This window comes from Ammospiza caudacuta, chromosome 3 (genome assembly GCF_027887145.1).
Source record: "Ammospiza caudacuta isolate bAmmCau1 chromosome 3, bAmmCau1.pri, whole genome shotgun sequence".
Lineage (NCBI taxonomy): Eukaryota > Metazoa > Chordata > Aves > Passeriformes > Passerellidae > Ammospiza > Ammospiza caudacuta.
This window is the reverse complement of record NC_080595.1, coordinates 9,261,877-9,406,055: the sequence shown is the minus strand read 5'-3', so window position 1 is coordinate 9,406,055 and position 144,179 is coordinate 9,261,877. Positions and strand designations below refer to the sequence as shown.

The 144,179-nt window shown below is 39.2% G+C and overlaps 1 protein-coding gene across 2 annotated transcripts; it reads left to right on the top strand.

Annotated features, from left to right (window-relative positions):
• The first annotated feature begins 62,269 nt into the window (after window positions 1-62,269).
• On the top strand, window positions 62,270-143,275 carry SPTLC3 (serine palmitoyltransferase long chain base subunit 3). Of its 2 annotated transcripts, none has more exons than XM_058802269.1 (12): window positions 62,270-62,636; window positions 92,942-93,133; window positions 94,674-94,828; window positions 95,810-95,958; window positions 106,663-106,787; window positions 109,394-109,487; window positions 118,595-118,700; window positions 126,009-126,228; window positions 128,356-128,482; window positions 139,360-139,495; window positions 140,481-140,610; window positions 142,904-143,275. In XM_058802269.1, the coding sequence occupies exons 1-12, from the start codon at window positions 62,520-62,522 to the stop codon at window positions 143,015-143,017; spliced, it is 1,665 nt and encodes a 554-aa protein (XP_058658252.1). In that variant the 5' UTR covers window positions 62,270-62,519; the 3' UTR covers window positions 143,018-143,275. The 2 variants fall into 2 exon arrangements, with proteins under 2 accessions (XP_058658252.1, XP_058658253.1); XM_058802270.1 differs by lacking the exon at window positions 62,270-62,636 and adding an exon at window positions 87,225-87,294.
• The last annotated feature ends 904 nt before the right edge of the window (window positions 143,276-144,179 follow it).

The window sequence follows — 144,179 nt, the reverse complement described above, 5'->3', positions numbered from 1 at the left end:
TTACACTTTAAATTCTGCCTCAACAGTACTTCAACTACTCAGTATTAATGAATTGGTTTTGCCTAAATTGTATTTTAAGCTTGTAGATGTTATGTTTATTTATTGGTTTTAAGGAATGCTATGCTAAAGAAATATGAAGTACCAAAAATAGGGCACAAATCCACTCTGAGGTACTGCTGATGATCTCATTTACAGGAAAGCCCAACACTGGGTTATTTTGGATATACCCTGTGTGAATCTCTCTCTTTATTTACTGTGTAGTCAGCATTAAAAATAACATTTCACCATATGTGAAGAAAAAGAAGTGATCAATACAAAGTCAGGCTACCTGCCAAGGAGGTTTTGTTTTTAAAACTTGTTTTTGTTTGTTTGGGGTTTTTTTTTCCCAAATATTAAAAACATAAAAACATGAAACAATAATACTATTAAGAACTTTATTCTGTGTTGTTTGAAAAAGAAAAAATTAATCCTTAAATATGACTTTTGTGCTGTTCTGTAATTCACTAGGGTGTAAATCCTGATGGCTTTGGAGCTTTTTGATACTTCTGAAGATGTACATGAAGAGCTGTCATGCCTTTTCTGAAGGTAAGAATAATTACCATGCTTTCTTTTGGAGTAAAGGGAGAACCCGTAAGCTTTACTTTCCTTAAATCCATGGTTTGTGGGTATCCAAGTTTTTCTCTATGAAAAAGTGCTCTAATCAATCAAAAGACAATATTTGATGTCCCTCTGAAGCAAATAGACCTTTTTACCTCCTTCAACTGCAAGAGTGATTTTGGACGTATCTTAATATTGCTATGATGAAATATACTGCAATTGAAGTAGAACCATCTGGGCTAAGAATAAAAGAGCTTTTTTCCATTAACTTAATATATTTTTTCGTGCTCTAAGTTTGTGCTGTGGTTATGATAGAGACAATGCTATGAAGGGATGAGGAGTCTGGTGCATTTAAGATCATCATGATTCATCTCTCTCAAGGGAGAGCTCAGAAATAGAAAGCTTACTGAAGACAGTTAATTCTAGTCCTGTCAGAGGATCTTGAGACAGCAGTATTGAGTATTAAAGCAGCAGATATGAAATAAACCCAAAACTTCATTGGAAACAACTGAAATAGATGAATTTTCCCATTATGCTTTTCCTATCAGATATTAGAACAAGTTCCCTGTTGGAATGTCTGTGTCTGTTCATTAGCCCCCATCCTCCTTGGTATTTCTGATGTCCTCAATTTCTGGGATTTCAGTAAGCTGTGCTTTATTTTTCTGGTTGGAAAATGTGTAAATTATAGTAATTTGCATAAATTGTACATAATACTTCACTCTGGCTCTTTTGCAAATGTAAAAGCAAAGCTATTGTGTCTATTCATGGACAGTTTGGCTGTTCCATTCTGTCCTTTATGCCTGCAAGGGAAAACTTGATTTATAACACTAGACATGCTCTCTGGATGATACTGTGGTACAGTTACATTTTTCCTTTAATTTTAAGCCTCCTTATCCTATTCTTGATATGGCTTTCCATCCAAAAGGGCCCTTGAAACACACTTTTGTGAATCTTTCCATTTACTCTGTCCTCAACTTGCTACTCACAAATTGTATTTCTAATGAAGTTTTGAATCATCACAAGAGAGAGATATAAATTGAATGTTTCTTAATACCTGACCATGAATATCTCAGTATAAATCCACCTGGGAGGCAAGGGGCAGGGGAGAAGAAAGTTGTGTCTCTGTTGCTGCAAGTTCTGGCTCTGATAGTAAGCAGACAAGGTTAGTTGTTGCTTACCATCCTAGAGGTTGTCCTTGCACATGTCCCTCTCCTGTGTCAAGCTGGGCTCATGCAGAGGGATGTGAGGGCATGAAGAGCTTGGGGAGAGCCTCAGGTGTCCCAGGGAAACCTGGAGCTGGACTGTGGGCTCACATCAGGTGAGAAGCAGAATGAAATGTCAAGCACTGGAACATTCATTCAGGGAATGAGGTGGTGAAGTAAAACAATGCTGCATGTCACATACTGAGGGGAAAATTCTTTGCATCTGCAGCTTCAGGATGGGAATGGTGAAGTGGTGGTGATAAGGGTGCAGTTTGTGGGGAGGACCAAATATGAAGCAGGCTGAAATTAGGCTGCTGGTCAGCTACCTATGTCATATGAAATAAGTATACATGGTTTTATAAGAGCTTCTGAAAGATGTGCTGAGCTAAGAGACGTTCTTGATGGTATGAAAATGGCAATGCAATTTTCTTCCCTTTGCTTCTGCCTTCTTCTTGTCTCAGTTCCCCCTCACTGAACACTTCCCTTTTGTCAATCATGTGAGAAGCACCATTTTCCTAGCACCTAGCAGCATATAAGCATCTCTCACTTTCCACCTGCTTCCTTAAAGATTAGTTTCATGTTATGATCCACCAAAGTAACCCACCTAACACCTTGCTGCAGAGATTGCAGGAGCAGTTTCACATCGCCGACAAAATCCCATCAAAGCCGGAAATTGTTTTCTTTATGTGAGTGGCAAGGCAATTACCGAGCTGAGTGACATGAGTGAAGGAGTGCATTTACACCAGAAGCTATTGCTACTGCAGAAACTACTGGCAGGAAAGCAGTGACTGACATCCCTTGGCTTATTATTATGGGCCTTGTATAAATGGAATAGAAGCAATGACTGTTACTGCATTTCTAATCAACAAAGTGTTGTGCCAGTAATTGAGTTTCGACTGACTCGCATCTCCTTTCTAGGCGTTAATTGGAGGAAGATATGCAGATTACTGGTTAATAATAGAATGTTTATAGTTCTATAATAATTTTCTTCATGTTTATCCATTTGTTTGATTGCTTGTGTGGCAAATATTTGATCCTGGATGTGTCTGTTTAGCCATCAGACTGTTTATAAACATCATTGTTTATTGTGGTAGTGACATCTTAAAGCTCTGCAACTTGCAGTGCCTCATAGCAGCAAATGTAGAACTTTATTTTGCAAAACAGAGGAAGGCCTTTCAAAGAACACTCCAGATTGTCCAAGCCACATATGGATGTCAGAGATGGGAACAGTGTGAGCTGCATGCTGAACCTATTTTAAACTCCCACTCATGATTTCCAAATGCAGTACTCTGTCAAAGTGTAGGCATAGAGAATTTTGGGTGCTACAGCACTCATGTAAATAAAGGCTCCAGAAATCTGTTTTGTCAGAAGTGTTAATAATGTTGTTACAGTTTGTGGTGGTGCAACTAAACTGGAACCTAATGTATAGATGCAAATAGATTGTGACTAATTGTAGAATATATTTATGTTTACTGCCCAAAGAAGCCAAAAAATTGACAGAAGCATTTCCATTGTTTTGTACAGGATGACAAAGGGCTTTGTGGGGAGAGGAAATACCAATGTATCACATAGTGGCAGACATATGTTTTATCCATTGACCCAAAACCCAAATCCAAATGCATGTTCTCACACCTTTCAGTAGGTGTTGGTACAGGAGAGCAGCTCTGCACCAGCCCAGGTTTCAGTTTGCTCTGCAGCCACTCATTTGCAGCTGTCTGGAATCTGCCATCACTGCCTATGAAAAAATTTACTGTATTCCTGAATTGGGAACCAAACATCCATTCCCTCTGCCTGGGCTTTGTCAGTATATCAGCTTTCCATAGATGCAGTCCTGTCCTCAAGAGTTCTCTAAAGTGTGCCCTATTCCCTCTGTTCTAGTAAACCAAAGATAAAGTATTTGGCCAGAGAGACAGCCAGCCAGTCTTCTTATACAACAAACAGTGTTGTTTGGCTTAGCTAAGCTACTTCCTTGCACCTCCTGGGGAAAGAAAAAACTGCTTGGGAACAAACATTCTTTATTTATACTGAAGGGAAATACTGTTTCTTATAATAGCAGGTTTTTACATGAAGCCTCTAGACAGTTTTTAATTCACAAGGTGACCATCATGCACAGGAGTTAGCTGGTTTGAAGTTTTGTGCCTTTGGGATTGCACAGGATGGCTGAGTGCTGCCCTCCAGCCTCTTTATCCAGCAGGAAAAAATGAACTTGCTTAATTCTGATTTTCCCCTTGTTGCATCTTTATACAAATGACTCTCTATAAACTTGCAGCTTGTTTTTAATTAGTTTCTGGAAATACTGCTTTGAAAAAACCATCAAGGAGCTCTGGAGATCAAGTAAAAAGTGTTTGGTTTTTTCCTACTCCCCATTCCTTTGACATTTTAGCAAACAGATTAATTTTATATTTGAATGGCTGCTGCAATTTGCAGCATTGTGTAAAGTCTGGATATACCACATTAAGCAATGGCTTGGGACTGGTGTCAGAGAAGGGCCTCTTCCTGGAAAACCATCTGCTTGCCTGTGGTTCACAGCTGAATTTATAACCAATGTAAGTGCTTGTGACACTTCTTCCTTTTGGAGCTACTCAGTGTAGCTGATGGGATGGAGAAGTCTCAGGCAGCTGCTTCTGCACTCATGTGTAGCTTTCAGTCTGGGATTGCATGGGGTCACACGGACACATGGGTTTTGTGCAGATATTGCTCCAGGTAAGCACTTGATGGGGGTGGTAAAAGAAAGCAGATGTATGGGAAAAAATCTGAACTGCAACCAGAGGCTTAGGCTCCCACAGAGAAGTGTCTAGGCAGGAAACACTGTCAATATCCTTCAAATACTTGAAAAATACTTTTGAGATGATTTTACTTTTTCAGTCTTGTTTCATCTTTTCTGGAATAAAGAAAAATTATGAGCACCTCCAAAGTACCTTTGTAAAGGCCTTCCATTTTAGGTCACTCCTCTAAATTTGGGTTGAAATTGCTTCATGCTCTCTAGGAAAATTTGATTTTTCAGTATTCTTACTGGAGACCAAGGTTTGAGTTTGTAACTATCTCTCTGAAATCACATCCATGCCACAATAAAAATTGCTTCAGTAAAATAAAAAAGCTAAACTCATGAAAGATCTATGTACTTCTATAGTGGTTGAATAGTGGAAGAATGAGGAAGGAGAATGTGTTTCTGAATGAATTGATAGGAGGAATGTGCTCTTAGACTTTGGACAGGAATATTCTATGCTGCGATTCAAATCTCTTCCTTCTGTGATCCACCAGTCTGGATTCCTGTTCTATGAATGCTTTGGAAGTACTCTTTTTTTTTTTTTCTTGAGGGTCATTAATTCCATTTCTGTAGCTTGTGTTTTCTAGGTCCCTGATAGTTTTCCTGACTCTCCTCTACACTCTATCCAGTTGAGTTGTAGACATCTACACAAACAAACCTACAACTATGATATTTGAAGCTGAAGCTGCTAAGACACCCTAAGAGATAATCTGCAAAAAATCTTTAAATGAGAATTCTATCTCTGCCGAAGTTTAAATCCCTGCAGGGGTAAAACTGATACATTTGTCTTACAGCTTTCAGTAAGAAGGAGCTACATTTTTCCAGGGTGGTCCTACTCAAAAAGATTTCCAAACTAGCATACCTGCAATTAAGAACAGACTTTCATGTAGGTCTTAATGATACTGAATGGTCTTTTTAAGGCTTGTTTTCAAAATTATCAACATTCCTGTGAGACCATGGGGTCTGGATGTGTTGTGGTCTCTAAAGTAATATTCTCACGGGTAGGAAAGTACTATTATACCCTGGGAGCTGAAGCATCAGCTGCTCATTTATCTTTAAAGATACTAGTCAGTTTCCAGAATTGTCAGGGAAGGGGGACCACTACCTTTAAACATTTTAGCCTGTTCTTTATTGAATATAAGGAGCCTTGAAGAATTACAGACCTATCTGAGGTATGCCTGTTGTTATCTTAAAAAAAAATCAAGAAAAATTAGGGCTTTGGACTCTAATTGCTTCAATCATACATAGACCTCTAGCCCAAGTCACTGGACTTTCTTGCTTCCACTTAATCAAAGGGAATTGTGATATAAGCACCACTCCATGGTTGTGCTGCATAAAGAAACTGTAGAAAATGAAGGGACCATCTACTGCTGAAAGAAAATGAGTGGTTGTTCTGCTGGGTGTTGTGAGGCCTGTTAACCTCAGTGGAGACCGATGTTTTAGGGGAGAAGAAACTGTTAACCTGCTCTCTGATTAGAAACGGGAATTTTCATTGTTGTGAAAGGGCCTATACTGAAAGCACTGGTGTTTAAGGCTTTTATTCACTGGACACAGAATTGCAGCAAATTTAGTGTTTAAATAAATAAATAAACAAACAAACTTTGACTGGTAATAGCTGGTAATAACCTTTTGAGCCAACAGACCTGAGCATCTTCTGTTTCTTCTTCATCCTAGCCATTAGTGGAAAACATAAAATTTATTTGTCATGGAGACAGCCCAGCTTAGCATATGTTTAAAACAGTCATTTTCCCCACTCATCTCCTTGACCCAAGTACAAGCTGCTTGTGCCATGCTCTGGTAGAGATAGGAAACACTCTACCTCAGGAAATGCATGTGCAAAGAAAGAACAGATTGTTGATTAAAATGCCTGTGAAGACTTCAAAATGTTGGCCTGGATATTTCTGGTATCTCCAGAATATGCCAAAACACCTGCATATTGCATCCTTCCAGATGCAACATGCTCTGTAAATGTTTAACTGTGTGATTTCTTTATAAATAACTAAAAAGACTTATCCTTCCTTTTCTCATATCTTCAAGCTTTCTACTCTCTTCCTGTTTATCTGGACTGCTTTCTTCTGCTGCCTGCCACAGTTGTTTGGTGTCATGTAACTTCCTTGCAGTTCAGAAGGAAAAAAAAGGCTAATTCAAATATTAACACTTCTGCTGAGACCAGATAATATTTTAGCTGAAACAGCAGCATGAAAAAGTTATCTTTATAGTGCAAATCTATTTTAATACTAGTTTTTAAAGAAAATAAGCTTTCTTTTTCTGTGAGGAAGACCTTAGAACCAGGGGAGGAAAAATGCCCACCCAGACCTTTGCCCTACTTTGCCTTTTGGTGTGCTGAGCTGCAGACACAAATAGATGTGTGAATATGAACCAGTCATTCTTTTTCCAAAATCGTATCCTGTTTCAGCAGATAATTGTGGTCTTCTGTTGTAGATCGTTTGACATGTGCATATTCTCCTGTCACATTCCTTAGGTATTCCAGGTATGGTTTTGATGGATGATGTGTTTTGGTCTAGACTTCCCCTTTGATTGAAATTGTAATTCTGTTTTATACCAACTGCTAAGCATCACAGAAGTAAAATTTCCTGAGTTTAGGTCATCTATGTAATTTGGAGGGTTTAGTGGTTTACAAGACTAATGCAGGGTCTCTGCACAGGCATGAGTAGATTTACAGAAAGTGATTTTGTAGGCAAGAGTGCATTTGAAAGGTATTACTCCTAGACTGGGTATAAGGGTTTCTTGCTCTTTGCTATATCTGAATGTTTCATATCTATTTGATGTTTCATCCCTTCATATCTCTGGACAAAAAGCTGAAATCTCTTGTGGTTTCTCTGAAGAGTAACTCGCTTTTCATGTACACCAAGGAGTTTCCTTAGGCTGTGGGTCAACAGAAATCTGCTTTTCAACTTCAAGACAGCTAAAAATGCCAGGGATTGGGGAGAAGCAAAATATTTCTTAAAAGCAAAGGAGAAAAATTGATTTACCCATTACACTTCTGTCATCTGGTCATTGCCTGAATATCTCTGACTGGAAATCACAAAATGGAGTCATTTTCCTGATACCAAGGGAAAATGCAATACCAGAAAGCATTATTTTGTGTTTTGCTAATGGAAGGTGCTCAGAACATTCTCTGTCCATGGCTAAGAGAAGAATCTTAGTTATTGACAGACTGCATTTTGCTGATTCAGAACAGATGCATTTCTATAATTTCAAAGAAGTTTAATCCCTTCTGCAAAAGCCTCTTCCCCAGCCTACTCAGTGTCTTCAACACCTCCAAGGGTGAGGCATCCTTCTTTTTTAGATCCCATAAGATAATCAAGGAAACTTGTCTTTATAAAGGTTTTCATTCCTGTTGTTGCAAAACGTACTGTAGCTGTTTCATCTTTAGTCTGTTTTTCCCTTACATCCCTGAATAAGTCTGTCATTCACGTTGAAGTTTTGCAAACTTGGTAACTTTTAGAGCATTTACTGTTCTGCCTTCAGAGAGGACACAGATTTCATTCAGCAGAAGTTTAGTGACTCTGCCACAAAATGACATATCAACTTCTAGCTGCCACTTAGTCTTTTTTATAATACATATTTCTTTTATATCAAATGTGTAAATGCTGACATAACCTTCAAGTTTTGGATAATATGAGTGTGGGTACTGGTGAGGGTGTGAGGAGGAAGGGGTAGTAAAGTCCAAGGGAATGGTTTCCATTGATGTCAGAAGGCTTTGCTTTCATTAACTCTGCTTTCAGTTGAAGCTTTTTCCCCAGAGGGGTGTGTGACCTTCTGAGTACTGCTAAACAGCTGCATTGCAGTGCTGGCTGCCAGGTCTGCCTTCCTTGGGATGGACTGGTTGTGCCCTCAGTGTCAATGGAATGGCTTGTCTCTCTTTCCTGGGTGTTCCATAACATTGTAATACAAAAATGCCCTCAAGGCATCCTAAACTTTGCCAATACTAAGAGAAAAGAGGAAGGAGAAATTTGGTTCCTCTAAATAGAACTAAACAGTAGGAGATGTAGATGCTTTTACAGTGTTTCTGTGTTACTGTTGTCATTCTCTATGTCTAAAGGACCTTCCTGTACTTTAAAGAGTAGCAGCACCTGGAATATTTTTTCCAGATTTGTAAATCTCCTCACAATTACTTTACTTCACTGACTTTTCTTTCCTATTTGATTTACCCATGACTTCCTGACAATATTTTTAGCTTGTTCTCAAGCTCACATTGATGTCTCTATGTGAATTAACTGATTAAAGTTTGTCATTCAGAATAAATATTTGCTTTAGGCTTACCTTTTCCCATCCTGCCAGTTTTCACAAACTGCAGCTTGTGTTTTGTCAGCTAAAGAACATAACTCCAAAAGCAAAAAAAAAAAAGAAGAATGCAAATTAAATTATACCTCCAGTAAAAAAAAAAAAAAAAAAAAAAAAAAAAAGTTATTTTCTAAAGTTCTAGTTATCCTTCTGTGTGCATGTTTGCAGTGTGTTTGAGCAACCCAAGATCTGCAGATTAGCCAGCAACAGCTGCTTACACCAGCAAGGCTGGTTTGTGGTAAGTGTGCTTGTCCTTGGCTGAGAGATGAATCACCACAGAATGGGTTGAAAGGAACCTTCAAGATAATCTAATTGCAACCCTTGTAGCTTGGGCAGTGACACCTTCACTAGAGCAGGTTGCTCAGAGCTCCATCCAGCCTGGCCTTGAACACTTCCAGAGGTGGGACAGCCACATCTCTGGGCACCCAGGGCCAGTGCCTCAGCACCCTCATAGGGAAGAATTTTTTCCTAATATCCTAGCTAAGCCTGCCCTCTGTCAGTTTAAAGTCATCACCTCTTGCCCTGTCACTGCAGGCCCTTTGAAATAGTCCCTCCCCACTGTCCTGTGGGCCCCTCCTGGTACTGGGAGGCCACAACTGGGTCACCCCTGAGCCTTCTCTAATGGCAGAGGAGAAGAGAAGGAGACAGGCTCCATCCCTGTCATTAATTTGGTGGCCTCCTTTGGACTCACTAAAGCAGATCATGTCCTTTGTATGCTGGAACTTGCTGACAAGCTGACTTGTTTCCCCCTGGAGTGAATCCCATGCTATTCACTATTTCTATGGCCTCCTGATTCCCACTGGCCTTAGTGGTGTTCCCACGTTCAAGAGGAGAGATTCAGCTGGCTTTGTGGGGTGCATATCAACTCTCAATCTTATGCATTGAAATGCCTTCTGCAGAATGAGACATAAAGGAGGGCAGATTTTGCCTCCTATGAGTACACAGTTTATAAATAAGTAACAACAAAAGACCTCTGAATGGAGCTGAAACATATGAAAGACCTTATCACATTAAGAATATGGTAGTGAAGTGCAAAAATGTTACATAGCACCTTATTTGTCACTAAAGGGTATCCAAAGGAGGCTCTTTGTTTTTCATTCCTTCTCTGATCCCTCATTCCCACTAGGCGTTGAAGAGTCTGAATTAACTCTTCATAAATCTGTTTCTTTGGATAAAAGTGGCTTGAGAGTCAGCAGTCAGGTGGGGAAGGAATGACCTCTGTTCCCCTTTGGAACAGAGATCCTTCACAATGTACCATCAACTTCCAAGTCTCTTTTGGGTGTGGTTTTTTTCCCTGCAGGGCTTTAAACATTTTCATGTTGGTGGGATTTTTTTTTCAAGTCCTTGAGCTTGTAACTTACCTATCTGAACAATCTTATCTTTCCCTACAATTTTACTTTTCTTACCTTGGGCAGATATGCTCGATTTGTTTTTCACAGCTTTTTCTCACAACTCAGCAATTTTCTCAGAAGTTTGAGTCAAGGTTACAGAGCTGTGCTGTATCAGATGGCCTTGGATTACACACAGCTGAACCCTTGAGAGTACTGCTAGCAAAATGAAGACAAGAAGTTAATTCAGCTTACTTCTAGTAAAAACCCCAAACAGTTTGGGATGAAGAATCAGAGTGATTGTTTCTTTCCTAATCTAGTCTGATTAAGTCTAGGTAATTTGAAGAAGCATCTTTTAATGAATTAGGCCTGAGGTAATTGCTGTCTAATCCTTGACCTAATACCTGTTAGTGATGCTTGAAAAAGATTCTTGCCTTGCTCGGAGCTGAGGGGGGTGCATAGAGTGGGACACAGAAGTGATGATCATGGAGTCATGAGGATCCCACTGTCGTGGTTGTTTTCTCTAGGAACAATATCTCTTTAAAGGACTGAAATGGATTATGCTATTCTTTTAAACTCTCAAGCTGTTTGATAAATCTAGGCTGAGATACAAAGGGACCTGCAGCAATGTTTAGGCACAGACACATCCTCAGATTAATTTACAGAATGTAGCTAATTACAATGACAGCTTTCTTGCTTGCTTTTTTTCCTGTATCTTCTGTTTGCGGTAGTCTATGGCTAATAAAACTGTCAATTTTCTTTTACTTCAATAAAAGGTCACCCCCTGACAACAGCCCTGTGCCTCCTAACAGCTACTGCCTTTATTAATATTTAAAATGTACACAGTGATATTTCCAAAAGGTCAGACTTTTAAAAGACATAAAATGTCATCCCTAATTCTTTTCCTTCCCAGCCTAATTCTCTGCCTCCTCTTCCCCATCCACCATTTATATGTTCTATTTTGGGTACAGTATTTAGCATGGCTTGTGTTAAATCAGATAAACATCAAGTGTTTCCCTCGTGCAGTACTACAGAGAGGCAAAGGATAAATTTGTCACTGATTCACAGTCCAACAAGTTGTGTATGTGGATTCCAATTCTGGCTGTAGCATAGATTCCCTTGAGTTCAATGAGTAATTTGTTCTGTCAGTTCCTGATTTAAGAATGCATTTAAGCCAGTACCTACCTTCAGGCAGGTAGGGTCAAGAGGGTATCAAGGCTTCAGTTGTGAATAAGAGCTTAAACTTTTTCCTCCCTGAGGCTTCTCTTCTTCCCATCTAACAGGCAGTCTACAAAATGGAGAAAGTAATACTTCCTAACCTCAGCTCTCTTTAGATGGCAATCTCTCTATTCAGGGTCAGTTTTTCCAAGTATATTTATCTAAACAGCAGCCTATTCTGCCTGAAAGAGAATTGAGAAGGGAAAGCATGAAATTTGTCTACTGGCCAGGTTCAGGAAATGGTCACTTTTTCTATGAGAAATATGATTATTAGGGCTTCAGAATGTCAGTTGTTGCATCCTCTGCCCAGAGACAGGATTAAAAAATTCTCTCATTCCTGGCAGAAGCTTGATCATGCTGTTACTTTTTAAATTTCTCCAAGAGTAAAGATTGCCTGTTTTGTGGTGAGTCATGGATTCTTCACTCATATTGCGCAATAGATAAGAAATACCCAGGCTCACAGGAGTCTTGGTGAATGAGTTACCAGCTTGCTTCTGAAATCCTTTCACAGAAGTCTGAACTGCAACTGGATGATCCTAATTAGATAGCTATCCTTTTTTTTTTTTTTTTTTTTTTTTTTTTTGTGGAGGTTCTGCTGACACAATCTTTCGTCTTCTAGACTGTGACTGGTTATAACATTCACCTATAAGCACTCAACAAAATTAATCTTCAGAACAAGATGAAACATCAAGGAGCAAGCTCTTGTTTGGTGTTAAGTTAGTTCCTCTGCTTTTTCCCACATGTTAGGATTGCATATGAAGATACTTCAAGAACTGATCCCTCACCAGTTACATCACATTTATGTCATCACTGTTCCTCATTCTATCACATCCATTATTTTTTTTTAAATTAGGTTTATTTTTCTAGCTGATTACTTTATCATAATTAACAGTGTCCTGGATCAGACAGTCCAGAAATAGAAGTGAAGAGCTTCTAATACAGTCATCAGTCTCTGATAATAAATTATCCAGTGAAGATCTGTCAGTGCAGGTACTGGGGGAAAATGTGCAATGAAGAGAATTCAACTACAAGGAGTAGTTGCTGCTGTTCCTTAATGCCCATGACTGATTGACACCAGATTGTTATTCAAGTTCTTCCTTCTTTCAAAGAATATGGGTAATTTTTCATGACAGTATGAGAAAAGTACTTTCTATGCTGAAAGGGACTAATGGCTAGTATCCATCAGCGTAATTTTCTATAAGATAATTTTAAGTCCAGCTGAGAGTCAGAAATAAGATTTTATAAGCCTTCAATTTGGTTTTGGTTTGTTTTAAAGGATTAAGATGATTAAAAAAAATGCATTGGTTATGATAATGTAGTTTAGTTTAAAAATTGTATTTCCTGCTGTGGTTTGTACCTAACTTTGAAGCCTGTAAAAATGCACAGGCATCATGGCTGGGTTAAACATACTGCATTCTAACTAGCTTTATAGCCTCAAAGTTAGTTGTTCCTCTGCCCTGAATGGTGGAATACTGATTTCCATAAGGAGGGGAAAGACTGCTGGAATAAAGGACAGGCCACCCACCTTGTGTGTAATATCAGGTCAGTGCACTTGGTGACCATGAATTGAGAGTCCTGGATCAATAACCCCTTCAGGTGAAGGAGATGCAAACTTAGATTTCTTGGTTCCCAAGGGTATGTCCAACTTCAGGTCATAAGCAGGTGGTCAGATGTGGAGATGGAAGGGCAAGGAGTAAACATAGCATTGCTCTCCCAAAATCTGACTGCAGTGCAGTAAATGCTGCTTAAAAGAGAGAAAGAGCTGTCAGGAGCCATCGAGTGCAAAAAGGATTTGTGGGCCCTTGTCCAACACGTGTCTTCTTCAGGCTACATCCAAGTATAGCAGACTTGGGGTGTACAGAGAAAAATGTCATTGAATTGTTAACACTCGCTTCATTTTCAGTTTATTAGAGGGCTTAGGCAGCTCCCAGCAAGCCCTTCCTCCTCCACTGTGCTGACTTATTAATACATTTTTAGGTGTTAAAGTCTTACTGTCCTTTTTACTGGATAATTAGACACCTAGCTTGAATCACGAGTTTTCCTGGGTGTCTGTCATGAGCCTGAGCCAAAGAACTTATGCAGTAGTTCTGGCAGTTCAGTTGTGGTGCAGTTTTACTTTGAAAGCAATACAGAAAATTATTGATCATGATCTAGGGTATTTGGAAGAGATACTTAATGATTGGAAGCTCTGGAGCTTTGAAGATTATTTTGTGTTATCTTTAATATTGGATTACCAGCATAATTTGTGAGAAGAAACGCTTTGTCTATGTGAATTTTGGCCTAACAGTGCTTGGGACTAAGCGTTAGGGAACTGTTCTTAGTATTCCTTGGGGATGTTATAAATACCAGTGTGAGAATTTCAGGCCCTAAAATCTTCAAAGAAAGGAAGTGATGAATAGTGAGTAATGAGCACAGCTGGAACAAGACTGTTTGAAATCAGGAGCACAGTGATGTTTGATTGTGATTTTGGGGAATGTAATCTATTTGTGAGCTTAGCAATTTTAACTCCCTTGGGTTTTATAGCTCTACTGATTTATCTTTAACTATTTTGCTGGTAGTACGGTTGAAAATATATCTCTAGTGATATGTTCCTAATGAAAGCATAAATAGCTGAGTGAATGTGGCTGGCATGTTCCAGGCAGCAGAAATTTCTGAGCCTGGTGAAAGGTGGCAATGACTAGAACAAAGCAAATTAGTGATTAGGGATATTTTTGATCAGAACTTCTTAAAGGGCCTAATGTGGCAACAGCAGTGCTTTCAGCAAATGTAATTGTTATTGAACTGGTCTCTATTTTAGGGAAGGAAGCAAGGAAACAGGAGTACATAAATAGTCTGAATAGCCTATGCTTTATTTTTTGTTTTCAAAATAATGCTTGAGTTTATTTTAGCTGAACTAGCTTTTTCAAATACTTTCTTTAGCAAAGTAATGAGTTTAGAATTGTAATGAAGTGCTCCATTTAGAACTAATATTTATTTAAGTCTAATTTTGCAAGTTTTACTTTTGCTTATCACTGGAACAGGTTTTGCTTTATGTTAGGCAAATTAGATTTTGTCTGTCTACCTGTACTCAGTAAGCTGAAGTATTTTTTGACAAATCAATTAAATCCTCATTGCAAAACTCTACCCACCTGCTCATCAAAGCCCAGGCATTGTCATTGTAGGCTTATCAATCAATACTACAAAACTGTTCAGGATTAACAATTAACTGTGATTAATTCTGTAATCACTGTACCATGGAGGTGGCAAACATATTCATGGCACTTCTCAGCCTGATCCAGAGTTCCAACTCAGATTGCCTTTGTCCCAGCTAAATACCTTTTACAGGAAGGTAGAAGGCCTTTGAGTTTAGCCTAATTGTCTTGCTGATTACACCATTAACTGTGCTAAAGGCTCGAGGATGCCTTAACCAGTGACAGGTTCAGTGTAAGTTATCTCCGTGCACATGCACAGACTCGATCTTCTGTCTCCCTTCTGAATCTTCGAGGGGTCTTTAGTTCATAATGTATGGGACAGTAGACTAATGAACACCATCAGAAAAACAGGCAATTGCTTCCTTTTCAATTCGTGGAAGAGTTATATCTGTGTAGCCATCATTTTCTTACTTGGGGTTTTTTCCCCCCATACTGCTGCTTCTAAACAAACATACAGCTCACAACTAAAATGCACAGTCTTTCGATGAAATCTACCAAGCAATGACCCACCTTAAGTGATGTGATTTTTATTTGCAAAAATGAAAATCAGTGAAAGCTAAGGCCACCTGTCTGAATAGAACACCTGAGCCCATTTTACCTGTGGACAGATTTGGTCCTGCCTTTACTATAGACCTCAATGCTGTATTTACTAGTTTGCCTGCAAAGCAAATTTATCTTGCAGCTATGCTCATTGCTATGTAATCAAAATTAATGAAAGCAAATACAATTACTGCAGGCTCCAGCAAAGGAAGGGCATACTCTTCCCCTTTTCCCACTTAATTTTGCACCTACTAATATTTATTAAAAATAAACCGAACTCTTGTGAGCAGAAGCAGTTTTCTTATGTGATTAGGAAGAAAGAGGGATCTAAGATAAGCAGACCTGAATAGAACTGAACTGATCAATAGAACTGAAAGGTTACTGAAAGCATATGTGCTCCTGGTTTTGAAAGCGAAGTCAAAATTTATTTTAGCCAGTCCATAATAAAATCTATTTTAACCATCTCACTTGGTGTACCAACGTGGAAAGTGGATGGTGTTTGCTGCTACCTCCCTGAAAGCATCTTCTGAGAAAGCCACTCGGGCAGGCACAGACAGTCACTCAATCCACACTCACACCACAGTTAGATCAGTGAAAAGGACAGAAAGGGTCTCCTGTTTAGAGTTCCAGCAAGGTTTATTGTAGAGTCACTGAAGGGTTCCAATGACAAAAGACAAGAAAACAATGCAGTGCCCTGTGTTAAGAATGTGTGTCTGCAGCTCTCTTCACAGACAGCAGCAGGCACAACCTTCCCAGGATTTTTCCTGGGGAAGGCAGTGAGAAAGCTCAGAGATAGAAGAGAAAACAATTCTTATCCATATTTGCTGTTCCTGTTGTTTGGCACACATGGAATATGTTCTGGAGATTGTTTACCAAAAGTGATTTGTTAGTTGGACTCTGGTGATGGTTGTTTGGATTAATTTACCAATTAGGTCAAAGCTGTGTCATGACTGTCTGTAAGGGATCAAGGGGTTTTTCTCTAGTATATAGTGTAGTGTAATAAAATATAGCTTAATAAAGGAAGTGTTCAGCCTTCTGAGATCACTGGAGTCATTCCACAACCTTCTTATTATTGTTGTTGTTATTATTCCCATTTTTGGGCTCCCTGCTACAATAAAGTATAGGCTCAGGGGCCAATGGTCTGTGGGCACAAGGGCAGGGCAAAGGGAACTGAGGAAGATCAACATAGTGCTGCAGGACACCATGGGAGAATCCCCTGTCTCGCCCTAAGCTGGAGCATTCTCATAACCTGTGGTAGCCTCCTCTAGGGCATTACCCTAGAAGTTTCCTTAATAGGCTCAAAGGCCTCCACAACTTGGTGTCTCCTTTCTTTGGAGATTATAACTAAAATGAGTCATATCACTGTCATAGGTTCTTTTATTCTACTCAGCCATGTTCCTTATAGGAAACTGTGAACAGCTGAGGGCAGAATGTGGGGGAGAATGATCAAACTGTGGTGTGGTGATCAAGGGCTGAGGAAACAGTACTTTAACAAGAAAGAAGTAGAGCCAGAGAATGCTTTTGCAGGGCTCATCCCCACCCCTGGCTTACACAGAACTGGAACTCCAAAAGTCTGTATTATTATTGCTAAGTTGTAATAACGTGACTGAAGCCAATTTGAAGGTTTCTCTGCAGAAAAATTCCCTCCCTGCTCTAGTCAAACCTTCTGTGCTGTAAAGGCTGTCAGAAGAAGGAGCTTGCCCCTGTTGGATAAGTGATGTATCACAAACTCCAGTAATGCAGGAAAGTTTACAAAGGGAAAACCAGAGTGAAAGAACTTTGAAGACTGCTCATCTAAACAGCAAATACTTGTGCTTTGATTCCTTTTGTATCACTTGTCTGAAAGTTAGTCTGACTGAAAAATACCTAAAATAATGATCAGATGTATAAGGTTTTGGGTTGGTTTTTGTGGTTTTGTTTTGTTTTTGTTTTACTTTTGGGGCTTTTTGCTTTTTCCTATATTTCCTGATTTTCAAGGTGCTGCAAATTCATGGATGATGATGAATTGTGGTTTTATTTATGCAGCTAAACTGGCAGCTCTCTAGGACTAAATCTGTTACTCTGAATTTGAGCTGGGTAGAGCTGCAATGTGATCCTACCGAGCTCTTTGACAAAAGATATTTGACCAAATTTATGAGATCTTACTGTGGCATTTCCTGCATTTATAATACTTTGATTTAGTTATTAACTAATGTCTCATTTTCAGTGATTCAATCTAAATTGTATTGGCAAGAATTACAATGCAGTTGCTAGACTGGGATGCACTTTGCAATAAAGGTAATTACATTCTGTTACAGTATAGTGTCATATATTTTGGATTTCCTAGTACATGTATATTTTTACTCCTATCAGAATCTTCTGCTTTATTGCTGTTCTGCCTCACATTTTTTTATTTCATGTATTTGGTATGCTCAGCAATTTAGTGTGTGTCACTGGTTCCCAGATTTACTTTTCTATCCCGTGATATATCAGTATACTTACTTTCCTGGTAGGAGTTCAGCTTTGCTCCTTAGTATATCATGGTAAATCACTGTGAAAGAATGACATTTTAGTGAAAATTATCCAGTCTATACATACCAAGTAGGATAACAAGACTTCACTTCAAGCTACTCTGCTCCCTTTAGCTTCAAAACCAGTTCACCTTCTTTTCCTTAAATGTGATCAGCTTGCATACACGTGCTGTTGAATGATGGAATCTAGCACAGATCAGTTTCCTACTGTCATTTATCACAGATTCCAGTTTCAGGTCAATTAAAAATTTCTTCTAATAGCTGTAGCAACTTGGTGGAATTCAGATAATATAAGTTTGAGTTCTGTAACAGCCTTAAAATGTTGCTACCTCTACTTCACATTCTTCCTTTCCTGCATTTCCCACCGGTCTTTCCTCAAAAAATTGTTTTTGTGGACAAACCTATAGGTTTTAGTTTAGTCACAAAGCCGAAAGCTGGAAGAAAAAAATTGTTCTGTCTCAAAATTCACAGTGCTTTGCATTTTTAAGAGAACTAAAAATTTAACAGGAGAATTGTTATTTATTTGAGGGGTGACAAAGACAATTTATCTAAAAAACAGCTACCGAAATTCAAAATTAAAAATTATAAGAAATTATAGATTAAATTATTTATTTAAATTAAATATTTTGATTGTATATTTATATATATTTATTTTTACAATTTATTTATAATTATATATTTAAATTATAATATTTAAATTATATATTTCAAAATATTACAAGTCGCAATACTGAAAAAGGGTTTTTTATTACTTTTTTTTTAACTTTTCCTACTCACATCAAGTAGAAATAGCAAGGTGCTTTAGATTAAGAAACCCCATATTAAGAAACCCCAAATCATTGTTCCCATTAAAAAATATCATATATCTTTTTCCACATTCTTACTGTTATCCAGTGCCACAACCCACCTTTTGTGGTTCACTGTGCTTCTGGTAGGTTACAAGTAACTGAGTTTTGTGTGGTTGGGAACTTTGGGAAGTGAGATTGAGCTTGGTGGGTGTTCTTTCTCCTTTTCTTTGTTTTCAGTGAAGCATTTTTAATCATTGTCCGAGTGTAGTGCTCAGAAATATAGTGGATCATCAACTTGTGCTGGAAACTGGCAAAATTAGTTTCAATGTTGTTTCATTATCTGTGTGTAGCTCTTGTGGGGCTTTCAAAGGCTGACCTATGAAAACTTTTTCTTCACCCTGACCTTTTCCAAACAGATGATGTTGGCACACATAAATAGCAAACTGTGCAGATGGGCTTGGTTTTTCTTGAATAGACTGAGAGCAACAAGTCTAGTAAGTTGTACCTTGAATTTTGATTTGAAACTGAATCCCCAGGAGTGGGAAAGTTATTTGATTGCTCCAAACCCACTGAAATGCCAGCTTCTTCAAGAAGATTAATTTGATGGAGGGAAAAAAATCAAAAATCTGCTATTATAGCTTGAAGATTGAACTGAGACAGGCTTTGTCATCTGTAGCTAGCTAGGTTTCTTTCACGTTTGAATTTCACTCCTTGAAAATGCTGAATTAGCCCATCTGTTCATGTTTAATTTTCCCTTTCTGCTGGGACTTGACTTGGTCTTCTTGTGTGTCACTCAGGCACATTTCCAAAGTGCCTACATGTAAAGTATTCATTGCTGTCTCCTGAAACAGTAAAAATGATGCCTGCTCTGCTTAGCTGACAACAGCCTCCTAGGATACTCTGTAGTTCAGGGAACATCTGTCCCTGGAATGTGTGCATGCTTCATCTGTGCAGTGCCTTCAGTGGTGTTAACTGAATTTTTTCCCCAAAGAATTAACTTTAAACTCTTTTCTGGGCAGTGTTGCTATCCCAAAATTTTTAGTTACGCTGAAAATATTCCCACTTTGTGTATTTCTTTTAAATAAAGAGCAATAAGGATAATCAACTGGAGCTTCCATGCACCTTAAACTAGGAGAAATTTTTAAGCATCTACACTTGCCAATGACACTGCTGAGGTGTCTAGGCCAAGTGATGTCACAGTCCTGCCTTGTCTTCCTTGGGCTGCTTCCAGCCTGCTTTCAGAACTTGATTTGACTCAACCCCTTTGGTTTCAGGATTATTTAGCCATGTGCTTCTCTAAGGATGCAGAGGTTGTCTGTGGATAACTCTGTACCCTCTGTCACTGCATGCCTTACAGCCAGCCTCCCCAGGAGCAAGTTGACATTTCCAGTAAGCCAGAACTGACACACACCTGACCAGAAGTTCTTCCACACTTGAGGATAAGTGTGGATTGAGAACTGTGTGTATGTACACTCTGGGACAGAGTTATTCTGCTGTCACGTTTCCATGACAGTATGACAAGGCATGTGTGTTGTTCACTAGGTTAACAAAATAAGCCTGCATACTCTGTTCACTTAAATAACTGTTCACTTAAATAACTGTACCTTTAACTGATCCATGAACATTTTCACCTGTGTTGCCCTGATTTTTTAAGATTTCTGATTTTTTAAGATTTCTTAAGTTTTTTAACATTCTTGTAATGAATTTTCTCATACACTTTTTGTAAATAACTTATTGTTTTGCATTCTTTTATGGAGAAGGAGAAATTTGGACTATTGGTTTGTCTAGTGTCATTGGAGAGGTGGCACTTTCACCCTCCAACACACTGTCACTTTTGGAAATCTATAAATGTTAGAGTCAGAAAATAAACCTCCCTTTTTTTACCTTGAGAACAGCACTGTGTGCACATCATGTTATTTTGTGTCCACACCAGTTCATATCTTACCACATCCTGGATATCAATATAATACCAGTTCCTGTGACTGGAAATTATCTACCTCTACACTACTTTGTTCCTGGTAATTAGAATGACCCCTTGTCAGAACAAATGCTCTTTTTCTGCTGCTTTATTTTTGTGCTCAGGCAGACACTTGAAGCCTGGGGACTGTCATCTGGGTTTCCAGAGCTGTGCTGTCAGGAGGCTCTGTGCTGTGCAGCCTGACTGCACATTGGCACTGAACCAAGGCCTTCCAGAGCTGACAGCCATAGTAGAAGATGATGATTTATACCTACTAATTTCTAGATTACTGCACAGCAGTTTACCTATTTAAATTCTTCTATGGGACTGGGGACTGGCGTGGATTTCAAACAGCTGTTCCCAACCATTGACACTTTGAGGAGGTAATAAAGCTAGCTGCAAATTGACCATTGAATAGCAGGGGGAAAAAAAAATGTAGAAAATCAGCTGTCACTGTTGCACAGAAGGAAGCCCAGCATCCTCTGCCCTTAGTGTGAAGCAACAGAAGTTTGATTTCCTCCCTCTTTCTAGTGAGTTTGAATTTCTAAACTTCTCATGAGAGTCATAAATTGTGAATTGAATTTGAACTTCTTAACTCCAGATCTCCAAATCTGTGAAGCAGAAAAGAACTTTTAGGCATAGACAAGTTCTCTTTCCTGGCACAAAGCACTATTGAAAAATTATAAATAGGAAGCAGAAAAATTTTGCTTTTAAAACCAAAGTACTTACTATCTGGGCTTTAGCTGCGTATTGCTTCCCAATTCCATTGCCACGGACAAAATGGGTCATTAGGTTTCTTTCTGCATTTTTTTCTTCTTTCTCCTGGGAAATTTTTTATTTCTTATTCTACCTTTTTACTCTTTTTACTTACATGACACTAAACAAAGATGTTTTTGCCTTTTCTTCTCTGTATAGCACTGAAGAGAGATGGATTTTGTGTACCTTTTTGTATATTTTGAATAGACCCTATCCTGCTCATATAAATTGCAAAACTGTTTTGTTGTAGCTTCTGACAACCTCATTAGTTTATTACCAGAGGCAATTCATTACAAACCTTACAAAAAAAGCATCCCAAATATCCCTGTGTTGGTGCACCATTGAGAGCCAAAGTAAATGGGAAGAAACTAATCTCCTTGGGTTTTGGGTTTGGCTGGGTTTTTTTTTAAGTAGGAATTAATGAGATAATGGAAGAGGTTATATAAGAATTTGAAGAACATATGCATCTTCTGTTCATCCTAGTTCTATACACATTACTTTTAGCTGAATGAGTGCATCCAGTCCTTGAAGACTGCAGGATCTTGTGGCCTGAGAGAAAAATATTTCCCTACACATGCAAGTTTTCTTTGTGAATTCTCTCTGTGAGGAAAAAAAAGTGAAGCAAAGGCCTGAGCTGTGTCTTTTAACAGTGCTGTTGTTTTAAAAGCCAGTTCTTGAGGAAGCCTTGTTGGTGGGATGAATGGGAGTTTAGAAAACAAGCATGTGCTAATCAAACAGGAGTGTGAGGTGGATAACTGCCTATTTTTACCAGAAATTGTAAGCAAAACATCCAGTTGGGATTTACTGGAATGTTTGATGAGGGATCAAGTGCTGTGCTAACACGTTTCTATCCCAGCTTGTGGTGTGACACGTTTTCTGGCAATCTAGCCTAATACTTGCAGTATGATTGCAGGGACATGAGGGAGAAGGTTACAAAAACAAATTTTACCCTTCTAAAGGTTACATGCCCAAGGCAGTTTCTCCATCACTGTAGAAAGATGCTCCAAGTTCCTCAGTAAGTTTCCGTACAGAGTAATGCAGGACAAGCATCTCCTTCACTCTCTCCTCTCTTCCTTCCACCTGCCTGGGACAATAGATGAAGCTTGAAGAGATTAACCTTCTTAGTTTAAACAGAGCATGGCAAACAGTTCCCAGAACATTAAAGTGACAGAATTGGAAAAAAAACCTATGAAATCTTCATAAATAATAATGAAAAAGGTGAACTGATAATAAAGACTTCATGCTTGTGACTCTGAAGGCTGCCTTCTGCCCTAATGGGAAAGATAATTTGCAAAAGCTAATTTTCTGGGTCTATTTCCAAAAAAACCCATAAGAGCACTGATTATTTTTGCTGGTAATCTGTCAAACCACAACTGGAGTGAAATAATTACTTTATTTCATGTAGACCATCAAATAGTTTTCTCCACATTAATTCTCAGCCACCAGTGATGCTGGTTACATCTGAATCACTGACCTGGAAAAGCTCTGAAAGTTGCTGCCAATTCCCCAGAGCCATCCAGATTCCTTCCCAGTGTGAGGCAATTGTATGGGAGACCAATTAAAATAGCATCTGTGAATTAAATAAATCTATAAAAAGCATCTATTTTTCTCTGCAGTGTGCATGGAAATTAGCAGAGTATTTTTAAATAAATGCCTGATGAACAAGTAAGCCTCTTGGGGGAGGAGGGGAGTAGATAAATTTCCTGTATGAGCTTGGAATAATGAAAGAGTAAATGATTAATTGTTGAAGGTTCCACTTGGTATAATTTGGGATATTTGTGGTTAAGATTAATTTCAAATTTTTTACATAGTAAAAAATAAAAATCAAAATAATCTGAATGTCTGGAGAACTAAACTGTCTTTTTAAAATGTCCCTGTTAAATACTTTTGGTATAATTTTTGCCTTTTCCACTTCAGTTTGGAGCATACAAATTCTGTATCTTTTGAGGAACAAAAATTCCTGTTTCCCCACACAGCATTAGAGATCTTGTCATTATTTCCAGTTAAAAGAATGATGAATGGTGTCATTACTGCTTGATAGTAGTTTAGGATGGATTAACCTGCAGTACTAAATCAAAATTCTGCAGACATCTTCAGAGATATAGAGTCTTTCTTCCTTTTTTTTGTGGTGATGCCTTTTGATTGTTCCTTAGACTATGAGAACTTTCCTAGTTTTCATGTAGACTCATAAATACAAGGGTTTGATAATTTAGCATAATTTTACTGCAGCTATATTTTATCATCACTAGCCTTGAGTTTTATAGATTTGATCAACTGCTATCCAGAGGTAGGTTTTATGCAGTTTGTACCCAAAAATGGATTGGCACAGGAAAAAAAGGCAGCTTTGACAGGAAAACTAAGCCTGTTCATTCTCCAGATTGTTTTCAAACTAAAATAGGCCTTAATTATGTAAATACTTTTACATAATTAAGTTATACAATAAGTTATACAAAAATTCAACTTTACATCTTGTAGCTCATATCAATAATAATACAGGAGCAACAAATGCTCAGAATATCAAAGAATGAGCTTTGAGTGTTCTGATGCAGAACTGCAGGCATGGAAATGGACAGTTTGTAGTGATTGGCAAGTCAGGTGGTGAACACAGGTGTGTTTCTGAAGCTCCTGCCTCTCTGTAGTTATTTGTCTTGCAACAGGCATTTGCCAATAAATCCATTTTAATGGTGATCCTCACAACCTCTAATTTTCTCGCCTGCTCTCTTGCCATTTGCCAAAGATGCTTGGCCATTGCTTGCCAAGAGAGAGCAACGCCCTGCAATATGGCCATGTGTGTTATGCACCTAGAGCTAAGGCCCAGGCAGGTCTGGAGCAGATTGTCCTACTGCTTTTGGGGACCTCCAGGGCCTGCTGTGTGACAGACTTTCTAGGAGTTTGTCAGTGAACAGATTTGCCACCCACAAAAATACAGGCTGCTTCATGCATGTCAGGTTACTTAATGTCAGATTTTTTGCTAGACAAGATGAAGGATAAATTAATAGGTTTACCTTGAAAACATAGCTTTGAAAATGTGGAAAACATTATTTTTAAACAACATGCATGTTTCTTTAATGTTAGATTGCAGATACTCTAGACATTCTTGTGCTCTTAAGCAGATAATTGCACTTGACCAACTTGGAAAGTTTCAAGACATGGCACAGGCAACCTGTCCATTTTCAAGCTATTATTTATGTAGCTCCTCTACCCCCTTATTTAATACTGGTTCTGGGAGTATTGTTCACCAGAAAATATCATTCAGCCTTATAGATAAGAACTGCACTTAGACTATCACATGGCCATTAATCTGCTAATGCTCATCCTTTTGGCAAAATGTGACTTTATCTCTGTTCTTTCCTGTCACATCCCAGTCTCTTTGCTTCCATCCAGCTCCTTATGGCACTCTCTAACAAGTTCTTAACTTTAACAGACATTGGGTCTTTTTCATGCATCAGAGCCCAAAAACTTGGCACCTGTTTAGGTACTGATCTGCACTCTTGGAAAGCTCTGCTCAGGAGGAGCACAGTGAGCTGCTTGCAGCCTGGCACTGCTGTGGTGCTCTCTGGAGGTGGGTGTTGGACTCCCAAGGTTGGCAGTGTAGACAGGGAACTGCTGTGTTACACTCATGGACCTGCATGCGCAGACTTGTGGCTTTCTGTGTGATAAATTGCATCTCTCTCATTCCATCTACCTTGGATGGAATTATCCATGAAAGGCACAAAAATTTTATGCCTTTCTGGCAGAAGATTATGGTACTCCTGGTGCAGTTGGGGTTAAACATAGAAGCAAAATTAAAATAATAATAAAGTAATAAAGCTCTTTGCTTTCTGGCCCTAAATCACTATAACCCTGTGTCTACAGTGATCATGCTCTGTGTTGTCCTTGTGTATTTGTACATAGAGAATGCTTGTATCAGCTTCTTGGTTATTCTCATTTATTTCCACAAGTTACAGAGAACTGGAAATGATCCAGTGCTTGCTCCCAACAATAGCACCTTTAACCAGTCTCTATTTGAAGGCTGGCAGTGTAGACAGGGAACTACTGTGTTATTCTCATGGACCTGCATGTGCAAACTTGTGGCTTTCTGTGTGATAAATTGCATCTCTCTCATTCCATCTACCTTGGATGGAATTATCCATGAAAGGCACAAAAATTTTATGCCTTTCTGGCAGAAGATTATGGTATTGCTGGTGCAGTTGGGGTTAAACATAGAAGCAAAATTATAATGAAGCTCTTTGTTTTCTGGCCCTAAATGGCTACAACCTTGTGTCTGCAGTGATCGTGCTCTGTGTTGTTTTCCTTGTGTATTTGTACACAGAGAATACTAGTATCAGCTTCTTGGTTATTCTCTTTTTTTTCCACAAGTTGCAGAGAACTGGAAATGTTCCAATGCTTGCTCTCAACAATAGCACCTTTAACCAGTCTCTGTTTGCACAGATTGTATCTCTGGAGTTTATTTGCTTTTTGCAGACATATTCTCAGTTCTTCTCAGGTCTTTGTAGCTACCATTTGAGAAAGAGGGGAAAAAAAACACATTTTGATTACAGCTATTGATCTTTAATCTTTGCTGCTCAGGTACAGGTATGCCTTGCATACTCCTTGACAGACACTGAAGATTTATGGAGCTTGAAAGAATTAACCCTAAATTCAAGCTCTTGGTAATTTTTTCCTCCTCATTTAGTGTTTATTTTATTATTCAATGGATGGACTAAAACTAGCTCCCTCAAACTAGTTCTTAAGAGCATATGTATAGAAATAGACCTATCATCCTATTAACTCAGGGATGAAATCATATTAACATTAATACTTCATAAGCAAAAACATATTCTATGCATGGGTTATGTGTTAGTGCCCTGAATAAAAGGTATTTTTTTGTCCCAAGTTTCAGAGCAAATTAAAGCTTGTCCATGCTGACTGGTTTTGATTGATAGGTATCCAATAGATAGATATTTTTATAGTATTTCTGAAAGAGTTTTTCATAAAGGATTACATATTCTGTAGGGGTTTGCTACTTTTCCTGCACCATTGCTTGTTATTCCTGACACTTTCTCCACCACATTTTGCAGAGGGGAGGAGAAAACACCTTGTTTTGTGGAGAGCAGTGAGCAAGCTATGGGTGGTAGCCAGGAAGAGGGGGAATACATTAATTTTGGCCCTCCTTTAAGCCCTGTCTTTGTCCATTCCCCCTGCATCTTTGGAATCAATAGCAAGGCTCTTGGGTCAGAGCTATCACAAGAGATCTACCTTTGTGGAGTCTAAATAAATTAGATTCATGGTGTGTCATTTCTTGGGCAATAGGGATGCCACAGTACTACAAATGACTCCTGTTCATTGAACTGCTATCACCCTGAAAGTGAGTCTTTTCTTTCACTCTATTCCTAGTTCTTCTCATGGGACACAGTAATCACTCACTGTTCAAATAATCCATGCATAAAGTTCAAATCTAGACAGATAGATAACAGTATGGATTCAGCTCTCCAGTAACACAAATACCAATGTGCTTCCAGTAAAATTTCCTGAATAGATGGTCTTCATGAACAATCTTCCCTCCATGACTCCTTCATGTATTCCTCAACCTTCATTCCTTCTATTAGTGGAAAAGCCCTTTTTATGTAGAGAAGTAGTTAAGATGTGCATGTGTTGTTAGACATCCATGGAGCTTGATTAATTAATTCCCATACTATCTGCCATCACTCATTCCAGAAATAAATTTCACAATATCAGCTAAAGGACCCCAAAATAGCAAATGAAATGCTGAAAAATGGAGATAAGGAGAATCTTTCACTCACAAAACTTGTGCTGTGTCAAGTGGACTGTTGTGAGAAATGTGTGTGGCAATTAAGAATTGGTAGAATGTTATACTGCCCAAAGAGAAATGTTTTTAATTAGCATTATTGTCCAGTATTTTTTGAAAAGGGCATATTTGAATATTCCAAAATATTCATATAGTTAAGTGCCTAGAGCCCTGACATGTTTAGAACTGATACTACACTCACATGCAATTTAATCTCTTTCATTTCAAATTATCATTGAGGGATGTCATGCTTGTAAGCCAGCAAAGTATGTCTGCTGTGGCCTGCAGGGTGTTGAGAAGAAATGTATGTATTTCATAAAAGTATGTATGTGTGTGTGTATGTATATATATATACACATTTCATATATAGATATGTGTGTATATATGTTTATATACTTTATATTATTATATGAAAGAAATGCATAAAATATTTAGTAGGAACAATAGGAAGCTGGCAGTCACCTTCACAGATGTGGTGACAATAAAAGGTACTAAGATTCTTTGCCAGGGGTTTGAGTTATGACAATGGATGCAGATATCTTAGTAAAACTTGGAAAATTCCAGATTAAATGCTGTTGTTCCTGTCTAAATTGTTGGAAGATATAGGTTTGTATGCTAATTACATTTTTATCTTTGTCATTCTCTAATAGTTTAGAAATTTCAATCAGTGATCACTTCTCGGTTTTTCAACATCTGTTTTTTAAATTAAATCCCTGCATGATTTACAACTCAATCCTTATCAGCTTTTCCTCCAAACTGTTGTCAAAGCTGGTTAATTTGTTGCCATGTCTAAATAACTAAAAGGGAAGAAAAACAAGACATAAAGCTTTCTTAATACTGTTTGATATGAACAGGTTTAAAACAAAACCATGCTACCAAACCTACAAACACTGGCAGTACTGTCTCTTTGCTTTTGTTGACTCTACATCTCAAACCCATTGGTTATTCTTCCTAAGCATTGTGCCATGTAGGCCTAATTTCCTTGTGTAACCTGAACCATTAATCTAAAAAATATTAAAATATTTCTTGCAAGATCATGTTTGAGTGATAGTGTTGGTCCGCAGAAACCCCAACACCCAGTCTGGTTCCATTTCTTCTTCTCTAAGCCTTTGTGACAGGTTTGAATAGCAAAGATGTCTTTTCCAGGATAGCAGAGGTAGATAGCCATGCTCCAAAATCAAAAAAGATTTTGTAAAGTGTACAACTAGCCAGAGTTGAATATGTACAAGTATATAGCTTTGCTTTCAAACACAAAGGCATTTCATCTTTGCCTTCTTTAATAGAAATGCTGTGTCTCTGCAAGATAATTTTTCTGTTTGTTTGTTTAACTTCTGCCTGTTGCCAGGGATTTTTTTCAATACCCATTATGTTTGTTTTCAGATTGTATAATATTTCATTTTGCATTAGGCTGTTCAATTATGGCAGGCACACAACAGCAGTACAGGAAAACAATAAAGAGATTTTTACAATGTGGGTAAAATATATGAAAAGAAATACTATTTTTCTTTTTAGCAGCCTTTTATTAAGCCAGAATTTTCTTCCAGGGGACAGACTAAAGAGATCCTCACAGTCTATTGCAATGTGTATTAGCTGGTTTGGTTCATCTTTCATTTTGAACTTGCTGTGGATACAAATTGAAACCTTTCCAAGCAGCCTGGAATCTTTGAAGCCTCCCAAGACCTGAGCCTCCATCTGCAGCTAATTTTGCAGATGATTCATCTCTTGTCTTCAAAGATGATATGGGTGCAAATTATAATCACACTAAGTAATTTCAACTTTTTGAGATCTTCAGCTGAATACATATATGCATCTGTTTTCTTTACTACAGAATGAACCAAAACTTTAACACTTAATCCCCTGAGCTCTCAGAATACCGGGTGCTCTGTAGTTGTGAAAAACAGCCCAGTCATTTCTGTGCTTTTCCATAACTCTTGATGACTATGCTGAGTGCCAAGTCTGTCACAATCACAGTTTGTCCAAGGGTAAAGCCTTAGAATTGCATGTTCTAATGCAAAAGAACGTTTCAACAGATGCCCAAATTACAGCCAGAACTGAATCACAGTTCTGAATAATACTGAGCCTACTCTGTGTGCTAGATGGTAAATCTTTGTCTAACATGGGGGAACAGCTGGCTGTTCCTTTGGACCCAGAGAAAGTTCCTTTCACATGAGGAGGAAAAAGGTGTTTGCAGCTTGGTCTGCAGTACACTGCCTTTACCAGCCTTTCCTTTCTACCACCTTTCCAGTTTCCCCTTTGGTATTTAGTGTACCTGCTGCCCCTGTCTTACCTGTGCTCTCAGACATTGGCTAGGCAGAAATATCAGAAAAATGCTTATGCAGTTTTAATGCCAAGTTTAGGGTTCATGTCTGCACTTTTAAGCAGGGTGAATCTCCACTGATTTCCTTCATTGTCGACAGTGCCTGATCAGACCATTTAAAATGTTATTTTCATTTTCAGTCTTTCCTTGTGTCACCTTTCTGTGTCAACTCTATTACACACCACAGAAGCTCTGAACTCTTGCCTCTTCCTTTCATTGTCATTTCTTGTGCTTTGGAGCTGCTCTTTCCTACAAGCTCTGTGCCCTCCTCAAAGGTGTGTCATGGACTGGCTCCCAGGGAATGGACCCACAGGGGATGGGTCACCACCCCAGCCTTCCCCAGGACACAGCCTGGTACATCTATCATCTCTCTCTGATTCTGCCAAAGAGCAGCTGCTGGTGGGTCACTTTTCATACAGCTCTGTTGAGAAACTCTGAGAGGTTTTTAGTTTCTTTTGTAGGATAGCTTTGACTCTTTGTGCTAGCTTTCAGGAGCAGAATATTTTCAGCTTCTTCATTATCCTATGTAATCTTAATTTTACACACTGTTCTTTTTTGAAAATGTTGTGGATTCCTTCCATGTTGTTGGGCTGGGTTTTTTCTGCTTCCTGCTTAGCTTTTCAACCTCTAAAGATTTCCTTCACCTCAATGCTGCAGACAGCAAGATCCTCTTTAGTGGTAATTAATCCCATTAATCAGGGATAGAGACTCCATATCAAACTGCCCTGTAGATTTTGTTACCACATCAATGGCAAGATCTCAGGCCATTTAAGCAGTCAGGTTGTTGCTTTATCTTGTTTCAGCTCCCATCTTGAGTGAGCCATTTTTATGCCAGGTTGTTCATTTACAGTAAATAATCAGAAAGTGGTTGGGACAAAAGAGATTTGCATGGAAACTACAGGATCTGGGTTTGAAATTAATATTTTCTGTACAATCAGCCCTGGCATGCTGGTCATACCTCAGTTTTAGCACTTTGTTGTCAAATAATCCAAAAATCTTTGCATTTCAATTGTATTTGTGTGTACTTTTGTTTTCATATATGCAGAAATATATTTGTTCTATACCTTATGCGTGTTAGAATGTGGCAAAATTATTGTTTCTCTTTTAAAAATATCATACAGGAAGTATAGAAATATACTGATTTCACATATCTTGGTAGTTCTGTATAAAGCTTACAGCTAGAAAGCACTAGCATGTAACACTGAAATCAGAATGCAGAACAGAAGCATTCTGTATTAACTTGTAGATTAAATTGGTTGCATAGCAAATGTATTGCTGAGCTCTACATCTATTTGTGTTTCTGCAGTACAATATAACTTCTTAATTCACTCTGCCTCTGAGGAATGCCTCATTCTACAGGAAAAATGGAGCACTGGATAGTTAGTCTTGAATCTGCTGTTGGCATTGTTGAATTAAGGGATGAGACAAAGGACAGGAGAGGGACCAAGGTGCTTTGGGAAGGAACAGAAAGGAGAAATAGAAAGGGGGCAAAAGTTACTGATCTATTGCTCGCTGCAGTTTGTCCTGTATTCTCAGTTATCTCAATTTCTACAGGTCCTGCTGGGTGAGGGGCTCTATTCTGAGTGCATCTGTGTGTGCAAGGGGGTCTCAAGGACAGGGAGTGGAATTGGACCAGAGAACGGGCTCATGTGCCTGCAGTGACAGCAAAAGGACCAACTGTGTGTGCATCTGTGTAAGACTGGATTACCAGGATCAGAGGCCTGTGAGCTGGGTATCAAGGCAACTGTGAGTCATGGTCAGATAGATGTGAGACCAGGGAGCCTGCAAGTTGGTTTTAGGAGGGTCCCAGAAGCCCACATCTAGGGAGACTAGAAGATCCATAAACTAGGAGTGGGATCCATTTGCATGTGAGCGTCTCTTTGTGAAGCAAACAGAAGTTAAAAGATGCTGGACAGGCTGAGTGCCTGTGACCAGTCACTGGAGGGATATCTAATGTGCATGGAGGAGTGTTTGTGGGCCAGCAGCTGCACTGGGGCTGCTGAGGTGCTGCAGCTGGGGAGAACAAGGTTTGGGGGCAGGCTGGTGGGTAGGCTGAGGCCAGTTAGATACAGATGTGTAGATACACCTGTTATATGTGCGTGTGTGTATTTTCCATCAAGAGACTTTAATCCTGTTCAGCCAGAGAGGAAAACAAGAAGCTATTGCTGTTTGTGTGAGTGCTTGGTGTTTCTGTCTGCTGTGAGCTGTATAGCTGGCCATGTGCCTACACATCTATTGGTCATTTACCTGTGTTTTATGGGCACCAATTTGGCATAGACACTACCTGTGTTTTATGGGCACCTATTTGGGATAGACACTCAGCCTCACTGCTCATGGAACCTGGGAACATGGAGTGCAGCAGCCTTGCTCTATCTGGCTAGTGCATTTGACAGCTCCTAACATGTTTGTCACAAACCCTATGAATGCTAAAAAGCAAAAAGGTATTCACTATATATTTTTCTATTGTGACTGCTGAGAAATAACCGTAGGTCTTCGCCAAAAAAAAATTGCTAAAATTGCTCCAGACCTCCTGCAGCAATAATTTGCTGCACTGTTTGGTGATCACTGAAAGGCTAAGCCAGAAAACAATATTCTGTTCTGTACAGACAAGAACAGACTGGATTTTTTTTTGTGTGTCATAACATCCATTCTGTAACAGGCTGGAAAAATCTGCTGGAAAAAAAATTGTGATGAGGAAGAAAAGTTAGTTGGCTGAAAAAATGTTACTGAACAAACACACACTCCATTTTGAAGCAAGTTCTTGTGCAGATGATAGACTGCCCTCAATTGGTACACTTAACTTCTGCTGACAGAAGTCCTGCTTGCAACTTGCTTATAAAACATAGTGACAGAAGGCTCAGAACAGTCTTCCATGTTAACCCTAATGAGTGTGTGATGTAAGCCCACCAAACCAGCATGATGTCATTTGTTCTGCATTCTCTATTCATCTGTACCTTAGTTCACACAGAGCTCATTTGAGGGAAAAGCTTCCAAACCTCTTACAAAAATCTAGACAGCAGCTCTTGAAATATGGCTGTGAATTCACTTTACAGGGCTCCATTCCATTCACTGGCTTTGTTTTTGTGATCTTGTTGTTTGGTTCCCTTTTGAATAAAAAGAGAAAAACAAATTGATGTTTCTAAACCACTACAAGGTTTAATCACACAAAAAAATAATATGTTTCCATCAGAAGATGAACACCGCACAGAACTCACTTCAGGATTGGACATCTTCTAGACAAGCAGCTGCAACCTTTGAGATGAGCTGCTGTTTATGCCAGACCTGAAGCTCCTCCTCCCGGCAGTCAGTCTGATCAAGCATAAGTAATGTTGCATGGTGTCTTCTGCAGGGGGTGAAGGGTCAGAAAATTGGCTCTTCCTGCACTGGAATACATTTGGTTATGATCTGTTTCGAGCCTTATTCATTTTTGGGAATGGGCCATGAGTAGCTGTAGGTTAGGCAACAATTTGCTGACAGACTGGCTGTCAGAATAATCTCTAATTATGGTTTTCTTGGTCTGACTGATGTCTCAGCAGCTACTGTCAAGACCAGCCTTAGGTAGACAAATCACTGCTGTTGCACCATTGAAACCATTTCAAGTAACACCAGTGTTACACCCACAGCCTCCAAATGATGATACTGAGTGTCAGCAGGGAGGGTGGCTGAGGAGGCAATTTGCATTTAGGAACATTTGGTTGCTGCTTCTCAGGAGAGTCCATTGTTCTACAGACCCAGGCTCCTCCTGAAACCTAAATTCAGTATGTTCACATCAAAATGTTTATTTAGGAACATTTCAATGGTCAGATAACAGCAGCTGGGTTTCTCTTCTACATGTCCAGGGTGTTCTCTCATCTGACATTTCTCAAAAAAATCTTTTCCACTCACCCAAATCAAATCTAGATCTAAGCACAATCCCCATCTGTCACAACCTCAAAGCCTGGTGTATCCTCCCTACTCCCCCTGTCTCAGAATGGGAAGATCCAACTACATTGTGCCAAAGAACATTTCTCTTTCTTGAGGTGTCTCTTCAGACTGTGGTTTTATTATTATTATTATTACTGCAACATCTGCAGGCCTGGCTGTGCTGGGAATTGTAGAAACAAGGATGGTGGCTCTCACCCTTCTAATCTACTGTCAGAGACAAGATAGAGCACACAGGCAGGGAAAACAAAAGCCTGGGGTTAAGGTGGGATGAGGAGGTAAAAATTAGACATTGGACGATGCAGTACTTGGCTGTTTATTTGCTAAGCTTTAATACTTTTAATACTCACCAACATATACATCATGTTATGAAGGCATAGGGAAAAAAAGAAATTGACTCAACTGCTATATCTGTGAATTTTTGGTAATGTTTCAGAACTGTAAGGACTTTGTGGTGATTGATCAGTATTGCCTAAATTTTTTCCAGGTGTCTCTGATAGGCATTTGCTGAATGATTTTTATGATGATGCTTGTGTAATTCAGCTCAGAAATATTTAGAGTCTGCTGTTAATCAGATCTGGGGAAAAAAAAAGAGCAGTATTGCTTACTTCTAAAATTAATTTAAAGCTTTTTGAATGCCTGGATCACAAATGTTCCATATCTAATTACCCAATGCCCTCTCTCAGTGTGTCATTGTATTACTTTTTTTCCTCTTTTTAATATTATGGAAATGTAAAATAACTTGACCTTGAATAGATACCTTGTGGGGATTCCTGTAATATATGCAGTGAATTAGATGAATGCCCGTTGATAGCTGAAAGAATTTTAGCTCTTCTTTTTGGTAAGAGAGCTTTGCACTTCAGAAGAGCAAAGTTTCTGGTGCTCATTCATTGAATTTTTATTAATTTGTAATATGTCAAATTAATAAGTGATCTCTCCTACTTCTGCTGATTAAAAAGTTCCATTAAGAACATAGATGATAAATATATATTATATGAAATGAACTGTGTTATAAATCCAAAATGTAGATGTAATGTAATTAATAAACCCACCTTTTCTTCCACCATCATACTCCATTTTTCTAATGTGTAGACACCTATTGTCATCTTAATTATTGTAAGGTAAGATCAACCTTAATTAATCAAAGAAGACTAAGACTGCCTTTGTAATAGTTAATTTTTAAAAAGAAGTGGAATAGATGTATCTATAGTTAACAGAGTACAGATAAATCCAGATATAAGAAGAAGAAATACTGGTAAACTGAGTCAGAGTAACCAAGGATGTAGTTGGGGTTTATGCTTCCTTGACACAAAGAGGGATAACTTGCTGTCTTCATCTCAGAAATAAATATTACTGTGTTGGCTGCCAGATGCACCAAGCAGAAAGATGATTGAATGACTGGTGTGCAAGGGAGGAAGAGGAGAGGGATACATCCTAAGATTTCAGAAAAATGGGCAGATGTCAAGCTTATTGCCAATTGTTTCAGTTGTCTAATTCCTGTGTAAAATAATTCTGAAATCATAAGCCAAGCCCAGCCACCATGTTAACCAGTTCAAGCAGTCCAGCATCATCAGGGTGTTAGAAGAAATCCAAAGCTTGCTGCTAAACAGCTCAGGTTTTGTTTGAAATGTGGTGTTTGGGCTATGGTTTTTTCTTAGATGGATTCAGACTACATTGATCCAGGGTCTGTTTCCTGTGAGTGAGCACTTTTAGGAAGTCATTAATTAAGCTACAAGCTGAGTTCATTCCTCCCTGTAGAGGCACATTGGCTGCTGCTTTGGCTTTTGTGCGATCCATTGGGATCTTAGGAGTTGCACCCCATGCGTTTGAAGTTCCTGCTTATTCCCACATGAATTCTCCACATGGGGAGAAGCAGGATTCACAAACTATGGCAAGCCTTGGAAGAGAAGGCCAGTGCTGGCAGCACCTTCATCCAAAAGCCAAATGAAGTCCTTTACCTGCTTGATTTGATAGCCTGGGCAAGGAAAAAGCAAATTCTGCAAAGGGCTCCAGCACTGACTCTGCTCACACCTCATTATTCCCATGTTCTCCTGTCTGGGAGATGAGGTAGGACTGGCAATGTCATCTTTGTGTCCCTGCCTCACTCAAGTGTGGTGTGCTATACAAGGACTTTGGAAATGACATTCCACACCTAGAAACAAATCAGTTTTAAATTGAAGATTGGTGAGAAGGATCTAATTTTCCCTTTTTCAGTGTGTGTATGTATATTTGGGGGAAAGGGACAAGAAGGGGTGAATAAATTCAGACCTGAATGTGGTGGGATGTTTGGGTTGCAGGTATTTGTATGTTGGTGTTGCAGCCCTCATTTACTCTCACCACAAATCTGGCTGATTCTCTTTTCCTCAGAGTGGAGCTTGATTTATTTTATTTACTATTTTTCCACACAGCTTTAGTGCAGTGTTTTTGTGGCAGTTATGCAAATTATATGTCACACCACCACATATTTTCCACATAATTTGATTTGACCTTTAAAACTAATAAGAGAATTATCATTTTTATGGGTAATTTGTGTTTCATGGTACGAGACAGCAGGACAGGGACTGATGGGAAGAACATCAGGATGCAGGAGTCGTGTTGCAGGATGGAGGGCCATAAGTAGGTATCCAATATACAACTGTGGCTGCCATGAGCTCCTAAAGAGTAGATTAGAAGATACATTGTGGAATAAACTTCCCAGGGGGGAATTTTCTTTTCAATAACCTTCAGTGAGCTCTGGGCTAGCCATTGTTCTTCTGGCTCATAATTGTTTATAATACCTACATTGATATCTTATAAAATATATACATGGATGTGGCTATGTATGTATTTCAGGTAATGCAATACAGGATATTCATCTTTCCATGCAAATGTTGATGGCTTATATGTCATGATACATGTGCATGTCTAATCCCACTTAATCACAACAATATACTGCTATATTTTCCTTAGTTAATCAATTCTGCTGGTTAATAATACACTGTGTAATTTTTCACTTATTTCTGATGCTGCTATAGTCAACTTTTCTATGCGTCTATGTGCTAAACTACTTTGAAAGGTAAAATGCTAAAAGCAAACAGAATTATCTATATATTGTCTATAGAACAAATGTGATTGCTAATAGGCCTATTAGCAGCACTGTAATACTCTCCTTTCAGCCTCCTTCTCCCTCAGAAAGACCTCTGGAAAGTTCAAAGTGTCAAGAAAATTGTTGCAGAACTGTGATAAGGCATGACATTCAAGCAGTGAAGACTTCCATAACACTGGCTAAATGCCTTATTAATCTAAGATGTGTCAGTAAGATTTTCTGTGTGCCTCAGATGATGCCTGGCAGGAGTGTAGGATCTTCTGTGTGGGCTGTAGTTTGGGAAGAGGGAGGCAGAGTATTGTTCTCCTGACAGAAAATTAGTATTTTATGTGTACTCAGCTGGGCTGGGAAGTACCTGTATACAGAGCCCTAGGATGTGATGGGAGGGCTCCCAAATGGAATAATGTACACCAGTATTTTGATCACACTTAGCACTTCCCAGCTTCCCTCATTCCTTTTATATATTTTGTCCTCTTATTGTTTGATTAGTCATCAACAATTTTGTTGTGTTTTGTTCCGTTTCTGCCCTTTCCCTGTTCTTCAGTTCCTCTCTAGACTTCTTTCTAACAGGTGTTTGCTTGTACTGCCACATTTTGGGTGGGTGGTTCTGTGTCCCACCACAGCAGAGCCATGTGGAACTTCAAGTACTTGAACATGAGGTTATGCTTATCATGCAGTGAAAACCAGCCTTACAGTGTTAGTGTCAGATCAGAAATCAAACTAAATTAAAAAATCACAAGGCATTTTTGGCATAACCTGATTAATTTTGCAGTCACATAAGACCTGTGAGTATCCTGTAAATACTTTTCTCACCTTGAAAAGAAGATTGCACCTGTTCCTCCTCATCTTGCAATGCATTTGGTTCTTTTCCCGCGTTCTGCTTCTTTCCTTTTCTGAGCATGCTTTTTCCTTTTCCTTGACACAGCAATATCTTGAGGCTTTTCTTCACATAAGAAATGTAACAAAAAATATGAAAACCATCTGACTGGAACACAGAGGTACCCAGAAACTTCATGCCAAATTCCAGTTTTTTCAAGACAAATTACAAAAATGCTAAAATCTTGGTAACTATAGCAGCACAAACACCACCACTACAATATGCCGCAACAGATTGTTCATATGTCATTATTTTTCCAAAGTTCCTTGGCAAACGTTTCCATCAGTAAACAAGTCAAGTGAAAGAATTGTAAAATGGCCAGCAAACCCCTCAGATCTTCTCTAGGTAGTGAAATAAAATTCTGCTACTTATCACTATTATTGTGTTCCTCAGCCCCTCTTCTTTCACCTGTGCTGACAGACTGCCGTTGTCTTTGTTTCTGCCTTCCCAGTGAGGCTTTTGCCTGTCATGTCGCCATCTTCTTTATACTGCAAGTTTATCAAAGTAATGTCATGTCTAAATGTTGGGTCACATTCTCACCTGGGGAGAAAACGTACACAGATCCATTAACTTTGTCAGAAAAATGACAAATTGCGTGAACTGCTGAGCTGGCACTGCATGTTGTATGTAGCATGGCAAGAATCAATGGAACTGAAAAAAACATTAACAGTGCCAGTTCACTAACAAAATGATGATTCATTTTTTTTCCATTATCTATTTTTCTTTGCTGCTTAATGTGCTGGTATCATCAGAATTTATTGCTCAAAGAAGTGCCTGGGGTATGGGCCAGTTTATGCTGCGTCTTAATGATGTGCAAATGCTAAAGGTTTGGGAGTTCTTAATTGATTATTACTGGAATAATCTCTTGAAGCTGAAAAATATGTATTTCTACCATGCTAGTACATATGGCATTTATAAAACTGGAATTGGAATATTGGTGAGTTTATGGAAAAAGTAATCTGATTAACCAACATTTGAAACTGTCTTTCTGGTTAGAAATGGAGGGGATTTTGCCTTTTATAACTACCTGAAATTTGAATATTCCTTAAAGCTATATAAAATTACAGTAAATTGCACTGGAACATTTTTCTCTTCATGTATTGAAATAACCTGGAAAACTGTTATATTCACTGAAACCAGCAAAAGCTTTGTCATGAGCTTTGAAAAGAATGAATTTAACTTCCAACTCTTAATGGTTTCACTTAGCACATAAAAAGATGTTCTGGCTGTGCTTTGACTTTGGCATTGTCTGGAGTTCAAAGTGGCAGGGATGAGTGAAAAAAATTATATAAGAGAAAGAAATATTTCATCAAACACCCAATGGAATTTTAAAAACCTGAGAGATAAATGTTTAAATGTATATTTTACTGATGAAAGGAAAAAGAGATATAAGTGGCCACAGATGCAAAATATGCAAAATATTATGGATGTATCAATAGCATGTATCTTTAATAATAGAAAAACAATTTAAAACATCAACATTATGGAGGTCATACAGAAGAAAGGAAGGAAGATTTTTTTTTTTTCTGGGCATGTGATAAAATGAGAAAAGTCCAAGATACTTAGCTATGTTTAATCAAAATGTATAAGCATGACTTAGGACAGGGACTGGAGCACAACAGCCCTTGCTTCTTCTTTATGGCCTCCTCAGTCCTGAATTCTCCTTTCATGCACCTTCTTGGGATGGGGCAATGAGTGCCTGTGGAGCTGACTGCCAGATGAGAAAAGCTTTTAGATTTGGGAGGGTTGCATCCCTTTCCCTCCCAATCCCAAAGTAGGAATGGAGTTAGTGTTCCGTTGCTCAGGAGGTGGTCTTTTGGATATACTGCAGTGTTAAAGAAGTGGGCAGTCTTGCAGAGAAACAGGTCTTGTGAAGCCCAGCTGTAGTTTGTACAGGGCATGGGTAACTGGGCATTCTCATCAGTCATGATGTGTATCAAGTTGTGTGCTAAAAAAAATGTATTTTATTTCCCTTCTCTGAAAGAAATGTTATTTACTCCAGAGCTGACTTTAGCTCTGTCCCTTGAATTAAAAGAGTGAGGGGGCTTGAGGGGCCTCTGTTGTTCCCACTTGGCTGGCCACAGTGTTTTATCATAGCAGTAGCATAAGCAAAAGAAACCATCAAGCACAAGTCCTAGGTTGTCCCCTGATCCATTTTTAGCAATTTAACACATTCATCACTTGCTTTTATGCCATCCATCCTTGACTTACCAAATGTAATGGACGGCTCAGCCAGGGCTTTCTATCAAAGCTTTCAGAAAGCTCCATCCATCCATCCATCCATCCATCCATCCATCCATCCATCCATCCATCCATCCATCCATCCCTTTCTGTGTTTATTTCTCCGAGTGCCCTTTCACAGTGCTCATTTCTCTCTGTGCAGCATCACAAAAGCTGTGCTAGGTGAGCTGAACTCTGGGTTGCTTAACTGCTGTCATGACCTCAGACTCCTGCCCTCACTAGCCTGAGTTGATTGTGACAACATGAGCAACAGGACTTTAACCCTAACTTTTCTTCAAGGACCGTTCACAATTCACACCTAATTCCCATAGTGAAATAGAGTTGAACAGCCTGGCTTGCCCTCTTTCCAGCATTTATTCCTGTGTATGAAAGCAGTGAGTTCCCAACAGGTTTAAAAAGGCAAGAGTACAATACCAACCCATGTGTGACCTTCTGTTGATTTATTCTCATCACCCAACAGGTGCCTCATACAGAGTTCAAACTAATAAATGCTGAAAGACAAAACTGACAACCTTACAGCGAAATGTTGTCAGGGACAACTTCTAATCCTCTCTCTTTTTATAGCAGTGAAAAGATGAGAGGGGAAAAAAAGAATAGGGAAAAGGAGGGGATGGGAGACAAAGAATAAAATTCTGAAAAAGTTAGTGCCCCAGAGAGCTGCATAATGATTAACAATTCTTTTTTCAAATTGTGATTTCTTTTCAGTCCTGGATGACAATAGAACCACAACTTCATCAAAATTACTTGAATAGCCTCATTAATGACACACAGTCTTGGTTTATCCCTGCCTCAATGTCTGATAATATTTTCATACCTCCTATTGAATGTATGTTTAGCTTTGTCCTCCTCGTTTGCACAATGCATTCATACATATCAGATAATCTTCTTTTGTTCTTTGATGTTCAACAATTCAATCTGATGTTAGCAATACAGGGGAGGGGGTAAAAAAGGAGGAGGATAAGAAGAAGGTTTCTTTTCAGTTCAAGCCAGCTAAACAATGGAAGGGGAAGTGTATTATAAGATCTGTAGAAAGCAGCCTTGTTCATCCAACTCTAGCTGCAGAGAGTATTTAGAAAGCACAGACCTTAAATATGATTTATTGAAGTACAATATTGCTTTCTTTGCACATATTAGAGGCATTTTCTTCCAGAATAGCTGATTAACAGAAGAAGCTCCCTTAAGAACAGCTGCACAGAGTATTCCTGTCAAGCCTCTACCTTGTACAAATATTTTTAATTAATAGATGCCTTCATCAAATACAAGAAAAAATTAAGCACTAACACTCACCAGAGACCCTGCTATTAGAGTGATTATTTTAGATTTAGTTTCATTTGCAGATGTCATTAATTTATTTTTAATAGATCGCTAATTTAGTTTTGTCTATTTCTTGTTCAGTTTTTGTAGATATTAGCAGGCTGTGCTTCCTTCAGGCTCTGTACTCTCCACAGTGCATCTGTGTTTAAATTAGCTGGACTGCTGCAGGCTGAGATAGCGATTAATCTGCACATCTGCCACAAGAGAGAAGTTAACAGTCTAGCTGAGGGACTCAAAGCAAAAAACAGCATTACCACTGCAAGTCATCTGTTCAGTTTGGCAAAGCAGTAGTTGTGTCACACAGGAGCAGGCTGCCCTTGAAGTATCTTGTGTTTGAGTGAGTGGCAGTGGTATTGTTGTGCAGTACATAAACCTCCTTTTGTCAGCTTGCATTAACCACAGAATTGACTTGTAAGACATTTGTACTTGGGGAGAGAAGGATGAGTGATGTCCTGCCTGTAACAAAGGAAACATCAGTGCTACAGCACAGAGCAGAGATACCAGACCTGGTTTATTGGAAAACTACAGCAGCCTGTTCAAAGTCCTCCATTGCTGCTGCTCAGCTGCTTCTGCTTCATAGGTGTTCAAATTCAGGGTGTCTGTGCAAATGGACAGGATGAGGCGAGTCCCAGAGCAACGTGTCCAACAGCTGCCTGTTCCCAGGAGCTCAAACAACCCTTTTCTTGGTCTCAGACTCAGCAGTTTTAGGCTTGTGCACACAAGAGCACTTCATTGCTATGAACAGGCTAAGAAAGTTGGGGCTGTACAGCCTCGAGAAGAGAAAGTTGTGTGGAGACCTCAGAGTAGCCTTTGAGTGTCTGAAGGAAGTCTACAAATCAGCCAGAGAGTGACTCCACAGGAGCTGTATGGGATAAGGACTAATGGGTTCAAATTGAAAGAGGAGATACTGGTTAGATACACAGAAGAAATTCTTTACTGTAGGGGTGTTGAGACACTGGAACAGATTTTCAGTGTTCAAGGCCAGGTTGGATGGAGCTCTGAGCCACCTGGCCTAGTGGAAAGTGTCCCTTCTCACAGCAAGGGATTGGAACTAGATGACCTTTAAGGTCCCTTCCAACTTAAACCATTCTATGATTCTATGTTTCTACAAATATGGTGTCCAGGATAGTAAGAGATGGAGATAAATATTCTTTAGCCTTTTAGACTAATATGAGGAGTGAAGAAATGGAAAGTTTCTTTGCCTTGGTTTTGATCTGACAATTCTGATTCAGAGGGATGGCATGCCTTTTGGTTTTTTTCACTCACACAGGAAATTTAAGAAAGAGCTATGAGATGAATATAGACCTTCTTTGTCTTAATTCTTTGTTGTTTTATTACACATGAGTGGCATTTCCTAAAGGGCAGTGCCATAGTCTGGTCAGCTCTGCTCCATTGCAGTCAATATCACTTTATCACTGACTTTAGGACAAGCTGAGTACACAGTCAACCGCAACAAGACAAGAAACTGCTGACTTTATGTTGATTGAGTGAATAAGCTTCTCCAGCAGTGTGTCAGTTTCTAACTGAGGATATCTCTAGATTTAATTTTAATCAGATCTCTCCTAAATGGAATTAAAGAGTGTTGGTTGTAGTGGGAACCATGGAACTTCTATCTTCTGCAAACATTTTTGTTTTACTTCTGTGGGGATAATTTTGACTCTTACCATTCTTAGGCTGAATATGCACCAGCACCTGTAAGATTTAAGTGGTTTTCCTTGTCAATTTGCTGTGTCAGTCAGGAAAGGGAGAATGTTCATTCATAAACTTTTCCAGTAAGTGACTGGATGGAGACAGGTATTCAGAATTTTTAGACACGCTATTAGTAAGCACATCATAGTAAAAGAAGACAAATATTAATGAAATAGAAGAAGGAAATTATGATTATTGTCTTCAACCTCAAGATAATACTGGATATTTTTTCTGTCATGTGTGTGATTTACTTTTTACTTCCATACATTTTTCTCTTTTTCTTTTAAGTGTATGAAAGGTTTGGAGGTTTTTTAATATTAGTATCATTACACAAAGTATTACTTGCTTAAAGAAATATTTATCAACATACTCCATTTAGAAAAACAGGATGTTTTCTCCAGCTGTGTTGTTACTTCTGTAAATGATTCCTCCACAATAAATATTTTTCCTCTCCTGAAGAGTGTAAAAGCAGAGATGGTTCCCCTGTTTAAGGAAGGATAAGTGTTTTATGAGATTGACCTAACTGGGTGATCTGTGGGATCTTCCCGCACTCTAAATTACCTCTTTCCTATGATAGCTGTTATTATCTCTTTCACAAAGACCCTCTGCTACACAATTTCTGTAATAACCTACACAATCTTCATCCATTTAGGTATTGCCAAAGACCTACTGGATTGTGGTACCATGAGAATCTTCCAAGACCATTGTTTTATCTAGGAATGAGATTCCTGTGGTTTGCCAGTTAATCTGAAATAGCCAAGCATAAGTACATATAGAGAAAATCTATTCATAGCAAACTAATCTTACCAACACTCCTAAAATGAACATAGGTATGAGTGTGGAGACATGAAGTCAAAGCATTGGGCAAAAGGGGCAGCCAAAGTTGCCCCTTTTGTGTCTTTTAAATCAGTTCCAATTAGATTGGGGTGTTGATCATGAAGTTAAATCATGATGAGAAGGTTAAGGAATGTAGTCTGTGCATCCCCTACATCAGCAACAGTGAAAGATTTCCCAATAGAAAGCTTATTCCTGGGCAGGGCTGTGAGTGACTGCAGAAACTCAAGGGCTCTAAGTGTGAGGAGCACTGTCTTAAAGACTCTGATAGAGGATGAGATGTTCAGTCCATATCTAGAAATGTGGTGCTAAGTCTGCTCACTTGCAGGCCAGCAGGTCTCACTAGCTTCAACTCAGAAACATAAAAAGTTACAATATTCTGAAGCAGATGGGAATTTGGCAAAAAGGGATGGAGACTCCAGGGAAGAATTGCAAGTTAAAGTAAGCAAATTAAAGTAAGAATAAAAGGGTTGACAGCTCCATTATGAATGCATTAGCTGTAAATATGAAATACAACCTGCTTAGCAGAAGCTGTGGATAGTGTCCATCAAGGCTGGAATGAAAAGGTACTAATATTGATAGAGATTTTGGGAATATTTCACAGTGACCTTTCCAATACACTTATAGGAAAGGATGTTACTTTTCTCTACTGCTAATGGCACAAGTTATTTTTGGCTGCTAAGGATTTTAAGTTTCATCTAGATGCCAAGCTAACCTTGGAGTGTGTTAAGGAGACCTGGCTGTAGTTGTTCCTCTGTGGGTGATAACTCAGCTTCTGAGGAGACGCTGTCAGTCTCTCCATCAGCCCCACATGGAGATGAGTGTCTGTGAAGAAGTTGTGCAGCTTCAGCAGAACCCAGCAATCTGGACAATTCCCATCATCCTGGCTGTGGAAAACTCTTCTGTTTAAATAAAAAATGTCCTATAAGAAAGACCACATTGTATGCAAGATAATCTATCTCCTGTATGGAAGATAATGAGACCATAGATTTTAAGAGTAGCTGAGAGTCTGAAAAGAACTTGGTTCTTAGCAGAGATGGTGTCGCTGTTTGCTTGGTGAGTGCCCACCGTGTAAACAATAAAATTTGCCTTAGGCTGCAAACTGTGTCAAGTACTAGGCCAGGAACAATTTTTCTGTGGTTGTTCACCTCACAGATACACAGCTCTTTAATACCTTCTGCTGGCATATAAATGTGGGCTACATATTTTTCCAGGAAAAAAAACCCTGGTCATTGTTTTCCTTTTTATGCTACACAAAAATACTTGCCCTTTGATTACTGCAGATTACTAACCTGCTCACAAAAAATACACCACAGTAAACACAAGATTGTATTCATTTGCAGAAGAAATGTGAGTTTCTTATTCCCTCTCCTATGTCCCAGTGTTGTTACAGGATGAAGTGTCAGGGTGGATGGAACCAAAAAGACCTCAGGAGTATTGTGAATGTAATCAGTGCCACATCCCTGCTGTTCTGCCTGTTCTTGCTCTCCAGCATGTGAATGTACTCATCATCCTCCTCACAGTCTTTGGCAAGTTTGGGAGGTTGGACTCTGGTGAGACTCCACACAAGGATATTCTACAAAATCATCATCTGTCTCTTCCTCTGATTCTGAGCTCATGCTCATGTTTGACTTCTACCATGTCAAAAAAGAACTCTTCCCAACACTGAGGGAAAAGACAAGATGAGGATTTGATACCCTGTGGACTCTCTCCAAAGTAAGTAACTGTAGATTTTTATTTTCTGTCTTAACAGAACCTTTTGCTTAACCATCATTGCCCTCTTTCCCCTGGAAGCCAAGTTTTGTAAGCCAAGCAACTGCTGACTGAGAAATAGTGTGTAAAGGGAAGTAGGGAACAGCAGAAAATGTATTTGACACATTTAACTTTTCCTTTCACTTTAACTTTAGCAGTGGTGTTTTGCCAAGCATATTCGTTTAGAATGATTACCTGGGCAACTCTGAGCTATAAATTCCTTTCAACATCTGTTCAGAAGAGTTAATTTATTTGATGTGTTAGTTGTGTGAAAGTGTTTCTGTTCTCTTAATGGCTGAGCCATAAACATTTTTATCAGGATTCTTGATTTTATCCTAGAATAGTTAATATGAAACTATTTTTCTATGTAGATTGGGAATTTCATTCTGAAAATCCTGCTTTATTGTAAATCTTTAAGTCCATTATAGACTGGAAGTGTTCAAAATTATTCTTGATTAACTACTGAACTAAATTTTTTTCCTTCTGTTCCTGAACTGATCAGCTTTTCTATGAATGCATTAATTGCTCAAAAAATTCTAATATTTCCCACTTCAGAAAAAAAGGAATTGTTATAAAGGCTTTTTATTAATCCCCTGCTACTGGTTCATTACATATCTGGTAATTTTTTCAGGCATTTGATTTGTCTGCTTACTCAAGTCTTCTGTTTCTACACTATGATTAGATAATTTAGTCTTCAAATGAGAAAATCACCAAAAATATCTAACCCATAATGACTTGCAATATTACTTTTCAACATGAATAATTATTCACTGACTATTTGCAAAGTATTTAGTATTCATAAACATTTTCAGGGCAAAAAACATTTGTCATGCAGATACGCATATGCAGTCGTTAATAATAAGCCACAAGTAATAACTGAAAGAGCTGACAGTGCTTGTGACAAAATTATTCACTACTTTTTGTGGTATTCAGCCAACTCTGCCTAGGCTTTATAAATAACTGCTGACTTAGAGATTCTGAAGGCCAGGCAGAACTACTGGGTCATTTTTTTTATTTCCTAGGTAATATTGATCAGGTATTTTTATTTCCTAGGTAATATTGATATTCTTCCCTAGTTGTGCTGGATGATGATTATATCCATGTGCATTTATTATTTTAATTCTGCTGAATGTAGATAGACTGAAAAGTTTTAAATAAAAATTTAAATAAATAATCTGGCATAGTAGTTGATGAGGCCTAATAAGAAAAAAGGAATATTTAGTACAGCAGTCACATATTTAAATAGTGCAGCACTCAAGTCATAGTTAAAATATTTTCCATATACAAGGTAGAATGGTTTAGAGACTTTCTTATTCCTTCTTTTTGCAAAATCGTGTAGAATCCTGATGGGAAATAGATTGCAGAGAGCAGTGACAGTCATTTCTCTGTAACAAATGTGATTGTTAATGGAAAGAAATGCAAGACAGCCATCTGTTGGCTCATGCAGAAACCTGTGTGGCTCCCAGTCCCAGGGCAGGCTGCCTGCAGCCCAGGCAGGAATGAGTACGGTGCTCCCTGCAAGGGCAGGTGGTGTTTGTGCACAGCTTCAACCCAGGCTGAGTGCCAGTGCACTGAGAGGGAAATGTATGCTGTGAAAATGGGTCCTGGGAGTGCTGCAGACACCTGGGACACAGGCAGGCCTCTGCCATCAGCACCTTACTGGTTGGACAGAGCATTTCTGCATCTTCTCCCTGATATCTGGTCTCCAGCCAGGTCTCATAAGCTCTTGGACATTTATGTCACACCCAAGATAGCTCAGCTACCTTTGAAGGCATAAAATCAGCAGGATGGCTTCTGTGGTAGTGTTGGAAACAGAAAAGTTTTAATAAAAGGCAAAATAACAAAACTCTTTACAGAGAAAAACTGAGCCAGGTGCAATAAGTTCTTGCCCCTGGTAAAACACCTCACAGAAGCCATTAGTTTCTTTGTTCTCTTATTTTTCTAATAAATTGCTTAGGCAGGACTTTTTAGCTCCTGTCCAATTAGCTATCCTTAAGTTTAAAGTGAAGTCCCCCAAGTCCTATGAAATGTCTTTTTACATAATAAAAAAAAAAAAAATTCTAAGCTTTTTTCCTTTTTAAAAAGACAAAAGATAGTTTTATCACTCCATCAATAAAAAGCACATTCCTGTGTTTCCCAAGCAGCAATTGTGTGCTGCAGGACGATGTAGCCAGGTGTTATCAAGGGTGATGGACTCAGCACTGATGCACTTCCTGGGGAGAGCAAATGCACAGCTGATCTCTAAATGTGTGACAGTGTAGAACAGGAGTTTTGCTCATCCCTGGGCTTGTGTGACACCTTCAGATCTACATTGCAAAGAGCACACAGGTGAAGATAATAATTTATCTTTAAATACTCAGGGTTTTGCTAAAGTTTGAATTAGGTATCTTGGATCTTTATGATTTGTAGGCTATTGGCTTTTATTAAAAACCTTTTTCATCATACAGGTCATTAAATGAAAAAGTCAATATGTGGGTCTTTGACTGTCCCAGATCTCCTGACACAGATTTACACCAATAAACAAGACTAGTCACTATCATTGCCATTTGTGCTGAGGGGCTGACCAGCACATCTTTCCCATCTGAGATACTCTCCCAGGCTTCTGTTTTTAACTGGGACTATTTTTAACTATTCCAGGATCTGGGACCATTTAGGTAGGTTCAATTCCCAATAAAAAAGAGGTAACTTTACTCTGCTATCTGTCTCTAGATTTTTTATTAGATACAGGTAAAATAGTGGCTATACTGGCTCTCCCTCTGACCACAGTGTAATGATTGAGCAGGTTATATCTCTTTCAGTGACAATAACATGAAGGAGTGCTCTTAATATGTTACTGTGGTGCTGTGTGCTTGGGCAGGGATTTTGTGAGCCTCTCACATATTGCTGCTGTCAATAGCCAATACAGCTGCATGCTGGTACTCAGGATTAAGCTCCAAATCACAGCAATTTCAATGGAAATTTTATCAATGTTCTTATCTGGCACAAACTACAATTTTCTAGAGGTCTCTGACTTTGCTGTTTTTTGGTCCCTGCTGTGGCCAATTACAGTTAAAGCTAGGAAAATTTTGAAAATCACACCCCTATACATTTCTGAGCAAAGACAGATTGAATTTCAATAAAAATGAGTGTAAATTAATTCTGGGCATTTTTCCTCTAAGTTCTTCACATATCCTTTTGTAGATCAGTGAAATCATAAGAAGGGAGTACAACCCTTCTTGTAATCACCCATTGATGTGGCAATATACCCTTAATGCACAGAAATATTCTCAATATGTACAGGAGGTAAATCTTGTGGTCTGAGTCCAAACTCAATGGACAATTCAGCTGGAAAGGCATTCCAATCTATGTATTAATTATTAGAATAGGAATATTCCTCACATCCTTACATTGCTAATAGAGTCCTCTTAGCTGAGCACAAGGCCCCTGAAAGAATGGAAGGAAAAGGTTTACATGATTTCAGGGGAGATGCCTGACAGATTGTGTGCTGGATTTGAGAAGCTGGCATTTCTGCTACGTAAGGTTTTACTCTTGCTTCGTCAGCAAATTGTGACAAAAGGTCTAGACTGGTTGTGATTTTGTTATATTTAATATGAATTTCATGACTTTGTCTCCATTTTAATCTATAAAGTCTGGATTTTCCCCTTTAGTTTAAATGACCTGGTTTTGAAATTGCTGACTGCAGGTCTCTGGGGGTATTCACTTCCAGAAGCTTCTGGGGAAGAAGGACTGACCCTTCATGCCAGAGGAAGGTACACCTTTTATCCTGCATGAATAACTTCATTCTCAGAGCAACCTGGAGTGGGATGTGGGAATTGATACAGTGTGTTTGTGTTGATGGCAAGGGAAAGGTAAGACAGCTTTGACAGACATGGTGATGGGGGCTTTATGTTTACTGAAAGCTAATGAAAAACTCTTAGAAATTTTGGAACAAAACCAAACCAATTTCTTTAATAGAATGGAATGGTTTCCCAGGAATTCTGAATATGTTTGATTCTGTTAATAACCTTATCCAGGCTTTGCCTTTGACCCCAAAACCAAGATAAGAAGAAGGTTTTGTTGCTCAAAGAAGATGAGCTGTTAGAGCAAGCTAACAGGTGTGGATTATGTCACTACAAATACAGAAGGGGAAGGTGACACTTGAGGTGTTTGCCTCTGGCTAGCTGTGTGAGGCCAGTGCTGTATTCCTGTCCAAGCACAGACTTTCTGCTTACCTTACAATAAATTAAACTGACTACTTGTCACTGGGGCTGAAGCAGCTTTTTTTTTCCCCCTCTTTCTTCCTTTCTTTTACCTCAGGGTAACTAATACACCTTTGTTTTCCTGTGGTAAAGCATAGTGAAAGCAAGACACTTCAGTTTATAGGATCCATGCTATGTATCTGCCTAAAGCTGACATATCTCCCAGTGAAACTGAAGTATTCTGACATTGCTGCTTTTTTTGTATGTTTTGTTTTGTTTCAAAAACCAAAACAACCCTATAACCTAGTGTGTGCTAATTCCAGCATCTTGAGCAATGAATGCATTGTTTTAGGTGCAGAATTCCTAATATATGCTGGTGTGGAGGTTCCAATGCTGATAGTAGAATTTCTGTCTTGGAAGTAGTCAATCTCCTCCCATAGGCAGGCAGTGTTCTTTCTTTTCCTGGCTGTTACTCACTTGCATAGTTCAATTTGATTCACTCACCTGGCATTCTGCTCTTCTCCTTCCCAGAGGCACCTGCTCAGATTTAGTCACGTTTAAAGTGCTTTTCCAGCTGTGAGCTTCCTGTTTCACTGTCACCTGCTCTCCACTGAAACAGGTATGATTAGCTTAGGACCAGCATTTGCTATCTCCGCACAATTTATCCTTCCACCTCAGAGTAGCAGCCTGAGATTTGTTGGTTTCCTACACTTAAATAGACAAACTCCATTTCCCATGATTCTCATTTAATTGTTTCTCTTCTCTGAATTAATAGGTGAGATTTTAACCCTATTCCTGTGCCACTCAGCTTCTTCATTTCACTGCACAAAGGAAAAAAAAGTCTGTGTATCAATGTAAATAAAATAATTTCTTAATTCCCACTGCACTCAGGATTTCCTGACTATACTCTTAAAGAAGTTATACTGGATTGTTTTAGATACTTTCTAGCACATAGTCTCACTCTTGGAAGTTGCTGCCCATAAGGCTCTGTTAAAGGAGAGGCACCGGGCTCAGCTCTAGATATTCTCAGAGTTTGCATCAAGGGCAAACACAAGGGAAAAATCTTGTCAGAATGAAGTCAGATTCCCCCTTGCCCCCTACCATTTTTGGTGGCCCAGGTTGGTCCATTCCAATAATGACAAGGTAGTTTCTACCATGCTGGCAGCGATTTAAGTGCAAGTGTTTCTCCTGACTTAGCAGCTCTAGCAATTGGATCTTCTCTAGTGTATTGTGAACTCAGCAGCCGTGGAAATTGTGACAGTAATTTTCTGTTCATGCTCATGTGTTTTTGTTTTCTGCCTTATGAAACCATTTATAAAGAACAAATAAGGTGGACAATTGTTTTCAGAAAACATTATTGGGAAATTCCCAAACAGATGAGACAGAAAACCCAACTTCCCACTGAAAATAACTTCTTTTTTTTTGCAAACACATGATAATACATATTCACCATGCTTTCAAAAGAGAATGATGATGCAAAGCAAAAAAAAAATCCCAGGACTCTCTTATAAATAATTTCATTTCCACCTCAAAAATTCTTCCTTCTTGTGTCAACATTACTTTAATTAGAGCACTGGAGCTCCTAAGGAAGCACAGATAATTGCAGGACCATGTTTCATGCACATTCCCAGCCATCAGAGGTCAGTACAAGTTCATTCATCCAAGCAGCTTTCAGGTCCTTTATTCCTCCAGTTTTGCATAGCATGTTTTTACTAATCACACAAATGACCCTTCACATCTCTAACACCTTACTGGGCAGGAAAGTTCTTGGGAACAGAAGCTGATGAACACAAAATAAATGCTTAGGCAAATGTCTGGGCTCCATGCAGTATCCCAGGAAAAGCACCACTTCATGTTTGTTCTGGTTTTGGATTTGTTTGTTCTGGTTTTGGATGTCTAACTCAGCAGCTGACAAAGGACTGGAATGGGTGGAATAGCTACACCCAGTGCTCTTCCAGGTTTTGGTTAATTCTTGTGCCTCACTGAGCTCTGTTTGACATTAATCCTGCTGGTTATGAAGCTTAAGGGGCTAAGAGGGGCCCCAGGACAGCTACAGCAAAGAGCCTGCACCTTGCCATGTATTATTTCAGTGGCTCATTGGAGTCCAGTGCTAATGGATCACAGTGAAGTGCACTTGGAAAAAATATCTAAATAGTCTTCAGCTAAAGAACATAAAGGTTCAAAGGCCATATTCTGTGGATTTATAAGTGATTTTAAAATACATTTATTTTAAATTTAAAAAAAAAAACCAAAAACATGCTATTCACTGCTAAAAATTGGAAAGTTCTGAGGTGAAAAAAGATTGAAGAAGTTTTGAATTTATTTTCCCAATCTAGTGCTTATTTCTGTACTCTTCTGCATCTGTTGCACTGAAAGATTTTCCCTAAGGGAATGTGTATAAACTTTTATTTGGCTATAGAGGCAGAGAGTGAAAGCAAGCAGTGAATTTGGTGGTTTAAGTCCCTGGTGCAGAAAGGAGCTGAGAATCTCTGTTATGAATCTGGCAGAGAATGAATTTGAACTTCTGTCTCTCACTATGAAAATGGTCTATCAGTTGTGGAATCTTTGCCCTCTAGAGACAAGTTGAGAAGGTAAAAAAGAAAAAAAAAAGGCAACTAGAGTAGGCTTAAGTGTTTGGGAAAAACTTGCTAAACAATTTTGGGTTTGACCCAAAAGAAATATTGAAGCATAGGAAAAAATTTATGAAATATGATTATTCATTCCCTGGACAGCATAAATAATAATGTGAACTGCTTCTTATCTGTAACTAAGGTCTGAAAAAAAAAATTCAAGTGTAGAAGGTCAGTTGAAAATTAAAAATGCAGTTCATTAACTTGATTTTATTGGAACACTGAAACTTGGTCTCAGAGGATAATAAAAATTGCAAAATGCTGCACAGCCAGAATTACCAAGGCTTCAGGTTCAACATGGGTCTCACTATATTGATTGTTTATTTTGAAGCCTAGTTCCCACAGCTATTTATCATCTCAGCTTTCATTAAGATATCATGATTTTATCTTTGTGCCTGTAGAGGACCATTATGAACTAGAAAAAGCACTGAACTGAAGTCAGTTTAAAAGAAAAAAAAAGAACTACTAAAAATAACTAAAAGTCATTTCAAAAAAAATAAAAAGACACTACTCTCACAAAGTTCCATTGCTTCAGGAGCTGGATCTACAGGAAAAAACATTAGATCCTGTTAGACTATTGATAAAACTGTGCCAGTTGGAATGCTGAGTATGGGAAGAGAATTTTCTCCCAGTATCTAGCTCAAATGTGAGTCCAGTAAATACATGTTAAGAGAACCAGCTTTGAACTGACTAGAAAGCCTTCACAGCCCTGCTGAATGATTTGGGACAGACCAAAATTCTGTATCTAATAAAATACAGCTCAAACATTATCACGTATGCTGTGAGGTCAGAAGAGAGACTTAGCATGGCAGTATCCTGACTTTTGTTGCACATTAGCTCTGTTAACCCAAAAGTCTTTGCTTTTTGCTGGTGTTCATTCAGTAATAATTACCTGTCTCATACCTTTAGGAGATTGCAAAATAACTTGTATTTTACTGACAGTGATGCTGAATAACAAAGGTACAACATGAGGTCTTAGGAAGGTCATGGCAACCCTGGAAAGAAAATCCCTTAGAATCCAAACTGTAACCACATTTAATAATCATGATCTGAGGAATGTCATGAGAAGGGTCAGGAATTTTGGTGTAATTTATAAACAATTATTTTCAGCCTTAATTTACATTGTAAACAGTTATATTGATTTGATTGGAAGTGTCAAAAGTATGTATGGAACTGTAGGAAGGCAAAGATGTCTGCAGGAAAAGCCTTGGTGTGTGGAGTGACTGGTTTGGTAAAAAGTCTTAAGTTAAAGATGATCTGTGTTATCAAAAGGTCATGATAGTGAGCAGTGTTTTGAATTCTTGTGAAGTCCACCAACAGTTCTGATTAGGCTTATGTGGGAAGGAGCAAATGTGTGGATGGCTTTCTTCCTGTTCTATAGTATATGAAATCTGGGATTTATCTTTAATTACTTCCTGAAGTTAATTAAAGTATGTCCCTAAGCATCATGTGTAAAGTGGGTTTGGTCTGAAACTTCTTGTGCTTGGTGTCAGGGTTGATATCTAAGTTTCTTATCAAGTTCAGTAAGATAGTGAATTAAATAGTAAGAATATAAACAAATATAATCTAGGCCTAGATAGACCCAGGTATAAATCTTTATCTGGACAGAGTGCCTGAAGTCAGCAAAGCCCTGTAGAGGCACATGTGTCTTCTTAAGAAGAAGGCCATGACTCACTGCAAGAGTGATAAGAGAATTTTTTTGTTTCCTCTCTAGATCTTGTTTTTATACAGAACTAATGATTTATGTGTGTGTTTGTTCGTTTGTCTTAAACATCAAAATCTGGTCCTGGGTAATTTTGAACATGTTACAAAGGTGTTACATTTCCCACTGTTGAGCAATTCTAGTTACATCAGGGAATTTTCCTGAGAAATGCTGTAGTCAAACTCAGATCACTGATGGAACCCCAGGCTTTGGTCTAGAAGAGTGCTACACTGTCTGAGTAAAACTGTCCTAATCTTGAATTTAATTATTCTAATCTTGAATCTAATGATTGTCAGTGTCTCCTGGCCTCAGAAATCGAGTGATAAAGATGTAATTAATTGTCACACTGCTTTAAAAGGCTAAAAACAGTATCATAATTCTGAAATTCTTCCATGACAATGAGTGGCACATCCTGTAGGCACATGTTGATATCAGTTGGCTCCCAAGGCTGTAGAAACTGATCCCCATGAACAAGAGCTCCTGCCAGATCTGTTCTACCACTGCCTTACACAAAGAGAGCAGTCCAAGGGCCATGGCTCAGCTGTCTGCATCACCAGGACCAGAAATCTTATGAGCTAACCTGGCTGCTAGGACTGGCAAAGGTTGCAGTTTGAAGCATGGCAGATGCTGTGGGAAGGAAGGGAGGAGTAAGGGCTTTTCCCTGGCAATTTTTCACAGAAGTACAATAGTAAACCTTGATCTGGAGAATTTCTCCTGACAGTTCTCAAACCCTGCTCTATTCCTTCCCTCTATACACCTGTTTTCAATGACAACAGTCTGTTAAACCTTCCCCCACCCTGCTGGGGGTGATGCTGCTCCATCCTGCACAGATTAGCAGGAGTACCACAGCCAGGCCCCGTGGTGAAGGGGGTGAGCTGAAGCTCTGAACCATCAGCCAGGTGAAGACCTTGCAGCAGCTCTGCTTTTGCCATGGTGAGTGCATGGCACTGTGGAGAGGCTGGGGTGGGGGATCTAGCCAGGTCCCCCATGGTTGTGGCACAGTCCAAGGGGCTGAGGGGGTACCAGGAATACATCTATCCCATGGATGAGCATAAGCAGGGATCCAGTTCAGGCAGTGAAAACCCTAGCAGAGCCTTTAGTGCTGAGTATTTAATTTTTGCCTATCTCAGTCATGAGTCACCTCTGTTCCATTTTTAGCAGATAAAAAGAAGAGAAGGAAATCTTATGCAAAGAGATTGTAATGATGCAGTAACTGTATGACATCAGCTGCTGTTTGCATAGCAGGTGAGGAAAGGAGCTACTCCAGGTAAGAGGCAGTTTCAGATGTCTGTTAGCCACAGTGAGAGTGCAGGAGCTGGAGGACATGCACTGCTCTCAGAGCAAGCTGCAGCTGACCACTTGATGGCTTGAAATTTTAGCAGCATTGAAAAAGCAGCTCAGAACCTCCTTCCTGTGTGGAAAAGATTGCTTTGGAAGCCACTGCAAGCAATAGGCTGCTAAATGTGGCTGTGATAGTTGCAACAGTTCCCTCCCCAGCTCAGGGATGAAGGGCTGTATAGTGGAATGACACCTGCCTAAAAGTAAGGGATGAAAGGCTGGATAGTGGAATGACACCTGTCTAAGGCTCAACTTGCCCAATTCTTCTCCAATGATATGAAATATGCTTTGTTTGAATAGGGATTTATTTCAAAAGAGAACTGTAGAGACTGGGAAATGGTAACATTTGATTCCAATTCTTGACTGAGGTCTGACAAGCTTACTGTGCATAATATGAAAGTTAGAGATTACATGGAATATAAAAACAAACAAATATCACAGGAAATAAACTTTAGTTTTCTAATGTCTTGGCAGGAGAGTTAAAAGACTCCAGTAAACTTAAGGGGGTTTAATGAAAATATTTTGTGACTGAAGCTGTGCTGAATAGGACCTGCTGCTCTGGGAAAGCTTCAATTTATTTTATTTTCTGATATATGTACCAGCTTTGAACTGAACTCTTGGATTGTAGCTCCTGAGACATGGCAGTGTTTCTGGAATACCAGACTGTGCTCCTAAAGCTTCTGTAACAAATGCGGGGTGTTTCAGACTTCTGCACTGAACTTTTAATACAAATAACTTCAAGTAAGGAATAGCATTTAATCTTGCTCTTAAAATGATAAATAGAAATATAAGTCTTAAACCAGATTCAAAAAACACCATTCTCAGAACTCATGGATTTAAAAAGCTCTCGAGATAATTTTGGACAGTTGCCCTTCCTGTATTTGGCGACAATTTCTAGAATGAATTTCTCATTCCCCCTTTTAGTCTCCCATCTGACACTTGGTGCCTCTTCAGAGCTCCATTGACTTCAGTGAGGCATGAAATTGAGAAAGAATTGCAGTGAAGTCTGCTTAAAACAGAATTGCAACTGTTTCTGCCAAGCCATAGGCAGACCAAACTCTCAATAGTCAAAAGAAATGCTCCACAAGTGAAAATAGAAAAAACTTGATCTGTAAAAGCTTTTGAAAGTTTGAATGTTTATAGGTAGGTAAAGCGAACAGTATTTTGGTTTCTTCCATCTGTTTGACAGTGTAGGGTAAAAATATCTAATGTCAACCATAATAAAGTATCATGAGGCAACTGAACAAAAAATATAAAGTTTTTATAAGGCAACACAGCTACCACCCCTTTACCATAACTGGCAAACACAGGTTTTGGAGTTTTGTTTGGGTTTTTTTCTCTCTCAGCCTGTACTTCCCTAAGAGATAGGATGAATAAAACTGAAATGGTGAATAACAGAACTGTAGTCCAGAGAGCCCATGTATGGAGTCACAGTTACCACAAAAATCTAATTCTGTGGCATGTCTTGAAATGATTTGTTCACTGGCAATAGGGAAAGCAAATAATCTACTGTATCATGTCAATAAGTTTAGTAATGCTAATAAAAAGGTTTTGAAGCATGACTACTACTTGCATTGGGTAGGGCTATTGACCTCACCGGGTCTAATTCAATGAAGTGCTTCAGTGAATGAGTAAGAATTGCAAAACAGAGCCACTTGTTAGATTAAAAAAGGGGTATTTTGCCATGCTACTTTTTTTTTTTCCCAACTGAGTAGCATTATGAGTTCTCATCTGGGCCTGCATAAATCTCAGGCTTCTGGAAGCACTGAAAAATTACATTGCAAGAACAATAAGCAATAACTTTTAACTTTTGTGTGAAATGACTTCATAATTTACTGTTCAGAGACTGACATTTCATCATTAAACATAGGTTAAAGCTATGTCTGTTTTGTTCAGTTTTTTCAGTAATAATAATAATAATAATAATAATAATAATAATAGTCTACCTGGTTAAATATCAATTGTCTTAATGTTTCAGATGTTTGTGGTGGAGAATGCCTTGTCTGAATCAACGTGGTGATGGCACAGAGCTGCCCCTGCTCCATTCATCATGTCCAGTGGAAACAATGACAATACCATGCTGGTTCTCAGCAAATGACAGAGCTCTGCAAATTAATCAGCCTGACTGGCAGAGGTCTTGGAAAAGTAAACTGAAATCTGCCTTGCATGGCTCTAGAGGTTACATGACTATGGATCATATTGCTGCTGAAAGAAGTCAGTAGAGAAATGTCCCATGAAAGAGATTTTGCCTCTACCTAGTGCTTGTAAAGTGGTTTTTCAGCCTTTGGCTTGGCTGAGTTGTTCTATTGGCATCAGTGGGTCTAGCTATCTAAGCTTTTTTATTTAAGGTATAAGAATTGCAGGTTCAACTTTATGAGAAATTTCCACATAAGAGTGTAGTAATGGCACCAGCCTTGTAATTGCCAGAAGACAGAGCAGAAGGCACACTGGGCTCTCTTGCACTTGCTGCTGGATTTTTGCAGCAGGCTCTTAGTTGCTATATAGTTATTTTTTTGTCTTGGTGTGATTTTTTTGAATTTTTGTTGGTTTTATCTGATTATGACATTCTAGTCAGATTTATTTTATTTTTGTATCAGAAGATAAGGACAGAACTGTATCAATTGTGCAATTTATGAAGCCTTAATCCTTGAAAGGAGATAAAGGTCACAAGTTCTACAACTGTCCTCAGGTTAAGTACAAATTCCTAACCAGATTTGTGTACCATATATCAATCAGACACTTGTATCAGACAGAAAATCCCAACAATTTCCTGCTGCTAGGAGTACTCAAAGTTTGTTGACACCCAGATAGAGTCAGAAAACTGGTTCTGGTAATATTGCCTAAGAAACCAGGCTGACAGCATCTTTAAATGCTTAAGGTTTTCAAGCATTGTCTTGTCATCCTACTGTGCCCCATGAAGAACAAGGAGGTGCAGAGGTGTCAGAAGCAGCTGTGCCAGCCCCAGGGCTCTGCAGGGCTGTGTGGACCTGCCAGACACAGAGGAGCCCTGCCTGTTGTGCCATGCCCTGCCCTGTTGCAACACTGGTTGCATGTGTCCACCTGTGCCATGGCTCTGAGTTGCTCTAGATTATTCTCTGACCAATATCAAACCATTTTGTGTATCCTTCAAGCTGTGCAAGGGCAGTTGGAAGCATCTTTCAGTATCAGTTTTATTTCCAGGTGTAGTGGCATATCCCTACTCGATCCCACATATGTATTGCTAGATAGGGTGTAAAGAAGCAAACACAGATGGGAGTTATTCCATGTAAGGATTCAGGGAATTTAGTCTATAGCTGGTGCTGATGAAATGTGGATGGCTCAAAAGACACCCTGGGAGTGACTGACCAGCTGATGGACTGATGGCTGGTACTTGCTTTGTTGTTGTGGTGTCTCCCCATTTGTTCATGAAGTCTTCTACACATCCAAGGCAGGAATTGCCTCCAACATGCATGTGTCCACATTCGTCAAATGTAAGTATAAGTCATCAATGGTACACAGAATTTAAGAGATGGATTTCTGTTTTAAGGGAAATTATTGTGAGAACAAAAAAGTTGGTTTTTACTGTGCACTTCATTACCATCATGCTCTGCTGCCAATTTAAACACTCCTAGAATCTTGGATTTTAACAGAGGAATAGTTTTGGATTCCCAGTTTCTTCAGCTCTTTTTTGACATGGATATTTGTCCATTCAAAACAAGCATAAACCTGGTGTCTTTGTTTAGACCCTTATTGTTTCATATATGTAAATGGGAATCTGTCAGGAACTGAAATTTTCAAGGTCCTGCCATTACATTGCAAGGCCATTTCACAACACTGCTGTAAGTAACTGTACTCTGGAATGAGCAGGAATCCTACAAAATCCTTCCAGCTTATGACACGACAATTTTCTGGGATGAGCTCTCATGCTTTCTTGCAACACTTTTTTTTTTTTTTTAGTTGGTAGGTAATGCAGTACTGCTATTATAAATGGGGACACTGTGAATCCAGTATTGTTATTTTAAATGGGGACACTGTGACCACTACAATGACATTGCGTGTCTGACTGGGCCAAAAGTCTAATAGAATGTTTTGTCCCTGTTTCTTGAGTGCATCAGCAGAGTTCAGCCTTTTAACCTGTCCTATGTAACAATGGAATTTTTATTAGAAAAGTGATTTTCTTCAAACACTGAGAGACTACTTAGACAGAGCCCTACCCCTCTCTGTTCTCTTTGCTCTGTTGCTAAACCTTGGCTAATTAAACTGCATATATTTTACTTCACTTTTGTACCATGCTCCTCAGCAATTTGTCTCAGAGCATTTAAAAAGGACTTAAACACTTTTTTCCTGATTTCAGTGTGAGTTAGCAAAAAGGCAATGGTGTTAACAGGATGATGACAAAGCAAGGAATAAAACCTAGAACCTGGGGATTCATAACCTAGAACCTGGAGATTCATTGGTGGTTTTCCTACAGATTTATAGCAATTGTAGTCACATCTTGGAAACCTTACTAGCATTTTTGTAGAACATGTTGTGTGGTCTGCTGGTAATCTTAGAAATTCAACATCTTCTTGTCAAAGTATGAAGAACAACCAGCACCCAAGCCACTAAAGAGAAGTGCACGTACAATCTTAGTAGGATTGGTGTCTCCTGCAGTTAAATACACACAGTTCTTGTACAGCACAGCAGATGATTTCCTTCCTTTTCCCAGAACAATAAAAATAGGATATTGCTGGTGGTGCTTTTGGTATTGCAAAGCAGACAATTATTGAGTTCCTCCTCCAGTGTCCAGCACAGATCCTCATACATTTCAGTAATAGATTTAGATGCAGGTAAGAGGTAACATGACAGGTATGTGTATACAAGTCTGAGTAATAGATGAGATGGCTTTGAGTAAGATAGAGTTCTGAAGGGCACAATGATTTCTGGTTGTTATTTTTTCTGGCTTGATTTGGGTTTTTTGTTTGGTTGGTTTTTTGGCTTTTTTTCCTGCTTATTTTTTGGTTTGGTTTGGGGGTTTGCAGGGTGTTTGTTTGTTTGTTTGTTTGTTTGTTTGTTTGTTTGTTTTGGGGGAGCTTGGGCAGGTTTCATGGGGGCCGTTGTTGTTGTTGGGGTTTTTTTATTTGGTTGGTTTGTTTTTGTTTTTTTCAGGAGAAATACCACATTCTGTTTACAGATAATTTTTGTGTATTTTTTCGTCCCTTCTATAAATCTTTTCCTCTGAATAGGATCAGGGTAGGAATTTTAGTCATCTTCTAGTGGTATTTGTTTTGTGAGCCCTGGCTTTTAGGTCACAGTTAATAGATATCCAAATGGGCAGCTCTTCTCTGAGGTTTTTTTTAATTGCTTATTTAAATGAGATATTTTTTAAAATTCTATTTGTTTGTTATCTTAAATAATATAGACATTGAAAACTAAAATTTCCATAACACATTTAACTTGCTATTTTATTCATGTAAGGACCCTGGTAATTTCACGGGTGTTGAAACAGATAACAAGTATAGACCTAGAGCCTTTGCATTATCTGAACTGTTGCTTTAACTGGAGATTCCACTTCCCTCATGAACTTAATTGGGGAGGAAAAAAGACAGATATGATATGTTAATTTTATTGCTTTGTGCCTTGGAAGGTGCAGAGCCTGTTGGGAAGAGCAGCTGGCAGAGGTGCTCGCTGGGACATGGGAAGCTGCTAAGGGGAGCAGCCCTGCTCTGGTGAGTGTCCTTGTCTTTATCACACCAGGGGAAGATGACCAGTGACTGACTGAGCAGATGGCATGTTTTACAGGAATTTGGTTTGCTGTGACAATCAAGGACACAAATCCCAAATGAAGAAAGCTCCTGGATGGGAGAGGCTTGCCAGGTGCAGAGAGAATTCCTTGCATTACCTTGTTCCATTTAGCAGCAGCCCATAGGGGATAGGTGTGCAGGAGATGTTACCAACCATTTTTTCTGCAGGCTTATCCTCACCTCAGTCTCCTTTTTTCTTTGCAAATATGAACTCTTAGCCACTTAAGACCAACAATCCATTTTGCCACTATATTTGACATTACTATATTCACAATTCATTTCTCAGTGAGCTATACTTACAGATGCCTTAATGAAACCTAAACAAAACTGATTATACAGAAATGAGGTATTCTTGCCTAAGAAAAGCACCAAAAAGATAAAACTTTTAAAAATCTGATTTCTAATGGTGAATCTTGTAAAACTGTGAGGCAAAAAATTTTGGTGTTTTACTGCTTCTGTGTCATTTTAATAAGTTAAGGGATATTTTCTTCCCCCAAAATACTACAGTCTTATTTAGATCACTTAGTTTAGATCACTCTTAAGCAAGAGCCAGAAGTTTTCTAGTACATTGATGATATCTCACTTTGCAAACTACTTCAAGAAGAAAATATATTTTAGCAACATAATATGTGTCTAAGATAAGTTTTCAAAACCAACACAGTGTGTTTCCCTGTGTATTATCACAGTGGTTTGTTTAACATTTCATCTCCTGCATTCCATGTACTCAAGTTCTAGGCTGCTCTTTCTGTATATAACTTACATTTCATTGCCAGGATGCCATAGCAATTTTTTCTAATTAAAGAACTTCAAGTATTTTTATTCTCCCAGCCTTTCCTCCAAACTGTTTTTCAAAATTGATATAATAATACAGCTTTCCTTTAATCTATCTCCACACTAATTTGAATTATTTTGGGAGGAAGACATTCTATTAAATGCTACCAGAGAGGTTTCTACTTTTACTTTTTGTCACTAAAATCTGAAGCATGATAATTTGAGTCAGTAAAGACTTTATATGCATTTTTACAATTAAATACCTTTTTTTCATAAAAGAAATTATGTATGTTAGTTGTCCTAGTAGTTTCACATGTGATTAAAGCCTGACTTGTTTTAAAACTGAATTAATCAGCTTTATAAAAATCTACTTCCCATTCATTGTAACAGCATGCCATTTATCCTACTCCTGCCAAACTGAGTTTAAAGGGACAGTTCACTCTAGTGAATACTTGGGCACGTGTCTGTAGTATCTAGCTCCAGATAAATTTTCATTTTATTACTAAAATGCTTTCCATTTCTTTGCAGGTATAATGCTGTGTCTGTCATGCTACTCATATAAGAAGAGATTAAAAGACATTTTTTGAAGCGTTTGTTTGCTCTACTCAGGGCAATACTACTGCTTTACAGCTAAAATACTCTTAAGATGAACCGTGTAATTGTACAGATTACACTGTTAAAATTTTCAAAACATTTAGGCAGTTTCTATGGAGTGACCTCGCGCTATACCGAGTGGTATTCGGAGAAAAGAAACAAAGTTTCTCCCTTGGAGGTATTTAAGAGGTAATGTATCTTTAAGTGTCTCCGCCTCTGAATCCACCCACTTCTTGATAGCTGCAGCAGCCTTGTTGACTCACAGGAGCCGTGTTCATGCAAGAGCCAGTAAGGAGCAGTAATTTCCAGAGATTTTAACAGCACACCTCCTGCCATGTATTTCACATTCTAGCTTGCTGGGGCTGAAGCTGTATGAAAGAAAGTTTTATGTTTTGAAGAGATTGCAAAAGATAGTTCCTCCTCTCATCCTGGAAAATCCTGACAGACCAGTTGGATACCTTTCAGGCCTTAACCAAGAACTTTATCTTCTCATCCCACTGTCTTTTTTACAGTAGAAAGACCCGAGACACCCTTAAGAACTGAGAATCTGACTAATTTAAACAGATGGCTAATCCCAGTGCTGTGTGCAATGGACATCTACATCATCACAATCATCAGAAACAGAATAACGTCTTAAAAAGTGGAATATCTAAGAAAAATGGAATCACTAAAGGAATGAAGGTAAGGTTTAATTGTTTACCCTAATTGCCTCAATATTCAAAACAAATAGGTAGTTGCAACATTATTTATTAAGCTATTTTTATGATCATTTTAGTGTCCATTGAACAGCTTGTACGGATTAGGCTTGTGTGTGAATTTGTAGTCTTGGGACCTAACGCTGCTTTTGTCTCTCCTAAACCGAAGAGAGAGTTGGGAGTGCTCATGCAAACGCTGTTGATCCCATGGACTGACTTTGTGTCTAGTTCATATCAAACACAACAAACACAAGTAGTGACTTCCTTCTGAAGCTTAACCGGTGGTGGACTCGACTTTGCAATGCACTAATCACTAGTGGAAAGCTGTTTTGTCAGCTTCAAGTGTGTGTGTAGTAATTTTTAAAGTGTGATTTGTTGCTGTACAAATATAACAACAGAAGTACGTAGGCAGGCAAAGCTGCCTTTTCATGATGTTTACATTTATGCAGGGATGGCGTAGCTGATCCCCACACTTTGCTGATGCCTGCTATCCAGCCTTGGACTGCTCAAAATCCAAGCTTAAACTCCAAGCCAGTTTACTTTCTGTTTTCTTAGGCTGTTCTCTTTGAAGCAGCACTTCTCACATACATGAATGTTTTGTAGAACTGCTGGCATGCAACATCCCGAAGAATGAACAAATCTAAAAGTACGCTTTTACCAAAAGAGCCCAAATCTTAAAGGTTGTCTCTCTGTGATACCTGTTCTGACTGGGAGCTTGCTGTCTGTCTTGGAATGTCCTAATTCTGGATCTTGATGTGATCATTAGGAGAAAGTCTTGTAGTGACTATAAGAGGGCTGGCTTTACAGCACGGTGTGGTAGTGACAGGGGAATGGAGAAGGGTGCTTGTGGAGCCTGTGCACTCACCTAACCATTTTTGCTAGGTTAGGAAGCTTTGGACAAGGACTGTGGTGAGGGCTCTGCTGTTTTACAAATAAACTGCTATCTTTTATCTTTCTCTAAATGGGGCTCTCACACGCCTTAGCACTCTAATGAGGGCACGCCCAGTGTCATGCTTAATGGTTGTCTGGCTTTAGGTGTCTCCCCTGGTATGAGTATTTCCCAATCACTGGCTTGTGTTGGATGAGGAAAGCAAAAAATCTTGCACAATGATTGAAAAAAGCCTTTCTTGGATTCGCTTCCAGAAACCTAATTCAGTATCCTCTTGTATATCACATACCCCTCCTTGTCATTTTGTACATTAGCTATTTGCCACAACGGGGTTCTAAGACTTTGCTTTCCACTTGTGACAGATTTCAAGGACTAAGTTTTGCCATTAAGTTACTGCTAACCTGCTGCAAATAAGTAATTTTGAAATCCCAGAAGGGCATTCATTAGGATTTCCTCCTTAATAAAAAAAGAGAAGTAAACAGGCAGAGAAGTAATGACTAATATTACTGAGCATGAGCAAAAAAAAAGGAAATAAATATTGGTCTGAAAGGGGTGGCAAAGAAATGAAGGAAATTAGATGCACCTACAAGATTAGTGAAGCCTTACAAGCATATGGTCGGAGGAGAAAGTGTTTTACCCTGCTGTGTGACATCTGACAGTAGCACTGAGCCACTTGTAAATGCCATCCATGGCTGAGGGAAATGGTGAGGAAGTGAAGGCTTAGAAAGTTCAGGAGGCTTATCAAAGGCAGATTTGGCAAGTCTGGGTCGAGCCCTGTGCTCACAATTACATACCATTTCCCCTTTCTTCCTGCTCCAAACACAGAAAGAAGGAAACAATAACATACAGGAGTCCTGAATGAACCAGGAATCTCACTCCTGGCAGGAATCTCCCCATTCCTGTCTGGTCTGTTTCCCCGCCCCAGCTGCCTCACCCTGTTCAGTGCTTATGCTTGATGCTATTTTACAGGAGCAGATTCTGTTCCTTCCTCCCTGTGTGTTTAGGAGCCTCACTGCTGGAGGTGTGTACTCACACTGGCCACTCCTCGCTGGGGTGTGCTTCCCACTTTGCAAGCTGGGATCTGAGAGACAGGGAATATGGCAGCTTGGTGCACAAGGAGGCCTCCACAAGGCTTCCAGGTTTCTCTTAATTCCAGTCATTCTTCCTTCTTCCTCTTTTGCTCTTCAGCCAGCTTGCCCCCATTTCCCCTAACACTCTGACACACACATTTATGTATTTTACTACCCATGCAGCAGTTGACCATTAAAGACCTTATATAGCAGAAATATAGTGCTGGTATATTCAGGGGATGTGACTGGTGATTCTAGACTTGTGATAGTTCCAAAACTTTTGGGCTTAGTTACAGCTGTGCTACTTTGCAAGGAAGGGAGGAGGGAGAGATGCTGTGGTTAGAGAGAGGCAACGAGTGCAGAGACTGCAGTGAGTGAATGGCACAGTGAAGGCTTCTAGGCCTATGCAATTGTCTGACTGGAACATCAGGCTTTGCAGCAATCAGCTCTATAAACCCTTTTTTTTTTTTTCCAAGGGAGCCCCCAGGAAGCACTGGCTTCAGGAAATGCTGGCTTTGGAAACACTGTTTGTGAAAACACTTGCTCAGGAACAATGTGTTTTGCATCTTAAGGATGTAAGAACATTTTGTGTGTCTGTGCGTGCTTAATAGAAATAGAGAAGCAATTCTAATACCCACAAACCCCCCTGGGTTTCTAAAGAAAGGATTTTGTTTAATGGGTTGGGAAAGGTAATTAGGGATGATCAAATGTGGGGGAGCAGGGAGATTCTGTTTGCTTCTAGCAATCTGTGGCACGCCAAGGACAGAGAGGAGGTAGCTGAGTGATAAAGAAGCAGTGAAGCATCCTAACAGAAGAGAAGCTGTTGCTTTTGGAGAAGTGCTGGAGTGCTTTGGAGTGGGACTGCTTGTTCAGATAGCTTCTGTGATTGTTTTAAGTCAGGTTTATTCAATTCTAGCTGATAGCACAGACTCTCCATGTACTAATGGATATCAGGCTTAACCATGTCCCCACAGCCATGCTGCATCCTGGTATTCTTTGGAAGCTGGGCTGTAGTAAGACCTAAACTTTGGGAGGTGGGTTGTGGACCATGTCTTCCACTTTGTTCGTGCTTTTAACAGAGGCAGATGCTTCATGTTCTTCCGGAATCCATAGTCTGGGCTTGCCTTTGCCCAAAGCACAGTTCAGTACATAACCTGTTTATTTATGTAACTGTATTGGCCAGGAGAAGGTATTTTCCTAGCGATGGTTTCTTTGCTGTTACATTGCTGTTGATTGGGTACCAATAATAGGGGACATTGTATTTTTACAACAATAAATATGTTTATCTACTACCATTTTTCCCCTATAAAACACATGTAACAGTTCAATTTCTTCAATAGATTATTCCCTTGGATGCTTTAGCCCCCAAAACATAATAAAGCTATTTGTAAACTCATTATTTTTATGTTCTGCACTGAGAATGGCAGGGCTTGGAAGAAACGTGTAGTCAACAAGACTATGGGCTTTTCCAAGGATTTCAAGCTCCTGTGTGAAAGCAAAAAAGAACCCAGGATGAGATCCAACACAGAAACATCTGCCCCACTTATCTGATGGCCCAAAAATGTGATAGTCTCCCACAATTGGAGGGTCCAAAATTCAGAAATTGTTTAAGTTCTGTCCTGTTACATCTGAATCTCCTCCTAGCTGTTTTACTTAGCTATTTGGTCCATATTCCAGCATCCAGTCTCAGTCCTTTCCATGCTCTTGGCACCCTAGTTTCTTTCCTCTCTTTTCCGCTTTCCAATGTCATTTATTGCCTAATGACCATCTTAAAGAAAACATTGATTGTTTAGAAAGAGAGTCATGAAAGGAATATGCCATGCAACTGTTCTCATGGCAGTAAGTTTCTTTTATGTCGTAAAGGCCTCCTGTGATCTCTTTGCTTTCTCTTCACAAATGTGGGCAGCACTTCAAGTGTTTTTGCAAACTTGGTGTAAATAGGGCATTTGAGATGCATACTCAATGTAAATGTTAAAGAGTCTGGTAGGAACAGAAATAAACTAATTCCCACAATCAGAGTCAAGCAATAAGGGTTATTATTAATAAGGGAAGAGCAAGGAGAGATCATTAAGGCTGATCAGGCCTTTCCAGCAGTTTGCAGCTTCAGTTGTGCAGCTGTAATGATCTACCAACATAATAGGATTTTTTTTCTGAAATATCTTCATATTTTGATATTGGTTTGGGTAAAAACAAATTGAAAGGGAACTTCATTGAGTCCAGCCTGTTTCACTTGAAGCAGCTCAGCATTTTGGGCATTTTTCATTGTGCATGTGTTCGTGGAAAGTGCAACTGCAATTTTCCCTCAGGAAAATGTTGAGATTTGGTTTTTAGTCAAATTCTCTGCAAATTACTGTACATGTTGCTCCAGCTGCACCACAGATATGATCTCCTCATCCTCAGCTCCTGCCTCCTTTTCTCCTTGGTTTCAAGCCTGAGAAATGTGTTGCTCTGCACCTGCCCTCTCAGATGATAATCACAGGTCTCGGATCCACGCCCTTGTTTCTGTCATCTTCCCTGCTATGTGATGAGCTCAATGCATTGGAAGCAGGAAACACTGGGGACATCTTTCTGCAGCCGAGGTGTCACCACTGTGTGGGCACATGTAACAGTCTCTGACTCTTGTAGCAATGCTTTGAGCTTGTTGCATGAGACTTTAAATGCAAGGCTGAGATTTTTCACATAGCTCAATATGTAAGGTTGGTCTGAAGTCATTACCCTTTTAACACCTGGAAACCTCTAAATGCAGGTAATTAAATTTTGGAAGGTAAAGGCTTTACAGAAATAGCAGATAGTAATTTACTTTGGCTTGAAAGATTCAGCATGTCAGTTCTTTAAGGTCAGCCTCCTCTTAGCACAGTAACAGCTCATCCTTCTACTCATGAAAGCAATAAATATGTTGGGAGACTGGCTTAGCTACACACACATAACTCATGGCTGAGCTCCAGTGCAAAAATAAGCAGTATACAAGAGATAGAAACAAGAATGGCCTTTGAAAGAGAAATTTTGAAACATTCTGGGGGCACCTTTGGTAAGCCAAAGATCTTCTGGAGTCGACATTTGCAAGGAATATCAAGGGAAGCAAGAACAGATCTCACTGCTACATTAGTAGTAGATGAATGAACAAGGAAAATGTGTCCCATCAACAAATGGGGTGGATGACTTAGTGACCACAGAAGCAGGTAAGATGTACTCTGTGCTTTCTTTGACTCACTTTTCCCAATCAAAGTCATCCAAGCCTCTGTGTTGTCAAACTACCAGCGGTGAAAGAAGGTTGATTCAAGGATCTCTTGAGAAATGGCAACCCATACAAGGGCGTGGGATCCAGGAGGGAAGCACTCATGTGTGGTAGGTGATATCACAGGGATCTCACACGCTATCAGCTTTGGAAGCTCCCAGGTGTCAAAGATCCCTGATAACTTAGGAGAAATGTCCCACCTGTCTTCAAAAGGCAGGTCATTTCTAGCTGAGGTTGCTTCTGGGAGCATAGAGATTTGGAACAGCAAGCATAGATGTACCAGAGATAAATAATGTTTGACTGACTGTCTTCTATGCTGAGGTGACTAGATTTTATTATGAGAGGCAAGTAATAGATGTCACCTACCTTGACACTGGTCCCACCACCCTCATGTACTGCTTGTGGCATTACGGTCTCGATGGGCAGACTGCTGTGTGGGTAATAACTGGCTGGGTCATCAGGCTCAGAGTGGTGGTTAATGGTTCATACTTGGCCTGCAGGCTGGAGGGGTTTCACATGTGTGGAGAGGGAGGGGGAATCAAGATATGAGTAACAGCAGTGGGACATATGGAGCCTTTCAGGGCTCAACTGGGCAAAACCCTGAGCGCCCTGCTGGGAATTTGGTGTTGACCTGCCTTTTAAATATGCAGATGAAACAGAAGCCAGCCAGTCACAGTGAGTTTGTGACCTTTCAGTGCAAGGAGGCAGCATTTCTGTGGTGAGTCAGCAGCAGTGATCCAAAAATGGATGGAATTGATGCAGATCCTCAGTCAGGCTTCAATGAATATTTGTCTGGCAAGCAGCTTATTTGTGCTCAATAGAGGTAACTGGTAATAGAAAGCCATGGTGTGGCTACTGCTATTGCCTGCCTGATAACATCCCTTCAGTATGAGAATTCATTACCTTTGCAAGCTTTAAGTAGCAGTCTGGCTTTCAGAAATGAGAAAGGTGAAATGCATCTTCTACCTGCGATGTCAGCGAGGGATGTGGCTGGATGTGTTCCATTGCAGAAGCAAGTCCATGAATAATAATGAGCTGAATGATAAGATAATGATTGCTTAGGGCCTGTTTGGGTCTCTTTGTGAGCTGCCATACACAGGACCCAGGGATGACCACAGAACACTGAATGAAATGAGAACAGGTTATTTCCATTACCTTTTGAAACTAGGGATCCCCAAAGCAGCACCTAGGCAGACCCACATGAGCAGGGACACCTGAGAACTTAGTTCTTGCTCAGTCCTTGCTAGAGGATCTCTGAACCTGCTGTTTTCACCTGTATTTCAGGGGCTGTCACAGGTGTAGATTACCTCCCTGCTGTGATCTTTCCCACAGCAGAGAAGGAATCTCAAGCATATTTGATTGAGTGCCTGTAAGTCTAACTCAGGCCTCTTACTGAAACACAGACATTGAACTTAGCCAACACACAAAGCTGAGCAACTATTGGTATGTGTGTTTTTCTGCACCTCAGCTACAGATCACTTCAGCATGTTTATAATTCTCCTCAACAATCTTCTGTTATGTTCCCACAGTTTCTATAAAATCTGACCAGATTTCACCAGAAAAACGTTTAGTAACATGCTGCCTCTCTCACAGCTTGCTCTTTGCATGTGTGCAGTGGTGTTTCAAATCCTGGTTTATAGGGTACAAGACAGCCATAAAGATCCTAATTCATCATGATATGCAAGTCTGTTTCTTCTGCCAACAGACATATGAGCTCTCTTGTGGGATTTTGATTTTTTACTTTCCTTTTAAAGAAAAGTAATTTTTGTTGTGGCTAGGACTGTGGCATTAACCAGCAAAGCAGGAAATTAAATTTCCCTACAATGACCGGTGGCTCAGCCAGAGAATTTCTGCCATTCCTGGCAGCCAATTTTTCCACAGAAAATACTTTGAGAAAGCAACCCAGCCAGGAATTTTGCGAGGCTATTGTCAGAGTTGTCATTGTGGGATGGATATGGGATGGAATATGGAAGAAAAACACCAGTTAAGGAGAAGAGTAGGCATCAGGACCAGCAGTGTTTTGTGCCAGACTGAAGAGGAACTGAAGTGTTTTGCACTTAAAGAAACATGAATTCAGATAGATGACCAGAACATTCTGTGAGATACCTCCAGTATAAAACTGTGAGGTGAAGAGCTGAATTTCCAGCGTAGATGCCATCTATATACACCCCTGTCTTCAGAACAAAGTAATATTTAACCCATCCTGGCCAGTTGTCTTTCTCCCACCTGAGGTATTTTGAATTTCTAGAACATCCAGTGTAGATGCAACATAGTAATGCCTTATCTGTTCTACTGATCATCTCAGGGGTTTTTTGGAAGTTATTCACCTGTATCCTTGTCTTCACTCCTTTGATCAAGCACAGGCATGTGCTCTGTAATTTCCCCCTCTTCCAAAAAATGTGGTCTTCTCCATCAACCTACGAAGACAAGAGGGTTTATCCACTTAAAAAAGAAATAAAGACAAATTTGAGATGCAGAGGTGAGACTTGTAGCCATTTCAGCTTCCATGATGCTGCACTCTGCTTCCTCCAGGAATTTTCATTTGAGTTTCTGCTTCCCTGTTGCTGCTGCTGATTCATACAGCCCAAAGAGTTGCCACACATCTCTCTATGTGACTCACATGTAGCCAGCTGAGGCTACAGCCTGGCTAATCTCACAGCCCAAAGCTGTCAGCTTACACCTGGTATCACAGCAGCATTCCAATTTGTATGTTCTTGAGCTTCCTGGGCCTGTTCTGCGGGAGAATGCCTCAATCTAGCTTAGAATTTCCATTTCCTGCCCATTTGTTGTGTTTCCACAAAAATTTGATTGTCTTCTGAAAGAAACACTTCTTCCCCTGTCATCACCAGGCTGCATTTCCTGCAGGTAAAGGTAAGCTGCAGCCAGGTTCTCATGCACACTGTTGTGGGGGAGATCTGTAAAGATCAGCCCCACTGCTGCCTGGAGAGGGCAGGACACAGATGGTTCCACCCAGTTCCAGCAGCCATGTGTCAGTGACTAGTGATTTACATGAGACCTTGGAGGTCAGGAAATACAACCTGAGAAATAAATTTAGGACCACCTGTGGTTGTCACATTGTACCTCATTGTCAGCCATTCCCTGAAAAAATCCCAGCCCTATGATCAGATCAAATGTATTTCCTGCTGACCAACCTCAAAACTTTGGATGCTACACAGATCCCAACACCAAACTACAAAACAATTCAAATTGAACAAGATTTTTTTGAAGGCATTTCATGGTCCAAGAAAGCATTTGAAAAGTCATGTTTCCTCTGCTTTTTGAGATCATATTCATGCAAGTTTCTGAGTTTGAGCTTTGAATTTCCAACAATCTCTTGACATCAGTCATGCTCAGAGGGAATGCTGTATTTTGTCTCTAGCACAAAATGTGTGTCTGCAAGTCTCTTGAAGTCATCTCTTTTTTATAAAAGGGTCTTTATAAATTGCTCCCCTGTGCAATATTTTCCTCACATCACTGTTATATAAACAGCTTGTCTGTTTGCATATGTGGGTGGTGAAAGTGTCTGGGAGGTTCTAGCAGATATAAGGGTGTGTTAATCTTGAAGGGGGAATCTTCTTGGCTTTTGTTCTATTTTGAACAGAAACAAAACAAAACTCTTCATCAAAATGCTTTGATGCAATCTCCACCCCTTTTCCTCTCTTCTAATCACAATCATCCACCCCTGTGGGTCTTATCCTTGGTTTCTTTCCACTTGCTTTAGGTTACAAAAAACTCTTGGGGAAATAAGCCTTTAAGTATTGGATTGGTGCATCTGTGGGTAAATAAGTAGTAAGGGGTGTTCCAAAGCAGGTTCTCATTTCTCTCTGTGTAAAACCCAGTTTTATCCCAAGTAAGAAATTACTTTATCAAATTATCTGGGAAGAATCCCATGTGGCCAAGACTTGTCTGTTGTTACTTTTTAGCTTTCAATACATATTTTAACAGTGTCTTTTCAGGTTGAAGTCAGAACTTTTGCTTCTTAAATCTGTTTCTTACCCATAATCAAGCAGGAAGTACAGATTCCAAAACAAAAAATATGTGTTTGCCAAAATCTACAACTTTTAAAGAAAAAAGTTGGTATTTTTGTTTTTCATTCTGAGATAAGTATGATGTTGATACATGCCAAGTCTAATTGCTTTTTCTTAAAATCTGTTTTCAAGTGTTGAAAAATGTACCAATTCCATAATTTGTGTCTATTTTCAGATGTGTACTAATGGTGTGCATAGTGTTAAATGTGGGATACACTATGAGCACTAGCAAGTTAGCAAAATAATTATGAGGCTGTGTCCAGAGACAGGGAACTTGTTCTTTGGGAATGGAGATGCAATTTTAATAAAATCTGGTTTCACCTTGGGCTGAACCTATTGTCCAAGAAGAGGTGTAATTTATTACCTCCCTGAAGAGGAATTAATTGACCTCCTTGCATCTCTTACTCACCAGTGAAAGGTAAAGAAATAAAATTGTGCACACTGTCTTGAGCCAAAGATATTCATGATCAAGAAGGGCTTCAGGGAGGCTGTCCTTTGTCCACATGTCTATTGTTAGGATGGGGAGCTGAACTGGCCCCTTGGTGCTCTAGCAGAGGATTTGTTGTTACAGCAGCAGTTTTCAGCATAAAGTAATGTCTGCGAGATCATTCCACCTCCCTGCCTGTACAATGTCTTCCAAAGCACACAAGGTCACCTGTCCCTTTCCAACAAAATGTTCTCTGCACTTCATTAGCTTCTTGGCTCTTAATAAATTTCTGTTGAGGTGAGAGAAATCTTTTCCTTTTATTGTCTTCCTCATTCATCTCTATGATTTGGTAAAGAAATCACAGTAGGTTTTGTAGCAGAGATACATCTCTGGAGCTTATGCAAGAATTAAAGTCAACAGGCACTCTACTAGTAATAGTAGGACAGTATAGTATGACCAAGCATGGCAGATCAAAAATGGAGCTCTTTTAGCTTCCATCTCATCCCCAACCCAAAGTACCCATTCATTTACACTTTTGAAAATCTTGTACTAATTCCCTTATGCTTCCACCACAGCGTAATTAAATCAAGCAAGTCAGAAGGTAAAAATTAGCTTTACCTATCAACAGGTAGAAAATATTTTAAATTTGCAGAGATAAGGGGTAACATTAGGAGGTTTTTATATCTGTGATTCAGTATAACCAAAGACCTTTAGAATTCTTGCATGTGGGCTGAGAATCACATGGATTTATTTAAGTAAATTGAAGCATGATTTCAATCTGGGTTTTTTGGGATCGTTATCAGAGACGTGAGCTTTTTTTACTGTTTCAATGTATGCCTGCTGAGAACCAGTGTTGTAAACTTGTGATTTTGTTATAAAGATGTTAACATCTATAGGAAACAAAATTTCAATCAATGGCAAGTTATGCAGGTTCTTAAAACCTCAGGCAGGCATATTTGGCTTTATTCCCCACTGAAGGGGGAATATGTATGTGATCAGGGAGAGGAGTGTTATATGAGAGGAAAAACTCCACCCACATAGTTTGAGCTTTCAACCTGGTAGCATTATAAAATCTTGGCTAGTTTCCTAAAGAAGCAAAATTTATATAGTGATGCTATCTGTCTGTCAACTCCTTAGCAGCTTGTGAACGAACTCGTGACCCATTTTCGTATTATCCACTCTTTGCTTTGAGCAGGCTTTTGGACACATGAGAAAGGCCCAGCACCTTCCTTTTCTGAAATAAATAGAAGCTGCAGTTTGAACTCATTCCTCCAGTGACCTGGGCAGTCTGCAGCAGGAAGGAGATTTGACCTATGCTCCAAATAAGAAAGAAGCTTCTGTCAGAGTGTTCCTTTATTTTACATGAAAGCCAACATGAGACACACATAAAAACCCCCAGAATTTATTATTCCCAGAGCTCACACTGCTCTGTTTACTTCTGCTCCAACTCATTTCTGCATGGTGTGTATCTTACCATTGCATTTCTCAGGAATTCCTTTAGTCCATAAACTTTATGAGATAAAGACACTTTATTTTGTTCTCTGCTTGTGAAATACTTGGTACACAAGGGATCAGTGTCTATTAAGGGTACCTTTATTCACAGGGATTTTTGTCCAAGTGTGCCACTTTTTCAAATATCAGTGATTTGTCATCAGTATTGTGTAAAGCAGTTGCCCTGTCTCATGTTCTAGTTGATGCTACTAAGTCAGAATGAAGTGTTTTGGTGTCATTTCTCATGGGACATTTCTGTTCTACCAGTCTATCTAAGAGATGAAACTTGAGTCCATGTTAAATATTATTGTTTTTCCATAATTCACTTCTAACCCAGTCAGGCATCAGTTCTTCATCTTTAGAGAAGTTTGATCCAAATCCAAAAGGGATCAGACGTGGGGCTTTGCAGTTCCAAACCCATCATTGTTGTCTGGCTGGTGTTTCTCCTGTTCACAAGGGCTGTGTGATTTCAGTTCACCTCCTATTGATCCAGTCTCTCACCTGCTCAGCAGCACCATCCTCATTGGAGCTGTGTTTCAGGACATCAGTTTAAAGACAGAAATGCAAACCTCTCACTCTGTGACAGGTAATTTGTGTGAGCTCAGGCTGGAGGTTGATGGACAGGCATTTTAGGGGGCTTTGAGTACTTCAAGCTTGAAATTAACATGACCATGATGAGAATATTTTATTTTTCAGGGCTACACACAGAATTACTTGAATAGTGTGGAAAGACATTAAGCTTTTAACCAGATATCCAAGAAGGCTTGCACCTTTAAAATATAGCTTAAAGAGACTGACAGAGAATAGTTCTCAAACTATCTTCACTTTTCTTTTTTTATTGAGTGTTTTTTTGCTGGAGAAGCTGATCAAAACATCTCTGCACTTTGACACTTCTCAATAAGTAACCACCATGGTTGACTGACAATAATTTGTTCTCAGACTCAACTGTTTGCTGCTTATTCCTATATTTCTTTTTTCTAGCCCTGGATATCTTCCTGATTTATGGCTACATTTCAAGGCTACATTCAATCACTACTGCACAGTGTGTGGCATGCTTAGCTGTGCTACCCACTTAGATGCATGGCCAAAAAAAAAAAAAGACCCCGACATTTTCCACAGGAAAATTGGAAGAAAATCGCAGGTTTGCAATGCAATATTTCAGCAGAGGTAACAGAGATGGGCATCAATCATCTGTAACAAATTATATTTGCCGACTGGACTTTGTTGGAATAAGAAACAGCTTTATCTGTGAGATTATGGTGATAAAAATATTTACCAAGTCTGATGATAAATCTTCTGACACCACTTCCTGAAACCTGTGGTAGAGGCAAATAAACCAGTGTTACTTTCTATGCTATTGGATAAAGGAATATTTTTCTTAACTTGAAGCAGATGCTGGAGTCTTGTTTCTTTATTAGCTTCATTTAGCCATGGTTAAAACAAGCTGACACACCTGTGCTTTATCTACTCACATTTGCAAAATTGAACAGGAGTTTGTGATTTTGGAGGGTTTTTTCAGTCCATATTGTTCAACATGTAAGGTTTAGCAGAGCTCATAAGCAGCAGTGTTTTTACAGTTGAGTAGGTAAAAGCATTAGCAGTGCATTGAGACACTCTGTTTTGAAAAGAGAATTCATTTTGGTGGGGGAGATGGGAGGAATAAAAAAGTGCACATGTGCAAGGCTTTGAAAGGGAAGGATGTCTTGAACAGTGAGAGAAACAGGTCTTTGTCTGCATAGTGGTCACTTTTGCCTTAGAAAAATGAATTCTCAAGCTACCTGATACTGGTTAGTTTCATATTAAGGGTGATTATCAGCTGGATATAAAGCTGCTTATGTCATAAGCATGTTACAACTATAAACAAACACTTTGGTTTAGGTCCCCCTTTCACGACTGAGAAAGACATACTTGGAAATGAGACACTCATGTCTGCAGCAATTTGTAATTTTTTTTACAAATTATTTCATATTTCTTTATGTGAAAAATACCAAACACTTTTTTTTTTAAATTTTAAAAGTTTAATAGTAATAAAATGGTTATAAAAATAGTAATATAATTAGAGTAATAAAAATTTGGACAATTAGGACAGTACAAGACAATAAAAACAAAGAGTTATGGACAGTCCAGGTACCTCTCTCTGGGCAAAATAAGCCCGAAAATGGACACACATTAACAGAGGATTAACCCTTAAAAACAACAGCCTGCTGCATATTCATACACCTCATCCATGATGCATAAATTCCATTCAAACACAGGATTCTGTCTGGTCAGTGTCAGCTTCTTCCTCTGAATCCTGACAGCATCTTCAGGGCTGAGCAAGGCAGGAAGAAGTTCATTTCTCCTGATAATGAGACAATAAATTCTTTTTCTCTGAAAGATTTAGGTGTCCTGTGGCTGCTATCTCGGTGTGAGTACCTCATTCCCCTCTTTAAAAAAAGTATCTTACATAGCATAATTTCTATTTTAATATTATGTTATAAGCTAAAACTATATTTAGCACACTACTTAAGAAAATCAAGACAGCATAACTTTCTAACACAACACATATAATATTCATTTTAATATTTGCAAAAAGTCAATCATAAAATATGCATTTTTCACAATTCTTAATATAATATTTTTTTAATATTTAATTATCCATGTGTCAATAGCGGGGACAAGGAATCACAGTTGAACTGTTGTAACTTGTGAAAATGCGTATTTTATGATTGACTTTTCACAAATATTAAAATGAATATTATATGTTATGTTAGAAAGTTAGGTTGCATTAATTCTCTTAAGTAGTGTGTTAAATATAGTTTTACGTTATGACATAATGTTAAAATAGGAGACTATACTAGGTAAGATACTTTTTTTAAAAGAGAGGACTTGCACCGAGATAGCAGCTACAGGACACCTAAATCTTTCAGAGAAAAAGAATTTATTGCACCATTATCAGACGAAATTAACTTCTTCTCACCTTGCTCAGCGCTGAAGATGCTGTCAGGATTCAGAGGAAGAAGCTGACACTGACCATACAGAATCCTGTGTTTGAATGGAATTTATGCATCGTGGATGAGGTGTATGAATATGCAACAGGTTCTTGCTTTTAAGGGTTAATCCTCTGTTAACGTGTGTCCGTTTTCGGGCTTATTTTGCCCAGAAAGAGGTACCCGGACTGTCCATAACTCTTTGTTTTATTGTCTCGTATTATCCTAATTGTCCAAATGTTAATACTCCAATTATATTACTATTTTTATAACCATTTTATTACTGTAAAACTTTTAAAATTTTAAACCCCAAGCGATTGGCATTTTTCACAAGCTCCTCGTCATTTCCAAGCCCGGCTCAGCTCCATCTGCGTTCGCGAAGGGCCAAGGAGCTCTCTCCAGGTGCCAGCGGGCCCGGCCGGGTGGAAATGAGGGACTCCGATAAAGCAGCGGCCGGACCGGCGGGTCCGGCTGGCTGGGGTGAGCCGAGCCGCTCTCAGCAGCGCTCGCAGGGCGGTGGGGCTCGGCCGCGGGGAGGCGGAGCCGCCGCAGGGAGCGAAATGCGCTGTGAGAACTGGGGCAGGGACGGGACGTGCCGGCTGCGCTGGGGGTGCCGGCGTAGCCCCGGGCTCTGGGGAAAGGCGAGAGGAGGTGAAAGGTGGACGGGCTGCGTCTGCGGCAGGTGAGCTCAGCCGGGGTGACGGCGAGCGAGCGCAGGGAGGAGTGGTTCAAGGAGGGGAGATGGAGATCTGCAAGCAGCTGCAGTCTTGAAGGGAGTTGTGAAAAATGTGTACTTTATGATTGGCTTTTCGCAAATATTAAAATAAATACTGTATGTACTATATTAGTTAGAAAGTTAGGCTGTATTAATTCTCTTAAGTAGTGTGTTAAATATAGTTTTAGGTTATAACAATGTGTTAAAATAGAAATTATGCTAGGTAAGATATTTTTTTTAAAGAGAGGACTTGCACTGAGATAGCAGCCACAGGACACCTAAGTCTTTCAGAGAAAAAGAATTTATTGCTCTCGTATCAGAAAAAACGAACTTCTTCCCACCTTGCTCAGTCCTGAAGGTGCTGTCAGGATTCAGAGGAAGAAGCTGACACTGCCCAGACAGAATCCTGTGTTTGAATGGAATTTATGCATCATGGATGAGGTGTATGGTTATGCAGCAGGCTATTGTTTTTAAGGGTTAATCCTCTTTTGACATGTGTCCTTTTTTGGGCTTATTTTGCCCAGAAAGAGGTACCCGGACCGTCGGTAATTCTTTGTTTTTTATTGTCTCATATTGTCCTAATACTAATTGTCTAAATTTTTATTACTCTAATTATAATCATTTTATTACTATAAAACTTTTAAAATTTTAAAAACAAATTATTGGCTTTTTTCATAGGAATTGATTTTCTTTTTGTTTTTCGTTCTTCATAAATAGCAAAGAAATAAGACTGTGAAGTGGGTAGCTGCAGAATCACAAATAATTTCACAGCCAGCATGTGTATTGACTTGCATGTAGTACTCAGAAATGAAATAGTTTAGTGTTGACTGAAGGTTTAGTTAAAACAGAGCAGCTGCTACTGCCAGGTCTGTTCTGTACTCCTATTAGGAAAATTCTAGCTCTTTTGTAACTTCTTGCAATACTTTTCTTCACTTTGTCTGAGTCTGTAAAAGTGCTTTAATCCATTTTATCATACATTCTTCAAAGGTATACTTAACTTTTAAAAAAATTTCTTTCCATCTCCAAAATTGTAGTGTTTCTGGGGAAATGTGGTGTCCTCTGCAGCATACCTTGTAAGATAGCAAAAGCAGATTTAAGGGATGTGTGGAACTGAGATGGATCTTAGGAAATGAGGATAGAATTGTAAAGATTTGTGTAGGAATGCAACGCTTCCATGTAATTCTACTGAGAGTTGTAACAAAGGAAAAAGTTGTTAGCACTTAACTCAAGTTGACTACAGAGACAAAGGAACGTATATGGAATTTCAAAATAATTCCACTCAGCTTTGTAAACTAAGTTGTCAGATTTTTGGAATGGCTACCACAGAAAATAATTTCAAAATTCTGTGGTCTGTGATCCTCTCTCTTGACGGTGCAGGAATGCCTGTGTCAAATATTTTCCATTCTTGGCATGGATTTATTCCCTCAGAAGTTATATACTATTTTAATGTCAATAATCTACATGGTGTGATGCACCTGAGAGAAGATACTTTAAAGATTTTACATTCCGTTCCAGTCAAGGCCTGTGTGATAATCTGAACCTTAAGCATAATTACGTTTTCTTCCTGTATCTTCCTGTACATCTTCACTGCAATGTCTGTTACATATTCAATTCTCTTGGTGTAGGAGCCAACCTTACTCCTTGGCTGATAGAATCCCAATTTGGATACTCCTCCATTGGTCAGGGTTTTTAAAATGAAATTCTGATCTGTTTTGTTCATTAACAAATAACAGAGGATACTGGATTTTACCCCATGCTTTGGCTCACTGGGATTCTGTCGGAATAAAGCAGAAACGCATTGGTCAAGTAAATGACTCGTACAGAATCTATGCTTTAGAATATTTTATATGAAGTGATGTCATCTCTGGGGGAAGCCATTGCATTTCACTGGACATTTCTCTATCATTTTTACACAACAGCTCCATGGAATGGCTGTACTGAGCACTGGGCTTAGTCTGAACTGCCTTCATCCAAAAGGGGAAACCGTTCATTCACTTCTCTCTTGACCTAAAGCTAGAGCTCATAGAGCACTTCAGGGATTAGGCTGGAACTGTTTATCTGGAAGCAAGATTCATCATTTTTTAAAGTTTCTCTAGGGCCTTGTTCTGGTGCCCCCAGCTGTGTTCCCCAAGTACCAAGTTGTGCTTTTTTGGGACCTCGTACTGCATTAGCTGCATTCCCCACTGGGAGATGTGGATTTGCCTAATCACCTACTGGGGCACAGCTCTACCTGAGTTTTGTTCAAGGGCTTCCACTGTCTTCCTCCTAAGCAGAATGCAGACAAAAAATTATGGTGTAGGAAGTGCAAATAGTATTTTACTATACTTGCTATCTTCCAGCAGCGTTAAGATTAGCTTTGATCCATGAAAATAAAGAAAAAGGAGGGATGGAAAAAGAGACAATACTCTCTAGTATGAATTTGGTCCTCAGAGGGGGATATTCCTGAATTATGATGGTTGTTCTGCATGTCCTGCTTACCATTGATTTTGTATCAACTGATATTTTTTGCACAGGCTGATGTTATTCCATTGGTCCATAAGGGAACTGTCAGGATGGGCACATTCAATTTCTTAATTATTATTAATTTTGTATTGAGTATGAGGGGAGTGCCCAGCTTTCCCTGTGGACTGGGAAAGAACACAAACTCAGGAGTTATCAGAGTATACTAAAATTGTTCCAGAATCCACTGTAAAGCATTATGTCTGAAATCTCTAAATACTTCCCCACAGGAGTGTTTCCTTGGACAGATTTTGCTAGGAGTTTCTGTCATGAGATCTCTGGTAGTTTGTTGGGAATTTTTTCCTTGTAGCTCAATGTTATTCATTCTCTATTGACTGATTTCTACCATGGAACACACTATTGGGGCAGTTTAGTATATGTGGACATTTTTCACAAGTAAATTACACTTTTCTCTGCTGGATGGTAGGCTGTAAGTATGTAAGTATCATCTCAGGGGACTTCTGGAGGGACTAAAGTTGTTGGAACAAATTTGAAACCTCTCTCCACTGCAGTTGAGAGAGAAAACTGGGACCTTTTGTCATTGCCATTATTTGACTCTTTGCAGAAATACATTTGTAACAGTGGTTATAGAAGGGTGCAACATTTCTCTTATGCTCAGATTTGTATTTTGGGGTTTTTTTGTTTTTGTTTTTGTTTTGCAAATGTGAAAGGGTAGAGGTAAAACATGAAGTCTTCTGAAAAAAGTTTCTTTATCTTCTGTGTGAACTTTTACTGTTATTTGCTTATCATGTATAAGTTTCAGCAGGAACTTCTTTCTTTCAGAAGTAAGAGACTACTTTACTAGTATTTTAAAATCTTTACATTTTATTGGGCTTTAAAACCACATTCCATTTGAATGAGCCCTCCTTTTGGATTATGTTGACAAGAAATCAGATTGATGTCTAGGCATCTTCTGTTGCTCTTGAAATATATCTGGTAGCTCAGAAGAGTGTTCTTAATCAGAGCTTCTAGATCCTTCTAGATGACCCTGCCAGTCTTTGCTCTGCCAACTATTGTTGCTGTATCTCTGTACTTCCCAAATTTGATTGATAAATTTGATTTTAAGCAGAAAGTCTTTATACCTATTTCCTTCTTCCAGCATGTCTGAATCAGATGTTCTTTCTATCTGCTTACATTTCACCCTCTGAAAATATGTACCAGCTGGTTTTGCAGTTCTCAGTCATTTCTGTTCCACATTTCATGTCATAGTGAGCTTTAGGAATGTGAGGTAAGTAGGAAAATAGGACATGAGGCTTATATGTGTTTTGGGATGTTATCTAGTCTATTTCTGCAATCACTTTTATCCAGGGCTGGTTTTCTGCTGGAATATTTGAAGGCTCCTCTGGAGCCTCTTACCTCATAAGATGTGTCACTGTGTTTTGGGGTTTTGTTAGGACTGACAGCACTGCTTTCTTCTGTCTTCTGATAGACAATATCAGCTTTGACTTCACATAAAATGTCCCTACCAGAGGTTTATAACAATCTTAAACACCTTCATTGCTCTAGATTCACATTTAACTGATATTATCAGTACAAAGTTCTTTCTAATATCTGATTTAGATCACTTTGGGTGTAATTTAAGCATATTGATTCTTAACAGAGCACAGATTACTGTCCTTCTTTTGCAGTTATCTTTTACATATTTGAAGACTCCTGGGCTGCCAGTCATTAGGGTTTTCTCTTCTCTTTAAACCAGACAATTCAGATTTGTTCATTCTTTCCTCATAACTTACTTGACCAGACTTTATGCTTCTTTTCCCAGTTCTTTCCATCTGGTTCACCTCTTCTTTCTCAAAAAGCTGGATGGACACTTCAGCTGAGACCTGCATTGGTACTTCTTAGTAGCTCTAGAATGGTTTGTCCTTCTGCCCTTAACATGATTTTCTTAAGAGATGGCTGTTTTTTCTCTAACTCCTGTTACTTTTGATGTTGCTTCCTATAGCAATACCTGGGTACAGTTATGCTCTCCTGAAATCTGTGATTCTGCTGTCCCTTTTCCTGCTTTTCCTAAGTCCCTTGATTTCTACCATTTTATGATCAGTATAAATGAAAACTTTGAGGTAATACACCATTAATGTCTCCTGAAATTACTTCCAAAGTGCAGCAATGTTTTGAGTATTGTCTTCCAATTTGCCCCATGGCAGTATGGGAAGAAATAATAATGGAGGTAAGAGAAAGACTTGTGAAATGGCTGTAAGCATTTTTTCCCACAAGCAGTGATTTCATGTTGTTGCATATCCAGCATCTTCCACCACCCTGGAACATCCCAGCTTGCCTACATATCCTTTCTTTCCAGAGGAGAAAGAGGAAGAGTGTGCTGAACCTTGTTCAGACCTAAAGAGATGCTGGTTCATGGGTTATTACAATTGTGCTTGTGTAATTCCAAGAATGGCTAAAGAGCCAAGTTGTTGCTGTCTATCCTTCAGTTCAGGGATTTGGATCCCTTTGTGCTATCAAGGTCACATTTTCCTGAAGCTTTTAGAAGAGTTGGTATCATGAAGGCTAATCAGATTTGATTGGAATTGCTCTGTGAGCTCAAAAGCTTTAGTAGATGGGTACTTGCATACAGAGAGGTGACATGAAAGAGAAGGCCATTGCTTTCTTTAAAAAAAAAAAAAGGTTAAGATTGTTCAAACGCTAATTTTCAACTTTTTTGCTATGCATTTGAAAAGGTGTCTTCCTCTGCTGAAACATCAAAACACTTCAGTCACCCCTTTACCTCAGAAATCTTGCACCTGATTTTTGTCTCTTGAATTTCTCATGTGCTTCTTTTTCCCAACCCTTGTCTTTTCAGCCAAGAGCCACAGGCTCTAGGTGTTTGCCTCTAGGTAGGCGTTGATCCACTGGTGAAAATCAGTACCTGGTAGGGTGAGGACTTCCCTTTTTGTCTGTATCTAGGCTGCTGTAAAATCTGAGGAGAGCTTTTATTTAAGGGTGTTTCTGCAAACCTGGATAGGTACAGAAGGTTCAGATGAGTGAAAGCCATCAGGTCTCATATTCAGTGTCGTTACTTAGATAAGTACTGGAACAACTTAGAAAGAGCATTTCAGTGTATAATGCGCTTTAAAAAAAAAGGCATCAATTTATTTCTAGATTTTTAAAATTGATCTTCAAGCAATTGAAGTAAAATGAAATTTTTTGAACTCTGATTGAATTAGTAAATTTAATAACAGTTAATTAATATAACAATTAAATAGCAATTAAGAAGTCATATAGGCCAAGATCATCTTTTCCAGTAGTACCAGGCAAAATTTGAAATTGGTGGGAAGAGGAGAGAACCTCTTGCAGAACTGCTGTACCTGGAGGCATCCAGTTGTGAGTTTCTCATAGGTGTAGGTGCGGGCACTACTTAACCACTTTTCCTGATAGTTTTCAAACAAAAAAATAGCTGGAGCAGGATGTTACTGCTTCTGCAGATTTTTAGATGAAAAAGAAAAAGGTAATTGGTTGTCACTGGTTAAACTATGTACCTTTTCTACATTTGGGAACAAGCTGGTGAATGTGGATTACTCTAGACTGGGGTTCTCTGAGGACACTTTGATGATAGGTGGGTTGGCAGCCATCATCACGTTGTTAAATTAAATGGTGCAGAGATTTGATCACATGTACCAGTTGTGATGCTGGCTTTGGTGTAGGACAGCTGACTTTAATTAGCCATGGTCACTGCTACCAAGTTGCCTAATGATTGGCTAAATGAGTTTTTGTCTTCTTGCTTAAAACATCTTTTATTGTGTTTGAAGGTGTCAAGCTATTAATTTTCTTGACATGTTTATAAGGATGGGTATTGCCTTCACCTTCCTCGAAATCTTCTGTCCTACAAACCTATATGCTATGCCTTAACTGAATTTATTCTGATTCTTTTTTCACCCTAGGGCTCTCTTTTGATGCTGAATTCTTATCCTAACTCAGAGGTGGTCCTTGTCTACACAGATGGTCATCCTCCTACTGAGTTTTTAATCCCCCTGTCTGTCAAGCTAGCAGCACAAATTTGATTGCCTCTTTCTCAGCTGTTCATGGGAAATTCTGCTTTCTCTGTTGGGGATTTTTGCTATGGAATTTCTTATCTCTCTCTCTCTCTCTCTCTCCCCTCTCCATCTGTGGTATGTCAAGATATTTGTACTAAAATATTTCAAAGTAGTTAATTACCTTGGAGGAGGTAGCATAAATCCAGCTAAACTGATTGCATCAACAAGATTGGCAATGACTTTCTCTTTCATCACATTTTTGAAATATGATAGGGTACTCCTTGCAATCATAGGAATGTCTTGGAAGGCACACAGTTTCAGCTTAACTTGTGCATAACTCTCAGAATCAGGAAAATAATGTGCAAATTATCCTGATGATATGCAGCTTTCAGGTAAGAAGTGTGAATACATTTGTCCTCTTTTAACAAGGTTATTGTGCCTTCCAGAAGTCTTTATCCAAACTGGTGCCATACTCTTAGGAACTAAGAATGGCCTGAGACTGCTTCTGAATGTTTATTTGGCATGATCCAGCATCCATGGCCACTTCCATTCTGATAGGGGTGGTGTGTTAAACTCATTATTAAATCTCTGCAAAATCCTGGCCCTGTTTGAAGCTGTTGTGCCATATAATGGGGAAAGGTCAGGGATCCAATGAGGGTTCATTATGTTAGTTTAAGCAGAAGATGAAGCATTTTCTCTACAAGGGAATTTTGCATGAAGAGGAATCTGATAGCTAACCTAAACATTTTCTGGTGCAAAGTCACTGTGTAGGAAATATGTAGGAGTTGGTGGATTGCATCATGTGGGTATTAACTCAGAGTCCACACTGAGCAAAATCACTAGTAGTCTGCTTAGCACATCTTGAGAATCTTTACACTATTACAGTCTTCATCTCAATAAACAGTTTCATATCAAAAATATATGTGTTATCTATAGGATTAATTTCTAAATGTTAGATCAGTTCTGATAGCAGATCATCACCAGTCGTGCAGAAACTGGCAGCCTTTGAAGTGATACCACTTCATCATTATAATCTTGTTTGTTTGTGTATTTTTAAAGCCAAAGCCATAGGATTTGGATGATCAGGAAATATTCTGATGCAGCTAAGCAATGTGAATCCTGTAATTTACCCTAAGCCTTGGAAATCATAGCAAACACTGCAACTTGACACCACCAACTATGTGGGAATTGCTGTAACCCAGGGGTTTCATCCACTTCTCTCTGATTCCACATGCCTGGCTTTCTGCTCTGTAATTGCTGTGAGGTTAGGAAATACCTTTAAGTGTTTGTAAGTATCTCTCTGGGCAGTGAACTTCATTGTTTTGTCTGTAAATAATTTAAAATTATTAAGCTCCATCTTTGTCCTCATGCCTTCCTATTTACATTGGGTCACTTTGAAGTTTCTGGAAGTAGTAGGAGAGTAACAGCTGTATAAGACAATCATGTTACATTTTCTGTCTAGTGTTTCTTACTATTGCTTGAAATGTACAAATGTAAAGCCATTGGGAAAAGAGTTTGCTGTGCTTTTTTTTTTTTTTTGTCCCCCCTGTACTGTTTCATCTAAGTGCTTTAGTTATTTGGTATTGGGTAGCTGTTATGGTTTACATTGCAATTTATGAACCTTGAAGTTTAGAACAGTGTTTCCTATGATTTTTCTCCCCTTCATCAGATTGCATTTTCATGGTTTGCAACCGGGTTTTGTCCTGAGTCTTGGTGCATCAGTCTAAGCTTCTGTGCTATAAAGAGTTAGAGGTGGCTTTTCTTTTGACAAGCACTGTGGCCATTCTGCAATGTGCAGTTCTGCCTGCTGGACTAAATTCATGCAAGATGAAAACACCTGCCAATATTTTCTGTAGGTTTTGCAAAAATCGCACACAGAAACAAGTTTCTTAGTAGGAGAAATTAAACATTCATTGAAGCTGGAGTGTGTGTTGCCTGTAATAATGTGTGCAGTGGTAGATTTTCAGATATATCAGATAAGACATTTACTAAATTCATATAAATATCTTAATAAAATCTTACAAAACTAAGATAAAATGGGTACTTTCTGAGTTCATATTTCTTCTTCTTTGGAACTCTTGCCGCTGTTGAATATTTTCCTGAATGTTATTTATGAGAAAGTCTTCTGTATCCTCCCAGCCTCCTATATTGCAATCAAAAGTTTCATTTTAGCATCAGAGTAAAGCATTAGCCTGAAAATTATACCATATGAGTATTTTTATCCTCATTACATAACAACATTTCACAATATATTCTCATGTGTTTGTCATTCACATCTGTATTTTCATAGTATTAATGCCATAGTCAGCATTGCAAGACTTGTGTATTTGATGCTGAAAGAATTGCTGCAATATTAATATGTTGAGTTTAATTTGTGTTCAGCTGAAAAGATTAGGCAAGTCTGGAAGGTGAAGATCCTGTCTTTTCATACCTTTGTGGTGTTTGCCTCTAGTGTGCTGTCTTGAAGAGAGGCTGCAAGTTTTTAGTCAGCAATTAGATGACAGTTCATTAACAAATGAAAAGCCATTTCCTGATGCTTGTGAAAAGTGTGGTGAAGACCCATCCTTCTAACAAACCTCAAACAGCAGGACAAGCAGCATTTAATAGTGTTTACAGGGAGTGAACTTTTTAGAGTTTCTGAATTGTTAAATCCTGAATCTCTGCAAGTTCAAGAGTACATGGTTTCCTAAGTTATTTCAAGGGTTTCCTATATTTCCTAAAACTTCTGGAGTGTCTTGGAGATTTTACTCCTAGTTTTTATTGATTGTATTACTACCAGGTGTCTATTTTTTCATGAAACTTCAGTAGAAATCAGCTATCAGTCTAAACAAGGATTCTGCAGGGACACTAATAACAACCAAAGCTTTTTTTGGCTTGGTTGCTACTTGTAGTTTGTGTTGTAGCCACTTTCTTGTGGCTTTGTCTCATTGCAAGAGGCAGTGACCTTCATTTTAGCATTTATAAATTCATTTCTAAGTTATAAATTAGAAACTTATAAGTTTCACAACTATTTTTAACTTAAGTCCTGTTCTTATAGTTCAGTAATCTATGAATACCCCATGTAGCTATTTTTGGCTTATAGTTTAGAAACTTGAGCCTATAAGATCTAAAATGTGTTGTTACAGAAAAGAAATCACTAATTTAAAGTGAAGGATATCACTGCCAGTAAGTGGGAGATTTATGAAGTAATCTAAATTTGTGTCAGTAGTATATTCATTACAGGGAACTTCTGCTTTCATAATTTCAATTTCCTTTTTTTTCTCCTGGGAACTGCACACGATCACCCAGATTGCTCCAATGTCTAATGGATTCCTAAGTGATTTTGGGAAAATGTAGTAATTGTGACTGTCAACATGGTGAGTTTGCACAGAACCTGACAGTTTTACTCTTTGGGACCCAGCCCTCTGGTGACAATGATCTATAGGAGACAGAATTGCGCACCAGACCCTTAAAAGTGTGACTGTCCAGTGGCAGTGGGATTCAGCTGGACCATGCCCTTCCCTTGGCTGAAATGGAATCCTGTAGTGCTCCAGAAGATAACGGGCCTCTGGAGATCCTGTCACTCATTTATGTCCTTATTTATGGAGATATTTGTATTCTTACCCATATGGCTGTCTCACACATCCTAGGACATCTAAAATCATCTACATTTAGGGTCCTGTCCCAGATGCTCTTCAAATGCTGGGGGGGAAACATCTATTTAGAGCCAAACTGTCTGCAAGCAATCAGATGTTGCATTAGCAATTAGGTCTATCCTCCCATGGGGTTTTTTTTCTGCTGTAGGAGCACAGTGTCCTAATTTGCTTAAGATTTCACTCTCATCTTGTAGCTCTGTCAGATATTGAGCAAACATGGCTGTCACTGGGTTCACAGTTTTCAACACCTCTCTCTTCATATGCATATCTGTATGGGAAGCATTATGGAGATCAGTCAGCTTGCATTGTTTTTTAATAGAATGTATAAAAAAATTTGACAAAATCTGATCCAGAAACATACATAAAGTTACATCCATCTCTGGATCAGATTTTATTCCTGCCAGGGACCTTTTGTTTAAAGACAAAGACTTTATATTTCTCCCAGTAGTTTTATTTCAGGGATATACCTATCTGCACCTACTGCTGGTATATTGGAAGTGGATGTAATAGCAGGAGAATATTTAACTAGAGCTTGTTGTCTCTGTAGAACAGATTTGCATGAAAACATGAGGTTTTGGGGCTCAGTTTCCTTGATACAGCTCCACTCACCCAGCATACCTGGTTACCTCTTTGCTGGGGAGTTACTCATGGCCAGAACACAGGTTTGGTATTGTGGCACTCTGTGCTGTTCAATTCTTCATTCTCCCCTTGATGCAAATTTGGCTCATGCCAATCAGCACAATTCCAAGGGCTGCAAGACCTAAATGCAATGAAAAATTATCTCCTAATTCTAACAGTAGTGTGAACAAATATTTAAGTATTATTCATGCTATTGTATAGCTATCATTTTTTCTTTGCTAATGAAAATATATAAAATATATATTGTAACTATTACTTGTAAAGGTGTTACCAGTGTTTAATAGACTTCAAGATGAGTTTACATTATTATTAGAGCAAACTATTTCAATTAAAATTGAAATTTTAAGTGTGTCCCTTATATTCAGTATTTTATACTGATGTCCTTTCTAATAGCACTCTGAGATTTGTTGTCAGAATTGATTTCTCCATTTGAAAAACTGAAGGCATTTTGGAAGGGATTCTTCATTAGGGGAGAGTTTTGAAATACTACACCTAATGGGAAAATGGGAATCTAAGAGGTATTGTCCTTAAAGCTGACTTTGCTGCATTGCAATGACTTCCTTGGCCTCAAAATCTTGCTGCAAGGAATTCTCTTGCTGCAGTATCTCACTGGAAACCAGCTAAGCGGGGGATCAACATACAAAAGTTGCATATCCTGATTACACTTTTGGTTTCCAAGAAGCTGATGAAATCCTAGACTTGTAAAACTCCTTCGTAAAACATCCATTCTCTCTGAATTTCACCCATTGCCTTTCTGTGTTGAGTGTCTTTATGTTGCATTTGGGCCTGGAAGGTAAATGTACTTTGTGGCAGGCCACTTAGAAACTATTTTGATTTGAGATGCCAGCAGAATTTTTTAAAACAAGCCAGTAAATTGTGGATTAACATATCCACAAGAGGTATTTACTCAAGATTTTTAAAGGAAGACAAAGATGAAGTTGCTGAGAAACTCTGGGCTGCTGTTTATGTTGCCCTTTTTGCAATTTTTTGAGAAATAAGGGGTTGCAAATAAACAATTTTTGAAAAGATAACAAGGAAAATGCAGGGAATGGAATCCCCCAGGGATCACTCTTTGGACATGTGCTCTCATATTTTCATCAGTGGTGTGGAAAAAGGAGAAATAGATGACAATATGGGTTGACAGTACAGAATTCGTCAGGTTGCTGAAAAATTAGTTCTGAACAAGAAACACTGGAGAAGTTTCTTGTTGGTAGTTTGTATAATGTTGGCAAAGGATCAGAAAAAAATTGCAGATCTCTAAATAAAAACCAAATAATTAATTGGAAAGGAAAACGGTCCCAAAAATGCACAAACAGCAATGTTCTATAAATCTGGTCTTTTTGCAACTGAGGAAGGATATATGTAATCATAAGAGGTGAAACTGTAAACTGTGGCAAGGAGGCAAATAGAAAGTTAACAGGCTTTTAAAAGCAACAGAAAAGAAGATCAAGCATCATTTGCAGATGTATAAATCCCTACTGTGCCCTCAAGTGGGGTATGCAATTTTAATTCTCATCCTCTCCATCTCAAAAAGATTTTATTGATTTTTGCAGAGTGAAAAGAAAGTTGAGCATGAAAATATATAATTTTTTAATTTATTTTTTTTGAGTTTAAATCTATGTAAGGACACAGAGACTGGACTAGAATTATATAGTTTAGGATTTCTCTAGGTTGGGAAGAGACAAATGGAGAGGCAGAATTTATTGAAGTATAGAAAATTATGAGTTGTGTAATTGAGTAGGAAAGCACAGCAGTCAAAGTAAACTGTCTAGTAGTTTCATTATAAAAAAAGGAAACACATTTTTACAGATGAAATGAATTGTCAAAAGTCACAATTTATTTCCCAACATTTTTAGGTTCAAAAATGATGAACACATTCATAGTTATCCCCTGATGGCTGTTACAAGTGATAAGACAATTTTAGAGTCATAAAACCTCAAAGCCACCAGTTGCTAAAGTTGGAAGGATTTATATGTTTTTTAGAATCTTTGCCCAACCAATTGCTACAGTTTAAGGTATGGAGTAGAAAATTGTCTGTCTGCTGCAGGTGTTATTACAGGTAATAGGATATAATTCAGCAGAGCATCTGCTGTGTAATGGTGTGACTAATGATCTCTGAACGGTTTCAGGCATTTGTAGGAAATCTGCTCTATTTGATTTCAGTGCCAGCAGCAGTTGAATTACATCTCCCTTCACTGTATAGCTGCTGTTCTAAAGCACAGTCTACAAATCCACCTCCTTCTTCTGAGATAAAACTTTATGATAACACAGAAAAAGTCAACAGTAATGCAGTGCAAAATGACAGCCATTGCTTCACTGACCAATTCAGCCAATTTAGACTGGCTGAAATTGAACATCCACATGATATTCAGTCAGTCACTCATATACCCCATGCTTGGATCAGAAATGCTGCACAAAAACATCCCCGCTATCATTCTCCCACTCTCTAGAAGCAGCAAATCGACTTGTTTTGATTATTCTTTCTTGAGGCTCTCTCTTTACTTATTTCTGGGACTCTAGGGTTGGTTTAAATACTCTTTGTTTTCCTCACTTTATTTTTAGACAAGGTGTCACTGTGTTGTCTGAATTTGTTCTCCCAGCCTTGTACCAACTGTTTGAAGACTCTTGGGTTTTGTCCTTCATAGCCTGGAGAATGGGGGTCACACCTGGCTGCACATTCTTCATACTTCACTTCTGTCTGTGCTCATTCCTCCCAGCTGTTTGTGTTAAGGTGACAGTGGTTACCTGGTTAAATACTGTGTCACACTGACTGCATCAAATGGCACCTGCTGCAATGAGAGTTCCACAACAGCACGGTTTTGTTGTGGAAGAAGGATGTTACAGTGCAGAAATCTGATAGGAGCTTTCCTGTCCCTTCACCAATAAGGTTTACAGCAATAAAGTGTTTCTTCATAAAATCAATGAACAGAAACATCATAACTCTCTCCTCTGGGCTCAGGTGCATTATCACATCATCATAGCTTGATGCCAATTGATTCAAGAACATCAAACTACAATGCCACTTGAATTTCCACAGATGACCATAAACATGCTTTTAGCCCATGGCAAATGTAAAGTAATAGGACTGAGCTTAATCCTTTCTGAAATATTTGCTTTATCTCATCCCTATGTGCACACAGCTGTTGTGACTCATGTGAAATTTGACTTCACCATGTATTTAACTCATACTCATAAAATGTTTTTCATGGTAAATAGGTTGCCCTAAAAGAGCAATTAGCTTGAGGTAGGAGTGCAGGTGTATTATTTCTTCAAAGGTGTTCCCTCACATGGTGAGAGCCAGTCCTGCATTCCTTCTCCCTTGCAGGGCAGTAAGTGTTTCCAAAGTCTAAATATGTTTCTGTTCAGCCCAACCAGCATTTTTTTTTCTTTTTTAAGATTCCTTAACAGCCTTTCTATTTTCTCTTGTGCGCAAAAATGCTTTACTTTTTCTTTTCTTTTTCTCCTCCAAAACCATTGGGGAATCCAGTGATTGGACCAGCAAGTTACAACAGAAATCTAAATCCTGTGAGGGTAAAGACATTTTAATGCAATATGAAGATCAATAATATTCTGTCCTTACAAGTCTAGTGAATTGGCAATTGTTCTTAATATGAATATTCTATTTCAGCTTGCTACATTACATAACTAGGTAATCTACATTTTTAGTTCATCCTTCCCACAGGCAGAAATGGTATTTCTTCATATACTGGCAGTTTTGCTTTATAATATGTCAAAATATATGTCTTGGGTACTAGTTTGTTTGGTTTTGGCTTTTTTTAACAGGACACTATTTTTTTCTGGATTGTGTTTTGTTAATTTTGGATTAGCAGATTGGCTGTTACTAGACAGTATCTGTAAAGGCCATCATGTTTTGCAGAAATAAGGGAGTTACCACTCTTCCAAAGAGTAGTCTAATGAGCCTATTGAATATGGCAACTGAAAAACTTAGCTTCTTTAATTTGAAAATTGAAATCTTGATATATTTTAGTGGCAAAATACGTTGTCCACACTGTCGTAAATTTCTAGAATTTGCTCACAATGGGATCACTAATTCCAACAAGCAAGGCTGTCTGTGTGTCTTGTTCAATTTTTTTTGCTTTACTTTTCCTCTGTTCTATTTTGTCTTAAGTAGCCTTAGAATTAGGGGAGATGTTACTGAAAATAGGATTAAAAGCATTTGTGAAATCAGAGCAGAAATAGAAGGCAGGGATCATAAAGTTTTGGATACTCTCTCAGGTCTGGAGAACATCACAGCAAAGCTGCCCTGGTTTAGGCAGGATTTGTTTTATATAGGTTAGTTGCTGCAATGGGTTGGTTACTCAAGACTTCCAGAAGCAGTCAGGAATAGTGTAGGTGAGCTTTTAATGCTGCCCTTCCCTTTTTATAGCACTCTCTTGCAAGACAGAGTATTGTGGTTTCCATTTAATCACCTTTGAAATAATTGTCCAGTTGCACAATAATACACAGCCAATCTTTCATAAGTTTCATATGTTTCAAAATAGACAAGGGAGTGGTGTTGAAGACATCTGCAGCTGAGGGCATGAGAGGAGGGAAAATGGAAATACTTGTAGTGGTCAGTAGCAACTGCAATGTTAAAGGTCCTCTTCTGCAGCTGATACATAGTGTGAGGTCTAAATGTCTTTCCTAATTAGAGAAAATATTTGCCCCAAGGTCAAAGCTGCGATGAGATTAAATGTATTAATCAGAAATTTCTCTTCTGTTTTTTCAGAAGAACGGAGTATCAAATGGAACCCTCTACAAAAAAACATTTATTGAGCACTTTGAACAGGCACCAATGTATGTTGCAGTTTTTACTTTCGTGGGGTTTGCAGTGGGAACAATATTTGGCTACCTGCGAGATTTTATGAGAGCCTGGGGACTAGAAAAACGTAACATTGCTGCGGAGAGAGAACAACAAAAAGTATGTATGAAAAAGTCATTCTGTGTCCACAGCTGAGTTTTCCTCTGGTTGCAAGTGATTTAGAGCAACTTGTGGGAGTAACAATGCAGACAACTTTCATTTTACAGAACATTGCACAGGGGTGAGAGGAGTGACACACCCTGCCAGTGGAGTTGTATGCATTTTTGCATACAATGCAAAAATCATGCATATGCATTGATTATATTGAAAAAATATGCATTTTTCATATTGAAAATATGAATATTGAAAAATTATGCATTGAAAAAATATGCATAAAATCATCATTTTTACCCAGGGACATGTTCACCTCATTCTAAGAGGTGCCATAATACTCTCAGCAAAACAGAATCTCAGTTTATTAAGTCAATCCACGGAAAAAGAAAATTCATAAATGCCTTATTGTTTAATATTTCATCTTTCCAAATCTCTTCAACCCAAATTTTCCTTTGTCCCATCTAGCTATCTTACGGTGCCTTTCACAGTGAGGAAGTTCTGATTTTGTAATAATTGAATTCTTGTAACTCCCAACATTTTTTCATCCCATATAGTTCCAAGTGAAACTTGCACCTTAGCAATATCAACTGCCTTCCAACTTTGCTTACAATTTTTTGTTCCGCCTCCTTCTCTGTGCAGTTTGATTCATCATTTACGGTAACACCTGGCATAATGAAGGAAAAACATGAAGAGTTTTACTGTTTCTCATGCAAATAAAACTCCTGAAATTGTTTCCTGATTTAGATTTTGAAATATCATTTTCAATTCACTTCATGATCTGGCCATTTGTTAATTCCAGTTGTGCCAGTTAAATTTTTTTGTCTTTCACTATGGATTACATGTTTATTTAATTTTCCCACATATGTTAACTGTGTGCCATGTTATTTTATCAGTTTATTGTATGCAGTGCTCAACATGGATATATTGCTGTTTCATATAGAGAAAAAGCTTTGTTTAAATTTAATTTCCAAGTAAAACCCATAGATATTCATTCATTCTCAACCAAAAAAATTGTCATAACTGGATGTTTGCATTGCCACCCTAGGCCAGTAATGCCCAAATCACAAATATTGGACTAGCTTTTGTCTTATGTGTCCAGCATTTCATGAAAGGTAGTGAGTTCTTTATCCTACTTTTCTGCAATCTGCTCCACACATAGAAAAATGCTCAATTTGAAGCAATTGGTTTCTTCAAGTGAAAGAATCTTGATTTTTTTTTTCCATTTCCAACTTTCAGTACATATAGAGAAAGTTAGACCAACTTGTTTACCATTTAAAAAAAACCTGACCAACCAAAAAAGAAATGAAAAAACTCCTAATCTTTAAACAGAAATAAAATACCCTCAAAGAAATACAACATTGTGTTTTAAAGGAATTATAGTAAGGATACAGTATTGCTGTTTGGAGTTGTAAGTGACACAGGACCATATGGCTGCTGTGACTCTCTGTTTATTGATGAATCAGTTTTTCCTTGCTAATAGGAATGACTTTGGTACAGAAGGAGATATTTTCACAGCAACATAACCCTGTGCATGTTTTCAAACCAGGATTTTGTGCCACTTTATCAAGATTTTGAGAACTTTTGGACCAGGAACCTCTATTTGAGAATACGGGATAACTGGAACCGTCCCATTTGCAGTGTCCCTGGGCCACAGTTTGACCTCATGGAACGTGTTACAGATGATTACAACTGGACATTTAGGTGAGTCATCTTACACTCTGCTGCTCTCAGCCTCCTGAGCATGCTCCTGACACCTCTGCAAAGCACACAAAGTTGTGTCCAGATCCTTGTCTAATATCCACCAGCATGTTTCTTTCTGCAGTCAGCACCATGCTGGCAATCTGACCCTTTTCTTCTGAGTATTTGTTTGGAAATGCAGTATAGATTTCCAACTCAGTTGCAAATGGGTTTGGCTGTGTCAGCACAAGACTGCTCATGCACCATTTATAACAACAGACCTTGATTCTCAATATTACAACAAAATTTGTTTTATCCCTTGGTTAGGTTTTATATCATAAGTTTTTGCACTGCATGAATATGGCTTCCTACCTTCACCGGGAGTCTTTTGCAGTGGATTTTAAGCAGATTAGAGCTTGAAGGTTTTGGTGTATTGCTGCTGAATTACACAGCTATGGGAATTCACATAGCTGTGTAATTCAGCATAGACAATGTAGGTTCGCTATATTTGAGCTTATTGAGAATGCATCTATAGTGTTTCCCATATTTTTGTGTAGGTTGGCTATATTTGAGCTTATTGAGAATGTATCATAGTGTTTCCCATATTTTCATCAAGTTTAAGTTCTGTGTGTGTGTGAGAACACTGGTGACTTAATGGAAGCAGTTGACAATTTGCTTGAAAAATTAATGTCTGTAAGTTGTTCCTTAAATAAAGTCCTATGTTTGTTTGTTTATTTAAATCCATAAAAGCAGACAGTGATCCCACACCAGTTTATTGCCATCTATAGTGTGACTTCTAGAAAGCACTCTGACCATGAAGAAGTACTTAGGAAAAGAGGAAGGCTAGAAAAACTTTTGGGCTGTTAGAATATGCAGATTGTCAATTCACAAGTAGAAATTTAACACTGGAACAAAATTTGGTGGGAAAATTTTGGGATTTTTTTTCTTTTCATTTGGGATTGGAAGGAAAATTGCACTGTTGTTCAAAATTTGCTTTAATTACAGGTTTACAGGAAGGACTATCAAGAATGTAATCAATATGGGTTCTTATAACTACCTCGGCTTTGCAGAAACAGATGTTAATGCTTTGAAAACTGTGACCATAGAGTTAGAAAAATATGGGACAGGCGTCTGCAGTACCAGGCAAGAGATGGGTGAGTAAACAGAGACATGGCCACCAAAGGTCCTGTAACTACACTCCTCTTCTCAGACATCTTAAAAGAATTGGATACAGATACAAAGAATCACACCAGCAATTACTTGTTTCACAGTTAAAAGAAATGCTGTGTTTTATTTGTTCTCACATGAGGGGTTTTTTCAAAAGGAAAAGCAATACTGATTTTTGGAAAAGCTAAACCAAATGTGTCATCTACTGGCCTGGGATTTTTAATGATGGAAACACACATAGATTTCAACAATTTTTCTGGGGCAAATTCAACTGCATCACAGATTTATATCAGTTACCACACACAGAGGTTTCAGATTAGTTAAATGATCTTTTGCATAATGTTTTTAATCCCATGTTCTAAGAATGTATTGGAATGTTTTATCAGATACTACTGGCACAAAACAGAAATTTCTAGTTTGCCATTAGCAAATAAATTCAGGAAGGTTGCATCTGACATTTTTGGTTTTATCTGTTATGATTGTCTGCTTTGTTAGTCTGTAGACTGCATGCAGGGTTACCTTCAACACAAAGCCTTGCATTCCTTAGGGTACAATCATCTTACATTAAAAAAAAAAAAACAAACAAACAGTTTCAAACCAGAGAAATGCAGGGGGAGGTTTCCCTTCAGGCTTTATCACTCTTGGGAGTATTAAAAAAAAAGAAGGCTTCCCAGAATGGAGAAGTCTATAAAGTCTATAAAAGATTTCTTTTTTCTAATCAGTAACCTAAAAAAATTGCATTTTAATCTCCAATGTAAACTATGTTCTTCCATAAAACTTACTTACAGAAAAAATACTGTATTTAATTTAGTTTTTTTTTATTTAAAGTCTCAATTTCAGAAGAAAAAGTAATGCAAACTTTGTGATCTGCTTCTTATCTTGTCATTGTGGTTTGATTTGCCAATAATAATTATGTCAGTGACACCACTCAGAGAGGATTTACAGATTGACCCCACTTTCGTTGTGCAGGTGACCCATCTGGTGACTGCAATATATTATTATTTAACCTGAATTTCATGCTTGAAAGTGGTCACCATTGCTAGTCCTTTAAGGTATTGAAGGAAGCTTTCTCTCTTTTTCTCCCAGATTCCATTTTGTCTAAGAACATTTCAAGTTGTTTTCAGGACATCTAAGATTATGGCTGGCGTTCCTTATTCTGTAGCTTTTGCTGAAGTTTTTTACTGGAAGATTTATTCTTAAAAGCAAATCAACAAAAACAAAACAAAACAAAACAAAACAAAAAAAAAAAAAAAAAAAAAAAAAAAAAAAAAAAAAAACACACCAAAAATCCACCAACCCAACTTCTTATTAAAAGAGGATTCTGTGTTCAAATATTAAAAATCTTACTAAGTAACTTCATCCCATCTATCTGAGAACCGATGTAGAGAGATTTCTAGGGTATCCTCTTCATCTGTGCTGTACTCAAAGTTGTTTTGACTGATTGAGCAAGGATTTAGATTAATTCTAATTGCCTTCACAACAAACAGTCCCATGAGCTGCATCAAGGCCATTCACAATGCAAGAATGGGCTGCAGATAAAGAGCATCCTAAAAGCCTTGTGAGTCTCAGTCTTTTGGAAGTGGATTTTGGAGAGCAGCTTGGACAAAGGAAAGCAGGGTGTTTAGGCCTGGCTTAGCTGGTGTAACTGAGCAGTCACAGCAATTTATCCTGGGCAGGTAACAGAGGGGCTGTGTTTGTGTGCTCCATGGAGAGAGGTGGCTCCACAGGGCAGGGCTGAGCAGTGGCTCCTTTGTTGGTACTGGCTCTTTGGAGCTCTGTCACCAAGGTCTGTATAAACAACCTAAGGAAAACAGCCTCTTATCCAGAGTGGATACCCTCTTTCCTTGTTCCTTTATGTTCTTTTGCTCCATTCTCATCACAGTATGACAGAAAAATTCTGAGTTAGATATATTAAAGAGAGAGATAGGGAAGGGTCTGAATGAAGCATCTTACCTTTATAAATTATCATTTCTCAGCTTCATCTTAGATAAAAGGAACAGGATGAGTTTGTCTCTGGGCAGATCACATTCCAAAACTTCTGTTGTTATTGTTTGTGGAGCTAAAGTGTTTTGAAGTAGAAGTGCAGTGAGCTGCAAGAGCCAAGGCTGCAAATTGCCTGTAGGGTTCTAATTCAAGAGAGCACTTGAATGTATTTATGTTTTCAAGCTAATTCACTTTGAAAGTACTGTTCTGCTCGTGTGCATTTAAGTGTCTGGCATGTCTGAGTTTCACCAAGATCTCTCTCTAAGCAGTGGTGACTCTCTTTCTGAGAAATCATTCCACTACTTCCAGAGGATTTCAGATAGAGGGTAAAACAAAGAGGACACAAATGAAAGTAATGTGAGTGGTGTTTGAAAGAATACATGATGGTAAAACTGTCCTTTATGTCTTCTGCCTACACTTCTCCTCCTAAAACTATGGAGGCTGTGGAGAGGACACACAATGCTGTCATATCAGAATGCTGTTGCAGGTAGTTTCCTCTGACAACAGGGTTAAAGCTGATTAAAACAGTGGCTGACATTCCAAGGCTTATCCCTCATAAAAAGATTTAAGGCTTTTCAATCCATTTTTAATTCCATGATCTTCTTAATTATAATAATCATAATAATTAATGTCTTACTATAACAGTGTCATTTCAGACATGTTTCTGGGTTTGTGGGACTTTCAGTGTGAAATAAAAATACTTTCCTTTTTTTTAAGACCAAGCTAGCTATTAGCCCCTAGGAGCAAGATTTTGAAGTTATAAGGGGTACATCCATGGAAGAATTAACTTGCTGTTCCACGATCAGAAAGCAAAACAAACTCTAGAAATTACTAGAAAGTACACAGAAAGCCAACCATAGAGCCTCAGTACACTGCTGGATAAAGCTGCTGTTTGTTGTTGTCTTGAGTACTCTGTGCAGGTATGATCAAAAATATTTAGCAAAACTGGAAAGTGTAAGAGCCACAGGGATCATCAAACACCACAGACAGCTTCTGGATGAAGAACTACTGAGCTTGCTGTCTCCAGCTGTCACAAATGCCTGTCATCTGTCTCAAAAAAAGAGCTTCAGTGGAGAAATTATAGACATTTTCAACATAATGTGTGATGTGGAAGAGTGGTCAGGATTCACTGTCCTTTCCCACTACCAGATGTACAGGGCATTGTATGAAGCTGGTAGAAGGTTTTCACCTAAGTGCTGGAGGCTGCCACACCTGAGGAGCTCAGCACTGCTGTGAAAAGCATGTTCATTCTCCTGTGAAAATGTAAAAAGTTTAACAAGGAGACCAGGACCATAGAGCAAAGGTTATTATGGCCAGGTCCATCTTGGCACTCAGCCAAGAGCACACTGTCACCTTTGGGGACACCCTTTAAATACCTTTTTCCTTACACTTGTCTGTTGCACATTCATAGATCCTTATGCATATCCATAAACTACTTTACATATTGTGGGAACTATTTTACATGGCCTCTCCTTGGGTCTGCGTTTTTAGAGCATGTGTGTTTCTTGGTTCCTCTTTTTCACTTCCACTTTGGGCCTTGGTCCACTCTGTCTTCAGACAGCAGATGCTGATAGTTGGCATATCAGTAGCAGGATCCTCATCCTGTCTTCATTGGATATTATCCCATCCAAGCAGGCATTTTAACATAAGCACAGCTATTTCACTGCTATGTCTAAGCTTAATTAACAACAGAAATAAAAAACTATATCTTTATAACAAAGTTAACATCACACATATAGAATCCATTTTAATATTTGCAAAAAGGCAATATTATAACATGTATCCATAACGCTGCAGATACCAGAACTTCCCACTCCCTTGTGTTCTAAGGGAGAGTGGCCATGTGTGCAGCGGTGCTCTCCCTGATAGTTACTAGAAATACCCAAACTGTACCTGATTCAGGATGTCCTTATGAACTCTGAGAGATGCCAAGAGAGCATACAGAGAGATTTGCACCTACCAAACCAGAGAAAATTGACCATGGGTGTTATTTAAATTAAAACAGTTTTGTTCAGCAGCAGTCTCTCCTGCAGGTTCAGGAAAACGTAATTTTAAAAATTTCTTTGCCTTATTCATTATACGTCAAGAAACCAACTTGGACATTAAAAAGTAGGAAGTTTTGTCTTTTAGGAATAAATGTTGGGTCTGAGAAAATTACTCATGAATGTTGAAGGATTTGAGTAGCCATCCAGTAACTCAAGGTGGCTACAAGAGAGCTTGAGAGGGATTTTTTACAAGGGTGTGGAGTGACAGGATAAGAGGGAATGGCTTCAAACTGACAGAGGGCGGGGTCAGATTAGATTTCAGGAAGAGATTCTTCCCCGTGGGGGTGGTGGGGCTCTGGAACAGGCTGTCCAGTGGATGCCCATTACTAGAAGTGTTCAAGGACAGGCTGGGTGGGGCTTGATGCAACCTGATCTAGTGAAAGGTGTCCATGTCTCTGTCCAAGGCATTGGAATGAGATGATCTTTAAGGTTCCTTCCAGCACAAACTATTCTGTGATTCATTCTGTGATTCCATAAGTAACTGGACACCAACTGTTCAACTAACTGGAGTGTTGGGAATGTTAGGGCATTCCATATAAACTGCCCCACAAAAAGTATAAAGTATCTCTACTGTTATATGTATTTTAATTTTTCTCTCAAAAGTGTTATTATTTTAGCTCAATAAAACTGCCAGCACATAGGAACCTAATAAATATGAAATAGCAAGTGTTCCCTCCATATAGTGAAAAAAAATGAAAGAATGACAACTTGAATGTAAAGTCCTTTTTTTTAATGGCTGGAGTGGGAGTTGGCTGCTGTTAAAGGTAGATTCAAAAGCCTTTTCTCTGAGCCCATCCTGGTTTTCAGTGTTTATAGTCAGCCTTTTCTAAGCAATGTGACTGCGAATTGTTGAGAAACATGCAAATTAGTTTCCTGCTTGCTGCTTGCAGATAACAAAATCAGCAAAATTACACTTTTTTTTTTTTTTTTTTTTTTTAAGATAAGGCAGATTATCATGCTCTGAGTGCTCCTAGGGCCAGCAGGCTGGTGACAGGACTGTCACATGGACAGCCAGTGCTAACAATTCTCTGTTTATCTAACTCCCCAGTGTTCCTCATGGAGATGACATACGTGAGTAACCGGAGCAAACGTGTGATTAGTGCTGCTTAAGCAGCCAGGCAGGATTCCTGCCTTTTGAAATCCTTCTCCTGTGATTATGCCTTGGACCAAAAAACAAGATGGAGCCTGCACAGAACACTTGCAGGGTGATTCACTCTGGAGGGCATGTTAGGAGATTGCCCTTTAGCACCTAACTTGCACTCAGTTTTGAGGCTTTTTCTTTGTTTGAGGTTTTTTTTACGCTTGATTGTGATCTCATTTCTAAAAAGCTGATCTGAAAATCTGTGCCAACATTTAATACAAAAGTAGTTCAGACTAATTCAGCTCTTTCCACTGGGTTTTAAGGCCTAATGTGAATTTCTAGCAGCATTTCAAGAAGATGAAAATAGTTATTTGGCCATTCTTTCTTTTATACTACTTCAAAGCTTTAATTAGGGCCAAGACTCATTTTAAATATAATACTGTACAAACATGAATAAATGTTTCATTTTTCAGTTTGGAGAAAGAGATAAAGAACTGAATATCCCATAATTTACAGTTCCCAAGTGAGATCTTAAGGAGAAAAAGCCACAAAAATGAGAATTTGTGTGCATGTATATATATATATATATATATATATATACACATATTTAATAATCTTAGCTATTTTCTGATAGGGTATGGTATAAATTAGGAAACAGTTTTGTCATGTTCACTAACATCCTTTTCCTTTGTGTGCCTACCCTTTCATAAATAACTAATCCAGCTTACAATCAATTTGTAATCATAGGGTCAGGTTTGTTCCTTGTATTTCACCATTGCAAAAGTATGCTTTGCAATGCAAGATTAATAGTCTGGATAGCCCATCTTCTAGCAGGTGGAATTGAAGGCATCTGTAGGAATTAAGGGCTGTGTGACTTGTTTAATACCTTAAGTATCTCTGATATATGATTTTATCTGCATGCAAATATTTAGATACTTAAGATGCTGCCATTCAGGCTTTGGCATGAAGATGCTGGAAATTTTAACTTTGTGTTCCTCTAAAGGCAAAAGAAAAAAAAAAAAGAAACAAACCCAGAAGATCTAAATTCAGCTGGAAGTTCTGTTAAAACTAATCTAGTTTTTTTTTTTCTGAGAATCACTAAATTACACAGGTACATTATTAGATTTATGACACCCATGGCATCTTTGTGGTATGAAAGCCCTGTCAGTTGGTAGCAATGTTAAGAAAACTTGAGCATTTCCTTTCTATCAAATGATTCATCAAAACCCCCTTATTTTAGGACTCTTTTCTGCACAGACAGTGTTAAATGAGGCAACTGCATAACATTACCATGTGCTTTTCTCCTTCTTTTTCCAACAAATCTCATTCTACAAGTTGAGGCTTTCCTCTGCTAGTGGGTCTGTAGGACAGTGATACCATCTGCATCATCTGCTCTGGTAACATGGTGTAAAGAATTAATATAATTTCCACAGCTTCTGTTTCTTCATCTTGCTATTAGTAACTCATCCAATCTTGCTTTTTGTAAAAGCACATATGTCTTTCAATTATACAGATTTTTTTCATCTCTGACAAGCATCTTACCATGCAGTGTACTCATTTTGCCAGAGTGAGTTTGTGACCTTAAGTTTCAGCTGTGACAAGGAAGTTGAGATGTTTTGTTCTGCTCCCCACCCTCCCAAGGATGCTGCTGACAAACCCTCATTTCCATAGTGTAATGGTTCTCAGTCACCTTGGTGAGTCACGCCAGGGATGCACAGGGTTCCCAGCTGCTCTTTTTTCTTTCAAGGCCTTGTTGCTTGTATCAGTTTACTCTTCCAGCTTTTGTTTAACCTGAGGGGAGCAGGTGTTTCCCTGTCTTCTTTGGCTGTTAGAATTCCAAACTTAAAATTCTATGACAGGATACTGTTGCCAGTGTTGGCAGTTCAACCAGTCTGTGTCATTAGTGTATAAGAACCTGAAAGACTGTATTGGGCAGACTAACCAGTGGCATAAACCACTGAAAGTCCAAGCTGAAAATGTCAAACTAAATAATGACTCTATGGATCATGGGAAGTCCATTTTCCAGCTTTATCTCTCTAGTAGTCTGGCAGTGACTTTCAGCCCAACAGCATGGATATGAAAAACAGCAAGTGTATGAAAAAGCCTGTCAAAACACAGTGTACTTCATGTTCCCTGTCACCAGAGTGCAGTGGCAAGTTAATGGAGGGAACTGGGTCATCAGATTTTGAAAAGGAGGGGATTTGCTGTGAGAAGTGTGGGAATCTGTGGAGGTGGTTCCCATTGTGAAAGTCCACTTTTGATATGATCTGTAATCTTAATACCTATATAGTCTTGGATCAGAGTAACTCCTGCTGTATTGTATTACTTACAGCTGTTCAGCAGGGAAGAATAACTTTCAAAAGGATTTTGTCTCTTAAACATGCAGGTACCTTTCTCCTTTTTTGTCTTAAATCTTTCCTGGTGATTTGGTGTACATTGTTTAGTTGTGTCCTCATTTGTTGGGTCAAGACAAGCTGTAGTCACTCAGTGGGGAAATTCTAATTTCTGTTTATAGGGCAAGTGTGTATACAGTAGATTAAAAAGATATATCTAGTATATCACTTTTCATTCACCAGATCATGATACTGATCTTGAATCTAGCACAATACAAAACATTTTAAGGGCCAAGCTAACCTTACTTGACATCTCTAAGGTTGTATTTAATGAGGAGCTGTGTAATTACTGCCTTTGTTATATAGCTTGAGATGCTGAGATGTTTCAGCTTGTGCCAGTTCCTTTGGATCAAATTTGCATGTGTCTGGCAGTGCTGTTTATGCTTGTCATGGTGGTGGCTGTGACCAGCTGGGAATGCTAGTGGACAAACCTCATCCCAGCAGCACATGACTGACCCCTTGTTTCTTCCAGTGGAGAGAGGTGATAGAATTGATGCCATTTGTACAGTGTCCAAGGACATCCTGTGTAGAAATATCTCCTGATGTGATTAAATAATTGCATAATTATATGCTTTTTCAACTCTGTTCAATGTATACAGCTGCCATGAACCTCCCACTGACGGTACTGGTGTGTGTTGTATTGCTTCTGTAACACCTTACTTACCACCACCGATATTGCCATGGCAATTAACATGATTCAAAACCAGGGCTCAGTTTGCAAATCTTTGTCATTCAGGATTTTGTTTTGCTAACCAATTTCAATTTGTATTCCAGGATTTGTAGGCAACAGTGATGTAGAGTATCATCTGCATTGGCACTTAGGATTAGTAAATAATAAGTAGGAATCAGTCACTGTCAAAATGAGTCATTCTTCACCATGACAAAATCAATAAAAATAGGGGCAAAATGTGCTGTTCTTTTGTGGGTCATCTAATAGGAGCTTTAACAGAACAGTGTGTATTGAGTCAGGCCTTTCCTGTTTATAAAAACAGAAAACATGTGATGCAACCCCAAAAAGCAATTTAACTCCACCCCAGTGTCAGACTTATCCCTGGAAGAGTCAGAGACAATTGTGTCATGCCTTAATATGCCTGCCTTGCAAAGCACACACTGCTTGTTTCTCATGCTTTCACAAACCTTCTAATTCAAGCTGTGACCATAGTGTGCTTGGCTTTGAGCTTCCATTTCAGACTTCATCTTCTTTTGGTGTGCTGATAGCCCTGGAGTGACAGAAATATCATCTACAGGGAGCACTAAGGTAGCTGATCCTCCTGGAACTCTTAGTTGTCCATGGGTGCTGTAGATTGAAGACTAGATGGGCCCAGTTTGCAAAAAGTACAGAACCTCAGAAATAAATGCTGGGTCCTGCTGGACTTACACCTTATGACAGATTCTTACCCACATTTCCAGTGAGCAGCCCAGCTCTGAAACACTGTTTTGTATTTCATGGAACCTGGGTACTAAACAGTGGCTGTGTGCAGAGCCAGCTCATATCCTCATGTGTCTTGGGATGTACAAATTCAAAAAATAGCCATCCTCAAAGAGCTTCAGACAGACTCAGTTCACAGGTAGTGGAGTTTCTGCAGAGCCACATTTTCTGTGTCCCATTACCTCATTCTCAGAGCACAGAGGCAGCCCAGCCCCAGCTACATGCAGTGTGATACAATAAGTGCAGAGATGCTCTTGAAGCTCTGCTGGAGTAGGCTCAGCTCTAGCACAACTCAGGAAGGCTCTGGCAGAATCTCAGCACTTCTGCTGTTCTTTACTGTCCATGTAATCCAGGCTTTTCAAGAAGCCACATGATCCTTGCTCCTTATCTCCCTGATAGTTGAAGAGTTACCTGCCTGCCTGATAGATATTTGTCACATTCTATTTCCAAATGGATGTCATTCTTAATTTAGATATTTAATTAGAAAAAAAAAAAAAATGAAAGCACACCTTCACTGTAACCAGCTGACTTATTGCTATTGCTGAAACTGTTCTCCTGACATTTATATTTGATTTTTTTTATGAGCTCTGCTCCATGATGAAGGTAAGATCATCTTCCTGACTCATCATTCTTATTGAGACACTCTAGCCAAGCTTCTGCATTTCTTCCATTCATCTGCCTTTTGTCCGTCACAGTGAACACAGCTTTCTTGTTCCATCCATTGTAATTCCCTTTATATTGTTGTGTCATCAGCTTGTGCATTGCAAGTGAGGTAACATATTCGCTTGCCTAATTTTTTTCTTCTGTTCTCTGATTACAGCCTTATTCATAGGGGAAATGCTCTCTCAGAATCCACAGGCCACTCTCTTTTCTTCCCCACAGATCATCCTGTAAGAGTTCCTTCTGCCTTGGTCCCTGCAATGCACAGCCAGGCAACCAAAGACTAGAGAGCTGGCAAGTGGAGATGATTCCTTACTGTTCAAAGCTATCTGTTATCTCAGTCTCTTAACACCACTCTTTTGTTTGTTTGCCTTCTGTACTTTGTCATCCTTCTCTGTGAGCTGGGCAGGAAGGATACTGCTTTTGTTGGATAGCTGGAGAGCCTTACTTGTTTGGAGACTTCAAGTACTAATATTAGATAATTAATATGCAATAAAGAAGGGTCTAGTGTTGCATTATCATTTGTGTTTGCTGTTGAGAGGAAAGAAAGAGCAGAGTTGTCATCAGCTTTTACCTTCCAAGGCAGAGAAAAATATGGAGAATGCTTTTGTTTTTCTAGCCATATAAAACCCTAATTAAGAATTTTGTACACATATATCGACAGACAATAGAAAAGGAAAAATTTTGTTGTCACCCATTTTTGTTTTCACATCTGGAGAGAACTCAAGAATGCCTAAAATATTTGTCCCACATTTCCTACAAGAAGAAGGTATTTTTGTCCTTACTGCAGGGGAGAGAAAAAGACAACAAATTAGTCTTCAGAATAAACTATGTCAAAAGTTATTGTGGGAAAATAAAGCTGTTTTCCATAGCAACTGCTTTGCTTCCCTAACAGCAGCAGTGTTTGTTAGCATCAGTCACAGCTGGTTTGTACCTTTTGCATTAGCCCACATGAGCAGGATGCAAATGGAAAACCCTCAGCAGAACTTAATGTCAAATAGCTTAATGACACATTTCTAGCCTGTTCTTTTGTATGTTTTGTGTCATACTAACTTTCACAGTTCAATGAGATTTAATATTCCCTGTGCTTCTTTCTGCAGGCACCCTAGACAAACATGTAGAACTAGAGAAACTCGTGGCCAAGTTCCTTGGTGTGGAAGATGCTATGGTGTTTGGCATGGGCTTTGCAACTAACTCAATGAATATTCCAGCCCTTGTTGGAAAGGTGAGTACTCCCTTCAGGAACACAGAACATTTATTAATTGTTTTAACTGCTGTTGCAGTACTCTGGGCTTTCAGTGAGGGGAAAGGCTCCATCGAGGAACAGAGCTTGGTATCAGGAATGTGTGACTCATAAAGCTGATGACCTTGTGACTTTAAATATGCTTCTTTATCACCTGTGCTGGCACTGAGTGTTGCTATCACACATACCTAACATCTGCTTAAGGATCAGTGATGCAGCTCTCTAGCTCCTCTTGATGAAGTTGCTTCTCCTTAAAAAGTAACCAAAGGTTAAATCCCATGTCCAGGTCTTGTGGGATGAAGTATTTAGGCTGCTTGCTGAGATACTGCCCAGCTCCCTGTGATGAAAGATGATGATTAGGATAGTTTTTACAACACTTTGAGAAAAGGAAAAGCACAGTGCTTAGCATTCCTGGGGAACAGAGCTCCAGCCAGCCCTGCCAAGAAAGCTGGCAGCAAAATCAAGTGGAAAGCTGTGATCATGTTACAAAAGTCGGGTTCTTGGTGCTGAAGGAACCTCCTCTCCAGTTTGGAGTATTTAACTCAAAGGCATGGATTTCCATCATCCTGTCACTGGTAGCTGTGGACATCAGACACACTGTGCTGATACTGATAGCTGGAAAATGGGTAACTCCTCCTTGGCTTGTCCAGGTGTGGAGCACCTTGAAGTGTGCCATGCAAGCACAAAGCATGACCTCCTTCTTGGTGGAAGTAGAATGAATTCATTTTGTGGTGTATGACCAGGACTTCTGAAACACCAGCGTAGAGCTGAAGTCTCTTCACTCTCTGTTGAAGATGACTGCAGCTTTTGCAAGATCTCTAAAATACATGTACACAAGTGTTGGGCCGGGAGAGTTGCTTCAGTCATCCAGAACATGAACTTCAGTCTGCAGCAGTGCTGGAGAACTTGTCCAGCAGTTTCAAGGGGAACAGATACAGAGAGTTAATGAAGGTAAATTTATGAAATTGGAGATATGCAGTGTGAGATATGCACTTGTCTTAGCTGTATAATAATTTTCCCTCCCTTACCTGGCTTCGTGTTGAGATTCAAGCCTCTTTCAGAGGTTGGATAGATATAAGTGGCACAAATAAAGATATTACTGTATATATTTTAGTAAATAAATATGTGTGTGTGTGTATATATTTGAAATTTCAGTATGTATTATTTTACATATTACAAATATTATAGAAATATTATTCAAATATTATATCCTATGTTTGAGAGATTTACTCCTATGTTTTCCTCTATAATTGTCTAGCAGCTACATTTTCTTGTCAAGCTGCATCTACACTTATTGTTAGTTCTGCAAACCAGTCTTTGTGGAGATTGTGTTAATATCTCTCAACCTAGGCCTAATCTATGATACCAAAATAAGTTTTTGCTTAATTATGGGTTGCCCTTTGCATAATGAAACAGAGCAAAACATGTTCAATAGAAAGCAGAGCTAAACAAGGGTTCGAGCTTGAATTTCAACTGTGAGTCCTGCCCCTTCTCAATATAATAGACAAGTTTACTTCTCCCACATTTCTATTTTTGTTTCTAAAAACAAAAGGAGTTTTCAGCTGAGTTAATTAATAAAAAGTATACTACAGGTCAACTCTATATGCATTTACCAGAGCAAGAGTCTGGTTCCTAAACTTCACTCACATCCTAATGGAGATGGGAGTGACAAGGCATCAGTCTCTCCTCATCTCATTTCTGCAGTCCAAAGGGCTGATGCCAGGCCAGCCTCATTATTACTGCTCCTTAGCCTACTGCCATGCAGCCTTTATATGTGGGGTGGTGGCTGCATTTTCCTTACAACTCAAAATGAGCTGTAAACAGGTGATAGAGGAAGCAACATTGCCTGATTTTATATAAAGCACTCAGTCTTTAATAGGGTTATTTTCTGCTTTCCATTTACAGGAAATATTGGGCCCCTGTGCATCACCTGGGAATGCCTGAGAATCTGATCCCACTGTTTCAGCCTGCCTTTGCAGTGCACCCCTGTAGGAATGTGCCCCTTTATTGACGAAGTGACAAAACAATTTTATGTCTCTTAAAAAGGAAAAAAAAAATCTTAGAAGTTTCTCTCCTCAATTAGGTAAAAAGACACCTCATAAACCTTGGGGACTTCACCTCAAACTTAAGGATAGCCAACTGGACATGAGCCAAAACGTCCTGCCCAAGCAATTTACTAGGAAAAGAAGAGAACAAAGGAACTAATGGCTTTTGTGAGGTGTTTTACCAGGAGCAAGAACCTCTTGCCCTGGCTAGGGTTTTTTTTGTTATTTTGCCTTTTATTAAAACTTTTCTGTTTCCAACACTACCACAGAAGCATCCTGCTGATTTAATGCCATCTGAGGTGGCTGAGATATCTGGTGTGTGATATAAATCTCCAAGAGCTTATAAGACCTAACTCAAAGAAACCCTGTATCATATTCCAGCACCTTCAGAAAAGTGGCACAAAAATTCATTTAATGTTTAATCCTTACAGCTGAACTGGTGCAATGCTCTATCACAGGCACCTGTGTATGCTGGCACACACATGCACACGAGTCTGAAGCCTCCCAGTTGATGCAGATGCTCACTGTACTCCTTCTCCACAGGGCTGCCTCATTCTAAGTGATGAGCTGAACCACACTTCTCTCGTTCTCGGTGCGAGGCTTTCAGGTGCCACTATCAGAATCTTCAAGCATAACAGTAAGTATTGAATTGGAAAACTTTACAGACAGAGTTATTCACACCTCAAAGGCAGGAATGATTTCTTTTAATGCTTATTTTGCTGTCAGTTGCCAGATGATGCTTTTGTCCAGGCAGGAGGATCGACTGCTTAATATTATGAGTGGTTTCTGATGGGAAAAATTATAAGTGCAGTACTATAATTGCTATTGTGTCTTTTTGACTTGCTGAATGACTGTGTGCTGCCACAAAAGTTTTATTGTTTTTGTCATTGTAGCCCAAACAGTAGAAACATACTTATAGACATGCCTGTTTCCAGCAGGTTCAGTGAAACCAGAATTACCTTACCATGGCATTCCTTTGAAGCAGATAGTCTGAATTCCCAGAGATCTAATAGCAAAGATGGAGATGGGTATATCAACAGCATCATCCCAAATATTCTTTGAAATAGTATTTTAGTATAGAAATCACACATTAACTTTGCAATTGTAAAGCTATCTTCTAAAATGCTCATGCTCTCTAACTTGTATTTAGTTAGTGTTGCTCTGGTTACTGTCAGAGATATTAGGACTGCCTTTAATGACAAGAGCTTCTTCTTTTCCCTTATTCCCCATTACAGTTCCCTTTTCTATCCTCACTACTGCCAGCAGGCAAGAAAGGTTTAGAAGCTAGTGTAGTGATGAGAAATCAGAAGAGTGGTCTGATTACCTTTCTTAATGGCTAATACAGTCCCCTTCTTTACTAAGTGTTGCTTAAGGGAAGCAAAAATGAATTATGCATATGCTGTAAAAGGCCTAAGGAGGAGTTGGAATGAAAAGAACACCATAATTATACTATAAGATGTTGTTATACTTAATATCAGTTCATAATTTGGGCAAGAAGCAATTTCTGAAGATCATTCAAGTATTAAAGACCATCTGAACATTTTTACAGAATTAACTATTCATATAATAACTGTAGCATACCCCAGCTTGGTCCACTTCCACAAATGTGGATATGCTAAGCATGGTTGCCACACCAGTCTTTTCTCAACTTTTGCTCGGTTGTTCAAAGCCTTATCCCATTCAATCAGGTTGCATCACACCCTGAATTTTGACCTCTTACTACCCAAATCCAAACACTCTCAGCCTCTCCAACAACCTATGCCGTGTGCAGTCCAGCTGGCTTGTGTCACTTCCCACATCATTTTAGAAAACATTTCAGTTTGAGGAGTATGTTACTCTCAGCTGTGAAGATATCGCCTGGAGCTGTCACGCTTGCTTTAAGGAATTCAGTTTCTGACCATTCCTCAATATCTCACTCCCCTTACCAGAACCTAATGCCTAACCAGCTTGTTGCACTGACAGTAAATTAAAGCTGATGCTCTTCTGAATAATGGGTGAGCCTAAAAATAATAGTGAGTCCCCAAACAGCACTAGTCTAGCACTGGAAAATGCAGACAGTTGCTTTAAGGATCTTGGCAAACCTCGGTGGAAGCCCATCCAAGTTGCTTTGGAAAAACTCATTGATTTCAAGATTAAAGTTCTTATTTGCCAAAGATTAAAGCCCTGTATGCCATTGCTGGGACATCACCTTAGCTTACTTCCAAAATGAAACTTTGGGAACTTTTGCAAGTGACAGGGTCTTTGGTGTCAAGATGACTTTGAGGTGTTAGAAAGTCTCTCTTTCTCAGCTTCAAGACTGAAGAAGAAGGCAGAATTTTTTGGCTTTCATTTTCAAGGTTGTTTATTGGCCTTTATTTAATACATTGTCTTTCTCTGACTTGCCGAGATCTGTCTAGCACATCAGTTTATGGCATACTGACCACCTTGGGGCAGTGTTATCTTTTATACTAAAAATTATGTGTAAATTATTTACAATAATTTTCTAATACTTATCACTTATGTTAGACAGTTTGTCTTTACTCTAAATTAATTTAAAAGTGTTACTATCACAGGAGAAGATGAAGGCTACGAAGAAGGAGAAAGACTGGATTAGATTCTTCTATTTTGTTTCTTGAACCCCCATTCTAAAAACTTTAAAATTCTACATTTTCACTTGGTGATAAATTCACTATCATTCTACTCAAACTCTTGTGGCTTGCAGCTCTTCACACAAAGCTGGTAATTGTTTCTAAGGATTAAAATCAAAGGCACAGGTGTCTTTGACTCCATGCCATGGTCTCTGAGCCTCCATCAGGGTCTCAAGTCTTCTAGGGCAGTCAGATGAATTTCTTGGGTTCAGACATGCAAGTACTCTTTGGAATTGAGTGACAGCTTTTGTTGTCACAATTTTGTAGTCCTGACTCTAAACTTCATTTAGAGAGAGCTTCACATGCCCATGCTTTCTCTCAGCCCACTCTGAGCCTCTCAGCTAGTTATTTCTGTGGTTAGAAAGTTGTGTCTTTTAGTATTTCCTTAATCATACAATGAGTTACACATCACTAACTAAAATCACTCATGCAGAGATGCATGTTGAATGCCTTTTGCTTTGGGGGAAATAAGATGTGTTTTGGGGGAGATAGCAGTGGAAAGCATAACCCAGCAGGGCTGATGCCTTTGTAGGATGCATGCTTTCCCCCAAAATGGAGCAGACAGCCTTGTGCCCTCTGTCTGTCAGGGAGTAGTGTAACACAAGTCAGTACAGCAAAAAAATTAAGGACCAAAACTGTACTAATTAAGTGACCAAAAATTCCAGCTTGGGTCGGGAGGGTTCTTTTCATTCAGACAGATTTTGTTTTGTTAGACCAGAGCTGTGTTGCTTGTGCTGCCAGAGTCATTCTTGCTCATGTGTGGGTATGTGACATATACAGGCATGCCCAAACTGTCAGACTGTGCTTATGCTGTTGTTGTCATGCTTAAGAATAGGGGAATTGAGCCATGCTCCATGTCACAGTGCTTGCTGTGAATGCAAGGTTCCTTCTGCTGGATTGGCCCTGTGCAGGAATAGAAAACTTTGCACTTTGAGCTACTGCTTTAAGATCTTTAATAAGCATTGATTTCACCATCAGGTTCTAACAAGAGCATAAATCTCTCTCCTCATTACTTTCCCTACTCTGTTATGGAAAAACTCTGTCTAAAGAAATATGATACAAAACTTTGTTCTATGATAAAAATATTTCACAGAAAAGAGAATAAATCTACCACTTTAAACTTGCTATGAAATACCTTTATCTTTCAAAGACTGTACTGTAGCTAATTCTGTAAAACTATTACTTTATTTCATGAAATCTGTAATAGAGGATTGATTTGTCATCTTTCAAAAGTAAATAATTATTATTTTATTATTGATAGAGGATTGTTTCATTTGTAAGATGAGAAAGAATCTCTACCTATTACCTAAATTATGTATAATGTAGTTCTTATTCTTATAGAAGTTAATGAAGTTCTATTTCAATAAGTGGGTAGCTCTCTTAGACATTTCACTTTCCATAAATTTCTATATAGCTTTTCTAGAACAGACAAAATCCTTAGACATCTATGCTTTTCCTAGGTGAAATAAAAGGCATCTGGATATCTTTCATTTTGACAAAAACATTGCATAGGTGTATGAGAAAGTTTTCAAGCCTTAAAGTAAATAATAGAAAAAAAATGTGCTGTGGACCTATAAGTCTGTTTTTATTTGGACATAGGAATGTGCCCTGCATCCTGACTGCCAGTGAACAATCCCTTCCTTGTAAACAGACAGGAATTTACAGGTCTGGGCTGAGAGAAATGCACAGGCACACACACCTACAGGTCATCTGTGTGAGAGAAATGTAACAGAATATTCCATTTTAGCCAAAATCTACTGAACAGGGCCTTCCCTTCCTGTGGGCTCTCATTAGCTCTGTCTCCAGTCTTCACCCTGCTAAGGGCATATCAATATTGGCACATGGGTTTTGGCCTTTAAAGGAGTTTTTCTGTGTCAGACATCTGTGACGTTTTGTTTGCAAGCAGCAAAGTTCAGCTCCCTGGAGCCCCTGCTCTGAATCACAGGTCTAGGGGATTTTAATTTTTTTTTCCATTTTATTTTAGGGTCTAAGCAGTCCTAAATGTATGCAGTAGTGTTTTAGTGGACTAAAATGATTCTGACCTGCCCACAAAGCACCTGCCTTTGTCTTCCCTGCTGTGGGGTGGACACCACTCAGGTTGCCATTTCCTAGGCAGTGATTTTTTTGGGAAGATAGGACAGAGCTGCAGTGCTGCACTGGAATTCAGGCAGCAGCAGTGTGCAGTGGGAGAAGGTGGGATGCTAAAACATCTCTCCACCACTGGGGCAGTAGTGGCCTGGGCTTGGCCAGTTTTTTTGCTGGAAGGTTTCTGGTATTACCCTCATCAGCTTTGGTCTCCAGGGAGTCTCTCCCACCTTCCCCAAGTGACAGGATTGGGGGTCCCTCAGTTAAATGGGGGCTAAACTCAGATGCTTTTTACTTTCTGGCTCAGGGAGAGATTGACTGGGTTTGGCCTTTTTTTCTTTTTTTCTTTTTAATTTCTAAGGCAATCTTTTACTAACATCACACATTTAAAAGCACTTTTTCAGGACCTCTGACCTTTATCTGGTTAAGTATTAGCCAAAATCCTTGACCCTTCCAATAAAACCTGAAAAGCAAAACCAAATATTTAACCATTAATCAGGCTGTGATTTTATCAAGGTGTTTCTCTCACAGCAGTTCTAGGTCTTATACTGGTATCAGGTGTTCCTTCAGTGAACAGATGAGGGTGTTATGGACTGGTTATATCCAAGTGAGTTCTGTTCTGACCGGCCTGTAAAAGAAGGCACCATACAAGGCTTAGGATTTGTTTATTCTTTCTAATTCTACTACATTTTTCCCATTAAGCAACTCAATTGCAGTCTCATTTTCAGGTTTAGATTTGCAATTGCCTGAAAAGTCAGTGGGAATGTTGGGACAAGGCACAGAACTCAGGCCATGGGGGAAAAAATATTTGCAGTTCTCTTCATTGCAAGGGATTGCAATGCATTGATTGCATTCAGTGAGCAGTCAGAACAAGTGATCCTATGAGGAGGGCAGGAAATTGCAAAGCATAACCAAGCACATTGGTCAGGTGAAAATCCAGCCTTAATGTGGTGCTTGGATCTGCATCTGAAATGGCAATCAGGGCAATGCATTCCTAGCTCCTCCTTACGCACCTTTTCAATGTTGTGAAAGTAGTAAGAGATTTTTTAGTTTCTCACAGATCAAGTAATTGACAACAATTGTGTGATGCAGGTGTGAGCTGTCCAGGTTTTCATACAAAACACTGTTTCCAGCTTGGACAACAATTGTGAATTAATGTTCATCCAAACTCTGACATTTCTCCCTCTACTCAGTCAAATTACTGCTTTGCAGTTCAGATACAAGTGCCATGAAGACACCTTGAGAATGCACAGCTACCTGGAGGAGCTGTACTTAAAAATGAAGGAAATTCTAGGTGGCAGAAGGCCTTCACCTTTCAGAGCAAATATATTCTCTAGCTAAAAAGAAAGAAAGAAATTAAAGGAAAACTTAAAAAAAAAAGTGGAAACTAAGTACAACTAATTAAGCAAGCAAATAAAATGGGGGGGAAATTAAAGAGATAAGTAAGCAGATAAAAATTAGAAAGAGATCCCTTTGGTTGCAAAACTCCAAGAGTTTGTGGTGGCTTAGTACAAAATGGTTCCTTAATTTTTAAATTTTTTTTCTAACTGTGTAGGTAGCCCTTGAATTTCAGAAGAGAGGGCAGTGTTACAGCAGTTACAGAGTAGGATGAAAGGCACATTACCCACTAAGGTTTTGTGCTCCTTGAAGCCTCTGGCCACTATCAGAGACAAGATTGCTGCCCAGATAGGTGGACTGCAGCCTAATCCAGTTGGGTGTAATTCCCTGTGACACACACAGACGCTGCCAGGGCAAGGAGACTGGTCTGTCCTGCTCTCTGCATGCTGTGGCTGCCTTCCCCTTCTCTGCTTTGAGAAAGCCACATCTGACTTGCCAAGTGTGCACAGGGAGCTTTCTTGAGCCATTGCCCTTTACTTTCAGAGAGATTGGTATTTATTGAGGGGAGTCTCAGACTGTTGCTGTGGCTGCAGTGATCACCACTCCCACGTTCCAAACAAAGATACTTGTGTGCAGCCACGGGGTCAGTGCCACCTTGCATGAGAGTACAAAAGGGAGAAACTGAAAATCAGAGTTACAAGCACAAAGCAAAAAGAAGAATGTGATAAGAATAACAGCAGCCTGTTTATTTTAATTAAGCTGACATCACACAGGTTTCCAGCCCACACAGGGGAATGGTGATGACATCCCCAGCATTGCAGTGTAAGGATGAGGGGTGCAGACATCGTGTCTCCCTGATCATGCTGTGCTCCCTCCAGAAGCCTGCTGTCCCACCTGCACTGCAGGCAGCATGACACTCTGCCTGCCCAGGTTCAGACTTGCTCCAGCCCACTGGCAGTTTGTGTTCCTGCTATTGCTCTTGAATTAACTATGAGAGATCTCAAACAAGGATGATGCAAGTCCACCAACCCCACTGATAGATCTACTGTCCCCTCTTAGCAAACTTTATCCTCCATATCTGGGGAAAATGCTGTAAGGAGAAGGTGGAAAGTGAAACATGGATAGATTTGGTTGTGCTGTGACTGATTAATCAAGTCAAATTCTTAACTCCACCTCCTGGGCTGGTGAGCAGCTGTTGGCCATTGCTGCTGCAAACCCTGGGCTGGTGATGGTCAAACAAGGAAGGACTGTTATTTTCTCTATAACTGGTTATTCAGGATGGACTCATGCAGCTCATCATCTTAATATCCTAATGTCTCTCAATCTAACGATATTTAATGAGTAAATAATTTGATATCTGAAAGTCATCTGGGGTTGTGCTGTTGTTTTTCCTGGCATTCAGTAGATCCCACTTTCTCAAAAGCTTAAGCACAAGCACATAGAGCATTGTTTTCACCTTGAAGAACAGAAGCAGCCTTTTGTGGGGACTACTAAAGGTTTTTTTTCTTTCTGCCTGTTTCCCCTTTCCAAATGAGGCAATTAATAGATTAGTAAAATTCATTTGCACATGAATAAATTATGTGTTGACTATTACAGGCTTCAGAAAGGGTCACACATACATGTTTTTCAAAATGAGATGTCAGAAAGAATGTGAGATAGCCCTGATCCTGCAAACGGGTATGTTCTTAGCCTGTACTCCAGCAGAACATATTATGTGTAAAATCAGGGAACCTCATCCCTTGGAGAGGTTCTTCCAGTCTGAGGTCTCATGTTCCATGGTACTTTGGACAGAGGACCTATTCACAGCCATGTATTTTAAAAACAGAATTACATACTTTTCACTTCATTTCCTCTTTTCTTTTTTTCTTCTTTTCATGTGCGTGTGCTAAAACTAAATCTTCAAGCCATGCTTTTAGCTCAGAGGCAGAATGGCTTTTCTGAAGACAAGAGCCAATCTGGACTGACATATAGAACACTGAATTGAAAAACCCTGTGTGATTGAGAAAAGGGATTCAAAGGTCCCAAAAGGATTTAGAAGACACTGACATCAGTAGAGGATAATTTGGTGGAGAAAAGGGGGTGTCCACATTTTACTGTGAGCTTTCTGTCATCCTGAGGGAGCCCTTTAAGAGGGTTTCTGAATATTGTCTACTTGAAACAAAAGACAAGTGAGCTGCTGCAAATTCTCAGCTTGGTTTTAACTTTCCCATATAAAGCACTGAAGAACTTTCATTTCCTTGATTGCCATCTAGTGGAAAGTGTGCTGTCTGCATTGCATTATTCCTAGCAGCATTCTCCATCTCAGAGCTCACTGAGGTGTGCAGGCCACTGCACCACTGAAACAAGGGGCAGCTGATATTGTCCATGCCTATTTTGTGCTTAGTAGACTACAGCAGGGACTTGCTAGGTCAAGTGCAGAGTGGCAGCTCGGTTACTGAGAACTTCACCTTTCACCAGCATCACTGAATGTTCCTAGGAAGAGGTAAAGCATCAGGATCTGGAAGGGTTCAGGACATAACCTGGCCTTCTCTCAGGGCACAGGTTACTCACAATGGCCAATTAATGTGCAGATGGCTCCATTCCCCTGGGGCAGAAACCAAACTAGGATCAGTATTAATATTTCTAAGGTGTATTTTTTTTCCTCAGAACAATTCATTTTACATATTGACTTTGTCCTATTGTAGAAGGTTGTATCAACTGTGTTGTGTTGCTGAAGCAAATGGGGTTATATTGTGGAAAAATGCCATTGATTTTCTCAGCCCATGGTTTGAGCTGATCTGTAGTGTTATTTGGGTAATATGAGACTCTACAGGATGTTGTTGGGAAACATTCTGAAATGCCAATCCAGATTCCTGAAAAGCGCCCAAATAATTGATTTTGAAGAGTGTCCATTCATTGGCGACACCAGAATGCTGGTGCATTGAGAGTCACATTTGGCCTGACCCTGATTTCTGTGGTATACTTTCTTGTTTCTTCCATATTTTTCAAAATTTCAATGGCTTTCCTTCAAGATATTTTTGATGACCCACACTCAGCCCTTAAGGAAGCAGCTAAGGATCATAACCTTGTTCTAGGCCTCCTTATATTGAAGTCCTGCCAGTGCCAAGCATTTGGGCACCAGATCAGTGTGTCCGTGCCATGTGCTTGTATCCACCTGCCTCTTCCTCTCTCATCAGCAACCTTCCACTTTCTTTCCTTCTTGAGGAGGACAAGACTTCTCTTGCTGCCATCCTTATGTGCTTCATGCAACCTTGTCAAAGCCTTTGCTGAAGAAATGCTTGTTGTTTGTGAGCTTGTGGTTGGAAAGCAACCAAAACTCACAACTGAAGCCTTGATAAATTATGAGAATCAGCAGCCCCTACACAGAACTGCTGGCAGTTAGCCTCAGTACTGAAGCAAAGTGATTCCCTTTTGCCTTTAAATACAAATGTATGCTGAGTATTTCTAGAAGTTTCCCAGATCAGGTAAATAATGGAAGCTTTTTATAACTCTTCTTGTCACTAAATTGCATTCACACTAATGAAAGGAATTGTTAGGTCTTGCCTAATAATAAAAGAAGTTTATCTTTAGGACACTTTTTTTTTTTTTTAATGTTGTCTATTTCTGACTAGGAAAAGTAGCACCCAATTGAAAGTTCTTGACAAAAAAACTGCTAATGTTTTTCCTTCCTCCTTTTCCTTATTTTTAAATAAAGATATGCAGAGCCTCGAGAAGCTGCTGAGAGATGCAATAATATATGGACAGCCTCGCACCCACAGAGCATGGAGAAAAATTATCATCCTGGTGGAGGGCATTTACAGGTATGTCTGTGTGGTAGAAAGATGAGTATTCTATCATTTCTGAGGACAGAATGATGAATTGAGTGGGGCAAACTCTGACTCTAGGTATCTGAGGGAAATCTTAATGAGGGTGGAAGTTGCACTAACTTTCTGTGATCTCATGAATATGTTGATTTCCATTATGACAGCCTGAACCTTGTATCCTGTAACTCCAGTTAGATCCTGTACATTGTTCTGAATGTTGATTTAGCAAATCACAGTTGAGTGGGAGATGTACTGAGAGCAAGACAGGTAAGGTCATGTATGTTGTGCCAGATGTGATAAAGTTTGTGGAACTATAGTTGGTGAGGGGTTCTGCTGAGTAGGAGTTGTTCATTACACATGGGCAGGTCAAAAGACATCCACACAGAATTGATTAAGCTCTGCATGCCCACTTCTTGCCCAGCTGCTGAAATCTTAAGCTAAACTTAGGTTAAGTGATATCAGCACCTTTTTAGTAACTAGTGCTGGATCTAATAGACTCACACTTAAACAGGAAAATTGAAAGACTGGCTTTCAAAGAATTATGTAGTGGTATTTAACATAGCCCTAGTCCCTGGAGGAGTTCAAATGAGAGAAGTGCCTTTGAGAATGCATCTGATAATAGCAGCTTCAATAATACAGTGTAATTATAGAGCACCTAAGTCAGGTAGCTACACAGTGTGGTGCAGCTTACACCCAACCAGAAAAGCAAACAATCACTGGAGCTGAGCAGCAAAGCAGTGGCACCAGCCAAGCTCATCATCCTGGGCTTCATCCTGGCCACTGCTCCAGTCTGGAGAAGGCAACCAGGGAGTTCATGGAGGGGGAGCCACTCCTGGGCAGGAGTTGGAGAAGGGAAGGGCTGAAGAAGCAGGGATATGAACAGAAAGAAGGTTTGCAGGGATGTAGTCAAGGCTACTGCAGTGATGACAGGAGATAGGGGAGCAGGACAAGGATGGTTTGGGGAGTAGCAACACCTGCCCCAGAGAGAAGGAAACCAGAACCACTCATTCACAAGCCATGACAGGGTTCATGAAAGTGACATTAAAACTCTATATGTGGGGATTGTATCATGTGTTGCTGAAATACAGCCAGTCTCAATGGGCAGTCACTTATGCCATTTTACAGCAAAATGCTGGCACAGCTTAGCCAATTAGCTTTTTTTTTTGGTAAGAAATCTTCTAGGATCTCATGTCATCACTACTTCTTAGCTGTCAGTGCTTTCTTTTTGCCTAACATTTTCCATCTGTAACGAGACCAAATCAGTCCTTATCTAAACACCTGTCACTCAGAGGTGAAACAGGATCAACAGATCAGCTGATCCAAAGCAGGCTGAACATGTCCTTTCAACCAGAATAAACAAAGCAAAACTACAAATAAACATTGCTTGGCACTACTAAAAGAAAGCTTGGATTTAAGGGCTTTGATCACACAGAAATTAAGTGGACCACCAACATTTTACTGACAAATGTTCCCAAGGGTCACATGGCTGGCAGAAAAGGCTCCAGCTGCTGAGCTTTGTTCACTTTTAAATCCTTTGTCCTGAGTATTGATCACTAGGGAAGAAGGTAGACTGGTAACACAGAGGTGTGGATCAGTCCAAGAAATGGAACAAACCCACTGTTAGCTATTTAACTATACTAACTTGTAACTGTATTTCCAGATTTATGTTTGGTGTAGAGTTTTCTTTTCCTATATTTTTACAGTTCATTCTCAAATTAGCTTTTATTTGCCAGAATTCAAAAACTTTCAGTTGGAATGCAAAACAAAAGCACCTTAAACCTCAGAATACCTACTTAAAGGAACCATAAGTTCCTTCAGCTCCATAAAGGCTAAATAATGTTAAGACCTCTCATGCCCTGAGTGCCTATGCTTCTGAAAGACATAAGGTTCTGAAAGAACAAAGCTCAGGTCTCTAATAGTCTCTCATTGGAAACTGTCCCTAGCAGTAGCTAGGTTGGTTGGTTAGTTAGTTAGTTAGTTAGTTAGTTAGTTGTTTTCACAGTCTAAGCAGATCAGAAATTGGAGAGTGTGGTTTGGTTGTAAAGCAAATCTGCTGTGGCTTGAGGGTGAATGCCACAGTGTGCCACCGTGGCATGTCCCTGCCACCGCTTCCAGCCTTTGGGACATGTGACACTGCCAGGAGCAGGCTCACAGCACGGGCACTCTGAGCCTGTTGGTAGCTAAGAACTATGCAAAAATTAAAAAAAAAAAAACAAAAAAACCCAAGAAAACCAATTAAAAAAAAAAAAAAAAAACAAAAAACAAAAAAAAAAAAAAAAAAAAAAAAAAAAAAGAAAGCTGGAGAAGGACAGAGTAGAAATACTCTTACTCTTTTCGTGTGTATGTTCTCTCCTTTCTTGGCCCGGGTTTTTGAAAGACTAAAATTTTCCAGCCCCATATTGGCTAATGATAGTTTTCTTGAAGGTTTGCCAAATGTCAAATTAACATTCATCCAGAGGGTTTAACAGGAGTTAGAGTGCAGTTAATGTATTCTTCTTACAATAGTTACTACTGCTTTTTTTTTTTTTTTCCTTAAGTTATGCTTCAGGGACAGAAAATGTAGAATTTAAATAACTTGGTCAGAGCCATTCTCCAAGTTAAAATATCTTGATTTGCAAGTTTGGCCTGGCAAATTTTTACAGAAATGCTTTTTCCAGAGAAGTAAAAGAAAACACTAAGCTTTCCTGCTTTAAAAAAATACTGTTATATGGGACACCATAGTCTTAGTATGATGAAGTTTATGGTATGGAAAGAAATTTGCCTTCTGTTTCCATTAGGAGTATCTTAAAGTGTTTACGCTTACCAGCTGGCAAAATTTGAAAAGGGTCATTGTTAGCCAACATGAGCATTTCTGGAAATCAGACTTGTGTTTGGAGCCATAAACCACAGATTTCGCTTGGTTAAGGCAACTTAAGGCAAAATTGGCCCCTTGACTTGGGAAGCACTCAAGCTACATGTCAAATAAATAGCATTAGGTATGTTTTTGTTTGCTTTTTAGTGTCTCTATTATCTTAAAAAGAAAAAAATCATCAAAAGTAAATGTAACTCCTAGTGAAAGCTGATTTTTAACTTGGACCAGCCTAGGAGCAAATATATTCAGTTTGTGTTCCAAACTGAGGGAGACCATCTAGCCATCAATCTTGACTCCAAAAAGCATGAAGAAGTTTTGGCAGTAACCAGGGCACAAGTTAAACTGACTTGCTAAATAATATTTTTATTATTTGAATTCCAGCTAATGTTTTCCTTGGCTTCTACCATTTCCAGTTCAGGATTAATCAGTTACTGTGTTCTTACATGGTTTGTGGTAGGCTTCTGCTCTCTTCCATGCATTTTTACTTAGGAGTCAGATAGGCCAAGGCTCAGGGCAGAAGTCATGGAGAATCAGAAATTGATCAAAACATATTGGTTTTCATTTGTTTGTTCCTTACTTTTAATTTAATTTGTGTATTTTCCCTTCCAGCTAAGAAAATACCTCTGATCCGTTAGATATTGTCCAATGCCTTTTCATGTGCATTAGAAGTTCCTTGGGATTCAATGCCAATAGTGTAGGAAATTTAGCAGGTTATTTTTTTTGTTTTTTATTTCCTGGGATTAAGTGACTGGATTTCCAGAAAAAAATGAGGTAACATTTAATGTCTTTGGCCAAGGACCAGCATTAAAGGTTAAAATTTCTATAATTTCACTGTTGAAATGGAGTTCTATTTGAGGGCAGAGTTGAACGATTTCCTTAAAATTATTACTGTAAACTACAAAACAGGGATTGTTGTATGAATGTACAAAGTTTATGTAAGAAAACAGTACCTAAAGTAACTGTTAAAGTGTAACATTTCTGTCTTGTGAGTAGCAGGCCAGGAAAGGAGGGATTTTTCCCAATTACAAACTAGCCTGAAAGGGGAACAGATAAACTCTTCAAATGTTGAAAAGATAGTGGTACTCTAGGGCATGTTTAGAGATTTATTAGATAAGAGGTGGAATACCCCTTTTCCCAAGAAGTTTCACTATGTAACTGGCCAAAAAACCCCATCAATATCGTGTCAAGGGCAAACCTGTATTCCAACTGAAGTGACCAATCCAAGCACACACTTCCCATCTCTCAAAGCACTGGATCCACAATTCAACAGCTGCATCAGGAAGAACATCAGTGCTTTGGTGGGGATTGAATCAAGTTCCAAACTCGAGTTTTCTAAAAATTTAGGATTATCTCCTCACTTCTGGAAGTACATTCAAAATGAGTGTGTACTGACCCAAGTTTTTGTACCTGTCCACCACACAAGGGAGATGAGGGTCAGCTGCAATCTGCAAGCTTTCCATCCCTGCCACCAAGCTAGGAGTTTGTGCTACAAGACGAGATGTCATACCATGTAATAAGAACACCTGGCCTGGGCAGAACCAGCTTTAGTTCATCTGCATCTGGAGTTTTTTATGTGCTCTGTGTGCTTGAGCAGATCTGGAAACAGATCAATACATTTGTACATAAAGCTAAGAGGCCAGAGTGAGACAGAACCAGTACAGTTCACTTCTGGCTCTTTGGTTTAAGCTCACTTGATATAAACATTTACTGGAGGATTCAGTAGACTTTGCATCTGGACTACTCAAGGGGTTATGTGAAGCTTTATCTGAAAGAAATTTGAGAGAGAGTGGTGTGCATATCACTAACCATCTCCCAGGGTCAAGAGAGAGACCAAGACCAGAGCTGGCAGCAAAACAGTTCTCATCTCTGTCATCAGGATGGCTGAGACCTGTTGCAATGGCAGCACAGAACATACACATGACTCCAGCAGCACTTTATCTGTTCCATGGATGCTTCAAGGCCACATTAGGACCTCTGACAACTATTGTATTTGTCAGCCAGCATCTTTCAAGAGCAGTAGATCAAAACTGAAACTGAATACAAGTGCCTTGTTTTGCTAAGCAGCTTAGAGTTCCGAGAGAAATCTCCTACTCATATGAGAAAGAAAAGTTTTCAGTAAATCTTCTAGATGGTTAAATCTTGCATCAGCCATGTACCAGCTTCATGTATTCTGGGATTCAGCACAACTTTCCTTCCATTACACAAATACCCAGCATTTTTAATTTACCCTTTTTTACTCTTTTTGAAGTTAAATGCTGTCTCCTGCCTGAATCTCCATTAGCCACCAAGCCTAATAACGACCATATAAATGTGGAAAAACTATTATTGTGCTTCTATGCCTGGCTGTTGTGCTCAAGCATGCAGGAAGGTGGAAGGTGGGATTGCAGTTTGCAGATTGCAGTTTGCTCCTTGGCTCTCTGTCCCTGCAGACCCACCAGACACCGCTGAAAGCTGCCAAGCCCAGCACATATGATGGTGCACATCCAAGCACATCCAGTGCCTCAGTGTCATTTTAGCTGACTGATGCTTTGACTCTGGGCTATGTGAGGACTGTGGGCCCTTCCCTTGTATTCACTAGGAAAATAGCTGTGGTGGTTTAAATTGCTTCTCCCCCAGCTGCCAAGTGCCGTTTGGGAAAAGTGAAAAAGCCCAGTCCTCAGGAGATTGCAGTACAAGCCCACCCTTCTTTGCTGCAAGGGACCGTGGTGCCAACACACAGTCCTACAGCTGCCTCTTTGATGGCTGGGCAAGACAGAAGGACATGATTTGCCAGCAGTCAGCAACAGTCAAAAATATGCCTCCAGGCACACACAGCCAGGCTCTCTGAACCTCCCAGTGTGAACAGCACAGGCAACCCTTGTCCATGGCTCTCCCCCATGCTGTTACACTAATGGAGACTTGTCTTTGGGCAGGTCTCCTGAAAAACTGGAGACCAGTTTCCAAGTTTATTCAGGAGACCAAAGGATGAAGAAGGACTAAAATTGTGAGAAATTTCCCAAGTGCTAAAAACACATCGTGCTCCTTTTGTGGTGCCAAACTTGCAGCTGCACAGTACAAGTGGCAACAAAGCAGCCTGTGAAAGCCATTGGTCCAGGATCCAAAAATTTCCAAGGCACTATTGATTGCACTTCTTTTTTGTACTTGCTATTTGGGACCAAAGTCCATGTTTTTGGTCATCTGAAACTCACTGCATTTGCAAGTGGATACACCTTAGCTGTGGGCCTCAGCTGCAGAGCCCTCCTTTTACTGGCCCACAGCACACTGAATTTGTGTGTGATAAGAAGTTTTTAGCCTTTGAAGACCTGCTTCGTAAAGCCAGTGGAAGAGAACTCATTATGAAATTAATACTGAGCGCATCTGAGCATATCAAATCATAGCTGTGGTCATCTCACAAAGGTTTTCAAGACACAAGTCTTCACAGCAATACTTTGCAAATGCCATCTTTATGGGATCAGAGAGCATTTCTTATTTACCTCCCTGTGCTTTCATTTTGCTGGACACCTCCTCTGTGCCTTCCCATTTACTGACACGACCACCAACAGTGCAAAAGATCATCTCTTCCCCTTTCTATAAATCTCAGTACACCATTAATCACAGAATCATGGAATGGTCTGGGTTGGAAGGGTCCTGAAAACTTATCTTGTTCCAACACCCCCTGTCATGGACTGGGACATCTTCCACTAAACCAGGTTGCTCAGAGCCACATCCAGCCTGGCCTAGAGCACTGCCAGGTATAGGCATCCACAGCTTCTCTGGGCAACTTGTGCCAGTTCTGGATATTTTGTTTTTCTGCATGGCTGTAAGAAAGTAAAGAGAAAAGGAATGGAATTTTTTTTACTTTTGATTACTAGGTAGCAGGCTACATTTCCTAAAAAGTTCATATCGAAGCAAAAATTGGCAAGACTGGATTTCAGCTGCCTGTTTTAATCCCTGATTCTGTGAAGACTGGGAATGCTTAGAGTTTATGGCACCAGCTGTGGGTTTCACATGGCCCATCTCCAGTGTATGTTGGACCCAACTCCTCTGCACCAGATGAATTTGCTCTAGAGCTGTTATGCCCAAATACTGCCACAGTAGCTGACAATGAAGTAAGGACCAGACTGAATTGTAGCTGTTCCTTATAATATATGTTTTGTAGAGAAGAACTGTAGTGTGCTGCTTAGGGTAAGTATCTCCACCTTGCTTTACACCTTTCCTTCTCTCCTCTGACACGTTGACAATTTACAACCATCCAAAGACTTTTTGACTGGTTTTCAATGTTTGAATTCTAAAACCATTTAACTCTTTTGTATACTCACCTGCAAGTGGGAACGGGTTTTTTTTGGCTTGTAAGTAAAAATTGAGATTCCAGAAGAACTTTGGTGGACTAAGGCAATCAATGGCTATATTTCCTGCCAGTATGGGAAAGAGTACAGGGATTTTTGTTGCTCACCCCTGATTCTCTCCATGAGCAGCATGGAAGGGTCCATCGTGCGCCTGCCAGAGATAGTCTCCCTGAAGAACAAATACAAAGCATACCTCTACTTGGATGAAGCTCACAGCATTGGTGCAGTGGGAGCAACGGGCCGAGGAGTTGTGGAATACTTCGGGATGAGTCCCAATGACGTTGATGTATTAATGGGAACGTTCACAAAGAGCTTTGGTGCAGCTGGAGGATACATAGCTGGCAAAAAGGTAGGAGGAAATCATAAACAATTTCACATCAAGAGCGTGCAAACTGCTTTTGTATGATGTATGATATTTTTCAGTATCTTTTTGAACAGACTGCTTAATGCAAGCACTGTTCTAAAGTTAGCATCATTTTTGCTTGGATCCCAAATGTACATCAAACAGTCAGACTTTCTTATTTTTGTCTCATGTTCATATTATGTAATTTGCTTGAGTTGGATTATTCTGTGCCACTCTGATGATTGTTGTTTTTCTTGGAAATGTTTGGACATGTTGTGGTTGGCTAATATACTTCCCTACTTTAATTTGCATGCGGATTGCTCATTACTTTGTTTCACATTTGTAAACAGTATGTGAAGCAATATTGAGAGATTGAAACCACAGTTTCATCCACTGATAATAGAATTCCTAAAGAGTTGTGAATTGACATAGTTGCATTTTTTAGGAGAATGGAGAAAGAGGTTACTGGGGGGCTTTTGCAATAGTAAATTCTGTGTCCTCAGTTGCTCTGCATACATTAACAAAACAATCTCTTGCCAACAACAGATGTCAACAAAAAGTAGAGCTGAGCTTGCTTTAACTGGGGGTCTAGAAGAGAAAGCGTAATCAGCACCATTGTGAAATGTCATTGGTTTTGTTGCTTGACAGAGAGATCAAATGGCTGCTGATTATTTTCTCTTTTCATACCCAGCTGAATGTGTTTTTTAAGCAGTCTGTTGAATGAGTGGGAAGCCTGTTTATTCAGCCCATATGGTTGTTGTCAGGATAACATTAATAAGGGTAGCCCTACAGTAGAATAAAAGGGCTATAAGAAAGTATAAACTGTGTATTTCTTACTGTCTTTTTTGTGTTTGCCCCTGGAGATCTTAAAACCAAGTGTCATAATAGATCGAGAATCAATTTTCTTTGTTTCCTTGGCTTCCTGAATTTGTATCTGTACATTTATTTCTTACCAAAAATAAGATGGGTAATGTAGCTAGAAAGTATAGAAAGATTAGACCTATGAAAAGCAAAGTCCCATGTAATTTATCCTCTAATCCTTGGGAGGTTTTTTTGAGTGAAAACAGGTCACTCTTTTCACGCCTATGTGTATCACTAAGTATTGCCTCAGGCTTCTCAGCCTTGGAAGGCTGGTCACCCATTCACCCACTTATGTTCCTTTCTGTAGGTACAAACTCACAGTGGTGCTGTTTATTCTGCATCAGCTGGAGCCCAGAAGCCTTCTTAGCTTTTAACCAAACCCTTAGGAATACAATTGCAATATGGCCATGTGCAACCTGTGTAAGGTTAGGTAAATCTTTATCCTCAGCACTGGAGTTACTCTCATACAGCATTTTGGTAGTGATTTGTGTTACTCTCACTGGATTTTCTTTTCTGATTTTATTTTTTTATCAAAGTCAATTTTCAAGTAGGCCTCATCCCTGTCTCACTAACACACACTCAACTTTTAGTGTGGTAACTGTTACTCTGATATTTTGCACTAGGAGATATTTATAACAATCATGATCTTAGTAAGATCAGAATTCCTACTGCATGCCTGAATTCAGGAGAGTTACTGGTGTTTTAGACATGCCTACAGTATATCAATGGTTTTTCTAAGAGGACAGATTGTGTTCTTAGGAAATGTTAAAGCAATTATACCAACTCTGACATGACTGTACCTGCCACACTGATTGAAAGTTTTGATTGAAAATTTATGTGCTTATTGACAAAGATAGATCTCAGTGAGGTTGCTTTTCCTGGGCTAAGTCGTGTGGCAGAGAACCTATCCTGATGTCATATAGCCTTAGTTTCATTACCAGAGGGGAACTGAGCAGCATTATTTTAAGTGCGGCTGTTCATTGGTCTTGAAATTATTTTGGCTCCTTTATAAGTCGTCTGAGCACAGAAGTAAATATTATTCTATTCCAGACTTTTGTTTCAGCTGTAATTGTCCCACTTATATGGTAAAGCATTTGGACCTGCCTGATGTTTCTTCAGGCCATGTATTAACAGTGGCAGTCAAGAATGCAATGCAGTAGCTGGTGAAATGTCCTCCTCCTTCTGCACATTCCCATTCCTGCAGTAGTTAAGAGGGAGGTCTGCTGTTTGGCCAGCTCAAAGCTCATTCATGCTCTGTTTTGCTTGTGTAAGGACCTTGTGGACTTTTTACGAACTCATTCTCATAGTGCTGTGTACGCCACATCCATGTGTCCCCCCGTAGCAGAGCAAATCATCAGGGCAATGAAATGTCTCATGGGACTGGACGGGACAACACAAGGTAAGCCCCCTTCCCTTCCTTTCCCTTCCCTTCCCTTCCCTTCCCTTCCCTTCCCTTCCCTTCCCTTCCCTTCCCTTCCCTTCCCTTCCCTTCCCTTCCCTTCCCTTCCCTTCCCTTCCCTTCCCTTCCCTTCCCTTCCCTTCCCTTCCCTTCCCTTCCCTTCCCTTCCCTTCCCTTCCCTTCCCTTCCCTTCCCTTCCAACATCATCCATCAGCCAAGTATTGCAATAGCAGTGGAAAAGAAATCCTTCTTACTGTAAAATTAATACTCAAACCTTCATATTCTAAGTACTGTGAACCCTGAGTTTTTTTCCATATTCATCCACATGCATCAGGGATGGAAATATTTTGCACTTCTGGTTGTGTAGTTGCCAGCCCATCCTGCTTTACAGCAACAAGTTGAAATACATATATTTCCCTTGGAGTACATTGTCTGACTTTGTAGTGGGTTTCATAAGGATGTGACTTCATTTATGGGGTAGGTGCTGTCAGTTTAGCTTCTTTTTAAGTGTAAACCTTCAAAATGGCAAGCAACTCAGGCATGGTGCAGCTTTTCAGAACAGGTATTGTATGTTAAATAATAGTATGAGAAGATGATTATAATAATTCCTACCTCACTCGGGCATCAATTATGGCGTCCTGAGCCTAGTTTTGCAATTTGTCCCAAAAGAATTGACTACTTGGTGTCTTCATGAAAAATTAGGTGTATTTCTATTCATCTCTTGAAGTTGCAGATGCAGCTACTGTCCAATCCTCTGTGTGACATCCTTTATCCTCTGTGTAATGTTTTATCATCTGTGCAATGTGTTTTCTATACAACAAGCAACAAAACAACTGTGACATACCTCTCTATTACTGTTTCAAAGCAATGCTGATATGTTTTCAGTATTCTAGAACTTAAATCCCAACATGGAGAAAAAGTGATTGAATTTGTGTAGTTTTCTTCCAGGAATGTGTGAAAGTCATGATATTCTTTAACGTGCAGCTGAAGATACAGATTCTGCACTGAATTGCAATCTTTTTTATACTGGTCCAGCAGTGCTGTTTTCTGTTACAGAATTAATTCTGTAGTAGTCCTCCCTGATAGATGTGACTGGGATAAGGTGGGAATGGAAGAGATACAGAGTAGATGAAAGCAGGTAAGATACTCTGTGCACTGTTCTGTTGCAGTGCCCTAGAGGGCTGCTTCGAGCCATGATAGATACAAGGCTATTAATGAGGCCAGAATTTACAAGACTCAGAGTACAGAAGGAAGGATGGAGAATCCAATCCCAATGCCTAATTCTGCTGAGTGCAAGGACAAAAAGCAGCAAAACTCCCGCGCAATGATAAAGCGATGCTTCGTTCATTTTCTCAGAGAAGCCGGAGCCTAAAAAACTGCTTCCAGCTTGAAATTCGGAAGGTCCTGGTTGCGTGTGCTGATGCCTACATGTGTTGGAGATAAGAGACGTCTCTGACATCTTTCTCGTAGCCTGGGGCCGCGGCAGCGGGCGCAGCTCCTGCCCCGGCGTTGCCGTGAGAGGGCGGTCTGACACTGAGCCTGCCCGGCACTCGCTGACTCAGGCGCTCGCAGATGCTCCGTGTAAAACACGAGACATGCAGAGCATTTCCCAGCCTTCAAAGCCTGTTAAAAATGCTCCTCAGCTAGCGTGATTCTGCATGCAGTTCAGTGCAGGATAACAGGAGAACTGGGTTCAAGATGGAGTATTTTAAGATGTGCATGTCTGTCTTAGGTCTAAGAGTTTGAAGCATTTTCTCTTCAAGAACCAGTGTTATTTAATGAGACAGTGTTAGGATTTCTGCACAAAATAAGAGCTTATTAAGTCTTCTGCAAATATATTATGAAGTAAATTAGTGGTTTTTTCATTTTTTTTTTTAATTGTCTTGTAATATGAAATGCAAATGAGTAGAAAAACAAATGAATAAATCATATATCACAACTTAGACCATTGCACAAAGGCTAGCAAGCTGGCTGTGATGTGTAAAAATGTTTCTTGTCCTTCTGAGCCAGACTCATTATTTTAGGTTTTCTTTCATGTGGGCCTTCCCTCATTAGGCTGTCTTGTGGACTACAAAAAAACCCCACAAGACAAAACACGGGGAAAAAAATGCTGTGCTGGACCACACTACATACAATGCATTGCTTTGGCATTGGAGAGAGGAAGGTAGTGGCTTAGAAAGGAGCAAAAGGAACAGTAAGAAGGGAGAAAGCACTGTCTCTCCTTAGATATTTTTCATTCCAAGGAAAATGACTTTGGCAGAGTTCTTTTGGTGCACTGTGATGGAAGGTGGTGAATCCTTGTGAGTTGTTCTTGTGAGAGCATGAGCTGTGGAGCTGAGACGTTTCAAGTAAAATGAACTTGCTGCAGGGCAGTGTTGGCCATGTGTTCTCTGGAAGCCTCTCTGATCCATAGAAGAAGTTTATTTCTGCAATTTATTTCAAATAACATTCTCTTCCCACCAGACAATTTGGGGAATCCTTTATAAGGAGAGGTCCACCAAGGGCTTATCTTCCAGAGGTTATTTCTCTAGGGAGTGAGCCTTGCAAAAATCTCTGGGAATGTGTTAATAAATAATGAAATTAGAGTTTGCTAAAAAGTTCCATGTGAATTAGAGGGTGCTTGTTGGAAAGAGGATGAAATACAGGGACAAAAAATGTGTTGATCCAGCATGTTCTTACTTCTGAACTTTGTGACTTCTTGGCAGATTAATAGACAACTAAGAGAAGGAAAACTGACTTGGTCATTTAAGTTGCCACTCAGAAAAATCCTTTTTTTTAGTATTCTTTATTTTCCCAGAGATAAGAGATTATAATATCTTTAATTTCTTGCTGGTTATTCTCCGCTAATTTGTGAAGCAGCTGACTTAAAAAAGAGTAGCAAAGATGCAATTATGTAGTAGGTAATGCCAGAGCCATTATTTTCAATTAGTAAGAATATGGTTGATTGGAAAATGAATCAAGACAGGCATTTCCAGGATAGGATCTGTTTAGGGGATGCATGAATGCAGGACATGAATAGATGTTTATGGGCCCAGGGAGTACTGCTTCACCACAAGGAAGGAACAAGTTAGCACCTTCAGAGTAATTCTGTGAAACCTAAACTCTTCAGCTGGAAATTACCCACAGCCAGTGTCAGTTCCACACTGAAAGGTGTAAACATGTGGGTCCATCCCACATCAATATTTGTGATAGCTGTGGGACATCAATGTTGTGATAATGTCACTGGGAGGATATTACAGAGCCCACAGCCAGCTATTACAGTTTCATTTATTTTGCCATGTTTTCTGTGGTGACTCAAGAAAATGAAGGGTGAGAAATGCTAATTTAGGAGAAGATAGTAGCTCCCTCAAAAGCGATACACAGCATTGTTCCTGCCTAGGAAGGAGGAACAGGTTGAGGTCAATATTGCTATTATTTCTTGAGCAAGTTGCTCGAGAAGAACTTGAAACAAAATATCTGAAATGACTACAAAATATGCAAATGTGAAATCAAATTTTTAGTGGAGTAGAAGTCCTGTTTTTCTCCGTGCCATATTTTACAGAACTCTGAAAATCGATGTCTCGTAGAACAAAACACATTTGTTCTTAGTGCCATAACATCATAGACACTTTCATAGTTCCTATAATAGAGTTGTTCAAAGTGTATGAACTTCTGGCAGCTGTATTTCCTCTTGTAATGTCATAAGGCAGCAAGTTCTGCAGTTCAGCTCATGTAGTCTATTAAAAAAAATTATCCCTCTTAAGCCTTTGTGGCCTTTTCATCTCAAATGTGTCTCTGCTCATTTATTAGAAAATATGGGAAGCAGAAGTTCCCATGGCATTTACTCTTTATAATTCATAATATAGACATTCTTTATGTGTTTTCCTCATGGCTTTCTCATTACACCACTGGAGATACCTCAGGAAACTCAACAGCTGCCTTAGTGGTTTTATCCCATGATGACACTGGAGTTGACTCAGAGTGTTTGGACCCCGCACAAATTTGCAAGTACACTTACTTGCATGCAACACAGCCCCTCCAGCTGTGCCCTCAGACCTTTTCTTCCTCCCCACTTTCTGCATGAGAATGCTGAAAGCATATTTTTACACTTAAATTTGATAGGGATAAAATAGAACCACCAGGCAGACGGAGTTAAAACTGCTGGCAAGTCCAAAGCAATTTTTTTGATGACTAATAATAGATTATACTGGTGTAAAAAGCAAGTTGCAGCATTTGTAAAGGAAACATTTTTTCTGTTTAATGCATGGCAAACAATAATTCACCAACAGAAGTGGGCATTTTTTATGTTTTTAGGGGATGCTGAAACATTTAAAGCTTGTCCTCTGGCATCTACAAGTAAAATATGTTTTGTTAAAAGATAATTCCTGAAGTTGTTTAGATTGTGTTTCTTTAAAATGTTCCTTTACTTTGCCATTTGTGCTGATTGGTTTGTCTTTTTGGAACTACTTGTTTTCATTTGTGTTTTAGCAAATTCTTGAGCTCTTGCATTTGAGCTCATTCAGACTGTGAGAAATGGCAGAATGCTGCTTTCTGTTTTGGTTTGGCATTAAAGAAATTGTTTTTAAAAGGTTCCTTTTAAAGATATTTTCATCAGCCTCAGATTTTTTGTATAACTGGACCAGCTCCTTCGAATCAGTTTCCATCTTCCTCTGCTATCTGTCCTCAACAGTCTTTTGAAAACATTAGTTGTGCACTGCCAGGATGCTCTGTAAATTCAGAAGCCTTAGTTCCACGTCACTATAGCCTGACATAAACCAACACTGGTGCAGGGAAGTGCAGTCTTGTCCTCAGTTTCTTCTCCCCCTGCCTATCCCCTTTCTCATGGCCCTTCTCCCTGTGCCAATGTGAGCGTTCACGCAGCCATGCAATGAACTGAATCAGAGCACTGACGTAGCTGAAAAATAACCAGCCCTCCCACAAAATGGTTAGCCCACACCCAAACTGGTTCCCAGAGCTAATCTGCCACATGGCTCCACGAGTGCCCCTGTCAGGACTTGAGCAGCTGGAGCCAAGAGGAACAATACATTCTGCAGCAAAATAAATCTGTGCCCAACTGGACTGATCATTAAACTATTGCTGTAAGCTTTAAATCTGAAAGTGACTTAGTGATGGACCCCTTGGACCTGCTCAAAACAGTTTGCAGAATCAGTCATGCTAAATAAAGCCTTTTTCAAATTCTCATTTTGCTGCTTCATTCAGAGGGGATTGTTTCAAGCAGAATGCTTGAACCCTGGCTTAATTTAAAGTTAATATTCCCAGTAAGGATGTGGTTACATTTCAAGCCCTTAAGCACCTTTATTCCCTGTTTGCACAGCATTGGCTCCATGACTAGGGCTCCCAGTCATGATTACAGTGAAGATATTAGTGATGATAATGTGCTGCCACAATTATTGTTTGTCTAAGGTGAACATCACAGTGGATGATGAAACAGAGCTAAATTCTGATATCTTTTCTCAAAATGAGGGAGACATGCTGTTCTAGTACAGACACTGCCATGTGATCCACCTGCCACAGGACATCAGATGTATCCATAGAGGGTCAGTGCATCTGAACAAGCAGGGCCTTTGGACTAAGAGGGATTTGCAACATATCTGAGGATTTATCAAATTCTGCCTCATTTGCAGTCACTTTTTTCATATTCAAAGTTATTTCATACTCAAAGTTAAACCAGTGCTGTAATCCTCTAGTAGATCCTGCCCATGGATAGATGTTCCCTGTATCCTGACATAAGCATCAGCAGTGGGATGGAGACCTGTGCTGAGAGGAAATAACGCTTAGCCAAGGCTGTCTCTGCACTCTATATTTAAATAAAGATAAGGTGCTGGGTAGGCAGATCTGACTCATTTGAGAAATAAAGTACAAATGACCAAATCTTTTCAGTTTTTCTCCTTTCTGCTTCAATTGAAATTGCTATTTTTCTTCTCTTAATCTTCTCTGAAAAGTGTTTTACGGCAGTTCACAGTTAAAATAAGTCCTTAAGGGATTATTTAGCAACTGAATTAAGTTGAAATTACTAGATTTCTAGTTAGCATTAGATTGTAGAAGTAAATGTCTTCGTTTCTCTCCAGTTTGTAGCAAAGTTATTTTTATGAAGATTGTTTTATCCGAGAACATATTTCCTTTAGGTGCCCCGGTTTTATAGCATTCTATTTGTGATTTAATGCACATGGAGGTACATGTGTGTTACTCTTATAATGGAACCAGAGGAAAAAAAAGGAAATCTGTCCATCTGCAGTAGTTTAGTGGGAAAGAGCTATTGTTTTCCATTTTTTTTTCAGCCTATAGAAGATTGCTTTTTCCTAGCTAGTTGTTAGTAGAGGAAGGCAGGGGGTTGAGTGCTCCGTCCAAGGATCACTGACACTGACAGTGTACAAGCTCAATTGTGTAACTAATTATCTAGAAAGGCCCTATGAAACAACAGCTGGAAAAGATTAAAGCAGGTGGATTTGTGTCTTGAGGAGTCCACCTCCTGCCAAAAACCAGCACGGTGTGGGGTTAGCTTTGCTGGCTTGGGTTCAGGAAAAATATCTCTCCTTCACCTCCTACACCTGAGATCTTGATATGAAAGGCTCCAGGTTGCTTATTCCTCTTTTCAATAGACTGAGTCACAACTTCCAAGGGTAGGAACAGACAGGAAGAGTTCAAGGGTGGAATGTTTGTGCAGGAATTGGATGCAGGCAGCTTCTCTGCTCGTGAGCATTTTGCACAAGGCAAAGGCAGACATCTCTGGAAGAGGAAAATGAAGTTTTGTTTTAGAGAGCTGATAGTTTTACTGCCTCTTTTGCTGCCAGGATAAGGTCCTCAGCTGGCATGAACAGTAGAATTCTATTGAAGTGCATGGGGCTGTGCCAGGTAAAGGCAGCCTAAGGTCAGGTATCAGATATGTAATCAGAATGCCTTCCTGATGTCAGGTGCCCTGAAAATGTGTGACAAAGCTTCTGACAAGTCTGTTACTCCAAGTGGCTCTCTTAAAAAGTTGGTTGCTTCAAAGAAATTATGAGCTACTGCATTTTATTATTTATCTCTCTCTCTTGCCTTCTTTTGATATTTTTCTTTCAACAAAACCATATTAATTTTCAGCTATAAAACTTTCTAAAAGCCTGCATAAATTAATGAGCTAAATCCAGCAGTATGCAATGATCCATGTCACATAAAAATATAATCAGCATTTTTCCCAGAATTGCTGACACCTTAGAACTTTGCAGTAAACCAAATATTTTTAAAGTGGTGCAACCAAATGAAAACTCTAAATTTGCCAGCAGAAGGTGGATTGCTGATGCAGTAAATCTGCTTTTCTTGTACCATCCAGGCAATTAATCCTTTAATTCAGAAAAATCCCCATAAACCACCTGTGTGCGTTCCCAGCACTGTGAAGATAACTTGTGAAATTTGGGAATTGTTTATTGTTCACTTTTCTCTCCTTCTGTCCCTTCTTAATTTAACCAATAAGAAGATATAGAGCACTTAATAAAGTTGTTCTCAGCCTTAGCTGAATACTGTGGAGCATTAGTGTGCTTAGTTTCAAATAGAGGAGTGTTGGTATTCCCTGTCCAGGCTGGTTTTTTTTCCAAACATATGCTGTGTTGTGGTTCACATATTTCATGGAATATAACTCTCTGGATATGCTGCATGCTGTGCTCTAAGCTCTTTGCATAGACTGTAAATCCTCAAGGATTTTGCAAAGTAAGAATTTTTTAACACATATTTACTGTCTAGGGACCTGATCCTCTAATTAGTCCCATACAGGTAAATTCTTACACTCACATAGATGCAGGCATATTCTTTTAGCTCAAGGGTCTGCTTGGCAGATTTTGACTCAATAAATATTAAAGAATGCAAGATCCCAGCCTCAGGAATCAAAGAAAATGCTTCCTAAATGTGGTGCTTTTAGTTAAACATCCCACAGTGAATTTGGATTAAGACCTGATTCTAAACTGAATTCATCATTCTTAATCTGCAGTGGGGGGACAAAATCAGACCAGTGAGACAAAAATAAACATTTTGCTCAGATCTGCCTCTTTATCTGATGTTAGAAGGTCCCATAAAAGAATGAAAAAGAGTGTTGAAATACAGCTACAAATTTTAATGGTTTTATTGCTCTTATTGGGACAGCATATAAGAAGTGTGCATATATGATGTGTGTCTGTGGTCTTTGACCACAAAACTTAACATGAGAAAGGAAAGTGTTGACATTTGGTAAAGAAATAGGTTCCTCCCAGCCACCCACCCACAAATACAGAGTGTGTAGCAATCATCTCCTAATGTGCTTTTTTTCCCTCCAGATATATGTGAGTGCTCTGATCTTTTATTTGGCTCTTTAATGCATCCCTGCAAATGAAATTAGTATTCTGGGATATTGCTAAAACATCCAAGTGGCTCTTTTGCATCAGCACTGGCTGGCTTGAAATGAGCTCCAGAGGGAGCCTTGAAAGGGGGGGATCTCACATCACAAACTGTTTGAGGATGTAGAATCAGGAAAGGAAGATTAGAAAAGGAAGAGGGGTTTGACTTTTGGGGGGTTGCCTGAACCTCCTCTTTCAGCTCTAAAGTTTCCTTAGCTGGAGTCTAAATTTCCAGCACCAAAAATAAGTGGAGACAAAACTGTTCAACTCTGGGTCCTGTGCATATGGTTTGATAAATAGCAAACAGCACAGCCTGGAATCCTGCGTGGCTCACACTGTGTTTTCAGCTCTGTGGTAAACACATGAATAGAAAGGAGAAGGCAGCAAGGCTTAAACTGCACTTGCCAAGAACATCTGCATTTATGAAAAGCTTTCCCTAATTGAAAATCTAGTAGTTTCAAATGCTTTCCAACTGAGAGTTTGGAAACTCGCTCAGGGGCTGCTAAGATAGCAAGAAACAGCAGTGGCTTTGAGCACTGAGTTCAGGTTACTCCCTCACCCTCCTCCTCATAGCTTGGACATTGAGGAGGTGCTAATAACATCTTTACAATTTCTAAAAAGGGAAAAATTATCTTTTTAGACTTCAACCACATTATTCTCTAGTTCTCTAACTCCCTGTCCTTACCATCATCTCCCCTTCCCTTCTCCTCCTCAACAATACTTCCTCCTGTTTCTTTGAGATCTAGTACACCAAAAATATTTTTGGAAATACCACAGACTATTGTTTTTATTAGTGACTGGAAAGCTTTGTAGTAGGATGCTTTTGTGTTTCATTTGTTTTCCTTGCTCTGGCACAGCTGTTTTTGCTTTAGCAGCATTAGAGAGATAGTTAAACTATTTGTGGCCTTTTCTAACCCAGCAGATCTCTTCAACTGAGTGCTTTAAACTGAATGGCTGTGACTGTAAGTAACAGGTTGTCTGCGTGGGCAGTTTTGTGCATAAAGTTACAAATGCACTGTTTTTATGAGATCTCTTAATTTGTTCAAGCAAAACACCAAACACTGTGAAGCAAGTCCCAGTTTCCCTATAAATTTCCCAGCCAGAACGCTGGCAGAACCTTGACTCTGGAGGATACAGAACAAATGAAGTAATAGATCTTGTTCAACCCTACACATGTTCAGAAATATTAATGTAGAAGATGTTCGTGTAAGTGTGCTGTTCCCCACTTCAGCCAAGAGGGAAAAGGAAGAAAAGCCAGAGCAGATGTTGGGGACAGAATGTGGTCTGAGGACAAATCTACCAAAGGTAGCATGTAGCTGCTAGAAGTGCCTTACTGGCCACTGTGATTACTCAGAGCAAGATGGGGAATTATGAAGCTGGCTTCCAGTCAGAGAATGGTGACAGCAGAAAGTGGTAAATGAAGAATGAAGCCAACAAAATGTAAAGTAAAATGAAAACATAAATGGAGACTGAATACATAATATCTGTGCAAAGGCAAAGGGAAAAGAGGAAATGAGTTGCACTGTAGGTTTCAGTGTTCATGTCTGGTGACATAATGTAAGTGATATTGAAAGTATGGGCTGATGAACAGCAGGAAAATGAAAGTTAAGAGTGTAACTGTGTCCTGCTAACTCCCAGTCTTACCACACATTCTCACCACCTCTGCTGGGCAGACACAAGCTACTGAACAGTGGTTAGGTTTGGAGACTCCATCTGCTTAAGGGTGGCTTGGCAGTTTTGTTCCTGGCGAGGTCAGGCAGATGCAGACCGGGCTCGACTTGGCTGTGTGAACTTGATCTGGCACTGGACAGGCATGTGGGCATGGAGGAGGTGGCACCACGCCTGTCAGCACCTCACAGCAGTGCAAAAGCAGCACATAGATCAGCGCACTGCTTAGGGATAATGCAGGTGGAATGGTGGAAGGACATATCTCCTACTACGTGACTCTTTATGCAGTGGGTTGGGAAGCAATTGCACTTGTCAGAAACAACCTCCTTTGTGGCAATGCAAAAGAAATGGCTGAAATGTCCTTTCAAGCACATTTTTCTCTGCTGTTTTTTGTCTTTTTCCTTTATTAAAAATAATTGTTTTCTCTCCTGTCAGTTTTGCTGGGGTCCCATCTGTGGATCCATGGCCAAATGAGGGATGATGCACAGATAATAGTCAGTTATGCTGAGAAAGAAAATATTTGATTTCCAGGTCCTGTCTGCACTACTTCTCTGTAGGTGTGTGTCATCTAGCAGGCTTCATTCAGCACAACAAAGTCCAGGGAATTGTCCTGATGTCTACCCCCAGACAGGGACTGTTTCTGTCCATGGGAAGGCACCTCACAAGTACAGGAGTATCAGCCATCCATCCTACAATGCCATAATAATCAATGCAGCTGCATTTAGCTCATTCCATGTTTTTCTTCTCAATCAAATAGCAACATTCACATTTCAGCCAAACTGTTATCCCCTAGCCCTGATTCTTACCTGTGACTGGACTCCAGTTATGATCTTTGCACTGACTTTTCTCCTGACTGGCTCATTTCAGGGCTCCAAAGAGTGCGTCAGCTGGAGAAAAACACAAGGTACTTCAGACGAAAACTGCATGAAATGGGCTTCATCATTTATGGCAATGATGATTCTCCTGTTGTTCCCTTGCTCCTTTATATGCCTGGTAAGATAGGGTAAGTACTGAAAAAACCTTGCTGGCAAAACAAGCACTATTGAAGTTTGTGGGTTATTTGGTACACACTGCAGAAGATGATGTTCTCTGTGGTAGGTTCTTCCCAGGGGAAACATACACTGTAGTTTGAATCTGTCATTTAGTTCTGTTTTCCTTTTGCCCCTAGGTTTAATTTTGAGTTGTTCCAGACGTCAGAATTTTAAAATTTTTCTCTTTTCCCTTTTTAACATGGTCTGGAATAATACTTTTGATAACATTTTGAATTTGAATTTTTTTGATTTTGAATTTGTAATTATTAAAGGAGATGCATTGCCTTTGATGTATGAACTGGTTCAGAAGGATGCTTTTTTTTCCCCATCTGATCTTTGACTGGTTTTTACATATTTTATCATTCAGTTCATCTCAAGCACCACTTGTGCACTGACTTGGACACAGAGACCAGAAGACAGAAGCAGCATAATGGAAGTGTTGAGCTGTAGAAAGTATTTGTAGGTAGCTTAGGGTGTCTGTGGGTTTTAGGTCTCCTACATGCTACACAAGCCTTCGTAACTAGCAGATCAATTGTGAGATCAAATAAACCATCACACAGATTTCAGGTTTATTCCTATTGGTGTTCAGGAACCAAGAATCTGTACCTTCCACAAGTCCAGCCTCTTCCACCCTTATGGACTATGAATGCCCACATGGTTTGATTTGTATTCAGAGATTTTCATTGGCATAATGAATTGTGTCTACCTGCAGAGCCCTCTGTGCCATCACATTGCTAGTATTTGACACCCACTTGACTTCATGAGCTGCTAAGCAGCAAAGAATCTCAGTCCTGCTGGTAAAATTCTGGCTTTTATGGAAATCAGTGGGAATATTCAATCAATTGAAAGCAGGATTTAACCTATTGTTGCGTTATATGTGAATGCTTTCTGTCTGTGTTCAGTTTATTGGGGATAATTTATTTTTGATTTTTCTCCTTCTGCTTTTTCTCTCCTCAGGGCTTTTGCAAGACGCATGTTAGAAAAGAACATCGGGGTGGTCGTGGTTGGGTTTCCAGCTACTCCTATCACAGAGTCCAGGGCTCGCTTTTGCGTGTCAGCTGCACATACACGGGAGATGCTGGACATGGTGAGTGCAGCACATGTCCTGCCCAAATCAACCTCAGGTGCCAAGGAGAGCGGGAGAAGCTCTGCCTCTGTTACTTTGAATCTCAATAATTCATTTTTACATTTGTTTTTGTGGCCTTGGCACTTGATCTTTAAAGGCATTTGAGCCTTATACATTTTATTTTCTGAAATGAGTTATGAGTCAGTTAACATCTTATGTTCTTCTATTTCTAATAGTGACCAAATCTGTCATCACTAATAAAAACCTACATGAAAAGCACAGCAAGACAAAAGTTAAATCCTATGTCAAAACTATCAGAGTAGGAAACCTGAAACTATATGGAAATAATTGAAAATCAAGTTTTCCATACCCATAGTTCCACTCCATATTTTCATGTGTTTCTTGAACTGCAGAAGTATATGGGACAGCCTTGGGGGTACAGGTGGAAATTGCAAACAGTTTTGGAGCTGTTTGAACCTAATCAAGTTTAATTGGTGCTGTCTGGAAAGTCTCAGTTCTGTATCTTTCTCTGATATCAGAAATACCATTAAGAGTGTGTTGAGACTTCCATCACAAACCTCTGTTCCAACATGGAAATATGTTTAAAATAAACTCTTTGAAATTTTTCATTTCCTTTTTTTGCCGAAGGTGTTTTTGGCCTGGCTTGAGATACTTTCATTCTCAGAATAAGCCAACTTACAGGCATGAAGCAAAGAGGCTTAACAATAAATTTCAGGCTTTGCTTTTCCTCTCTTTGCACGAATGTTGATGGTCAAAGCCAAAAATCCTTGAACATGGAAAGGCATTTGGGTTAAATGAGCCTGTGGTTCACGCAGACAAGCACTGGGGCCTTCAGAGAGCTCCTGAATCTCCTTTTGCATCCTGAGATACACGTGGATGTGTGGAGCTGTTGAACAGCTCCCATACCAGTGTAGGTAGCTTTAAAACAACATCAAAAACCTGCTTTGCATGTGTGCAGTGTAAAATTCCTGCTGCTTTTAAAGGTTCAGTAGTTATTAACAAGGCACCATTTTGTAGAACAGAGCATAGCTATGTTCTTGTGTTGGTCCTTACCAGCTTTTGCTGTTTGACTGTAAGGATTTTGGCTTATGTAACAGGCAATGAAGTTGATCTGAAGATTTATCTCTTAACGTTGCTGCTTTGATTTTTTCCTTTCTCCCCACCCCGAAGTGTCAAGCCCACCTCATTTTTGGGCCATCATGGTGCATTCACTTCCTGCTACCTGCACCTTGCTGCTTCCAGGGAAGGTCTGTCACTCCCCAGCCATCACTGAACGTGCTGTGCTTTTGCCACAGTACTTGTGGCACTCTTTCAGCATGGGGGAATGGAAATGCTCTGAGTTTAATTACTTGCAGAAAGAAAGCTTTTAGGACAAAACACGTTGTGGCTGTGCCTAAATCCAGGTAACAAGCACAATGAAAACATTTCCCTTTTGTACATCAGCCTGCAACTAAAGAGAAAAGATCCATGCAAGGGCAAGCTCCCAAGAATAACTTCCTTAATGACCTGGAAGCTATCTTTCTGCATAAACCATTACTAAATTACTTCTTTTTGTTCTAAATTACTTTTTGTTTATGAGCTTGTTTTAGTGGCTTAACAGAAACAGGCTTAAAATCAAAGTTGCAGTTTCCTTCTTTGATGCCAAAAAGTTGGCTGCTCTTGAATGGGGGTCAGATGCTGCAAAACACTGAGCTGCTTCCCTATGGTACAGAGTTCCTCAGCTAATTTTTGTATCCACTGAGAGCTGGGGACACAGTTCAGCAAATTGCATTACACTATTAATGAAGAAAAAATTGTTCCTGCCATATAGAAAATAATGGCATTCACTAAAATGATCTTAAACTATTTAGACTATTTATGCTGTCTCTGCTCAGCACTTTGAACGGAGTACTACCTAAGAAAATGCATTGGCAACCCCAATCTTTGGGAGCTACAGAGGAATACTGAAGTATAGCCTCACACATTTCTGTTACACATGCAAAGATAACTTTTTATTTTGGTTGTTACCTCTCTGTGCTTTTGGAAAAAGTAATTTTTTTAATCTGTGCTCAATTAATGTACTTACTAATAACCCATAACCTACTGAAGGAGTAAATTCCTTTCTCATAGATGCTGTTGTACATCTACAACTGCACTGATGTTCACTGTTGTAGACTGAATGCAAAATTTGCCTATTTGTTCTTTAAACTTTAATAGATTTTTTAAAATAATCTTCTTGTTCTGCAGTAAAGTAAAAGTTAGCAGAAGTTCATTTCTTTTCCAATAGAATTGACAAAGTCTCATGGTCTTACAGGTTTTGAATGCTCTGGATGAATTGGGTGATTTTCTACATCTGAAATATTCCCGGTATTCCAAGTCAGCTCATCCTGAACTGTATGAAGAATCTAGGCTTGAACTTGAAGATTAAGTTTTCCACCCATGAAAAGAACATTATGATGCTATGAAAGGGCGGAAAACCTGAAAATGAAACAATACAAATGCATTTCTTCCCTTCTAAGGACAATTTTTATTTCTCAGTTAATTGAAAGGAGGGGAAGCTCAGGTGTTGCATCACGTTGTATCAAACTTCTGTATTCAAGAGACTGAAATATTGATACAGATTTGCCTCCCCAGGAGATCTGTCCTTCTTAAGGTATTTTTGATGCAGAATGAATGCATCCATTGATCCAGTTGGTAACGTACAGCTTTTGATATGGCCCTTTTTTATGAAGAGGCTTCAGATAGTCTTAATTGTGACTGAAATAATAAAGTTTAAAAAGTTAATAGATTCCAGTGTAATATAGCTGAGCTTCATCAGTGAGACTGATCTGTTAAAGAGCATTAATCAAGACGCTGGTGTGGACTGCTACAAAGGAATGAGCAGAAAGTGATTTCTTTAACTAAGTTGCACTATCATGCATTTCTCCAAGGACAGAAGGTGTTAGAAAAAGGCTAATGCTGAGAACAAGAAAAGTATCCTGATGAGATCATGTATTTCTGACAGCAGGTTATGGGAAAGGGAAAATTCCTCCTCTCCACAGACCTTTTCTCGGCACCTAAATGCACTCTAAACTTTGAATTGTATAAAAATTTGGGCTTAAACATAAACAGAAATGCTTTTCTGCCAACTCATTTGACCCACAACCTATCACATCTTATCACTACCTAAGTTCTTCAGCAGGCTTGCTCCCTTTTTGTGGGGCAGTAGTAAATAATTTTAATAAACATTTAACTTTCCCATAAAAACCTTGATCAAAACAGTCAGATACTTGCAGTTCACAAACTGCAGATGACATTTATGGGCTCATTCCTAAGTTTCTTGAACTACTTATGGGCCTCATAAATTGACTAACAAGTACATAATGCTGAAGCTGTTAGTTATGTGAAGTTCAAGATACCACAAGCAGTTCTGCCACCTGCTAAACAGAAAACTCCACCATTTCTATACATGCTACAGTCATCCATGAAATAACATTTCTTGAAATATTTTTGTCTGGTTTATGCATGTCAAGGGTTGTTCTGTTCAGGTTTTTTTGGTTTTGTTTTTTGTTGGGGTTTTTTTTTGAGTCATTTGTTTTTCAAATAATTAT

What these genes read in the sequence shown, in the direction of transcription:
- SPTLC3 (XM_058802269.1), top strand. Translation starts at nt 62,520, where the DNA reads ATGGCTAATCCCAGTGCTGTGTGCAATGGACATCTACATCATCACAAT. An exon ending in CAGAATCTTCAAGCATAACA is followed by an intron (nt 109,488 to 118,594) that starts GTAAGTATTGAA and finishes TTTTAAATAAAG; the next exon opens with ATATGCAGAGCCTCGAGAAG. An exon ending in ACTGGACGGGACAACACAAG is followed by an intron (nt 128,483 to 139,359) that starts GTAAGCCCCCTT and finishes GGCTCATTTCAG; the next exon opens with GGCTCCAAAGAGTGCGTCAG.